Source organism: Lissotriton helveticus, assembly GCF_964261635.1.
Source record: "Lissotriton helveticus chromosome 1_1 unlocalized genomic scaffold, aLisHel1.1 SUPER_1_unloc_23, whole genome shotgun sequence".
NCBI classification, from domain to species: Eukaryota; Metazoa; Chordata; class Amphibia; order Caudata; family Salamandridae; genus Lissotriton; species Lissotriton helveticus.
The window spans coordinates 85,964-230,142 of NW_027611663.1; the positions used below are offsets into that span (position 1 = coordinate 85,964).

Sequence of the window (144,179 nt, forward strand, 5' to 3'; positions counted from 1 at the left end):
GAAAACCTCTGACAGACTCTCAGCCCCAAACAATTCCTTCAGCATCTTCTCTATGTAGCTTTCCATTTTACCCGTGTTGGTGGTCTCCAGCAGACCTGCTATGCGGACGTTATTCCGTCTAGATCTCGCTTCTTGGTCCTCCACCTTGGCACGCAGGACCTCCAGCGTCTTTTCAATGCCGCCGCATGCCTTCGATGTGATTCTGGACTCATCTTCCACAGTGGAGATCCGCCTTTCTGCCTCCACTATCCTTTCATCGTGCTTTTCAATTTTTGCCGCCATGTTGTCCACACGCTGCATTACGCTGTCCAGCTTGCCGTTCATGTCTTGCAGACTTTGCTGAATCGCCCTTAGGACTGACTCCATGCCGGTCCCGTCAGACGCTTCTTGGTCTCCTTCCGCGTCCGATGTTGCCGAAGTGCCTTTGGTCTGTCTCCTGGCTTCGAAAGGCAATTTGGTCTGCTGTTTATCTGTTTTCCCCATAGTGACAGCACACGTGAGAGGGCTATGTCGCGGCGTTCCCGGGCCCGGCGTTGACGTTGTATTTCGACGTTGGGGTGTCCTGGATGCCCTCCGTGTGCCAGTGGTATTCATCTGAAAGGTCCGCAGGGTTGCATGGTCCTCTCGTTGTTTTGTTGTGGCTGGGATAAGGCGCCGTCAGAAACGCGCTGTCTCCCCCTCTTCACCTCAGCACTCCCTGTTAGGACGTCTGCCACTGCCACCTGGCCAGCGATGGCTACCCGTTGACAAGCTAACACTCCTGCAGCTCCTGTTCGCTCTGCTAATTGGGATGTTCGCGCTGTTCCGTGCAGTGTGCACAAGGGGGACTACTTTTCCCTCCTTGTCTTCTGCGCACTGTTGTACACGTTAGTCACAGTAGCGACCCGTTTACACGGCTACTTCATGCTCCCAAAGTCGATAGATTACATTAGGCACCTTTGCCAGCTCGTACATAACGCTCATTCCGCACCTCCATTCAATCTGGGGAGCCACGCACTGTCACAAGCCCCGATCTCAGCACAAGGATCAGCGGAGGATCCGCTTTCGCTCTCTCGTCACACTACCTCGCAGCCGCAACCTCCGATGTCCCCGCTCTCCGGTCCGCTCGCACTTTGTCTCCGTACGTTCACAGTCTGTCCCCGCACCGATGCGCAGTCTGTGCGTTCCACCGCCGCCGCCATTTTGTCATCAGTGACACGCAAGCTCATCAAGAGCGCCCCGACAGTCCACATATGCCATCAAGTATTCTGCCTTGAGTAAAAACGGCCACTACAGTGCCTGGATGGTTTACTTGCCAGTTGTAAGCCACATCAGGGCGGGCGCCAGTCCGAAACAACCGCGGCTCCGAGCGACAGGTGCGGCCATCTTGGATCGCCACTCGCCTCCTAACCGTGTTCCGTCGTTTTAGCTCCTTATGCCGGACTTTGCAATATCTCTTCACCAGAGGAGTTCAAGTCGCATCTTCCGATTCACAATTATGCCTTTGTCTGCGCATTAGCAGGGGTTTCAGGGGTCGAAAGGCCGCGTTTTCGGCACCCGTCCGGCGGAGCTGACTTACCAGTCAACCATTCCGCAGTGCGCCCTCTAGCGCCCCCCGAAATGCACTAGCAAGTTGCTGAGTTGCATGGAAAAGGTAGACACATACTCTTTGTCACACATCTTTTCTGGCCATGTAGACACACTTAATTTCAAATAAATACTCATTGAAAAGTTGGATAATACACTGCAACTAACATTTAAATGCTTGACCGTGGATAGTGGACCAAACAGCAAATACAGCACCCACACCGCTAGTCACCTATGTTTTTTTGTAGTGGATAATATTATGTATCCCTGTGTGCACTTCACCGTATGCACCCCCTCCCCAAGGGTGCCTCCCTTACCAAGGGAATACAATACAACCAAACGCAATGGGAGCTGCACCACAAAAAGAGGGCAAACGTGAGTAACAGAGAGCGTCAACATTTCATAATCAGATACAACTTTTGTTTGTAATTGACAGTCTCTATACAATCCATATATTTTTCTCTTCCTTTATTTATTGTGAATTTCCAAAAACCATCAGCCAAAGCGTTTCGTCCATTAAAACATTGGACTTCTTCAGGGCTGTAAGTTAAAATGAGATACACATATATTGTAAACAGACCATTCAGTACTAACAATACACACATATAAACAAATATATGCAACTAGGTTCGATAACACCTAAATAGTGATTAACAGATAAAAAGATATACCCAAGACATCCCATTTCCACAGATGAAAGGCCATACTATATAAGGCCATCACAAACATATCAGAATAAAAGACCCACATTTAGAAAAAAACGAAACATTGTAGAATAAACATAATCAATAAATGTATGGAGGAAAAAACTATGTAAGTGTAACAGAAAAGTGAAAAACTTGATTAAAATCATGAGTTATGTAAAAGAGACCTTATAAAATGCCCCAGTGAGTCAATGGCAAAGAAAGTGACACAGGGCACGCACAAGTGTCAATAGATTCCCTCAACCAAATTCCAAGAAACGTGCATTCTCCAAATCAGTATCATATAACCATGACAATAAAAAGATCTAATGAGCAAGTCATCAAAGAATAATAGATGTACATGCTCCTACTATTGAAATTTCAAAAAATTCTGTCCAAAACCCAGACTAGCAAGAGTTCCCTATCTGGCCTAATATAAATAGAAAAGATGAAGAAGGCAAGAAGGACCTATGTGCATATAATAAATAAATCATATAGATGAGTAACGTACCAATAGAGATGTAAATCGTCTATTCAGATCTAATTTAGTGTACCCAATATCAAAGGGCACTTTTCAATAAGTGTGCCAATGTTCGGCGTCTATAAGTAAAAAGACACAAGGCTTGTGACAATGCAAATCATAGCGAAAGGTGCATGTTTTCCTACAAAATCTAGACCACGAGTTTGGGGCCTACCTGTATGAAACTAGAGTAACAATCTAAACAGTGAAGCCAATCAAAGCAATTGTCCAATATCGGCGATGGTTTGCACAATTAGAAATAGGTGTGCCAATCTCAATCTGAATGGCACCACTTAGTGGCGGTTATCCACCAAACTGTATGTACCTAAAAACAGAAAACACATGCCAAAGATCTCGGGGTGCGAAAGCGCTCTGTTCAAGGTTGCCATCTCATCTAACTTCACCCTGTCGGGACTGGTAGTTTATCGGCCCCCAGGGAGTGAAGTAACATTCAGAGCAGCGTTACCCGAGGCTGTTAGCAATCTGGCTACGGGGTGCTCCAATTTCACCATCATTGGAGACCTAAATCTGCACTTTAACAACCCCAGCAGTCCCTCAGTTGCCAGCTTCCTGGCTGACCTTGAAGCGTTACAGCTTACTCAGTTGGTGACGCAGCCCACACATTCAGGGGGTCACACCCTTGACCCGTTTTTTACCAATCTGACGGAAGTATGTGTCACCAGCTACACACCTCTGGCGTGGACTGATCATTATTTGATACAGTTCCACTGCCCTATCGTGGCTAGTCCATCTAAGCCAATGGTGTGTTCTGTCCCAAAAAGACGCTGGAACAAACTTAAGCTAGATGAGTTCTTCCATCTCTTATCAGCTGACCCGCTTGACGTCTCAGGTCCTCCGGATCAGATGTACGACAGGTTCACCGACTGGGTCTCCAGGGCCTTGGACACCCTCATCCCCTTGGTGACCCGCAGAACTGGTTTAGGTAAGGCCAGCCCTTGGTACGATGACTCTCTGCGAGCCCTGAAGGTGTCTTGCAGGCGCGCAGAGCGGGCTTGGCGCAAAGCCTACTCCAGCTCTAAGAAAGTCGTATATCAGGCTACAGTGAAGGTGTACCATCGGGCGGTGTGTAGAACCCGTGCCGCTTTTTATGCGACACAATTCAGGAACAGTTCGAACCCAGCAAAGGCTATCTTTAAGGTAATGAAAGACCTCACTGCCAAAAAGGTTGTAGCATCACATCAGAGCTCTCTGGAGCACTGTGAAAAGTTGGCAGAGTTTTTTCTAGAAAAGGTGAATGCTATTTACCGGGGCTTCCCTGTGGTCGTTCCCTCGGTGATGACATCATCTAAGCCTCCACCATCTGAGGGGCTGTGTTCTTTACCTTTGGTAAATCCTGATAGCCTAGGCACTTTGGCTTGCAAAGTGAAATCTGGGTCCCCTGAGGATCCACTTTGCCCCGAAGTGTTCAAGGACCTGGCGGTACATGACATCTCTCCGCTTTGTTCCTTGGTCAATGCGTCTTTGACTTCTGGCGTCGTTCCACTTAAGTGGAAGCGAGCCATGGTTCGACCGATCCTGAAGAAACCTAGCCTGGATGGAAGCAAGCCGGAGAGCTATCGGCCTATTTCACTCTTGCCGTGGCCGGCCAAGGTGATGGAGGCACACGTAAATGCCGCGCTCTCAGAACATCTCTGTCGAGCTGACATACTCGACGCTACGCAGAATGGGTTTAGGGCAGGTCACAGCACGGAGACGGCTCTGCTGTATATGGTGGAGCACCTCCGCTCCGTGCTTGACGCGGGACAAACGGCAGCGCTGGTGCTATTAGATCTAAGCGCTGCCTTTGACACCGTCTCGCACCCTATCCTTCTGCAGCGTTTAGAGGATGCTGGTGTTTCCGGCATAGCACTCGACTGGTTCCGGTCGTTCTTATCAAACCGGGCCTTTAGCGTGACCGTCCCACCCTTTCAGTCTAAATTCCACCCGTTGAACCTGGGCGTCCCCCAAGGCTCCTCGCTGAGTCCTACGCTGTTCAACCTGTACGTAAGGCCGCTAGCTGAGGTTGTCAAACTATGGGGTATGACCATGGTATCATATGCCGATGACACCCAGCTAGCGGTCACGATCAGCGGGGATGCGGAGGTCGACGCTCCTAGGTTTCAACAAGGACTGAGGGCGGTCGCTAGGTGGATGACGCTTAATTGTCTCCAGCTAAACGCTAGTAAGACCGAGGTGATGGTATTTGGTAGGCGACCGGAACTGTGGGGAGAGAGATGGTGGCCGGAGGAGTTGGGTTCCGCTCCCATCCCAGTCGCCGAGCTTAAAAACCTCGGGGTCTGGTTGGACCCTTCCCTTACGTTTGCATGCCACACTAAACGCACGGCTGCTTGCTGCTTCGGCATCTTGCGTGGGCTCCGTCCGGTGCTAAAGTTCTTTGATGCCCCCACCCGGCAACTCATGATCCAAGCTACCGTCATATCTAGATTGGATTATGCTAGCTCTTTGTTGGCCGGACTGAATGTAGCTGAGATAGGGCGCCTGCAGCGGATCCAGAATGCTGCTGCGAGAGCGGTGGTGGGTCTTCCTAGATTCTGTCCCACCTCCAGCACCATTCGAGCATTGCACTGGCTCCCTGTGGCGCAGCGGATTCAGTTTAAGGTCCTCTGCGTCGCCCATAAGATCTTGAAGGGGTCCCCTGCAATGATCCTCACGACACTCATGGCCAATTACATTCCGGCACGACCCTTAAGATCGTCAGATCTCGATTTGGCTGTGGTCCCGCGCTTTAAGCGAAGCAGGGCCGGTGGTCGCTCATTCCGAGTGCGGGCCGCTGCTCTGTGGAACTCCTTGCCCCCGGCAATTCGCGCCATGAGCGATGTGCTCTCTTTTCGTCGCGCCTTAAAAACATTTTTATTTCCTTAGTTTGTGTGTTCTGTGCTGTTTTATTTAGTTGTGTTGTGTAGCTGCCTTGTCTGGCGCCAAGACGCTCCTTAGCTGGAGCATTTGCGCGCCTAATAAAAACCACATAACATAACATAACATAAGACACCATACATAAATAAAACAAAATCAATAGCGTAATAGGTGTGTACATTTCTACGGACTCTCACACTCCAACTGTGGCATAAGGTGAGAATGAGAAGTACATTACAATCCTAGGCACTGTACAACTCTACAATCACAGCATGACCAGTCGAGAGCATTTACACACATGAGAACCATTGTGAATGTGTATCTGACATCATCCCTTACAATCAAACCCCTGTTTCTATCAGTGGCCTACTTTGTTAGCCACTAAATGGCATGTGTGGTCATTATTACAGAGCCTGAAACATGGACTCACACTTTAGAATGGAGTGGATGGAATCAGCCATCCAATCATGTGAAAGGCCAGTGTGACAGGTGACACGATTTACCAAAGCAGTAATGTTCTCTTGGGATACATTGGGCGCCAGTGCCGGGACCTGACTTTGGCGCACTGACCTATCAGTACGGGAAACACCAATTATATCGGTGTCAATACATCGCGGTGCCATCGCACCGCAATATTTACATCGCAGGATCATTGACATCGCAGGCGTCTACTACGCCTGCTACAACGGCGCGATGACATTCACATCGCATGCAATTACAACGCATGCCACAGGAAACGCAGCACTGCAAAATGCGATGGTAATTGCAGGTGACAGGTGCACATATCGGGTCCTATGTTTTTATTATTTTATATACAAGACATGATCGACAAGATCTGCACATAGTGCGATGGTAATTGAAGCCTGCAGATGCTGCCCCAAGGTGACAGGTGCACATATCGGGTGCTATGTTTACACAAGATTTAAACGCAGCACTGCAAAATGCTCAGCACAGCCATATACGATGGTAATTTCAGGTGACAGGTGCACATATCGGGTCCTATGTTTCTGTGCGAAGGTAATTGCAGGTGACAGGTGCACATAACTGGTCCTATGTTTTTATTATTTTATATACAAGATTTAAACGCAGCACAGCCATATGCGATGGTATCGACAAGTTCTGCACATACCATGCTGCCCCAAGGCTTTTATTGCTGCTCCACAGGCCTCGCGCACTTTACAGGCCCAAGTATTTTATTGCTGCTCCACAGGCCTCGTTCACTTTACAGGCCCAAGGATTTTATTGCTGCTCCACAAGCCTCGTGCCCTTTACAGGCCCAAGGCTTTTATTGCTGCTCCACAGGCCTCGTGCACTTTACAGGCCCAAGGCTTTTATTGCTGCTCCACAGGCCTCGTGCACTTTACAGGCCCAAGGCTTTTATTGCTGCTCCACAGGCCTCGTGCACTTTACAGGCCCAAGGATTTTATTGCTGCTCCACAGGCCTTGTGCACTTTACAGGGACAAGGATTTTATTGCTGCTCCACAGGCCTCGTGCACTTTACAGGCCCAAGGATTTTATTGCTGCTCCACAGGCCTCGTGCACTTTACAGGCCTCGCGCAAACTCCTCATCAGCAATGCGAGAGATTGTGCAATACAGACAGCACAGAGGGAAAACACTGATGTCATGTCAAACGTAAATTGTAAAGATAGACGGGCACTATTATAAAACATTGGGAAAGTAGATGGGACCCGCACTATGTTATAAAACATTGGCAATACAGACGAAAAACACTGAAGTGATGTCAGATAGACGGAACCGGCACTATGGTGTTAAAATAGACGGCACAGAAGGAAAAATGAATACAGTCACGCAATGTTAAAACAGACAGCACAGATGTAAAAAACAGACAGCGCAGAAGGAAAAATGAATACAGACAGGCAATGTTAAAACAGACAGCACAGATGGAAAAATTAATACAGTCACGCAATGTTAAAACAGACAGCACAGACGGAAAAAATGAACAGTCACGTGAATACAAAGGAAAGAATTAGCGTCGTGGGGAAAGCGGGGGGGGGTGGTTGTCTGGATGGATGGATGGATGGATGGATGGATGGATGGGTGCATGTATGGGTGGATGCATGTAACAATGCTTCTAGGTTTCCTCATCAGCAAACCTCTGCCTCCAAGTTTGTGTAAACCTACAATTACAATTGGCAGCATAGATGCTAATCGCATGCTGCTACAGAAACGGCCGACGGCTCTGCCGACTTTGGTGCTGTCAACAGAGCCGGTGGGTGAGATTTTAAAGTGGTGGGGCGCAAACTAATTAGCATACAGCATCGTAGCGAGCGAGCACAGTGAGCGAGCCCGAACCCCAAAAGGAGAGTTTGGGGGCCAAGAAAATTTTGAAAAAGAAGAAGAAAAATCGTGCATTTTCAAGCAAATTTGAGAAAGCAGGAAGGTTAATAAAGCAATTGTGAAAGTGCAGTTATTACATTAATAGATGGCATAACATAGGTAGCTGCTTATTCAGTATAACCACAGAGCTTCATACATTCCGTCCTATTATGCTCAGGTGCTGAATTCAGACTATAAGACTTTCATGGAAATCTCAGCTCTAAGAGTAGAAGAAGTTGCACAGCAGTGTAATGGTTGCCAGGTTCATTCCGCAGGAGCGTCAGGAACTTGAAGAAAAGTCCATGTGACATGTTTTATCCTTCAGGAGGGAGCTCCCTAACTAAAATCCCAGGACATGCTGCTAGATGTTTTGGCTCATAACAAATGCATTTGGAGGTAACACAAACCTTTCTTGAACATATGTAAACTGCACTCATACACCTCAACAAGATCACAGACAACCTAGGGGCTCGCATGCAAATGAATAATAAGCTCTGGCTCTCACAAGCAGTGAAGCCAACACGCCTCAAGCCTGACCTGCAGTCTTGGGAGCATTACCAGATGCTCCATGTCAACGGGGACAACCTAGTCCAGTTATGTACTATTATAGATACTGTTTTCCAGTGGGTCAGTCCAGTTGAAGTGGACCAGAGATACAGATTCTTGATTGTAGTAAATTGTTAAGTAAAAAGTCCGTGATTGCAATACAAGGTCCCATTTGTCACTAAACGTACTATTGCAATAATTCAACCTTAACAAAAAGGTGTTCCAATGCACCTCTGTCTTTACCTGCAGCAGCTATACTCTTGCAGAATCAGGGACATAAGCAAATCTGACAATGCTGCGTAAACCTGACCTGCAGCACCATCACCCAGCTTTTCAAAAACAAGGGCCTTTTGAGCAAATCTGCCAATGCATGTCAACCCTATCTTGCGGCACCGTTAGTCCTACTGTCTCAAAATTAAAGCCCTTACAAGCAGCTCTACCAAAGCACCTGAATCCTAATCTACCACAACAGGTATGTCAATGCACGCAAGACCTGAATTACAGCACCACTGCACTGCTGTCCTAGAAACAGGGAACAGATGTACCAAGCTATGTAGCCGTGACAAAGCCTAGGATTTGCTAAATAACGTTTTTTTAAATAATAATCCCATGTTCAATGAATATTGATGAGATAGAACAGGTTGTGATGCACCATGAGATGAAAATTTGAGAACCAAACTGTTAGTAGATAGATCGGTTCTCAAAATTCCCAACTTGTTGCTGGAATACTGGTCGCAAGATGAGACTAGTATTTTGCGACCAATGTTTTGCTACCAAAGTTTTGTACATCTGGCCCCCGGTTCTTTACAAGTACCTCTGTCAATGTTCCTGATTTCTGAGATGCAGCATCATCAACCTGCTATTCCTTGAACAGGGTACTTAAAAGCTGCTCTGCTGATACATAAAGAATCGCTGCTACGTCAAGAGCTCTGCCAATATGATTTAATCCAGCTCAGGTAAAGGTGAGGTTGGAGCTGCTCTTGCATGTGTTCGGTAACCTCAAGTCTGTAAATATGCAACCTTTCCTTACAAAGAATCGTCACACCATCTTACTCAAAGCACTAACTGTGCACTCGAACACCAGAATCACCTTCCCTGCACAATCCATCCTCAATTACTTTAATAACTCTTCTTCTCTTCATTCACTCCTTTTAACTGAATTTATAAACACAACAAAATGTTGATTCATGGTACATGCTGGTTTTGTAGTTCTGTGGTTCATTAAAGCAGCACTTGATGCCTAAACTGCAAAACCTAGCATGCCATCACAGGCCTAATATACGTGTCCAAACCCAAACAAAAAACCCCCTCCAACGTTTTAAAACAGCAAAAGATTACAAAACGAACATTAATAGGAAAGCAAGCACAAAACAGTCTTGTCCTTGAAGCAATTTAAAGAGGATTCCTACTCACACTCCTCTTCTCTTCTTTAGAAACTAATATTCTGAGCCACTGGCACAGAGAGAAAAAAGAAATGCACCGAAAGGAAATGGCTCTTCTTTCTGTGCATTCATAAATCTTTTTGTAAACGCATTTTATTTGTAATATTGTTTTGACAATTAAGAAAACTTGCAATGAAATACAATGCGGTAATCATACAACAAAGGTGCCATGCTTCCTAAGTTGCCCCTAAACCCCACCCCCCCATATAAACATTGATTGGTTGATAGCTTTATTTCGATATGCAGATATATCTTAAAAGAATTACATACATATTTACAACTGCAGATCATCAATTTAAAAATACATTCAAGAATTAAAACAAGTACAAAATACCGATGCTACATACAAATAAGTTAGTTTAAAAATGGATTAAATTGAAACAGACAGTCTTTTGGAGCGAATCAACCAAGCCCATCTTAAAAATTTTGAGACACCACAGACCATGGGGGGGGGGAAGTATCAGTTAATAGAATACGTAGCGCCACCAGATGCTGGCGTGTCCCTAATAGTCTAAAAAGAGGTTTGAGCCAACACCTCCTTGGTCGGGAATAATCAGGGCATTCAAAAAGGATATGTGCCACAGTCTCAAGCCTCGTAGAACAGAGGGCACAAAATGGTGATAGCTGCACAGGCATTTTCCATCTGGAAAGGAGAACTCCTATGGGAAGAGTGCCCACTCTGAACTTAAAGTAAAGAGCCCTATCAAGTGGCATGGTGATCAAGTCCAGGTAGGGTTCATAGGCCACCACGTCCTTGGTTCTTAGAAACACTGCGGTGGAGTTGCAGTGTGGGGGGTTTGCGATAAGTTGAGAGGAGACCCATTCCCAATAAAGGTTTTTCAGGGTAGCTTTGGGTGGGGCAGATTTTGTAACCCAAGAAGCCCCCAAACCCAGTTCCCCCAGGAGGTTTTTAATGTCCCTTAACCACTTAATCTTGTGCCAGCCCCCCATTCCCATCACCTCGGACAGCCCATCGGCATAAGATTTCAGTTCTGGGACTCTCCACAAGCGGGCCCATAAAAGCAGCGGCCGAAGGCGAGCCTGGTCTCTGATAGATTTACAGCCCACATCCAAGAGCACCGGAACTGTTGGGGTGCTCAAAGGGAGAGTCAACAGGTCTTTTAGAAATTTGCTCTCCGACTTAGATAGAGCTTCCAAGTTACAGAGACCCCATAGCTCCGCCCCGTATAACGCTGCAGTGACTCCTCTTGCTTTGTAGATATCAATTAGTGGTGCCACGGACTGTTTTGAGGAGGCGCGATACTCCCTTAGCAGCACACCCCCACCCTTTTGTGGCTTAAAACCATCTTGTTGATATGGGGGGACCAGCTCATAGCATCGCTCATACGTATTCCCAAGTAATCGAACTCAGAGACTTTCTCGAGAGGGAGAGAGTTCAAGACTGGAGCACGTCCTAGTTTCCGTGGTGGGTGCATGATCAAATATTTAGTCTTGTATAACATTGATTCCCATACACATTCAATGAAGATTCTGTGTGTTCTGCAAAATGTGTTTTAACTAAGCAAGGGTCCTCTTGGGCGGTCAGCGCAGTTCTCTTTGGACTACACAGTACCCTTAGCCACAAAAATATGCAGCGATTTGATGAAAAGACACGAATTGTGGTGGGCGTCTTATGCTCTTTTGTAATGCGTACGTCATTGTGGTGTAATATTATGGTCTAGCATGTTACCACTGTATTCAAACGTAGAAAGCCATTTAATATTACGACAGAGTGCATGTAGCGGGTTTCTGCAGGCGAGGAAGTAGGTTTTGCATGAGTATGAGAAGACACCAGTTGAGGAAACAGCAAACAACAAAGAAGTAGAAAAGTAGGAGCAAACGCAGTTCGATAGGAGGAAAAAGAGGACATAAAGTAATGAAAGCAATGCTTAAATTAAAATCAGCCACTTTAAATTGCTTTATGCTTTATGCTCACTTTTAGACCATTACTTTTTTGTAAACTGCCACCACAGACAGGGACTAGCCATATGCAGGCTGGGCCCTCCCCCCCAATCTGATAGTTCTGTCTGAACTGGTAGGCCGCCACTGCGAGCACTCCCACCATCACCTCTCTGGGGAACACAAACACCCCAGACATGTTTTGGCCCTGGAGCTTGGGTCCCACATGGAGAGGGAGGGAGAAGACAGCTGATTGACATAATGCTAGCCCAGAAATGAAGACTATGTGAGACGTTCAGAAAGCAATTTCGATTTCATTACTTGGAATATTTGACACTTACAGAAAAGTAATTTTGACTTTATTACCGAAGAAGGAATAGGGCATCAAAGAATGTAAAAGAGAGAAGGCTGAGCTCCTCGGAAATTGAAAGCAGGGAAGTTGAGAGGAAAAGAAAGTAGTTTAGGGAAGTATGAAGGAGATGTAGTCAAATTTAAAGTCAGAACCGGGCTTTATTGGGCAAAAGCCCACAAAGGCTGGCACCATAAATTCAATGGGTATGAGGTAAACACACCTTTAAATGTTCTAGAGTTGCAATTATTTTTTCTAAAATACGATCATTGACTGATTGGTCAACCTAAATATCACTCCTCTACATAACCCCGTTCTCCCTAATGAGAGCCCCTTTTTTTACCCATCCCTTTCCTTTATTTTCTTCTCTGACACACCTTTGCATCTTGGCCCCCTCTCTTCTTAACTTGTCTCAAACATGGATGCTCTTCTACCTTCTGGGCTTCTTTATATTCAGCTAGTTCTGCTGGCGTAACACTCAGCTAATCTGAGGGCGGGTCTGTTCTATACAGATTATTTTTAACCAAACACAAGAGCACAGATGTGACTCTAGCTTTAGTAATACTGAAGTTTATTGGAAGGTAAAGACTGAGCCATAAAGCAGGTTTATTTAAAAGAAAGCACATGTTCATTAAGTAGTGAAGATGCTTGGCCTGAGATTGGCGGGGCTGGAAGATTTTTTATGAAATAAACTTAACGTTGTAAAATAAGGAGCCTCTAATTATTTGGCTCTGGTGCTCGGTCTCCATTTGCACCTCAATTGGAGAGCTCACATAGTGCCCGGCATAATATCCTAGCACGTGATTTTTCCAACAAATCGCTGGGGTCGAGCTCACACCATGAGTAAAGGAAAGGACTGAGATAAAAGCAAAAACTGACCACCATGAGAAAAGGTGCCTGTAGTTTTGCTTTTTGCCGCGATTTAGTAGATTTGCAGCTAACAAGATTTGTCTTTTTTTGGTGAGACACAAATCCAGCTGCTGTGCAATGTTTGGCTTTGTTATTCTTTGTTTACAAAGAACAGTTGTCTGTTGTCTGTTTTCATGGGGAGTAACGTTCAGTAAGTATACATAGGAGACTCGTGATGCGCTAACAAGGGTCACACTCACACAGCATGCGGATCCTTGCACAATGCGCATTCAGTGCGGAAGCTCAGATCTGCCACTGAGCCTTCTCTTTGCGCAGAGAATTTAAGGCTCCATTCCTCAGTGGGCCCAGCTCTCAAACACGTCTTAGTGGGGGAACCGCGTGCAGCGCCAACTTACCGTAGCTGGTTTTGCCTTTTCGCACACAAAGGTGTCGTAGAACATGCAAGAGCGTTGCTTGGTTAGTAAGTTTAGGGGGTGGGGGGGGGGGGGGGAGGCTTCAGATTTTCCGACATTCACGTGACGCTGGCATAGCATGCATACTAGATTGTTAAAATACCTAAAATACCTTCCTGGTGAAATCCGACAAACATCTCATCATAATGATCATACCCGACTGAAAACACCTGTAGCCAACAATTTAGCAGCAATTATATTTACCAAGGGAGTATAACAGCCCAACCCCATCACCGCCCTCCCTCACTTTAAGCTAGGCCCCTGGCCCCGCATGACTTTCGTGCGGAGGAGACCGAACCTCTGAAGTGATTTCCTGGATAGGACAGACTCAAAGAGAGTTAAGTGCTGAAGAATAAATAGGAGTTAGCGGATAGTGGATACTAAGAAAGTACCCGAAGTAATGTCTGGACCGTTACGGCACCAGCTCGAGTGACATGACGAGTGACGGTCTGAGTCAGTGAGTGACGGACGGACAATAAGTTAACCACGAGACTTACTTACTAAGTCTAGAGACAGTAGAGTACTGTAGAGACTGAGTCATCCAAGTCCAGTGAAGAAGAGAGTCAGTGAGTGACGGTCTGCTGGCTGCTGCTGCCTGGCCCTGCGCGCACGAGGAGACAGAGAGGGAGCCCCCGTCAGCCGCGCAACTAGTAGGAAACGTCACGGCGCGCACCGGCGCACGTCCCCGAATTATGGCCAATCAGTCCACCCACCCACGTGCCGGCATCCAATAATGGATTGCCTGTATTTCGGCGCGGTGGACCAGCCAATCCTGGCGCTGCATAAGCGCCAGGATTGGCTAGGGGGTCACACAGTCTACTCGCCCTGGCGCCTTCTTAAAGGACGGGGCCCAGCCAAAGACACACCCCCCTCCCTCTCAGTCAACTTGACGAAGTTGACGGCTAATTTTAGGCTAAAGCGCATGCGCGGGCAAGTTTCCTCCTGATTTACTCATGCGCAGTCGAGTCAGACACTGTTGTTGTAACCCAGCCCCACCCCCTGCGCACTCCCTATTTGATCGGGTCTGTCCCGGTCGGAACACGGGCCGCTGTATTTTATTTAAGTGCTCTACTCTACTGTCTAGACTAGACTGACTCTCTCTGCTGCAGCCGCAAGTGCGTCCACCAGGCTTAGTGGGGCTACGCCCCTACTCCCCAATGGACGCACCGCGGCTGCTTTTAATTAATAATTTTTCTAAAACTATTAAATAAATAATTTCAATTAATTCTATCCATAACTTTTTGTAAGGCAGTTCTGTCTCTGAACAGAGTTGCGAAAGGAAATGTAATAATTATGAGAACATAAAAAAATAATGATTTTACAAACCTTTGAAAAAAGTGGTTTAAAATGAATTGCATTTCAAGTTAATAGTGTTGCATCATTTTTATTTGTTATAAAGTAAATTTACATTCATATTTAACATACAAATATTTTATTTTTTTCAAGTTTGATAAGCTTGTAAAATGTTCCCTACATTTTTTACACAGGGAGAGCTTCACCCAAGTTGAATATATATAACATTTTATTTTTTCTAAAGCCTAAATTAAAAGTAAGTAACATTTTTATTATGTATATATAATTATTCATTGTGAGGTAGACAATTAATTGTAACAAGTGTAATTATACCTCACAAAAAATGAATGTTATATCAGTGTTTAAATTAAATAACACATTTTTATTAAAAAAATTAAAAGTTTACTTTTGAGATATTTTTTGCCATTGAATTTTTAATTTTTTATTTTTAACTAGTTGCAGTTCCAGGGGATGGCCATGTGTGATATTAAACTAACTCCGGCTCTGAGCAGGAGTACATTTACGACTCTTTAGGTACATTATGGCTGTAGTGACTTTATGAGTGTGGTTCGTAAATAGAAATGGGCCTACTCCCTAGTGAGTGCCTGTCCTTCCCTAAACTCCTCCCTATACTCCTCTTTACTCCTGCCTTACCCCTCCCCTTTATTCATAAGTATTTCACATTTTACAGCCACTTCCCTCTATCACTCCCACATTTACTACTAAAACTATACTAACTTGTGCGGAAACTCTGCAGTCGAGGCAGACAACTCCACAAAGAAAAAGATAGGAGAGGCAGAACGACTGCACGTAGTTTGTGAATCGCATTTTATTGTATTGTAGTCGCCCTATAGTAGTTTATGAATAGGCCTGATTATCTGTGAGACTTTTTTGGATGTATCTGATGTGATTGTAAAGCTTGTGAAACTGTCCTCAGCAGATGAGAAGCAGGTTCCATTTGTAGCAAAAAGAACACGGAAAGAGGCAGCTAAAGTCGATCTTTGTAATACGAGGCTGTGTCCAGGGTGGGGCCAAGAATGGTTTGCATATGTTTGGCCTTGTCTTTAGTGGCACAGAGACTGGAGAATGATGTGGCGGGATGTTGCCGAGATTAACTACCAGTCCATCCATCACCGTTAGCTTTTCTCAATGATCAGCCCTCCGTGGCACAGAACAGATGTTGGTCCCATAGAGACCTACGATAAAGGGACTCCTGCTGCTGCCCCCTGGTGAGGCTCATTAATGCTGGAAACAGTTCGAGGTTACATGCATTCCTGATCCTAGCAGCGTGGCCTCAAAGTTCAGGATCAAATGGCCTTTGTGGGTCAGAGCTCTGCTTATAAACACTCAGAGAGCAAAACACACTGAATGTTTACAAAGGAATGAGTTTAATTCAAGCATTTCCATTCCTCGCTATGTGCTTTTTCAGTAGACGGTTTGTTGGACAATCAATACAGTGAAGTCTTTGTGGCTGCTTCATGTAAATGTTTTGCGATGCTGAAAGCTCCTCCTCAGGGTTCACAGTGAGCACCTTTTATTCTCCCACATTGTCTCTCTTATGTAGAAAAATTACATTTACAACTGAAGTTTTTGTCACATTCAATCAATCAATCAATCAATCAAAGCATTTATATAGCGCGCTACTCACCCGGAGGGTCTCAAGGCGCTGGGGGGGGGGGGGGGTCCGCTACTGCTCGAACAGCCAGGTCTTGAGCTGCTTCCTGAAGGCGAGGTGGTCTTGGGTCAGGCGGAGGCGGGTCGGAAGGGAGTTCCAAGTCTTGGCGGCCAGGTAGGAAAAGGACCTTCCTCCTGTGGTGGCTCTTCGGATGCGGGGGACGGCGGCGAGGGCGTGGCTGGTCAATCGAAGCTGGCGTTTGGGAGCGTAGAAGTTGAGGCGGCTGTTGAGGTATCCTGGGCCTTGGTTGTGTAGGGCTTTGTGTGCGTGGGTGAGGAGCCGGAAGGTGATTCTCTTGTTGACCGGGAGCCAGTGCAGGTCTCTCAGGTGTCCGGAGATGTGGCTGCGGCGGGGGATGTCCAGGATGAGTCGTGCTGAGGTATTCTGGATCCGCTGGAGTCTCTTCTGGAGTTTGGCGGTGGTTCCGGCGTAGAGGGAGTTGCCGTAGTCCAGACGGCTGGTGACGAGGGCCTGGGTGACCGTCTTCCTGGTCTCGGAGGGGATCCATCGGAAGATCTTGCGTAGCATGCGCAGGATGTTGAAGCACGACGAGGAGACGGCGTTGACTTGTCTGGTCATGGAGAGGGAGGAGTCCAGGATGAAGCCCAGGTTGCGTGCGTGGTCTGTTGGTTTGGGTGCGCTGCCCAGGGTGGGGGGCCACCAGGAGTCGTCCCAGGTGGAGGGTGAGGATCCTAGGATGAGGACTTCCGTCTTGTCTGAGTTCAGTTTCAGGCGGCTGTTCGTCATCCATTTTGCCACGTCTGTCATCCCTTCGTGCAGGTTGGCTCTGGCGGTGGTGGGGTCGTTGGTGAGGGAGAGGATCAGCTGGGTGTCGTCGGCGTAGGAGATGATGTTGAGGTTGTGCTGGCGTGCGATGGCTGCGAGGGGGCTCATGTAGACGTTGAAGAGTGTTGGGCTGAGCGAGGATCCTTGAGGAACGCCGCAGATGACTTCGGTGGCCTCCGATCTGAACGGGGGGAGGCGGACTCTCTGTGTCCTTCCGGCGAGGAAGGAGATGATCCACTCCAGTGCCTTCTCCTGGATTCCGACGATGCTGAAGCTCTGTACTAGGGTACGGTGGCAGACGGTGTCGAAGGCCGCGGAGAGGTCCAGGAGGATGAGGGCCGCCGTTTCTCCGTTGTCGAGCAGGGCTCGGATGTCATCGATAGCTGCGATCAGGGCGGTCTCGGTGCTGTGGTTGGCCCGGAAGCCAGACTGCGAGAGGTCGAGGGAGCCGTTCGTCTCGAGGAAGGCGGCCAGTTGCTTGTTGACAGTCTTCTCGATGTCTTTGGCCGGAAACAGGAGCAGCGAGATGGGTCGGTAGTTCTTGAGATCGGTGGGGTCGGCTGATGGTTTCTTGAGTAGAGCGCTGAGTTCGGTGTGTTTCCAGCTCTCCGGGAAGGTGGCGGTGTCAAAGGAGGTGTTGATGATGTCCCGCAGGTGGGGTGCGATGACAGTGTCGGCCTTGTTGAAGATGTGGTGAGGGCAGGGGTCTGTCGGAGATCCGGAGTGGATGGACTTCATCGTGCGGATGGTGTCTTTGGTGCTGATCGGAGTCCAGGCGCGGGGGGTGGTGGTGGGGGGCGGTGGTTCGGTCGTGGCGTGCGTCGGTTGAGTGCTGAAGCTGTTGTGGATGTCCGCGATCTTGTTGTGGAAGTAGGAGGCGAGGGAGTTGCAGAGGTCTTGCGAAGGGGTGATGTCGTTGTTTCCGGCGTTGGGGTTGGAGAGCTCTTTCCCGATGTTGAAGAGTTCCTTGCTGTTGTGTGCGTTGTTGTCCAGTCGTTCCTTGAATGCGGTTTTCTTGGTGGCGTGGATCAGTTGGTGGTGTTTTCGGGTGGCGAGCTTGAGGGCAGTCATGTTGTCCGGTGTTGGGTCTCTGCGCCAGGGTTTCTCGAGTGCTCTGCAGTTCTTCTTGGAGCTCTTGAGTTCGTCGTTAAACCATGGGGCTTTCTTGCTGCCTGGTCTGCTCGGTGGGGTCTTCAGAGGGGCGAGGTCGTCTGCGCAGTCGCTGATCCATTTCGTGAGGTTGGTGGCGGCTTGGCTGGGGTTCGTTGTGCTGGTGGGAGGCTTCTTGCTCAGGGAAGACGCAAGCTGGTAGGCTGTGATCTTGTTCCAGCTTCTGCGGGGGACCTGTTGTTGGTGATGGTGGAGCATGGTCCTTTTGAAGCTGAAGTGGACGCAGCTGTGGTCCGTCCAGTGGAGTCCCGTGGCGTGGCTGAAGGCGATGTCCTTGCTGGATGAGAAGACGGGGTCGAGTGTGTGTCCGGCGTAGTGGGTGGGGGTGGTTACCAGTTGCTTGAGTCCGAGGTTGGCGAGGTTGTCCAGCAGGGTGGTGGTGTTGCGGTCGTTGTTGTTCTCCAGGTGGAAGTTGAGGTCCCCGAGGAGGATGTAGTCAGCGGAGAGGAGTGCGTGCGGGCTGATGAAGTCGGCGATGTCTTCGCTGAATTGTGTGCGAGGTCCCGGGGGTCTGTAGATGAGAGTGCCTCTGAGGGTTGTCTTGGGGTTGATGTGGATCTGGAAGTGCAGGTGTTCGGCGGGTGCGAGGGTGTCGTCGGTGTTGGTCGTGATGCGGATGGTGTTCCTGTGGATGATGGCGATGCCTCCTCCTGTCTGGTTGACGCGGTCCCTCCGGATGATCTTGTAGCCGTCCGGAATGGCGATTGTGATGTCGGGCGCTGAGGAGGCGTTCATCCAGGTTTCTGTGAGGAAGGCGACATCTGGGGCTGTGGTGTCGAGCAGGTTCCAGAGCTCGACGGCGTGTCTGTGGACGGAGCGGGTGTTGAGCAGGATGCACTTCAGGTGGCTGCTGTTGGTGTTCGGCTTGGTGGGTGCTGGTGTGGCTTGGGTCCGGTTGCAGGTGAACTTGCAGGAGTGGCAGCTGAAGGGTCCGTGGGTGCGTCTCGGTGTGGCTCGGTAGCAACCCGGGGTCCTGCCAGTGTTGAGTGCGATGAGTTCGGTGGCGTCGTAGATTCGTCGGGTCGGCTTCCGTCGGAGGGGGCCAGGGGTCCTGGCACTGGGCGCGGTCCAGGCGCGGACGGGCGCAGACGGGCTTACCTTTGGCGCACCTTCGGCGCTCATTCGGCGCTCCCGCTGCGCACGTCCGCTGCGCACGTCCGCTGCGCGGTCGCTGAGGGGGCGTCATAAGAAGGAGCCGTGAGGGAGGGTCGGCCGGGAGGCGGGAGGCGGGAGGGCCAAAGCTGCGGGCAGAAGGCGAGCCCGAGGAAGAAGCGGAGGGCAGCGGCGTGGGGGAGGTGAGCAGAGGTCTCGGCGATCAAGGGAGCGGCCAGGCAGCAGCTGAGACCTCAGGCAGGCGAGCGAGCGGCAGAGCAGCAGGTAGGCAGGCAGGCGAGCAGCAGCAGCGAGGAGGGAGCGACCGCCTGCGAGGGCACAGGGGTCACATTGAGAGCACGGTCTTTTTTTTCTCATTGTGCGTTCTCTCTTGTTGAATGAAACTGAATCTCCAGCAGACGCTTCCCTGGCATTTAGAACAATGACAAGGTTTCTTCCAGGTAAGTTCTCCCAAATTGAGTGAGACCAGATTTCCGACTGAAACTTTTCCAGCATTCAGAGAGCTAATGAGGTTTTTCACCAGTGTGAGTTCTTTCATGTCTAGTGAGAGTCTTTTTCAGTCTGAAGCTTTTCTGGCATTCAGAGCACTGAAAGGGTTTGAGCCCAGTATGGGTCATTTCATGTGCAGTAAGGCTGGATTTCTGACTGAAGCTTTTGCAGCATTCAGAGCACTGATAAGGTTTTTGCCCAGTGTGAGTTATCTCATGCTGAGTGAGAGTCTGTTTCAGTCTGAAGCTTTTCTGGCATTCAGAGCACTGAAAGGGTTTGAGCCCAGTATGGATTCTCTCATGTAGAGTTAAACCAGATTTGTAATTGAAAACTTTTTGGCATTCAGAACACTGATACGGTTTCTGCCCAGTGTGGGTTCTTTCATGCACAGTAAGGTTGGATCTCTGACTGAAGCTTTTGCAGCATTCAGAGCACTGATAAGGTTTGTGCCCAGTGTGAGTTACCTCATGTTGTGAGAGAGTAAATTTCCGACTGAAGCTTTTGCAGCATTCAGAGCACTGATAAGGTTTTTGCCCAGTGTGAGTTACCTCATGTTGTGAGAGAGTAGATTTCCGACTGAAGCTTTTGCAGCATTCAGAGCACTGATAAGGTTTTTGCCCAGTGTGAGTGCTCTCATGGTGAGTGAAAGTTTTTTTCCGACTGAAGCTTTTCTGGCATTCAGAGCACTGATACGGTTTATACCCAGTGTGAGTTCTTTCATGTACAGTAAGGTTGGATTTCTGACTGAAGCTTCTCCAGCATTCAGAGCACTGATAAGGTTTTTGTCCAGTGTGAGTTCTCTCGTGTTCAATTAAACTGGATCTGTGACTGAATCCTTTCTGGCACTCAGAGCACTGGTAAGGTTTTTGCCCAGTGTGAGTTCTCTCATGTTCAATTAAACTGGATCTCTCACTGAATCCTTTCCAGCATTCAGAGCACTGATAAGGTTTTTGCCCAGTATGGGTTCTCTCATGTTCAATTAAACTGGATCTCTTACTGAATCCTTTCCGGCATTCAGAGCACTGAAACAGTTTATGCTCAGTGTGAGTGCTCTCATGGTGTGTGAGAGTTATTTTCCGATTGAAGCTTTTCTGGCATTCAGAGCACTGATACGGTTTGTGCCCTGTGTGAGTGCTCTCACGGTAAGTGAGAGTTATTTTCTGATTGAAGCTTTTATGGCATTCAGAGCACTGATACGGTGTATGCCCAATGTGGGTTCTCTGATGTACAGTTAAACTGGATTTGTGATAGAAACCTTTATGGCATTCAGGACACTGATACGGTTTATACCCAGTGTGGGTCCTTTCATGTACAGTAAGGCTGCGTTTCTGACTGAAGCTTTTATAGCGTTCAGGGAACTGATAAGGTTTTTGTCCAGTGTGGGTTCTTTCATGTACCGTAAGGTTGGATTTGTGATTGAAGTGTTTCTGGCATTCAGGACACTGATAAGGTCTTCTTCCAGTGCTAGTTTTCTCATGTTTAGTGAGGTGGGATTGATAACTAAAGCTGTTCCCACAGTCATTGCTCCTATTCGAGTTGTTTGTATCTCCAAGTTGGGTTTGTTCCTGGATACATGTCATCTTAAGACTGAATCTGATTCCAGAGTCTGTTCTTGTTTATGTTACACTCAGCATTAACTTCTAAACCACACTGCAGATGCTCTTCTTAACATATGTATTTAACTAATGATAGTTTTTACCTGGAGATCATTTTCCTACCTTTAAAGGCACCGATCTAACTTGTCTCATAAACTTTCACTGAGGAGCCCCTTGTATTGATTAAGATGCCCCTCAAGGATTAATTTTCTCCAAGTTATGCCGGGTGAATTCTCTCAAGTTTAATTAGTCTCATTTAGTGATTCTAGTTTATCACATTTGATTTAGGAGTTTTAAAAGCACTGATTAGGTCTTTGGGGTTTAGTGTTTGCCTGTTAGGTATGTGTGTTCATACAAGTAACGACAGATGATAATGACACAGAATTATATTTCAAAACATAAGAAAAAACAAGAAAACAAAAAAAAAACACAATTAAGACAGAGTTGAAGAAGAATATTATCATCCTTAAATTCTTACCCAACCTTCATTAATGTTCTTTTTCTTTCCATTTTATTAAAGGAGCCCAGATACATTGTCCCAATAATTTCGATTTCCTACCCTTTCTATCATAAATAGCACTCTCTATTGTATATATAGAAAGTAGGTGAGCCAGCCATTGCTGAAATGTGGGGGTAGGGGATCTAGCCAGGCAGAAGCAATGTTAATCCTTAAAACAGCCATAGCAACAAATAGGAACCGATATGTGTTCTCCACTTGGGTCACACTGCTAACTCCTAATAGAATTAATTCATGGGTTAATTTAATTTTCAACCCAAGTGACCGATCTAAATATTCCTCAATTTGTTTCAGTAGCTCTTGCAAATGGGGACAAGATGCAAACATATGGACCAGATCCGCATCCACCCCCCCACACCTTGGGCAGGTTGTCCCTGATGACCCGCCCCACTGAGCAATTCTGGCCGGTGTGTAATACAGCGAAAACACAGTTCTGTAATGCTGTGCCTAAAGTCCAGCAGAGCATAGAATCGCCTGACCTAGCTTTAGAGACCTCGGAAGTACACCTGGAGTGGTTCCCACTCGCTCAGCCTACTTAGCCTCCTGTTTAATTAAATCATCTTGCTTTAGCCTTATTAATTCTGCATATATCAAATGAATACTCCCCTTCTTCCTTCCTGGCATAATATCAATGATAACATTGCTTTCAAACCTACAATCCCCCCGTTTTTTACCAAAAAAACTACGAATCTATAGATACTTAAAAAATTACAATTCTCCAATGAAAACTCCAACTGTATGTCGCTAAATTGGCGAAAACCATCCATTCCAAATAAACCCCACTATTCACTTTCCAAAGCAAAATACATTTTATAATAGAAAGTAAAGACTTCGTACAGGCTGCGTCATTTTGCATGAGTTTTGTACGGGTGCAATTCTTAGATAAATTTACCCCTTAGTTTCAGAAATTTGAATTTGTACTTGGTCTTCAAATTAATACTCATACCTTCCTTTGTGTCACTTAGTAAACCTATATCATCTACAAAGGGCAGACCTGTGAGCTGTTCTATGAATCCACCAAAGGTAAAACCTTTGCCATTTTGGGGAGATTGTTTGAAGCCCATGCCATCGGAGTCCATGTCAATATTAAACAACATAATAGTATATTGTTTAAGGTGAGTCACCTTGTTTAAGTCGAGTCACCTTGTTTAAGTCCCATATCTCATTGTTGATGGTTGAGTGGGGTGTTAACACTCACAATCTCTATCAGGTTGAACCACGATAGTCAACAAGTTGACCTTTGCTTAATCCTCCGGTAACTTGGCTCAAAAGCAGTCAAGCTTAAAATAGATGCAATGTGTAAAGTATTTATGCAGCACAGAAACAGTAATAAAATAAAAACACAACACAAATCCCTCACCAATCTAAAGGAAATCTGAATTTTTACAGAATAAATATTTTGTAGTGCTTTAAAGCTAAAATCATCACTTTGGGACATATGGTTGCACTTGACAACAACAAAGTCTAAGTTTAAGGCCAAACGTGAAGGAGCGCAGGTTGGGCCCAGTCAAGTTTTTACCTTCTGACATTGTCACTTTTTTAAGCTCCTAATCAGGCTGACTTTGGGTTTGACAACAAAGGATTGGCTCAGCACGCTGCCTTGGTCAACTTCTGGAAGTCTCCTCAGCAACAAAAAGCTTGGGAGCTTAAAGGGGCTAACCTGAAACTCATGCCGGGTCGTAGTTCAACGTCACTGGCTCAAAATTCACATTTTCCTCCAAACTGCTCTAAATTTCTTGATCTTCTTCCAGGAGGGCTTTTTGGGGTTCTAAGATGTCCACAACACCGATACAAGGTTCAAGAAGCTCTATATTGCTCCGGGGGATGTTGGGACTAAGTCCCCAACAATGCACTTGGCCAAATCTTCTAAAGTTCAGCTGGTTTCTCCTTGCTGGAGATGATGCCTGTGGAGCACTATTAACCGGTTGATTTCAAGGAGTACACTCCTTCACTTTTCAAAGTAAGGCAATGTTCTTAGGGCTGTAGCTCACAAAGTGTGAAGTAGGTGCATTATTTTATATAGCTTTTTGCTTGATGCAGGCCAGAGTTCAGGCAAGGCAGTCATTCTACTTCCTGTACTTTCAGGCAGGGATCTAAGTGGCTGCATATCTGTCCCATATTATCTGGGCTTTTTGGGTGACAATCAGGGGGCACCCCTGGCCACTATTCTGTCTAAAATGTAAATGGAGAAACTCTCTCCTGGGGCACGCAGGTACCAGACACTTACTCAATGCTTAGCATGTACAAGAGAGGAGTGTCTATTATCTACACATGTGATTCGTTGGTGGTAGAATCACAAAAAGTTGAGTGTCTGGTTCTAACTAATGAACTACTATGGATAAATACTAGTCCGACTGTCCTATAGCCCTGCTGCCTTACTTTGTCTAATAAACTTCCCCAATGCAGTACACTACTGTTGGTGGCCTTCATAGTGGGGCCATACATCCTACTAAAGTGAGTCACAAATGTAGAAAAGATGTGAGAGTTTTAATCAAAAAGAATTTTGATAACTTCTCAAAACATGTATCAGAGTGTTGGAGGCACTGGCTAGTCTCAAGTCCTCCAAAGCCTTGAGCACACAACTTTTTCCAAAGACTTGACAATGCTTCATAAAGTCATCCATTTCTCAATGAGAAAGATTTTTGGTGAGGCGGACGTCAGAACATGCACTCGAACAAGCATGATGTAATAATTTTTGATTTTAAAACGTTATTAGACCAATCTTTCTAGATGTTAACAAATCAATGACAGAGTTAGAATTAGTTTGTAAAGTTTCTAAAACACTACAGTCAGCAGACACCTCCTGTTAAAATTGTAACATTTCATTAAAATTATAACTCACTGTTATGTTTGTCAATGTGCCCTTGTTAACCAATTACCGCTTTCTACATCTTCCATGTTTGGCTTTCCTCAACACAAATGAGTAGTTTGGATTCCGCAGAAACCACAGCATTGAGACCGCCCTCCTCGTCACCATTGATGACATCTGCATGCTACCCGAACAGGGGCACACTGTGGCCCTCATCCTTCTAGACCTCTCCGCAGCTTTCAACACCATTTCACATCGCAAACTCGCAGCCAGATTTTATGACGCAGGGATACAAGGGGCCACCCTCGACTGGATCCAATCCTTTCTCTACGGATGAACCCAGAGGATCAGACTTCCTCCCTTTCTCTCTGAACCCACTGATATCAACTGTGGAGTACCCCAAAAATCACCGCTCAGCCTCACACTGTTCAACATCTCGATTGTCAGGCTGCATGGGCTCAGCATTGTATCCTACGCTGCCGACACCCATCTCATCCTCTCACTCACAAAAAATCACAAAGACACCAGACTCTGCTTCCAGGAAGGAATGAAGAGCGTGGTGGCCTGGATGAAAGACAGCTGTTTGAAGCTCAACTCAGAGACGACGGAGGTACTTATCCTCAGACCCTGCACCTCCACCTGGGACAACACCTGGTGGCCATCTGCCCTCGGGAACCTACCCACCCCTACAGACAAAGCACAAAACCTTGGCATTATCATTAACTCCTCCCACTCCATGAACCACCATATCAACACTGTCACCTCCATCAGTTTCAACTGCCTGCCCATCCTCCGCAACACCTTCAAATGGATTCCCCCGACTGCAGAAGGACATCACCCACGTGCTCAGAACCAGCAGACTGGACTACGGAAACACCCTATACGCCAGAATCAACAGAACCCTCTTTCACAAACTCCAAGCAATCAAGAATGCCGCATCCAGACTCATCCTCGGGACACCGCATCATGAACACATGACCCAACACCTACGAGATCTCCATTGGATCCCCGTTGTGAAGAGGGTTTCCTTCAAACTCCTCACCCATGCCTACAAATCCCTCCACAACATCAGACCCAAATACCTCAATGAGAGATAATACGATGTTGAGATGGACTCGAGTGTAACGTCCATACCAAGGGCAACGTGGATGCCTAGAAGGTGGAGCTCAAGGATTTAGAGGCTCTATGATGATGGGGTACTCAGTTTGTACACTGGGCAAAGTTCAAGCCAAGGGGGGTGGAAACCATAATTAACGTTGCAAACGCTTGGAAACAGTTTAGTTATAGACAAAAATACATATCAAATACAATGTAATAGTCTATAACTAAACTGTTTCCAAGCGTTTGCAACGTTATTACCTTAGAGTCATTAAGCTGACTTCTTCACGCACGTATATTCTCCCCTTCTCGTTACACAGATGCATTGGAGTTGCCTAGCAACCCAGGGGCACGTGACTGCGAGCCTATGACGCCCTTGCAATCTGCTGCTGTCATGACGCACCTAGTCAATGCTACGGCGTTGCTAGGTTACCGACGTGCATAACGTCCTCGAGCTCGGCGCCTCCCGCGATTGAGTTCCTGCATGACAGACCAGACGGCGCTCGGCTACTGCAGTGAAGGCTCACTTCGCAAGTGATTCAGGGTAAGCTTGCTCCCATTCGTACTAGAGCGCACCGCGAGTGCTCTCTACCCCACTTTGCCACAAGTAGATGGCATTTTCGCTTAGGCACTGGTGAATCTTGCAATGTCTACGAGCGTTACGCGCAGAGTCACACAGCACTTGATCTATCTGTAATTTCACAGCTCTATCCACCCGCGATAAGCGTCGTTTGTGTGCATGCTGTACTCACTCCATGAAATGTGGGTCTCATCACTCTTTTGCCACCGCAGACTATACAACCACATTGGGTCTGATGGTGCTCCAGTCACTTGATTTGGGATTTAACTCTTAACGGTTGGTTTCACTTATTCTCTAGGCTCCACAATTGGAATGTGGGCCTTGCATGTTTCATTCCACTTAGAACCAATACAGTCACGTGCATGAATTGCCTATGACTGACACCACAATCGATACTGGTATTCATTATGCATACCTTCTCCATAGATTGACCCTCCGGCTTTCCTCCAGGGTGTGACTTCTCCGCCTGTGAGTCCAGTTCCACCTGTGAGTATGAGATACTCACATTAATTAATTTAAGAAAAACCTAGCTCCACACCTCTCTGAAACTTCTTCCCTTGCTTTCTAGGTTACCCCTAACCCACCCCCCCCCCCCCACCTTGTCTTGATAAAGACCCGCCGTGACCACCAATTGGGGCACATCAGGGTCGAAACGTCGACGTACTACTTTGGTCAAGTAACCTCCAGGAACGGGCACAGTAACCATCTGCTTCCTTGGAGCATCAACTCGGAACTCTGACCTCTAAATCAATAAACATCCCTTCTTTCCCCCCATTTTTGTGTACAATATTGTATAAAGTTGTATATAAGTGTCACTGAACATCACTGTACTACTCACTTTTGTTCACCAACAGTCACTTCTCACCTGTTTTTAGCATTTATTGAAACGCATACGGAATGAAGTAATTCCGCTATGTTGTAATTGTGACTTTTAATGCATAAAAGCTGTGAATTTCAGTTGTTTTCAGAGAGGTTTATTGAATTTGATTGAATCTAATTTGTCTATTGTGTCATGAGCTAATATTGCCTTTCTTTGAAGCAATGCATTCTGCTACCCAACAGAACCACTTGTCTTTTTAATCGGGTCTCGATATTGTTAACTCATTTTGTGAGCTCTGTAAGGCAATAAAAACTGAAATCTCCAAACCTGTCTCAGCCCTTAATAATATCAATCCTAGGTGGTTTGATACCTCATGTTCCAAAGCTAACCGGGATCTGAGGGCTGCCCTTTCCGCTGCTCCACGTGACCCGTCTTTGGTAAGGACTCTGAGATCCAGATATAAACATTGTTTAAAAATTAGATCTGAAGAGCTATTAAAAGATCATCGGGACTCGCTTGTCCGCACAGCCGCCTTACGAGATACTGCAAGGTTCTGGAGGGCCGTTAAGAATCTTAGATCATTGGGCTCTAATATCTCTCCTATCAACTGTAACATAACAGGGGATGTGTGGACGGCCCATTTTTCCAAGATTTACGATGCCTCAGCGGCCGGTAACCCAATTGAAACTACCCCAGCTATTAAGCCCTTAAACATCTTGTTGTCGGAGGTGGAGGATGCTATTACTGAAAGCGCTGGGAACAAAGCCCCCGGTCCAGATGGCCTATCTATTGACCAAATTAAATCCGAACCAGATTTTTGGGCTCCCCTGCTATGCAACGTTTTCAACAATTTATCCCTCACCACTTTCCCGGAAACATGGTCTTATAGTACCATTGTCCTAATATTCAAAAAAGGCGACAGACTGGACCCCGGATGCTACCGCCCCATATCTTTAATTGACAATACACTAAAAGTCCTAGGCAGGGTCCTTTTTAACAGAATTAGTACTTGGGCAGAAGAAAACACCATCTTACATCCCTGCCAGCTAGGCTTCAGAAGTAAAGTTGGCACGGTGGAGCAGTGCTTGAATCTAAACCTACTCATGGCCAAATATACGATTGCTAAAAAATCACCCCTATATTTTGTTTTTATGGATTTAAGTTCTGCTTTTGATTTTGTTAACCGTTCCCGCTTATGGTCTGTCCTGCTGAACTATGGTCTAGATGAATCTTTAGTTTATTTTTTGGCACATCTCTATAGTGACCTGAAAGCACGTGTCCATATTAACAATGATGGCGAAATTTCTAACGATATTTTAATCGGCAGGGGGGTCAGACAGGGTTGTGCCTTGGCCCCCCTGCTTTTTATCTTGTACATAAATGATTTGAGTGCTTCCTTGGCTAAAATAACTAATGATGTTCTGCAAGTTAATGGCAAACCTGTCCCTGCACTCCTCTACGCGGATGATGCGGTCCTTATGGGCCGCACACCCAATGCTCTGCGAATTTTAATTCTGGGTTTTGTTAAATATATGGCAGATTTGGGCCTATGTACCAATTTTAACAAATCTTTTATAATGTCTTCCGGCCCTAAAAACTATAAAATAAGCCATATTCAACCAGGGGACAATACCCTAAAAAGCACTTGCACTTTCCCCTATCTGGGGCTGTTATTTTCAAACACTGGCTCCTGGTAACCACATGTCGCTCAGGGAAGGAACAAAATGAGCAAGGCCATAAATTCTCTAACTTCCCTTCGCCAACCCAACCAGGCAGACGTGATCATGTCACTGTTACAAATCTATAGAACACAATGTCTTCCAGTAGGCACCTATGGTGCCGAGGTATGGGGTTATTCTAACTGCACCCAACTACTGACTGAAGAAAATAGATTTTGTCGGAAGATCTTGGGGGGGGGTCATTAGCGCTCCAACTCATATTTGTCATAGGGAATTAAACCTCCATTATATAGAGGACTTTATAAGATCTCGTCCTCCATTATTTTGGATAACAATCTGGTGTAATCCTGCTGCCTCCCTGTCACGTGATATTATTACTGACTGCTTAAACTGTGAGAGGGCTAAATTTATACCTTGGTTTAAGGCTGTGGAAAATAGCTTATCAAGTGCGGGCTAGGTCATCTTTTTACATCACCGCAACTGATTAACCACACGCACAAGAACCTAATAAAAAAGGCCCTTTACGATTGCTACCGTAAGGAGAGGCTAAGGCGTGACTCGGCCAAGCCGACCACAGTTAGATATACTTCCCTCATGGAGCCAAGCGATAAACCATTTGCTCTGCCCCAGGGCTACCTACGCTTAAAGCTTGGCAGGTGGAACAGGAGCTTGTTATTCCGGTTCAGGGATGGAAGTATTATAAATCTACTAAGCTTCCCTTTAGGATTTAATAAAAATTTGGAAAATCTAAGCTGCCCCTGCAACATAGGTGGTAAACAAAGTCTGCTACATTTCATTTTCTTCTGTGGTTTTTACAGAATGCACACTTTGCACTTTCTAATGCCGTACTGTAGGAAAAATGCTCTGATGGATTTTAAACTAGCTTTTAAAGATTTGTTACTGTTGAAAACGGACAAGGTCATTTTTAGAGTTAGCTGCTTTCTTAGAGCAGCTGTACGGTCCCGTGCTTCTATGTTAATTGACTGAAACACTGGTACTATGCATACTTTGTACTTTGCTTATTGCACATTGTAGATTTTGCACTAATGATTGCATTTTGCACATGGAAAAGGGGCCCACATGCATCATTGTGTCTTTTTGCATTTCTTAATTTGCGAAAAATAAGGAATCGCAAATTAAGAAATGCAAAATGATATGCATCAATATTTTCGGTATTCTTGTGGGATTCGGTAAAAATCGCATTTTTTACCGAATCCCAAAGAAATACCGATTTCTTAACTTAATTTTCGCAATTTTCATTGATTCCTATGGGCCAAAAGGCCCATAGGAGTCAATGGAAATTGCGAGTGGCACTTAGAAAATTTCATGGGTGCAGGGGGGGGTCCAAAGGACCCCCCCATGCACCCCTGAAATGTACTTTTCAGCATAAGTTACATACACACATGTCCTAAGGACATGTGTGTGTGTAACTTTACAGTTTAAAAAATGCATTTTTGTGCATATTTAATCAATTTCGCAATTTACCACGAAGTTGAACTTCGTGGTAATTTGCACTTCCAATTTTAAAAAAAGCATATTTTTCTATAATGATGCATAGCATTTAAGAAATCGCACAATTGCGATTTCTTAAATGCTAATGCAATTTTAGAAATCGTAAAAAAGATGCGACTTCTAAAATGGCATGATGCATCCCAACAAGCACTTTTGCATTCGCAAACGGCCGATTTTAAGGAATCGCACCGTCTGCGACTGCAAAAATGCTTGATGCATGTGGGCCAGGATGTATTGCTATGAATTTGTAATCAAATGGAATGGAACGTGTGTTTTTCATTTCTGCTGGATTTTATGTGTACTTTTATGGATGTTTTATAATCCGAATAAAGATCATTTGACTTGACTTGAAATGGCAGAAAGGCTCTCCAAGCTTGTCGGATGCCATTCGGTAATCCGATTCAAACTCATGTTAGACCGACTCTATCATAATGGGCCGGTGATGGAGCAAGGTTTCATACATAAAGAGACTTGCTGAGATTCAATCCTCTCGAAATAATATGTAATCTATTAATCAACTTTTTTTATTACTAATAATTGCACCACACAACATTTCTAGTATCTAGGGAAGCTGCCGAAAACGTGGGAGCTGAACTGCGCATGCGTCTGCCTCACTCATGTGGTGTGACGTGCCTATTCTTTGGTGGGAATTTCTTGCAGCTGCAAACTAGTATTAAAGATGGCCGCTTCATCTTTAACATACTAAAGCACCTGCTCTTGGGCTAGCTAAACCTTGTTCGTCCTGCTTCACTAATAATGCTATAGTTAAAATAAAGTAATTGGGATAGAGTAGAAATAAGTGGTATACAGTGCATTTATGTATTCTAGCATTCTAACGTGTCTTTCTTTGACTTTATTAATAGCTCACATTTGGGCCTGATGGGTGACTTGTAACACCATATTGAAAACTGCACCGTGCACGAGTCAAAGTATCAAGAGTCTTCAAGCCATGACAATGAACTGTAGCCAACTACAGTCTTGCCTGCGATGCGCCTGGGAACCCGACCTCATGAACTCTCCAGAGGAATAGACAATATAATTTGTTATATTTTGTATATCATCTTGCTACAGTAATACTGGGTGGAATTAACTCATGAGAAAGTAAATTATGGTCGGGAATATTCATCAATGTAATGTAAATGATCTCATACTGGTATGCTGTGATGACCTCTTCGCCTTTCTGACCAATCAAATCAAGGGAATATACAAATTCGCAACATTGGGGGGTGGTACATTGCCCTGGAAAATGGTATACCTAAGGAAGGCATAGCTAGTTAGATTATCCGACTTGTCACAGACCTGTCACTGACCCAACGTATGCCGGAGTAGATCGAGAGCAGAGGTGCCAGAAGAATCAGGAATTGCGGAGGGAGAAGAATCGATGACCCAGAAGGGGTCCGAGTGTTAGTCGCAGAGTGAAAAAGGGGTGTGACACTGTCGTTGCACTTAGCTGAGGTCCTGTCCTGATTTGGCACCTGTCCTGTCTCGTTGACACTGGATTTTTCGGGAGCCCTGTCTTTACCCCAGCCCGTGGCCGGGGTTGGTCTTCACACCATTCTAGGTAAATATAATCTGTGTGGTATGTCATTGTACTGTTTCCCTTTCTCACCCTTCCCAGATATCGATGTCTAAAAGAAACCTTTTAATATTCTTACAGATCATTGCTTTAATTATCATTTTCTTACTTGAAAAGTCTTTAACTGCAATTGTATGGACTCTGACTAATAAGACTTTGCATAGAAAAAGTGTTTAAAACGTTCCCGAGTCTGTGGTTATTTTATTAAGGTAAGTGTTATTATCTACCTATTATGCTAACTCCTTTTTATCCCTTTAGGACTTTAAGCACAGGTGACAAGGATTGGTAAGTCAAGGTGTACAGGTAAAGGTCATAAATAAGAAAATTGTGATAGGCAGGAAGGTAAAGCAGGATTACCTGTTCAAAGTGTGTATGTTTTTTTGGGCCCAGGTGAGTATGGTAATTGAGCAGGTAACACCTTGCGCCATAATCTGTAGGAAATTCATTCGAACTGAAGATTAAAATGCCATCAGAATGGCTCCGACTGAGGTTCCATAGTGGGAAATGAGATCTTTATAAACATAAATGTGGCCATACTCCACAAAATAGTTAAATGAGCAAATATATTAGGTACAGCATTTATGTAGCAACAGGCAGAAATGTGCACCAGAAGAATCACTTTATTTATGAACATGACAAAGTATGGAAAGGCTTAATGAAAGTAAGAGGGTATCTTAAAATTCTGACACTTCTGCAAATATCATAAGATGGGTATGGCAGAACAGACGTGCTCATAAACATATGAAAAGCATTTGACTCTGTCAGTCATCATTACATCATGGCCCTGATTATGGGTCATGCGGTGCAGATTTTTCATAGGAGATTCAGGTTTCACAGGTGTGGGAGCAGAGGACACTATTTTTCTGGACAATTAATCCAGGTAGAAAACAGTACTCAAATAAAATATTGAAAACAATATTGTGTGTCATAAAAAGCATGTGTTTCAAATATTGTGGTAGGTTATTATCAAGGTTAAGAATATCTAAATTAGGGAATGTATTAAAAATCGCAATTGAAATATCGAAGTCTAAAAATTTTATATAATGTGGATATTTTAGTAAAATATAGTTTAAAACCTTTTATATTTTCTTTATAATAGCAATTTAACAAAAAATATAATATTTTTGTATAAATTGTTTTGTTTAAATAGGTAACTTTTTTCTTTTTTTTAGTAGTGCAGTGTTCAGTTTTTAGGGGTTGAGGTTGGGGAGCAATTTAAAAACATTTGTATACATGTTTTTATATAGAATGATAGATATTTACACATTTTAGGAGCAGGATGCTGGGTTTACAGGGGATACGGATGGATTGAAAAAAATGATACAATTGGTGTAAATATTTAGATAAATTAACATATGTGTTAAAATTGTTATTAATTAGATGATATCCTTATATGGATTGTTGGTATTTCAGTGGATATGATTGTTAAACTAAATATAAATAACAACATAATATTTAAACTACTGAATATTTAAAAGGATGTTGGTATAAGGGTGGGTAGCCTTTTAAAATTGTAGAGAAACTCAGAATAAGTTATAATCAATAATCAATATTTTATTGAAAATTATTTATTATATAGATATTTTAGGGGTACAGATCATGGGTGGTAAGTTAAAAAAATTTTTTAATACATTTAAAAAATTCATTTGACATTTGCACTACCATATTAGTAATATCGTATAAGAAATATTTGTGTTTAGTTTAAAAAAAAAAATGAATGTTAAAACATATAATATGGGTATCCTTGTAGTAGCAAGCCCCAACCAGGCCTACTAGTGCAAGGGATTCGCCCTTCTCCGCTCAGAGACCTTAGACCAATAGTAAGAAGTGGCACAGAAACTGGAATAGAAGAGACAGAGTTTATTAAACCTCATGAGGTGGAACTACATTCACACAACACCCTTCGGTATAGTATGAGGTAGCACACTGACTGGAAGGAGCTGGGTCCTTAAATACCCACACAGGGGCTCAAAAGAAGGCAGTACAAGTACAAGCTGCTGTTCTTAGGCACATACAAGGTCATACAGAAAATGCACGGTCGACAAGTGGGAGGAGCTAACAGTTAGCTCAAGTTCAAGTTCAAAAGACCTTTATTCGAATTTCATAAAATTCATAAAAGTACCACATGAAAACAATTCATTACATAACACATCAAGATTACATGGTTAAAAATATAATACAGTTTTTGATGAAACTAATTTCAAGGGTTTTCCATCATTTTGCGTACTCGTGTTGTCAGTCTCAAAAAAGTGCCAGTGCGTAGAATGAATTCATCTGAATCCAGGGAAACCATCAATAGGTAAGACTCCCCCAACGAGAGGGGGTCTATGTTTCCTAAAATATGGGGTTAAAAGCCAGTTGATATATTTTAAATAAAATTTACAGAAGAATAGGAAGTGCAAATCATCTTGTGTGCTAACACCATCACAAGGACATGGGTTATAATCTGTGCTATGTTGGTAGCCCAGAGGGAAGGCCAACAGATATTTCACAGAACCCGCTCTTAGGCGAAACAAGAGTGATCTCTCCCAGTTGGTCATAGGTAGGGTAAGATAGTGCAGGAGTGGTTGCCTACATAGATCGTTCCCCATGTATTTTACAACAGTTGATTTTGATGATTCTCTTCCCATTCGTTCAGAATTATAAAGTGCGTACAGTGCATGTTTAACCTCGATTTTATCCTTTGGCTCGATCCTAGTAGGGTCGGAAAAGAGGCTGCCTCTGTCCACTGCGCTCAATGTTTCGACACTCCAGAAAGCCATGGAATCGCCATGCCATGGTCACATTTTAAACAATCCTTTATATTACTTTGTGTAAGAGTGGCTGAGTTATTCCTCCAAATCCTGACCCAGAATAGAGCTGGTCTAGATCTGATAAAATCACATACATATGGGAGGTTTAATTCATCATGGCAGATAAATTCAGAAGATGAGATTGGGGCGCCCAATATTTTCCTGCCAAATCGGCTTTCTTCTCGCAGGATACCTGGGCTTCTTCCCAACCCCAAGACCTATGCTCCATATGTGGCTACAGGTAGGCACTGTAATCTAAAAAAAATTAAAATAGCTCTAGTGGCACCTATTTTCTTTGGGCGCGGCAAGCTCAAGACTGAATTGGTGGCTTTCGAGAACTTGCCCATGGCGTGGGCTAAGTGCCCACTCCATGAGCCGTTCGCAGCGAAAACCAAACCTAAGTATGGGAATGTAGGCACAGATTCAAGTTTATCTGTCCCTATGTGTATTGTATTGAGCTTCCGTTTCCCAGGGCCACAAGACATGATAAAAGATTTTTTTTAAATTTACGCGCAAATGTAATCCCTCCATGTATTGAACAAAGCTATGGACAAGTAGGCGGAGGGCATTTGGCGTGCGGCCCATAAGCACCGCATCGTCAGCGTATAATAACACTGGTAATGGTTGCCCCAGAATTGTTGGTACATCACTAGTCACTTCTTTCAGGCTTCTTGCAAGGCCATTGATATAAATGATGAACAACAGGGGTGCTAAAACGCACCCCTGTCTCGCCCCCCTGCCGATGTTAAAAGCTCCAGAGACTTCTCCACCCATCCCAATCCTGACCTGTGCTTTAAGATCCGTGTGAAGATAGGCCAGGAAATTAACAAGCGCTTCGTCTAGTCCAGAATTCAAAAGGATAGCCCAGAGTTTGGATCTATTCACTAGATCAAAGGCGGATGAAAGATCCATAAATGCAAGGTAAATAGGAGACTATCGAGCAACGCTGTACTTATCGATTATCAATTTTAGATTCACACATTGCTCCACCGTCCCTACCCTGCTCCTAAATCCCATCTGACACGGGTCCAATAGGTCTATGTCTTCAGTCCATTCTAGCACCCTATTATAAATAATTCGCCCCAGAATTTTTAAAGTGTTATCCAGAAGGGAGATCGGATGATAATTAACTGGGTCCGACCTATCACCCTTTTTAAAAATTGGGACAATAGTGCTGGTTGCCCAGGTAATGGGCATAGGCACTGTTGGCAAGCTGTTGAAGACATTAAGAAGGATTGGTGCCCATAGATCCGGGTTATGCTTAAAAATATCGATGGGCAATCCATCGGGGCCTGGTGCCTTGTTTCCAAGGCTCTCTTTTATGGCTATTTTCACCTCGTGGAGATCAAATTGAAGACCGCACGTATGTCCTGGAGTAAAGGTCACCAAGTCCTCGGTTGGTGCGGCAGAAATTTTAGAGAAGTGAGTCTCCCAAACGCTGCTAGTTATGTTACAACTAATTGGTGTTAACTGTTTCCCCATTTCCCGCGTTTTCCTGACCGCAGACCAGAAGGGGCCGCTGCCCCCCAGATTGGCACTGGTGACCAGCGACTCCCGCTGCTCAGTCAGTAGTGCGGACTTTCTTCTAGCTATTTCAGATTTGTAGAATTTCCTGGCTGTCTGAACCGCCATTATACACCTGGGTTTGGTGGTTAGTGCCCTGCGTAATTCCCTATTTGCCAGTAAAACAGGCGGAATCAAACCATCTTGGTTCTCTCCCTTCCTTTGGTAATGGTACTGACAAAAGAGTTTTTATAATAAGACACAATTCACCAAAATCAGCAATTATTCTGTGGTAGTTCCCATCCATGGATAAACAGGAATTAATTAGATGTGGGTGTTTCATTTTTACACTTTTCAAAATTGCCCCACCATCCACCCCCCTCCATTTTAATCGCAAGCCATCAACTGAAGGTGTGATGTCCCTTGCACCTTTTAAATTGGTATAAACCGGGGTGGGGGCTAAGTGCAGAGTTACTACAAGTGGGTTGTGATCTCCAAACGATGTCTCCATCACTGTGGACTTTATAACACAATCTATTAGATGTGGGGACATAAAGATAAAATCAATGGTGGAACTGCAGTCCCTGCCTCTAAACGTAGGGGCATGGGGAGCACTAGGGATGAGACTAGTTTCCATGGCATCGCCAAGATTGAACTCGGTTAGTATATTAACGAGTTCAATACCCCTTCGTTCGGCTTGGTCTAAGCAGTTCCTAACCTTGATCCCTTGATTCTTTAATATTTTTGCGTTGAAGTCACCCCCAACTAAGATCCCTGTCCCATCGTCAGCCTGTAGACTGGTTTCCAGATTATGTAAAGTTTTGGAAAGTGCCTCAAAGTTCTTATTAGGTACACAGTAAGAATCATTATTATAAAAATTGATTAAATAAATCCGGGTCTTTCGCTTGAATTCGAGAATTTGTATATTCGGGTTCCCTCTGGATAGGTCTCTGATGGTACCACCAGCCAGTATCTTAACCCCGATGAATAGACCTCCGACAGGGCGGCCAGAATTTGGTTTCAGTGCGGTCACACTAAAACAATGGTAACCCTCTATATGAGAATTCCCAACAGCCCAGGTCTCTTGAAACATTAAACTGTCTATACCATCCAAAGTCTTTGCCCATTGGGGGTCTGAGAGCCTTGACTCTAACCCTGCCACATTCCAACTAAGGATTGACAAGTCACAGCGGGTGGAGTGACTGGTTAGCTTGTTCCTTGTACTCATCACTACATTCGTATTAGTTTTAGATGATGTGGGGATTATATGGTCATGTATGGCCATAAGTGTGACAGTACAATCAAGCATTACTGTTCCCTGTGTAGCATTGACTTGTAATGATGGTAGATATTCCTCAGTAATATTGATTGAAGCTGAGCGAACACTATTACCTTCCCTGTCATCAGCTAATGTTCCCTGAGTAATACTTGCTTCTACTGGTACTGGATATTCCGCGTTATCATTACTTATATCTTCACATCCATTGATGTTGTCTTCCCTGTTGCCCAGTCAATCCTGCTCGTCTAGACTTGAGAAGGCATATTCAAACCGATTATAGGTCGGAATGTTGTATATAGAGCTTACCTCATTCTGAGGCAAATACCGATTTGGGTTAATCATTGGGTGTGACCTCTCCATATGGTCGTACTGTTTCATTATGGGGGGGTCTGGGTAATGCAATGGATTTGCTAAGGATGATACCTGATGGTACTGTGCAGGTCCCTTCGGGTAAGTAAGCCCTTGATCCTGGTGAAAGAATGGAAACTTAATCCCTGTACCCAAATTTGGGTCCTGATAACACACAACAGAGTTATTCACCATATTAGCATTGGGGGAAATCAGATGTCTATAAAAATAGCCCAATGGGAGCAAAGTAGTATTGAATTCCTGAGGTGAGGGAGGTGGGGCACTAGCCAAAGTTTTTTGGGCCCATTGTGGGGACTTAAAATGTATTATTATGCAGTCCCCCTCAAACTTTTTCCTCAGTGGGCCTACCCATCCTACTCTTTGGGTGTGAATAATCTCCCTTGCTCCTGCCATTGGAAAGTTGCAATTTGCAATTAACCAGTGGAAGGTCCTGTTCTTAAGGGATGTAGAATGTTCCTCTTGATCCTTCCTTAGTTTTGTTACATTAACTAGGACCAGCACATACGCCCCGCATTCAGGCGGTAAGCTGATGCGGGGAGGTATCTGTCTCCCATTAATTGCCATATTTCGATCGGGCTGGGCCCCTAACGCGTTCTGAGCGTTATTATTATTAGTTGGTCTAATTTGGGTCTCCTTGCTTTTATCAACATTTTGCACCTTGCCTTCCTGTGTGGCGTCCTTAATCGTGTTATTAATTGCAGTGGTTTTTGTTAATGGTTGATTGGCAGCTATTCCTTTGCCAGGCACTTGTGGGGTTTTGGGCTTTGTAGTTAAGATTGTGACAGTGGGATTCTTAGCTTTAGTGCATGTAGATTTAGAATAGCTCGGTTTGAGTCCCACAGTTACAGCAGAACCCTAACTGGCGATATTTGTAATGGGAGAACTCAATTCAGCTAGTTTTTCAATTCGGGTAAGTCTAGATTCTATCGGGGACAAATAGATGCTAAGTAGTTCGCCCATTCTTTCCAGAAGTTGGTCATAAGCTGCAAGATTATCCCCTTTAGCCGTCGGGATCCAATGTGACTCCTCACTTTCTATGTCTAACGGTGCATTTGTCTCATCTACATTTGGGTTTGGATTGGTATCCTTCCTATGCTTTCGCTTAGGCATGCTATGCTTTATTACCTTAGGCTTGCTCAACTGTCTTGTGTGTGTTTTATGTTTCCGTATAGCACCCTCCCGCCTACCCCTTAATTGCCTTGTGCTAGCTTCGACTACCTCATCTGGTGTGTGCTTGATGAGCAGTTCTGGGGTCCTTTCTAGTTCCATGCTAGACTCTAGATCCGAATCTATCAAGGGATTAGATGCTGATAAGTTGACCTCATTCGGTATGCTGTGAATTTCGGCGTGGACATCAATTATAGGACCAGTATTGATGTTTCTAGCCTGAACTGGAGTTCTATCTGATGCAATAAGTCCAAGGGATGAGCGTTTTGCTAGGGCTAGGTCTTGTGAAACCCTGCGCTCCAAGAGTGTAATTTCCTGGTTTATAGCATCATTGGCCCTAGTTATGAAGTTATCTATTGGGCCTATCAGTGGAGCCCCACGTGCTGCCGTTTTACTTCTACTACCTCTGGTAGTCATAATATTAGATAAGAAGTATATATTTTGTCACAGCCTAGCTTGTGCACAAAATCTACGGGGTGAGGATGCAGGGAAGCAGCAAATAAGGTGCTAAGGGGTGGGATTGGATCGATCAACACCCGACACACTTCTACTATACAGTTCAATTCCCAGCAGAGGCGTTATAATAGTCTTAATCCCTCCCGCTGCTGAATAGAGGTAGTAACAGTTAAACAGATAAATGCCTCGTAATACAACTGCGGTTAACAAATGCAAAAAATAAAAGAACAACCCGGTGCAAAATCAGGCTCTACAAGTGCAATACAGTAAGTATAGCTCACGCATTAGTAGCATTCAGTTTTATATGAGGAGATGCAAAGAGCCATGCAGTAAAGTTCACTTGGGAGGGAGCGATGTTCATAGGTCCTCATAAGGCCCAAAAATTCCCTCAAATGATGAATTAGAGGGTATAACTGCCCAACAAAGAACCCAAATACACTGCTCAGTCAGTTTGTAGCTATGATGACGTTCCTTATGACAGTTAACAAAGTCAATGTTAGGGGGGTCTCCTTGACCGGACTCCTTGACCTCTGAGGGCCTCAGAGGGCCCGCCCTTTGCCCGGGCTTAGCCCCAGGCGCTCGCCCGCGCATCCCGCTCCGCGGTAGAAACAAGTGAGTTATAAGAGCATGTGATGGAGGCGGGGCTAGCAGGGGGCGCAGGCCGGGTCACTCAGGCCACGCAGGGACTCCTGGGTCAGTGAGTCCCTGCAGCGCTCAACCCCTGCAGCAGCTGTTCTTCTCCATGCCACAACCGGGGGTCCTTACGGGAATCCAAACGCCGCGAAGCGGCACACACAAAGCGGGTGTAGCAAGGCACTGAGGAAGAGGGAAACTCCAACACCCTCCAACAAAATCACGGCGTTCACAGGTAGGCAACCCTTTTCGGCCCTTGCAATGTGCTGTACATTATGGACGAAATACCATATTTAATATACATATCCCTATTAGGCGTCCCCTCCGGGAGGGCAGGTTGTGCTTCATCAATTCTCAAATTGGTACCACTACAAAAGCATCACATCTTACGAAGTGTGCTGGAAACAGGCATGCTGAAAATAGTGCAAAATATGCAGTATTATAAAAAAGTAGCACTTAAAGTACTCTTCGTACGTTGCGCCGTTCAAATATTCTTAGGAGCAGAGAAAAAACTCCTCATTACCTGCCTATATGTGTTGCAACACATATATAATTTTCATAATCATAGGACTAACTCAATATTTGGCCAATACATATCAAAAATGCCACAGTAAGTGTTTTCTAAAACTACCTTACCAATCCAAGGCATCAATCTTAGAACAAGTGCCGCAAAACTGCTCTTACCAATCAAATGGTGTCCAGGTTCATACTGCCAAGTTCACAAATCGACCAAACGGTCACTGCACGGCGAATCAACAGAAGAGATCTCAGTCGAGGACCGACGCCACCTGGATGGTTAGATCAGAAAGAAAGGGAAAACGCAGTGGATGCCAAGACTCAGGTCTCCTCCGGCAGTGATCACGTCCAAAGCGAGATTCCAACCCTTCGTATCGACCAGTCTTTCAGGCATCCGAGTCGCCGATGAGACCCACGTTGGACGCGCCAATTTGTAGTAGCAAGCCCCAGCCAGGCCTACTAGTGCAAGGGATTCGCCCTTTTCTGCTCAGAGTCCTTAGACCAATAGTAAGAAGTTGGCACAGAAACTGGAATAGAAAAGACAGAGTTTATTAAACCTCATGAGGTGGAACTACATTCACACAACACCCTTCAGTATAGTATGAGGTAGCAGACTGACTGGAAGGAGCTGGGTCCTTTTATACCCACACAGGGTCTCAAAAGCAGGCGGTACAAGTGCAAGCTGCTGTTCTTAGGCACATACAAGGTCATACAGAAAATGCACGGTTGCACAGCTAACAGTTAGCTAGTTGAAATAAAAACACATTCTGACAGTTACATGCTAGGGACAGCTGCATGCTCAACTGAGCATGCATGGAGTGGCAGAAGCTAAATATAATCTGTCTCCACTGGTGCAACGCCTCAAGTCTAGGTAGCCTGACCTTTGACCAATCCAAGAAAAAAAAAGGTGTTTTTTTCCCTGGGCCCCTCCCCCAAACGAAAACACATTGACCTGAAGCCTAAGTGTATTCTGAGTCATAAAAAGTTTATTAGATGAAAAAATATTGTACGGGCACTTTTTTGCACAAAAAGTCACTTTTTGGCACTTTTTTGAGAGAAATAAAATAGTTCGCAGATTTTTTTTAAATCGACCGAATTAAAAAAAAAATGCTCTTGTTGGATGGCTTTGGACATAAGGCCGCATAAACAAAAGGAATTTTTCAAATATCTGTTTTTCTCACTTTTTTATTGCTGTTTGAAATTTCTGACTTGACTTTTTGCATCATTGGTGATGCATGTGTTTAACATTGAGCTTGGGAAAATTGAAAAAAAATAGACTTTGGGGATTGTTTACTAGGGCAAGTGATACATCAAATTAAGACTCATATTAAACTGAACCTCAAGCTGAAAAAAAAACCAAAATAGCATTTACGATCACTTTTTATAAGCGACTTTAACAATTGTTTTTTTAGCTATATTAAAAAACAAGGTAACGCCGTAAATTTTAGAAAAGAGATTTTTTCAAAGTAAAACATAGGTGTGACCTGCCTTCACATTAGGCTTCATAAACAAAAGAAAAAACATCTCTATGTGTTATATTCACTTTTTAATGACACATTTTCGTTTTAGGCACAAGCAAAAAGCAGCATTGGTGATGCATGTGTTTTTCAATGGGGTTTTTTAAAGTCTACCAAAATACGGTTTACCAATACATTTTCATTATTTTCTCTTTGGTATCTCATTATGCACATGTTAATAAACAGGTTCATGCATTATTAGCTAAATAGCATAAAAACACACTGAATTATTAACAATAATCTTTGAGATTTGGGTGACCAGATGGCCGGAAATCGAAAATCGCCTCGTATGGATTCAACTTCCATTTCGTGCACTTTCTATGTGGGCCACATGCATAAGAATTGGTACAATAATGCATACGAATCTTAGCTAGAATCTGCAATTGAAATTAAGTCTTTAACTTATATGCTTCAAGAATTATAGGGCACATTCTGCTATGTATAATATCCTATCCATTTCAATGGGACGACCAGATGGCCGCAAATTGAAAATCGCGTCGTATGGATTCATATTGCGTTGTATGTACCTTACCTGTAAGCCACATGCATTTAAAATGACACAATGTAGTAGGGTATGCTATAGAATGTGTTGCAGTTGGAAATCAAGCTCTATCTAGTATGGATCATGACTGATGACACAATATACGTGACTCATTTTGCAAAAAATGGAGGCAAATTTTATAAAACATGCGTTTAATCACTGAATGATTCTCACCACTTCTAAGCATGGCACAGGCATGACAATGACCACAGGGCAGTGGCATGATGGTAACTGTATGCTGCACTCAGAATTATGGATCCAGATTGTATGGTTTTAGAATTATGGGCCACAACGTAAGGCATATTTTTTCACACATGTGACGTTATTGAAAAACATCATACATTCAACTTCACATTTTGTAGCCAAAAGCATAAAGTGTTCTTCAACACACATGAAAGTGAAAAATAAAAACTTTTCCTGAAGATTACACTTGATTTGTACCTTGTCCCTATAAGCCACAAATATGAGAGTTACCACTATAAAGTGTAGATGTCTTAGCTACATACTGTGATTGAAATTAGGTCAGTACCTCATATGGTTCAAGATTTATAGTGCACAACATACTATGTAATATATCCTATCCATTTCAATGGGTGACCAGATGGCCGCAAATTAAAAATCGCCTCGTATGGATTCAAATTGCTTTGTATGCACCTTGTGTGTGAGCCACATGCATATAAAATGGCACACTGTAGTAGGCTATGTTATAGAATGTGTTGCAGTTGGAAATCAAGCTCTATCTAATATGGATCTTGACTGATGACATAACATACGTGACACATTTTGCAAAAGCTGGAGGAATTCCAATTATGGATCCAGATTGTATGGTTTTAGAAGTATGGGACAAAATGTAAGGCATACTTTTTCGTACATGCGACGGTATTAAAAAACGTCATACATTCAACCTCAAATTTTGACAACTTTACAATACGCCACACACATAATAATTCACATGGGTAAGATGCACATCACTAGGAACAAAGTGCTGTTTAAATTATGTCTCTATAATGTACAGACTATGAATTATAGCCAAAATTATAAAGTGTTCTACAACACACATGAAAGTGAAAAATAAAAACTTACCTGAAGGTTACACTTGATTTGTACCTTGTCCCTATAAGCCACAACCATGAGAGTTATCACTATGAATTGTAAATGTCTTAGCTACATACTGCAATTGAAATTAAGTCAGTACATCATATGCTTCAAGAAATAGAGTGCACTACATCCTCTGTAGTATATCCTATCCATTTCAAAGGGTGACCAGATGGCCGCAAATTAAAAATTGCCTCGTATGGATTCAAATTGCTTTGTATGACTGTTTTCAGGTCCCTGTAGCCACCAGGACCCCATAATATATCTCAGATGATATAACAAGAGTGGCTAGGGCTCATTTCCAGCCTCCAGGTACATGTCTGACTCCTATTTGTGACATTTCGAGGTGTTTGGGATCAAACTCATTTTTCCCAATATAGGCCATAGAGCTCAGAGTCACATCACATTGAGCTCAGAGTCACATCAAATTTCTAGTTCTGGACCTAAGGACCCCTTAGTATACCTCAGATGACATACCAGGAGTGTCTAAGACCCATTTCTGGCCTCCAGGGATGACTTTTTGAAGTTTTGGGGTTTAAGGGGGCATAGTCACTTCTTCCATCCAGGCTACGTTGCTCAAAATCGGGTACGATGTCAGGTTCTTCCCTTGGCTGGAAGCTGAAAAAAAAACTTCAGATAATAGCAAAGGTAGATAGATCAAATGAAAGCATCAGATCTGAGCTTTCTAACAAGTATATTTAGGTCATGGGTACTCACAAAGTGACTGTGATATCCATTCTGAGCTATTTGGAAAATTAGCAAATCTTGTCAAAAAAACTTTTTTTGACGATTTTTGCTAATTTTCGGTATCAACCCTCATGACTGTTTTCGGGTCCCTGTAGCCACCAGGACCCCATAATATATCTCAGATGATATAACAAGAGTGGCTAGGGCTCATTTCCAGCCTCCAGGTACATGTCTGACTCCTATTTGTGACATTTCGAGGTGTTTGGGGTCAAACTCATTTTTTCCATTATAGGCCATATAGCTCAGAGTCACATCACATTGAGCTCAGTGTCACATCAAATTTCTAGTTCTGGACCTAAGGACCCCTTAGTATACCTCAGATGACATACCAGGAGTGTCTAAGACCCATTTCTGGCCTCCAGGGATGACTTTTTGAAGTTTTGGGGTTTAAGGGGGCAAAGTCACTTCTTCCATCAGCCGCAGGTGCTCAAAATCGGGTACAATGTCAGGTTTTTCCCATGGCTGGAAGCTGAAAAAAAAACTTCAGATAATAGCAAAGGTAGATAGATCAAATGAAAGCATCAGATCTGAGCTTTCTAACAAGTATATTTAGGTCCTGGGTACTCACAAAGTGACTGTGATATCCATTCTGAGCTATTTGGAAAATTAGCAAATCTTGTCAAAAAAACTTTTTTTGACGATTTTTGCTAATTTTCGGTATCAACCCTCATGACTGTTTTCAGGTCCCTGTAGCCACCAGGACCCCATAATATATCTCAGATTATATAACAAGAGTGGCTAGGGCTCATTTCCAGCCTCCAGGTACATGTCTGACTCCTATTTGTGACATTTTGAGGTGTTTGGTGTCAAATTCATTTTTTTCCATTATAGCTCCTAGATATCAGAGTCACATCAGATTTCTAGTTCTGGACCCAAGAACACCATAGTATACCTCAGATGACATACCAAGAGTGTCTAAGACCCATTTCTGGCCTCCAGGGGTGACTTTTTGAAGTTTTTGGGTTTAAGGGGGCAAAGTGACTTTTTCCACCCAGCCCAATGTTCTCAAAATCGGGTACGATATCAGGTGTTTCCCTTGGCTGGTAGCGGAAAAAAAACTTTATATAATATCAAAGTTTTATATATCACATGAAAGCATCAGAGCTGACATTTCTAACAAGTGTATTCATATCTTGCGCACTCAAACAGTGTCTCTGATATCCATTCTGAGCTATTTGGAAAATTAGCAAATCTTGTCAAAAAAAAATTTTGGACGATTTTTGCTAATTTTCAGTATCAACCCACCTGACTGTTTTTGGGTCCCTGTGGCCACCAGGACCCTATATTATTTCTCAAGTGATATAGCAAGAGTGTCTAGGGCTCATTTCCAGCCTCCAGGTACATGTCTGAGTACTATTTCAGACATTTTGAGGTGTTTGGTGTCAAATTCATTTTTTCCATTATAGGCCCTAGATATCAGAGTCACATCACATTTCTAGTTCTGGACCCAAGAACACCATAGTATACCTCAGATGACATACCAAGAGTGTCTAAGACCCATTTCTGGCCTCCAGGGTGACTTTTTGAAGTTTTTGGGTTTAAGGGGGCAAAGTCACTTTTTCCACCCGAGGTCGTGGAACTCGGAGCTGGGTAAAAGTTTAGCTTGAGTGCCCTCCCCATGGAGGTTAAAAATGTTATTGCATCAAAATCATTTAAAAACTATATAGGTGTAATTGTAGTGCCCTGAATGCTATATGGCTGCATTTGCACCGTTCTAGGTATTTACACAATGAATTTCTAACACTTTTGAAGTCTCCATGAAGTGAAAAATGACTAAGTCCAAAAACTTCACTGGTGCATCAAAGTGGTCAAAAAAGGTCAACATTGGGTTAAAATTAACAAAACATAGTGCTGCAGTGGTCCAATAGCAGGCTAAAGACATAATGAATGACACAGAATGAACAGTTTTACTAAACACTTTGAAAATTCGATTCTCAATTTCAGGGGGACAAGGTCATGGAAGTCATGGAACTCCGAGCTGGGTAAAAGTTCAGCTTAAGGGCCCTCCCCATGGAGGTCAAAAATTTTATTACATCAAAATCTTTTAAAAACTATATAGGTGTAATTGCAGTGTCCTGAATGCTATGTAACTGCATTTGCACTGTTCTGTGTGCCTCCAAAATGAATTTCTAACACTTTTGAAGTCTCCATGAAGTGAAAAATGATGAAGTACAAAGACATCATTGGTGCATGAAAGTGTTTAAAAACGGTCACAAATGCATAAAAATGAAAAAAAACTAAGTGCTACACTGGCCCAATAGCAAGCTAAACACACAATGAATGACCCAGAATGAATATATTTACAAATTACTTGGAAAATGCTATTTTAAATTTCAGGGGGACGAGGTCACAGAAGTCATGGAACTCCGAGTGGGGTAAAAGTTCAAACTTTCCACCCCTCATCGAGGTCAAAATTTTTAATTCATCAAAATCATTTAAAAACTATATAGGTGTGATTGGAGTGTCCTGGTTGCTATATAGGTGCATTTGCACTGTCCTGTGTGCCTCCAAAGTGACTTTCTAACACTTTTGAAGTCTCCATGAAGCAAAAAGTGACTAAGTCCAAAGACCATTTGGAGCATCAAAGTGTTCAAAAACGGTCAAAAATGCATACAAACGAAAAAAAACAAGTGCTACAGTGGCCCAATAGCATGCTAAACACACAATGAATGACACAGAATGAATAGTTGTACACATTACTTTGAAAATGCAATTTTAAATTTCAGGGGGACAAGGTCACGAAAGTCATGGAACTCCGAGCGGGGTAAAAGTTCAACCTTTCCCCCCTTATGGAGGTCAAAATTTTAATACATCAAAATCATTTTAAAACTATATAGGTGTGATGGCAGTGTCTTGGATACATCCCACATGAATTTTAAACACATTAGGAGCATCTCTGATCAAAATAACCATAAAAATCCCAAAGCTGCATCAGTGCTTCAAAGTGCTCCAAAACGGTCAAAAATGGACGAAAATGAAAAATATTCTCCATATCTGAGTTTTTATAACATTCCTTAGATAATGTATATCTTGAATTAGTTTTAAATCCTTTTATTAAAAAGTTTCTTTTCTATGCTGTACTGGTGCAACGCCTCAAGTCTGAGATGCTGCACCAGTGCAGCCGAAGCAGCACTGGTGCAGCCGAAGCAGCACTGGTGCAACAAGAGTCAAGCCTCCCTGACCTGACCTTTGACCAATCCGAGAAAAAAAAGGTGTTTTTTTCCCTGGGCCCCTCCCCCAAACGAAAACACATTGACCTGAAGCCTAAGTGTATTCTGAGTCATAAAAAGTTTATTAGATGAAAAAATATTGTACGGGCACATTTTTGCACAAAAAGTCACTTTTTGGCACTTTTTTGAGAGAAATAAAATAGTTCGCAGATTTTTTTTAAATCGACCGAATTAAAAAAAAAATGCTCTTGTTGGATGGCTTTGGACATAAGGCCGCATAAACAAAAGGAATTTTTCAAATATCTGTTTTTCTCACTTTTTTTATTGCTGTTTGAAATTTCTGACTTGACTTTTTGCATCATTGGTGATGCATGTGTTTAACATTGAGCTTGGGAAAATTGAAAAAAAATAGACTTTGGGGATTGTTTACTAGGGCAAGTGATACATCAAATTAAGACTCATATTAAACTGAACCTCAAGCTGAAAAAAATAACAAAATAGCATTTACGATCACTTTTTTATAAGCGACTTTAACAATTGTTTTTTTAGCTGTATTAAAAAACAAGGTAACGCCGTAAATTTTAGAAAAGAGATTTTTTCAAAGTAAAACATAGGTGTGACCTGCCTTCACATTAGGCTTCATAAACAAAAGAAAAAACATCTCTATGTGTTATATTCACTTTTTAATAACACATTTTCGTTTTAGGCACAAGCAAAAAGCAGCATTGGTGATGCATGTGTTTTTCAATGGGGTTTTTTAAAGTCTACCAAAATACGGTTTACCAATACATTTTCATTATTTTCTCTTTGGTATCTCATTATGCACATGTTAATAAACAGGTTCATGCATTATTAGCTAAATAGCATAAAAACACACTGAATTATTAACAATAATCTTTGAGATTTGGGTGACCAGATGGCCGGAAATCGAAAATCGCCTCGTATGGATTCAACTTCCATTTCGTGCACTTTTTATGTGGGCCACATGCATAAGAATTGGTACAATAATGCATACGAATCTTAGCTAGAATCTGCAATTGAAATTAAGTCTTTAACTTATATGCTTCAAGAATTATAGGGCACATTCTGCTATGTATAATATCCTATCCATTTCAATGGGACGACCAGATGGCCGCAAATTGAAAATCGCGTCGTATGGATTCATATTGCGTTGTATGTACCTTTACGTGTAAGCCACATGCATTTAAAATGACACAATGTAGTAGGGTATGCTATAGAATGTGTTGCAGTTGGAAATCAAGCTCTATCTAGTATGGATCATGACTGATGACACAATATACGTGACTCATTTTGCAAAAAATGGAGGCAAATTTTATAAAACATGCGTTTAATCACTGAATGATTCTCACCACTTCTAAGCATGGCACAGGCATGACAATGACCACAGGGCAGTGGCATGATGGTAACTGTATGCTGCACTCAGAATTATGGATCCAGATTGTATGGTTTTAGAATTATGGGCCACAACGTAAGGCATATTTTTTCACACATGTGACGTTATTGAAAAACATCATACATTCAACTTCACATTTTGTAGCCAAAAGCATAAAGTGTTCTTCAACACACATGAAAGTGAAAAATAAAAACTTTTCCTGAAGATTACACTTGATTTGTACCTTGTCCCTATAAGCCACAAATATGAGAGGTACCACTATAAAGTGTAGATGTCTTAGCTACATACTGTGATTGAAATCAGGTCAGTACCTCATATGGTTCAAGATTTATAGTGCACCACATACTATGTAATATATCCTATCCATTTCAATGGGTGACCAGATGGCCGCAAATTAAAAATCGCCTTGTATGGATTCAAATTGCTTTGTATGCACCTTGTGTGTGAGCCACATGCATATAAAATGGCACACTGTAGTAGGTTATGTTATAGAATGTGTTGCAGTTGGAAATCAAGCTCTATCTAATATGGATCTTGACTGATGACATAACATACGTGACATATTTTGCAAAAGCTGGAGGAATTTTTTTTAAAATATGTGTTTAATCGCTGAAAGATTCACACCACTTTGAAGCTTTCCACATGCATGAAAATGAACACAGGACAGTGGCATCATGTTAGCTTAATGCTGCACTTCCAATTATGGATCCAGATTGTATGGTTTTAGAAGTATGGGACAAAATGTAAGGCATACTTTTTCGTACATGTGACGGTATTGAAAAACGTCATACATTCAACCTCAAATTTTGACAACTTTACAATACGCCACACACATAATAATTCACATGGGTAAGATGCACATCACTAGCAACAAAGTGCTGTTTAAGTTATGTCTCTATAATGTACAGACTATGAATTATAGCCAAAAGTATAAAGTGTTCTACAACACACATGAAAGTGAAAAATAAAAACTTACCTGAAGGTTACACTTGATTTGTACCTTGTCCCTATAAGCCACAACCATGAGAGTTACCACTATGAATTGTAAATGTCTTAGCTACATACTGCAATTGAAATTAAGTCAGTACATCATATGCTTCAAGAAATAGAGTGCACTACATCCTCTGTAGTATATCCTATCCATTTCAAAGGGTGACCAGATGGCCGCAAATTAAAAATTGCCTCGTATGGATTCAAATTGCTTTGTATGACTGTTTTCAGGTCCCTGTAGCCACCAGGACCCCATAATATATCTCAGATGATATAACAAGAGTGGCTAGGGCTCATTTCCAGCCTCCAGGTACATGTCTGACTCCTATTTGTGACATTTCGAGGTGTTTGGGATCAAACTCATTTTTCCCAATATAGGCCATAGAGCTCAGAGTCACATCACATTGAGCTCAGAGTCACATCAAATTTCTAGTTCTGGACCTAAGGACCCCTTAGTATACCTCAGATGACATACCAGGAGTGTCTAAGACCCATTTCTGGCCTCCAGGGATGACTTTTTGAAGTTTTGGGGTTTAAGGGGGCATAGTCACTTCTTCCATCCAGGCTACGTTGCTCAAAATCGGGTACGATGTCAGGTTCTTCCCTTGGCTGGAAGCTGAAAAAAAAACTTCAGATAATAGCAAAGGTAGATAGATCAAATGAAAGCATCAGATCTGAGCTTTCTAACAAGTATATTTAGGTCATGGGTACTCACAAAGTGACTGTGATATCCATTCTGAGCTATTTGGAAAATTAGCAAATCTTGTCAAAAAAACTTTTTTTGAGGATTTTTGCTAATTTTCGGTATCAACCCTCATGACTGTTTTCGGGTCCCTGTAGCCACCAGGACCCCATAATATATCTCAGATGATATAACAAGAGTGGCCAGGGCTAATTTCCAGCCTCCAGGTACATGTCTGACTCCTATTTGTGACATTTCGAGGTGTTTGGGGTCAAACTCATTTTTTCCATTATAGGCCATATAGCTCAGAGTCACATCACATTGAGCTCAGAGTCACATCAAATTTCTAGTTCTGGACCTAAGGACCCCTTAGTATACCTCAGATGACATACCAGGAATGTCTAAGACCCATTTCTGGCCTCCAGGGATGACTTTTTGAAGTTTTGGGGTTTAAGGGGGCAAAGTCACTTCTTCCATCCAGCCTAAGGTGCTCAAAATCGGGTACAATGTCAGGTTTTTCCCATGGCTGGAAGCTGAAAAAAAAACTTCAGATAATAGCAAAGGTAGATAGATCAAATGAAAGCATCAGATCTGAGCTTTCTAACAAGTATATTTAGGTCCTGGGTACTCACAAAGTGACTGTGATATCCATTCTGAGCTATTTGGAAAATTAGCAAATCTTGTCCAAAAAACTTTTTTTGACGATTTTTGCTAATTTTCGGTATCAACCCTCATGACTGTTTTCAGGTCCCTGTAGCCACCAGGACCCCATAATATATCTCAGATTATATAACAAGAGTGGCTAGGGCTCATTTCCAGCCTCCAGGTACATGTCTGACTCCTATTTGTGACATTTTGAGGTGTTTGGTGTCAAATTCATTTTTTTCCATTATAGCTCCTAGATATAAGAGTCACATCAGATTTCTAGTTCTGGACCCAAGAAGACCATAGTATACCTCAGATGACATACCAAGAGTGTCTAAGACCCATTTCTGGCCTCCAGGGGTGACTTTTTGAAGTTTTTGGGTTTAAGGGGGCAAAGTGACTTTTTCCACCCAGCCCAATGTTCTCAAAATCGGGTACGATATCAGGTGTTTCCCTTGGTTGGTAGCGGAAAAAAAACTTTATATAATATCAAAGTTATATATATCACATGAAAGCATCAGAGCTGACCTTTCTAACAAGTGTATTCATATCTTGCGCACTCAAACAGTGTCTCTGATATCCATTCTGAGCTATTTGGAAAATTAGCAAATCTTGTCAAAAATAAAATTTTGGACGATTTTTGCTAATTTTCAGTATCAACCCACCTGACTGTTTTTGGGTCCCTGTGGCCACCAGGACCCTATATTATTTCTCAAGTGATATAGCAAGAGTGTCTAGGGCTCATTTCCAGCCTCCAGGTACATGTCTGAGTACTATTTCAGACATTTTGAGGTGTTTGGTGTCAAATTCATTTTTTCCATTATAGGCCCTAGATATCAGAGTCACATCACATTTCTAGTTCTGGACCCAAGAACACCATAGTATACCTCAGATGACATACCAAGAGTGTCTAAGACCCATTTCTGGCCTCCAGGGTGACTTTTTGAAGTTTTTGGGTTTAAGGGGGCAAAGTCACTTTTTCCACCCGAGGTCGTGGAACTCGGAGCTGGGTAAAAGTTTAGCTTGAGTGCCCTCCCCATGGAGGTTAAAAATGTTATTGCATCAAAATCATTTAAAAACTATATAGGTGTAATTGTAGTGCCCTGAATGCTATATGGCTGCATTTGCACCGTTCTAGGTATTTACAAAATGAATTTCTAACACTTTTGAAGTCTCCATGAAGTGAAAAATGACTAAGTCCAAAAACTTCACTGGTGCATCAAAGTGGTCAAAAAAGGTCAACATTGGGTTAAAATTAACAAAACATAGTGCTGCAGTGGTCCAATAGCAGGCTAAAGACATAATGAATGACACAGAATGAACAGTTTTACTAAACACTTTGAAAATTCGATTCTCAATTTCAGGGGGACAAGGTCATGGAAGTCATGGAACTCCGAGCTGGGTAAAAGTTCAGCTTAAGGGCCCTCCCCATGGAGGTCAAACATTTTATTACATCAAAATCTTTTAAAAACTATATAGGTGTAATTGCAGTGTCCTGAATGCTATGTAACTGCATTTGCACTGTTCTGTGTGCCTCCAAAATGAATTTCTAACACTTTTGAAGTCTCCATGAAGTGAAAAATGATGAAGTACAAAGACATCATTGGTGCATGAAAGTGTTTAAAAACGGTCACAAATGCATAAAAATGAAAAAAACTAAGTGCTACACTGGCCCAATAGCAAGCTAAACACACAATGAATGACCCAGAATGAATATATTTACAAATTACTTGGAAAATGCTATTTTAAATTTCAGGGGGACGAGGTCACAGAAGTCATGGAACTCCGAGTGGGGTAAAAGTTCAAACTTTCCACCCCTCATCGAGGTCAAAATTTTTAATTCATCAAAATCATTTAAAAACTATATAGGTGTGATTGGAGTGTCCTGGTTGCTATATAGGTGCATTTGCACTGTCCTGTGTGCCTCCAAAGTGACTTTCTAACACTTTTGAAGTCTCCATGAAGCAAAAAGTGACTAAGTCCAAAGACCATTTGGAGCATCAAAGTGTTCAAAAACGGTCAAAAATGCATACAAACGAAAAAAAACAAGTGCTACAGTGGCCCAATAGCATGCTAAACACACAATGAATGACACAGAATGAATAGTTGTACACATTACTTTGAAAATGCAATTTTAAATTTCAGGGGGACAAGGTCACGAAAGTCATGGAACTCCGAGCGGGGTAAAAGTTCAACCTTTCCCCCCTTATGGAGGTCAAAATTTTAATACATCAAAATCATTTTAAAACTATATAGGTGTGATGGCAGTGTCTTGGATACATCCCACATGAATTTTAAACACATTAGGAGCATCTCTGATCAAAATAACCATAAAAATCCCAAAGCTGCATCAGTGCTTCAAAGTGCTCCAAAACGGTCAAAAATGGACGAAAATGAAAAATATTCTCCATATCTGAGTTTTTATAACATTCCTTAGATAATGTATATCTTGAATTAGTTTTAAATCCTTTTATTAAAAAGTTTCTTTTCTATGCTGTACTGGTGCAACGCCTCAAGTCTGAGATGCTGCACCAGTGCAGCCGAAGCAGCACTGGTGCAGCCGAAGCAGCACTGGTGCAACAAGAGTCAAGCCTCCCTGACCTGACCATTGACCAATCCGAGAAAAAAAAGGTGTTTTTTTCCCTGGGCCCCTCCCCCAAACGAAAACACATTGACCTGAAGCCTAAGTGTATTCTGAGTCATAAAAAGTTTATTAGATGAAAAAATATTGTACGGGCACATTTTTGCACAAAAAGTCACTTTTTGGCACTTTTTTGAGAGAAATAAAATAGTTCGCAGATTTTTTTTAAATCGACCGAATTAAAAAAAAAATGCTCTTGTTGGATGGCTTTGGACATAAGGCCGCATAAACAAAAGGAATTTTTCAAATATCTGTTTTTCTCACTTTTTTTATTGCTGTTTGAAATTTCTGACTTGACTTTTTGCATCATTGGTGATGCATGTGTTTAACATTGAGCTTGGGAAAATTGAAAAAAAATAGACTTTGGGGATTGTTTACTAGGGCAAGTGATACATCAAATTAAGACTCATATTAAACTGAACCTCAAGCTGAAAAAAATAACAAAATAGCATTTACGATCACTTTTTTATAAGCAACTTTAACAATTGTTTTTTTAGCTGTATTAAAAAACAAGGTAACGCCGTAAATTTTAGAAAAGAGATTTTTTCAAAGTAAAACATAGGTGTGACCTGCCTTCACATTAGGCTTCATAAACAAAAGAAAAAACATCTCTATGTGTTATATTCACTTTTTAATAACACATTTTCGTTTTAGGCACAAGCAAAAAGCAGCATTGGTGATGCATGTGTTTTTCAATGGGGTTTTTTAAAGTCTACCAAAATACGGTTTACCAATACATTTTCATTATTTTCTCTTTGGTATCTCATTATGCACATGTTAATAAACAGGTTCATGCATTATTAGCTAAATAGCATAAAAACACACTGAATTATTAACAATAATCTTTGAGATTTGGGTGACCAGATGGCCGGAAATCGAAAATCGCCTCGTATGGATTCAACTTCCATTTCGTGCACTTTTTATGTGGGCCACATGCATAAGAATTGGTACAATAATGCATACGAATCTTAGCTAGAATCTGCAATTGAAATTAAGTCTTTAACTTATATGCTTCAAGAATTATAGGGCACATTCTGCTATGTATAATATCCTATCCATTTCAATGGGACGACCAGATGGCCGCAAATTGAAAATCGCGTCGTATGGATTCATATTGCGTTGTATGTACCTTTACGTGTAAGCCACATGCATTTAAAATGACACAATGTAGTAGGGTATGCTATAGAATGTGTTGCAGTTGGAAATCAAGCTCTATCTAGTATGGATCATGACTGATGACACAATATACGTGACTCATTTTGCAAAAAATGGAGGCAAATTTTATAAAACATGCGTTTAATCACTGAATGATTCTCACCACTTCTAAGCATGGCACAGGCATGACAATGACCACAGGGCAGTGGCATGATGGTAACTGTATGCTGCACTCAGAATTATGGATCCAGATTGTATGGTTTTAGAATTATGGGCCACAACGTAAGGCATATTTTTTCACACATGTGACGTTATTGAAAAACATCATACATTCAACTTCACATTTTGTAGCCAAAAGCATAAAGTGTTCTTCAACACACATGAAAGTGAAAAATAAAAACTTTTCCTGAAGATTACACTTGATTTGTACCTTGTCCCTATAAGCCACAAATATGAGAGGTACCACTATAAAGTGTAGATGTCTTAGCTACATACTGTGATTGAAATCAGGTCAGTACCTCATATGGTTCAAGATTTATAGTGCACCACATACTATGTAATATATCCTATCCATTTCAATGGGTGACCAGATGGCCGCAAATTAAAAATCGCCTTGTATGGATTCAAATTGCTTTGTATGCACCTTGTGTGTGAGCCACATGCATATAAAATGGCACACTGTAGTAGGTTATGTTATAGAATGTGTTGCAGTTGGAAATCAAGCTCTATCTAATATGGATCTTGACTGATGACATAACATACGTGACATATTTTGCAAAAGCTGGAGGAATTTTTTTTAAAATATGTGTTTAATCGCTGAAAGATTCACACCACTTTGAAGCTTTCCACATGCATGAAAATGAACACAGGACAGTGGCATCATGTTAGCTTAATGCTGCACTTCCAATTATGGATCCAGATTGTATGGTTTTAGAAGTATGGGACAAAATGTAAGGCATACTTTTTCGTACATGTGACGGTATTGAAAAACGTCATACATTCAACCTCAAATTTTGACAACTTTACAATACGCCACACACATAATAATTCACATGGGTAAGATGCACATCACTAGCAACAAAGTGCTGTTTAAGTTATGTCTCTATAATGTACAGACTATGAATTATAGCCAAAAGTATAAAGTGTTCTACAACACACATGAAAGTGAAAAATAAAAACTTACCTGAAGGTTACACTTGATTTGTACCTTGTCCCTATAAGCCACAACCATGAGAGTTACCACTATGAATTGTAAATGTCTTAGCTACATACTGCAATTGAAATTAAGTCAGTACATCATATGCTTCAAGAAATAGAGTGCACTACATCCTCTGTAGTATATCCTATCCATTTCAAAGGGTGACCAGATGGCCGCAAATTAAAAATTGCCTCGTATGGATTCAAATTGCTTTGTATGACTGTTTTCAGGTCCCTGTAGCCACCAGGACCCCATAATATATCTCAGATGATATAACAAGAGTGGCTAGGGCTCATTTCCAGCCTCCAGGTACATGTCTGACTCCTATTTGTGACATTTCGAGGTGTTTGGGATCAAACTCATTTTTCCCAATATAGGCCATAGAGCTCAGAGTCACATCACATTGAGCTCAGAGTCACATCAAATTTCTAGTTCTGGACCTAAGGACCCCTTAGTATACCTCAGATGACATACCAGGAGTGTCTAAGACCCATTTCTGGCCTCCAGGGATGACTTTTTGAAGTTTTGGGGTTTAAGGGGGCATAGTCACTTCTTCCATCCAGGCTACGTTGCTCAAAATCGGGTACGATGTCAGGTTCTTCCCTTGGCTGGAAGCTGAAAAAAAAACTTCAGATAATAGCAAAGGTAGATAGATCAAATGAAAGCATCAGATCTGAGCTTTCTAACAAGTATATTTAGGTCATGGGTACTCACAAAGTGACTGTGATATCCATTCTGAGCTATTTGGAAAATTAGCAAATCTTGTCAAAAAAACTTTTTTTGAGGATTTTTGCTAATTTTCGGTATCAACCCTCATGACTGTTTTCGGGTCCCTGTAGCCACCAGGACCCCATAATATATCTCAGATGATATAACAAGAGTGGCCAGGGCTAATTTCCAGCCTCCAGGTACATGTCTGACTCCTATTTGTGACATTTCGAGGTGTTTGGGGTCAAACTCATTTTTTCCATTATAGGCCATATAGCTCAGAGTCACATCACATTGAGCTCAGAGTCACATCAAATTTCTAGTTCTGGACCTAAGGACCCCTTAGTATACCTCAGATGACATACCAGGAATGTCTAAGACCCATTTCTGGCCTCCAGGGATGACTTTTTGAAGTTTTGGGGTTTAAGGGGGCAAAGTCACTTCTTCCATCCAGCCTAAGGTGCTCAAAATCGGGTACAATGTCAGGTTTTTCCCATGGCTGGAAGCTGAAAAAAAAACTTCAGATAATAGCAAAGGTAGATAGATCAAATGAAAGCATCAGATCTGAGCTTTCTAACAAGTATATTTAGGTCCTGGGTACTCACAAAGTGTGAGAAGTTGGCCTGGTAGGGGATGTTTCCAATTCTGGAACCACCTACTACCTGACCAAACAATCCCCTTATGGTGTCTGGTTGTAAGTCAACCTTATTAGACAAGCTATCCTAGGGGTAGCATGGACTAAGCAGCCTAAAGGCTTAACTTAAGAGGTCGTGTTAAGCGAGCTGTTTTACCACATACAATCCTGTAATACCAAATGAAAGGACACCACACAAGTATATATTATAAAAATATATGTGTTTATTACTAAAAACAGTCCCCAGTATTCCTTATGAATAAAGGGGCACAAGCGTTAAATCAAAAGCACTGTTTAAACATACAAAGTTGCACAATTATGGATGAGGGCAGGGGGCCACTCAAACCATATACTAAACAAGTGGTATAAGAGAGGCCACTCGAACAGTGGTTAGGCCTAGGGCCTAGGGAATCGCTGGGAGCAGTCAGGACAAGCAATGCTGAAGTCGGGAATGGCCCTCGGGATTCGGGAGATGTGCGGAAAGCGCACGCATGCACCAATGTTAACCAATGGTGCGTAAAAGTCAAATAGTTAAAGTTTAAGGACACTTCCGCTGAACCTAGAGGAACAAAACTTAACACACAGACCCTAGAGGTGTGCACCAGTGTGGGAACACCGGCGGAGCAAAGTTACCTCACCCACAGGAAGTGGGTGCACAGGGTCGAAGTGGCGTCGGGTTTTGACACGCAGGCTCTTGGTGCTTGAAGCTGAAAGGGCTGCAGGCAGGGTGAAGACGAAGTGTCCGGTGGAGTCCAAGGGTGGACTCAAGTTGTAGAGTACCTGAAAGCAGAGGGGACAGAGTCTGGGTCACTCAGCAGTGACCAGGGTGGAACCAGGACGGAACCAGGCAATGTCGGGCGCAATCAGGTGGTCGTCGAGGAGCTTCTCTCCGCTGTCACGTGGGCTCTGGGGCATCTGCGACGTCCAGGAGCAGGTCACGATCTGTCCCACGCAGGCTCTCACCGTCGGTGCAGTCGGCTTCAGGTTTGGAGCAAACAAGCCTTGGTAAGAGCAATCCACGCAGGATCGGAGGATTGCTTCTCACTCGGACCAGGAAGGTCAGAGTCGGGGCTCCTTTTCAGGGGAGCTGGTGTGGATCTGGAGCAACCAGATTCACGAGTCTTCTTCGGTAGTTCGTCGGCACAGGGACCACAAGCCAGCTGGCAAGTGACCGGGCCAACGCGTTGAGCCAAATCGTGCCAAAGGGCCCCACGCAGCACTCGTCGAGTGTGGAGGGCTGAACTTCGGCTCAGGAGTAGCTCAGGGTGGGGGCTTCTCAAACCCCGGTGTACAGCTTCGAGGGTCACTCGTGGGCTGCACGGTCAGCGTCTCGTGGTCACTTCAAGATGGCGTGCCCCACGCTTCCGGTCGCCTCCACGGGTCTCAGCTTTGCATGGACTGTGGATCGGGCTGTTAGAAGCTGGGCAGGCTTGATCTCGTCGATCTCAGTCGCTCGAGTTCCGGCGGGAACTGCAACTAAGTAGACGTCGAGGGCTGGATGGTGCCTGCTGCTGCAGGGTGGTCACTCCTTGACCACAAGGGAGATTCTTCGGGCTTCCACGTTGAGATGGAGGGCGAAGGGTCCAGAATATCGTTTCAAATGTTTCTTCCAGGAAATCTGATGTGCATTGGCACTGCTCCCACTCTTATTCGAATCTGGTGGGCGTGATTACCTGCTAGGTCCCCTCCTATGGGTGGGACCCAGGAAGTGGGTGGATACACCCCCTTCCTTTGATCCAGGCCGCCCTGGCACGAGGGCTGGAGTGCCCCAGAACCGGTTTGGCCGGATTATGCAAGGGGCAGCCTTGTGCGCCCCAGGCAGTGTCTGGTTTCTTTCAAACCTCCCTGCTACAATACACTATCTCCTGTCTGGAGGGCGGTGACACCCTCCTGTGACAGGAAACCCTTTGTCCAGGACCCCCTTGACTGGGTTTCGGTCAGCTCCAGGGGTCCAGACATTTGTCTGTGGCAGAGGCATCCATTTTGTGGATCTTAAGGCCTTTGGAGAAATCAACCGCATTAAAGTGAAGTAACATGTCTTACCCCTCTAGAGGGGTGGAATGCCATCCCCGTCGCCAGAACTGGCGAGGGGATGGTATTCCAAAGCGTATGACACCTTACACGACATGTTTTGATAAAGCCAAACCAGAGTTGCTAAATAACCGCGAGGATTATAAGGCACTTAATAGTATATGGTATGGCATTATCCTGAAACAGCTTAGGGATTTGTTCCCGACGGCTGCAGACAGGCTCAGCTCATGCTAGAGCTCCATCTCACATAAAAACCATGCACCCAGCCTCCAGGATTGGTGAGGCCTGTCTATAGGAGTGGCTCACAGGTTTACATGTGTCCAGATATAGGTTTAGACATAGGTATACTATATCTAAGCAAGGGGTGTGTACACCACCTTACCCCAGCTGAGTGATCAGCCAGTTGTGTCAATTTAAGAACCAGCCAGGGGTGGCAAAAGATATGCTGCAGCCCCTGGTAGGCCTTAGTGGCTCCTGTGCCCTGTGCACCTATAGTGCATTCTACAGGGGCTGACAAGGAGTCCATTTCCAATTGGTATGTGCCTATAGCACATGTGTCATTTTACAGAGAGAGCAGATGGCCTGGGGCCCTGATTAGCAGGGAACCAGGTCAACTAAGTCAAAAAACCAGCTAAACACAGGCAAAAAATCTGGGGTAACCATAGTCAGGTAGCCACCTTCCTACATAACCCCCCCCAAACGAAAGGAGATAAGGCTATCCTTGGCCAGGTAAGCCTATATTGCCTGAGTGGCCATATAAGGAAGTACCTGCACTAGCATGGGTACCCCCTGTCTCATGGTCCACTAAGCAGTCCCTCACCCTTTGGGTATTAGAGGGTCTCCACCATAGGGAATCACTACCTTGGGTGTGTTTATGCAAAGTTAAAGGCTGGTTTGGATATGGAGTATTGAAGTGAGGCTCTACTAATTTAGGGCTTAGCTTCCTCCAATTATCTTCCACCATGTGTGCCTTTCTTTCTTTAACTGAGTTGCACTGTGCTCTCAGGGTCAACCTCTGGCTACCTAAAGCTGGAGGCTGGGTCCCTCTGTTTGGCTTGCTGGAGGGACAGTTCAGGTTTGGGCCCTTTGGGTCCCAGGTTTGGCTGTGCCCAACAGAATCCATCTGGGGGAGGTCCCTAACTGTTTTTAAGGGGGCTCCCTCAGGAGTTTTTAAAGTTTTCACCTTACTAGGGCTACTAGTTTTGGTGCACCTAATCTTTTGATGGGGGTGCTTTATTTGACAGGGGGCCCTCTGGGTCTCACTGTCCTTCTTGTCCTCTGCAGCCCTGGGCTGGCTAAGGCAAGGGAGAGAGGGGCAGGTTACCTGCTCCAGACTGGGTCCCACCTGAGAAGGGTCCACTGACATCAGAGGTTCTGTCAGGCTACGCCCAACCACCTCTGGGGCAGTTTCTTCATCAGGGGTAAGATCAGTTCCCTGAGGAGGCTGATCCTGTCCTAAAGTCTGGTGAGGGGGAGATTTCTCTTCCTCCTCCATGCTCTCAGTTTGTGTGGAGTTATCCATCATTTCAGGTTTCACAACACACGTGTCAGTTTGAGTTTGGGCTGTGGCCATCACAGCCCCACCAACCTTTTCAGGAGGAGACTCAGTTTGGGTTTCTGCTGTTATCATAACAGCTTTGCTATTCTGTTCAGGAAGAGCTTTTGCTAAAGATGGGGCAGGGAGTATCTCCGCCCTACCAACCTTTTCAGGAAGGACATCTTGAATTGGGGCTGTAGCCATTACAGCCCCACTAACCTTTCCATTGGAATTTACCATTCTAGAATGGATTTCCTGTTCAACCCCAGCCCAGGCTGAGATTTCTAAATCATTACCCAGTAGACAGTCTACAGGCAAGTTTGGGGACACTGCCACTCTCTTTGGGCCAGTGACACCTCCCCAGCTGAGACTTACTACTGCCATGGGATGATTTGTTTGGATGCCATCAATGTTTATTACCTGGTATGTGGCACCAGGTAAAAGTTGCTTAGAGGGGACTATGCCATCAGCCACCATGGTGATGCTAGCCCCTGTGTCTCTAAAAGCTTCAACTCTTAAACCATTGATGATGGGTTCTTGTCTATACTTGCTCAAAGTATTTGGGCAAGCAGAGAAGTTGGCAAACCCCATGCCAGCCTCATAAACAAGATCATTGGGTGATGGGGACCTGGATAGGCCAGGGTCCACCTGATTTCCAAAAGTAAACCCACCCAGATTCCTGGGTGTGCTTCCACTTCCTGGGGGATTACTGCTGACAGTAACAGGAGGTGTTGAAGCTGGCTTTGGAGGTATATTTTCTTTATTGTTATTCTTGGGACAACAGCTGTCTGTTTTGTAATGCCCCACCTGTTTACAGGGATAACAATAGGGTTTTTTCTCAGTTGAAGAAGTGTCTTGGGACCCACCCCCATCCTTGGAGTTTTGGGGCCCTGGGGAAGTCTTTTCTTTACTTTTATCCCCACCCTTATCTTGAGGCTTGGTAGACTCCTTCTTCTGGTTACTGTCCTGATTCTTAGGCCTAATCCTGGTTCTGACCCATTTGTCTGCCTTCTTTCCCAATTCTTGGGGAGAGGTCAGATCAGAGTCTACCAGGTGCTGGTGTAAGAGCTGGTTCTGACAATTACTTAGGATCTGCTCCCTCATAATCAAATTATACAATCCTGTAAAGTCATGTACTTTGCTGCCATGTAGCCAACCCTCCAGAGCCTTAGTAGCACAATCTACAAAATCAGTCCAGTCCTGAGTCTGTGTCTTCTGGGTGTCTCTGAACTTGAACCTGTACTGTTCAGTGGTTAAGCCAAACCCATCTATCAGAACACTCTTCAGGACTTTGTAATTGTTTGCATCCTCATGTCTGACAGTGAGGAGCTTGTCCCTCCCTTTCTCTGAAAAGGAGTACCATAAGATTGCTGCCCACTGTTCCTCAGGAACCTGCTGTACCATGCAGGCTCTCTCAAGAGCAGTCATCCATTTGTGGATGTCATCCCCTTCTTTGAAGGGGGGCACAATCTTTGTCAGGTTTCTACTATCATAGGACCTGGGTTTCTCTTTAGGAATATTGCTGCCACCAGTGGCATCTAAGCCACACAATTTTTTCTCTCTTGCCAAGGCAAGTTTAGCTTGGGCCATGCTAAGTTTAGCTTGAGCCAAGGCTACCTCCTCCCTCTCTATTTGGAGTTGGACAGCCCTCATTCTGGCCCTATGCTCAGCTTTCTGAGAAGCACTCATGCCTCTCTCTGATTCTCTGGAGGCACTAGAAATATGAGAGTCCCCTGAGGGAGATCTCACTCTTCTGTTGCCTGGGAGAATCACATGTTGGGTTCTGGGGAGGTGCTGGCCCTCTCCATTCCCCAGTAGGTCCAAGTTGGCCTGGCTAAGCCTACCAACTGGAACCTGGCTACCCTGATCCTGTACTCCTAAGTCCTCAACATCTGAGTCCTCATCCAAGTCATCATCATCCTCCTCTTCAAGGGGATCAACTGCAGGGGGGTTCCCTCCAGTTCCTGTATCTAGGGAAGCTGCTTTTGCCTTCTCTAAGTCATCCTGTTCTAGGATTTCTACCAGGATTAGGCAGGTGGGGCTTCTGCCCCTTTTTAACCCTCTTGCTTTGCACAAGGCAATCAAGTCTCTGCGGGTTAGTTTGTCATATCCAAAAGTTGCCTGGGTAGGGTCAACTGTCACAGGAGCAGACCCTGAGGCTTTTCCTGTGTCAGACATGGTTACTAGTGAGGTGTAAGTGGTGCACTTACCTACACTAAGTGTTTTCCTACTGTACCTTGCTAGTTAGTTGTAGTCAGGGTGTGCTAATCCCTTCAACCTACAACTACTAAGTTCAGTAGAACTTAATATGCTAAGCTTTTGATTTTATATGTACCTAGAGGTACTTGATGTGATCTTTCAATTTGATATAAAGATTGCAATGGTAAAACAACAGCAAGCTCAAATCCGCACCGCTGCTCACCAATGTGAGAAGTTGGCCTGGTAGGGGATGTTTCCAATTCTGGAACCACCTACTACCTGACCAAACAATCCCCTTATGGTGTCTGGTTGTAAGTCAACCTTATTAGACAAGCTATCCTAGGGGTAGCATGGACTAAGCAGCCTAAAGGCTTAACTTAAGAGGTCGTGTTAAGCGAGCTGTTTTACCACATACAATCCTGTAATACCAAATGAAAGGACACCACACAAGTATATATTATAAAAATATATGTGTTTATTACTAAAAACAGTCCCCAGTATTCCTTATGAATAAAGGGGCACAAGCGTTAAATCAAAAGCACTGTTTAAACATACAAAGTTGCACAATTATGGATGAGGGCAGGGGGCCACTCAAACCATATACTAAACAAGTGGTATAAGAGAGGCCACTCGAACAGTGGTTAGGCCTAGGGCCTAGGGAATCGCTGGGAGCAGTCAGGACAAGCAATGCTGAAGTCGGGAATGGCCCTCGGGATTCGGGAGATGTGCGGAAAGCGCACGCATGCACCAATGTTAACCAATGGTGCGTAAAAGTCAAATAGTTAAAGTTTAAGGACACTTCCGCTGAACCTAGAGGAACAAAACTTAACACACAGACCCTAGAGGTGTGCACCAGTGTGGGAACACCGGCGGAGCAAAGTTACCTCACCCACAGGAAGTGGGTGCACAGGGTCGAAGTGGCGTCGGGTTTTGACACGCAGGCTCTTGGTGCTTGAAGCTGAAAGGGCTGCAGGCAGGGTGAAGACGAAGTGTCCGGTGGAGTCCAAGGGTGGACTCAAGTTGTAGAGTACCTGAAAGCAGAGGGGACAGAGTCTGGGTCACTCAGCAGTGACCAGGGTGGAACCAGGACGGAACCAGGCAATGTCGGGCGCAATCAGGTGGTCGTCGAGGAGCTTCTCTCCGCTGTCACGTGGGCTCTGGGGCATCTGCGACGTCCAGGAGCAGGTCACGATCTGTCCCACGCAGGCTCTCACCGTCGGTGCAGTCGGCTTCAGGTTTGGAGCAAACAAGCCTTGGTAAGAGCAATCCACGCAGGATCGGAAGATTGCTTCTCACTCGGACCAGGAAGGTCAGAGTCGGGGCTCCTTTTCAGGGGAGCTGGTGTGGATCTGGAGCAACCAGATTCACGAGTCTTCTTCGGTAGTTCGTCGGCACAGGGACCACAAGCCAGCTGGCAAGTGACCAGGCCAACGCGTTGAGCCAAATCGTGCCAAAGGGCCCCACGCAGCACTCGTCGAGTGTGGAGGGCTGAACTTCGGCTCAGGAGTAGCTCAGGGTGGGGGCTTCTCAAACCCCGGTGCACAGCTTCGAGGGTCACTCGTGGGCTGCACGGTCAGCGTCTCATGGTCAATTCAAGATGGCGTGCCCCACGCTTCCGGTCGCCTCCACGGGTCTCAGCTTTGCATGGACTGTGGATCGGGCTGTTAGAAGCTGGGCAGGCTTGATCTCGTCGATCTCAGTCGCTCGAGTTCCGGCGGGAACTGCAACTAAGTAGACGTCGAGGGCTGGATGGTGCCTGCTGCTGCAGGGTGGTCACTCCTTGACCACAAGGGAGATTCTTCGGGCTTCCACGTTGAGATGGAGGGCGAAGGGTCCAGAATATCGTTTCAAATGTTTCTTCCAGGAAATCTGATGTGCATTGGCACTGCTCCCACTCTTATTCGAATCTGGTGGGCGTGATTACCTGCTAGGTCCCCTCCTATGGGTGGGACCCAGGAAGTGGGTGGATACACCCCCTTCCTTTGATCCAGGCCGCCCTGGCACGAGGGCTGGAGTGCCCCAGAACCGGTTTGGCCGGATTATGCAAGGGGCAGCCTTGTGCGCCCCAGGCAGTGTCTGGTTTCTTTCAAACCTCCCTGCTACAATACACTATCTCCTGTCTGGAGGGCGGTGACACCCTCCTGTGACAGGAAACCCTTTGTCCAGGACCCCCTTGACTGGGTTTCGGTCAGCTCCAGGGGTCCAGACATTTGTCTGTGGCAGAGGCATCCATTTTGTGGATCTTAAGGCCTTTGGAGAAATCAACCGCATTAAAGTGAAGTAACATGTCTTACCCCTCTAGAGGGGTGGAATGCCATCCCCGTCGCCAGAACTGGCGAGGGGATGGTATTCCAAAGCGTATGACACCTTACACGACATGTTTTGATAAAGCCAAACCAGAGTTGCTAAATAACCGCGAGGATTATAAGGCACTTAATAGTATATGGTATGGCATTATCCTGAAACAGCTTAGGGATTTGTTCCCGACGGCTGCAGACAGGCTCAGCTCATGCTAGAGCTCCATCTCACATAAAAACCATGCACCCAGCCTCCAGGATTGGTGAGGCCTGTCTATAGGAGTGGCTCACAGGTTTACATGTGTCCAGATATAGGTTTAGACATAGGTATACTATATCTAAGCAAGGGGTGTGTACACCACCTTACCCCAGCTGAGTGATCAGCCAGTTGTGTCAATTTAAGAACCAGCCAGGGGTGGCAAAAGATATGCTGCAGCCCCTGGTAGGCCTTAGTGGCTCCTGTGCCCTGTGCACCTATAGTGCATTCTACAGGGGCTGACAAGGAGTCCATTTCCAATTGGTATGTGCCTATAGCACATGTGTCATTTTACAGAGAGAGCAGATGGCCTGGGGCCCTGATTAGCAGGGAACCAGGTCAACTAAGTCAAAAAACCAGCTAAACACAGGCAAAAAATCTGGGGTAACCATAGTCAGGTAGCCACCTTCCTACACAAAGTGACTGTGATATCCATTCTGAGCTATTTGGAAAATTAGCAAATCTTGTCCCAAAAACTTTTTTTGACGATTTTTGCTAATTTTCGGTATCAACCCTCATGACTGTTTTCAGGTCCCTGTAGCCACCAGGACCCCATAATATATCTCAGATTATATAACAAGAGTGGCTAGGGCTCATTTCCAGCCTCCAGGTACATGTCTGACTCCTATTTGTGACATTTTGAGGTGTTTGGTGTCAAATTCATTTTTTTCCATTATAGCTCCTAGATATAAGAGTCACATCAGATTTCTAGTTCTGGACCCAAGAAGACCATAGTATACCTCAGATGACATACCAAGAGTGTCTAAGACCCATTTCTGGCCTCCAGGGGTGACTTTTTGAAGTTTTTGGGTTTAAGGGGGCAAAGTGACTTTTTCCACCCAGCCCAATGTTCTCAAAATCGGGTACGATATCAGGTGTTTCCCTTGGTTGGTAGCGGAAAAAAAACTTTATATAATATCAAAGTTATATATATCACATGAAAGCATCAGAGCTGACCTTTCTAACAAGTGTATTCATATCTTGCGCACTCAAACAGTGTCTCTGATATCCATTCTGAGCTATTTGGAAAATTAGCAAATCTTGTCAAAAACATTTTTGGGACGATTTTTGCTAATTTTCAGTATCAACCCACCTGACTGTTTTTGGGTCCCTGTGGCCACCAGGACCCTATATTATATCTCAGGTGATATAGCAAGAGTGTCTAGGGCTCATTTCCAGCCTCCAGGTACATGTCTGAGTCCTATTTCAGACATTTTGAGGTGTTTGGTGTCAAATTCATTTTTTCCATTATAGGCCCTAGATATCAGAGTCACATCACATTTCTAGTTCTGGACCCAAGAACACCATAGTATACCTCAGATGACATACCAAGAGTGTCTAAGACCCATTTCTGGCCTCCAGGGGTGACTTTTTGAAGTTTTTGGGTTTAAGGGGGCAAAGTCACTTTTTCCACCCGAGGTCGTGGAACTCGGAGCTGGGTAAAAGTTTAGCTTGAGTGCCCTCCCCATGGAGGTCAAAAATGTTATTGCATCAAAATCATTTAAAAACTATATAGGTGTAATTGTAGTGCCCTGAATGCTATATGGCTGCATTTGCACCGTTCTAGGTATTTACAAAATGAATTTCTAACACTTTTGAAGTCTCCATGAAGTGAAAAATGACTAAGTCCAAAAACTTCACTGGTGCATCAAAGTGGTCAAAAAAGGTCAACATTGGGTTAAAATTAACAAAACATAGTGCTGCAGTGGTCCAATAGCAGGCTAAAGACATAATGAATGACACAGAATGAACAGTTTTACTAAACACTTTGAAAATTCGATTTTCAATTTCAGGGGGACAAGGTCATGGAACTCCGAGCTGGGTAAAAGTTCAGCTTAAGGGCCCTCCCCATGGAGGTCAAAAATGTTATTACATCAAAATCTTTTAAAAACTATATAGGTGTAATTGCAGTGTCCTGAATGCTATGTAACTGCATTTGCACTGTCCTGTGTGCCTCCAAAGTGACTTTCTAACACTTTTGAAATCTCCATGAAGCAAAAAGTGACTAAGTCCAAAGACCATTTGGAGCATCAAAGTGTTCAAAAACGGTCAAAAATGCATAAAAATGAAAAAAAACAAGTGCTACAGTGGCCCAATAGCATGCTAAACACACAATGAATGACACAGAATGAATAGTTGTACACATTACTTTGAAAATGCAATTTTAAATTTCAGGGGGACAAGGTCACGAAAGTCATGGAACTCCGAGCGGGGTAAAAGTTCAACCTTTCCCCCCTTATGAAGGTCAAAATTTTAATACATCAAAATCATTTAAAAACTATATAGGTGTGATGGCAGTGTCTTGGATACATCCCACATGAATTTTAAACACATTAGGAGCATCTCTGATCAAAATAACCATAAAAATCCCAAAGCTGCATCAGTGCTTCAAAGTGCTCCAAAACGGTCAAAAATGGACGAAAATGAAAAATATTCTCCATATCTGAGTTTTTATAACATTCCTTAGATAATGTATATCTTGAATTAGTTTTAAATCCTTTTATTAAAAAGTTTCTTTTCTATGCTGCACTGGTGCAACGCCTCAAGTCTGAGAAGCTGCACCAGTGCAGCCGAAGCAGCACTGGTGCAGCCGAAGCAGCACTGGTGCAACAAGAGCTGACCTTTGACCAATCCGAGAAAAAAAAAGGTGTTTTTTTCGCTGGGCCCCTCCCCCAAACGAAAACACATTGACCTGAAGCCTAAGTGTATTCTGAGTGTTACAGAAAAGGGGGTTAAACCCATAAAGTCACGGGGACCTGGGCGCTATGCGGTACATATGAGGGAGGGTCCCCGTAAGGAAGGTGTATTGTCAGAAGCATACACAAATTACTAAGAACAATTAAACAAAATTTTTCACAAACTTATTGGAGTGGTAATAATGATTTAATACCAAACAAAGCGTTGTTTTCAAAATTAATAACAGTTGTATCAATTAATATTTTGCGAAAAAGCCCCGAAGGGGGGAAGGGAAGGAGAGAGTGCTCAAAAGGAGTGATAAGAATTAGAAGATTAACACAATATACAAGAATAACACAGCATTCCAGTTTTCTTGACAATGTAAGGATAATTCAAAATATCATGGCCAAACAATCAGACCAAAATTACACCATTACAATAAATCATATTCGCAAGGCACTTCTGATTGCTAGATTTGATCGGGGATGTGCCGGAATACAAACAGAGAAAAGTCGACGTTTCGACCCCTATCAACAGGCTCATTAAAGTCCTTTCACGGGGTCTTCATCAGGACGTCACACTGGGAAAGTGAGGGAGGGGGGCCAGTTCTGTGAAGAAGAATGTTTCACTTTAGTATATAGTAAGGACGGCAAATCATCCTAAAAACTATAACAACGAGTGGAATGATAATTAAAATAAATTACCATGGGGTACGGCCAAGACTGGCTCGGTACATGGATGAGACGCCACGCTAGGGAGTCGTGGTCTGTCGTCAGTGGCAAAGAACTACGCTACAGAGGAGATAAAAACAAAGGTGTCAGCGGACTGATATGTCCCAAGGGTTTATACAACAGAATATAAAACCATCTCTTGGAAAATAAGGCAGAGCCCTGAGAGGGTCCTAGGGCCTTACTGCCAAAATAACCTCATGAGAGGGTAGTTACGGTAAAATAGAGTAGTACCTCTGAGGTCAGAAGGAACGTCACGAGTAGGTGGGTAATTAAAGAAAATGCAGAGAATACTGCTGGAGTTCCCCTGGCGAGGAGCTGAAATAAATAAATAAATTGCATGTTTGGGAGTTTTCGCAAGCAAATTGGCTTCAGGGATTTTGATTGGGCGGTAAAAGATTACTCACAAGAGATTGTAGACAGAAACGTTTTATATGGAATCTTGTTCTTAAAAACGGGAGAAAGCGAGAGGGGAACTCTGCCACATCAATCGCATACGGCGATGAATCCAGTGACTTCTCACTTGGAACCCACGAATTCACACATTCGTTAGTCGCAAAACCTGGGGGTAACAAGGGAAGACAACTCAATGTGCTGATTTATAATGCCTGAAGTAGCAGATAACCCACAGTACGCGAATAGTTGCAAACCAGATAGCAATTACTCACGGAAAAATTGGAAGCTGTTCACGCTATCTATGCGGAAGCTCCGGCAGGCTCCATCGCGTCAGTGGCGTGGAGCGCGAAATTCAAAAGAGGTCAGAAGCGAGGTCGATTTTGCAAAGACTCGTCAATCCATATGATCTAGGGTAAATACATCCAAGAGTTACAAGGGGACCTGGACCCCACTAGCACAGCCCACCCTGTCTAAGTCGTACTTACAAAAGGCGGGGAAAGGTGCTGTCTTAGTCAGGCTGTTCGTCACACTCCGCAGCGGCTGCAATGCGGAGGAGGGGGGGAGGAGCCAAAGCATATGTCGATTCCCAAGGAAATAGAAGACATACTCTCTAGAGGGCGCGAAGCGCGACCAAATAAGATATGGGAGCCACAATTGGGAGAATTACATTAGGTACAAGGCAAATTGGAGCAAAGTTAAGAAAACCAAAGTTAAATTACCATATTTGGGAAAAATTGGCCGCAGTATTAAACTTTGGGTATATACAAAAAAACTTTTGCTTATTTGCAAACCAAGTCACAGATCGAAAAACAGTCGTTGGTGCATCTCCCACACAGGGGGATGTAACCAAACCGTAAGATTATTAAATACAAGACAATTGGCAAGTGATGTAAGTTGTGCTACACAGAATAACAAATCACAGAAGGATGGTGCATCTCTCTCGCAGGAGGATGTAAACCAATTGCATTTGCCCAAATTCAAAGTTAGTTATGGAACATTGACATACATTAAAGAACAATCCTCAAAAGACATTGTTTCCCACAAGGTTGTTGTGTCCAAACTCAGCAATGAACAAGGCCTCTTATCTCAGACTACAGAATAATATAAGGGGGCTACACTTCTAACCCAATGCTGCCAGTTGTGCAAGACTACTGTCCTGCTCATTCAACCCATTTTTTATGGAGTCCAGAAGTGACATCCATTTGGACTCACGTGTGTTAAGGATTGTTAAGAGGTTACCTCCTCGTCTCCCCAGAGTGATCTTTTCAATAACGAAACAACGCAAATCCGTGACCAAATGACCCGCGGTTTGCCAATGATCTACCAGCGGTGCACCTGCCACTTTGCATCTTAACCTACTGCAGTGGGAAGATATTCTTGACTTGATTTTCTGTTGCGTTTGCCCTACATATAGTTGTCTGCATGGGCACTGGATGATGTAGATAACTCCGGTGGAGTTACAGTTGGAATGGTGTTTCAGATGAAATGTACGTCCATTGTGGGCAAATGTTTTTATCTGCATAGTCGTCTCACATGCAGTGCACGTACCACACCTGTAATGACCAATTATAGGGGGCAAATTCCAGAGTGATGTAAGGGTTGGTTGACACAATGGTTCCAAGTATGAATGGACCACCATGTCCCTTATATTTTTTGCCCTTTTGAAAGAGTGGAGAGGCAGCTCTGTTTGGTTTATGACATCAGCAACAAGAGGCCAATTATGGTTGATAATCCTCTTTATATCATTACTGCGTGTGGAGAAAGTAGTGACGCAGATGACACGGTCGGTGCTGGCCCGTGCTGAGTTTTCTGGATTCAATAGGGATTCTCGGGGGTTGTACCACGCCCGTTTTCTGGCTCGTTTCACCAACCTGGTCGGGTACCCCCGTGATATGAGGCGTTCACTCAAAATTTCAGACTCTTTGAAATAATCAGCCCGTGTGGAACAATTCCTCCTGATGCGGAAGAATTGACCAACTGGGAGGTTGTCCTTGAGCCCCCGTGGGTGATGGCTCTGGTATTGTAATAAGGAGTTTCGCTCAGTTGGCTTCCTAAACAGAGTTGTCTGTAGATGGTCTATTTCAACATAGATCGAAATGTCTAAAAAGGGTATTGTGTCGTTACTAGATTCCATCGTGAACTGGATGTGAGGGTTTCTAGAATTGAGCCAGGAGTGGAACACTTTAAGTTGTTCAACATCACCTTCCCAGATGCAGAGGACGTCGTCGATGTATCGGACCCATAGGGGCAGATTGGCCTTGAATGGATTAGTGGATGGAAAAATATGCTGGTGTTCAAAATGATCCATATAAATTATAGCCAAATTGGGAGCGAAGGTGGCCCCCATCGCTACGCCCTGGGTCTGCAAATAAAAACATTCTTGAAAAATAAAGAAATTGTGCATCATTGCTATTTCCAGAAGTTCGATAATGAATTCAGTGGGGACCTGAACCGGGCCAGGTCGAGTATCCAAAGCCACTCTCATGACGTCCAAAGCATCTTGCTGGGGGATACTAGTATAGAGCGATATGATGTCGCATGTAACTAGAAGTGTGCGTTCTGGGTTAAAAGGGGTTCCATCAATCAGATTAATCACTTGGGTAGTGTCTCTTAGGTAGGCCTTGGTGTTAAGGGCTATGGGTTTTAGGAAAAAATCCACGTATTGGCACAGGGGCTCTAAAAGTGATCCACACCCGGACACGATCGGTCGTCCGGGAGGCTTACTAAGGTTCTTGTGTACCTTAGGTAAGGTATAAATTGTGGCGAGTCTTGGGAACTTTTGGTTCAGGAAATCGAATTCCTGTTTGCTCAAAAAACCAGTATCCAAACCATTCTGGGTAATTCTGAGGATAGTGCTGGCCAAATCGTGTGAAGGGTCACTAGGTAAAAGGCGGTAGCTAACACCATCAGACAGTTGTCTGTGGATTTCTGCCTTGTAATCTGGAAGATCTTGTACAACAATGGCTCCGCCTTTGTCCGCAGGCTTTATGATGATCTCCTTGTTGTTACATAGATCCACCAAAGCCTTCTTCTCAGTTTTTGGTAAATTGAGCCTTGAGAATTTTGGTTGTTTAAGAGATTGGTCTATAGCAGAGGTGACAATTTCCTCAAAAGCAAGGATCCGGCTGCTCATAGCATATGTAGGTGGAAAGAAGCTTGAGGGTACCCTAAGGCCAGTGACCGAACTCTGTGGTATAGTGGTTTGATTTCGAAAGAAATAGCGCAACCTTATCCTCCTGAAAAAACTGTACAGTTCTGTTTTCAACAGGAATTTATTGACATGAGCAGTGGGAACATAGGAGAGACCTCGGCCGAGGACTTTAAGTTCTTCCTCCTGAAGTTGGTGTTTGGAAATATTGATCACCGGACTATTGGAGGTTGGTAGAATAGGATCTTGTATTGCAGATGTATCTACCATCTGTATGTGTTCCTGCGGGTGGAGATCTCCCCGTGCACCTCTGGTCGAAAGGTTACCCGTTTCTGTTGTTTGCCCCGACCCCCTTTCCAGCCTGCCTGATTCTGTTGCTGTTGCTGTCCTCTTGATTGGCCTCTGGGCCAGTTGTTGCCCCGACCACGTGGAGGGCGCCATTGCCCCCGACCTTGATCTAAAAAATGGGGTGGAAATTGAGGAGGATATTGTTGGTAGGTTGTATCTTGAGGGGGATACGGTGGGTATGAATATGAAGTGCTGGGTCCTGCCTCCACCTCACTTCCAGAACTATACGAGGAGTCCGAAAAAGTGGTGTAATTCTGTCGTCCTCTGTACCCCCCGCGGCCGCGGTTGGTGAAACGGCCTTGATTGTCCTGTTTAAAGTAATCTGGTTGTAAGTATGGATAGACCAGTTTTTTATCAAAGAGTCTGAGATCTCGAGCTAATTTTTCCAATTTTTTTGTTTGAGCTGTGGTGTCAAAATCTTTAATGGTTACTTCCAAGCTATCTAGGGCTTCCTTGGCTTTGGTGAGTGTGTTATCTCCCAGGATTTCAGCTTTTAAGTCCGCAATTTCCTTACTTAAGGAGACTACCTGTTCCGCAGCTGTCTCCACTCCCAGCACCATCCAGTGCCGGGAGCAGTTGTTAAAAAAAATCTGTTTTTCTCACTTTTTTATTGCTGTTTGAAATTTCTGACTTGACTTTTTGCATCATTGGTGATGCATGTGTTTAACATTGAGCTTGGGAAAATTGAAAAAAATAGACTTTGGGGATTGTTTACTAGGGCAAGTGATACATCAAATTAAGACTCATATTAAACTGAACCTCAAGCTGAAAAAAAAGAACAAAATAGCATTTACGATCACTTTTTTATAAGCGACTTTAACAATTGCTTTTTTAGCTATATTAAAAAACAAGGTAACGCCGTAAATTTTAGAAAAGAGATTTTTTCAAAGTAAAACATAGGTGTGACCTGCCTACATTAGGCTTCATAAACAAAAGAAAAAACATCTCTATGTGTTATATTCACTTTTTAATAACACATTTTCGTTTTAGGCACAAGCAAAAAGCAGCATTGGTGATGCATGTGTTTTTCAATGGGGTTTTTTAAAGTCTACCAAAATACGGTTTACCAATACATTTTCATTATTTTCTCTTTGGTATCTCATTATGCACATGTTAATAAACAGGTTCATGCATTATTAGCTAAATAGCATAAAAACACACTGAATTATTAACAATAATCTTTGAGATTTGGGTGACCAGATGGCCGGAAATCGAAAATCGCCTCGTATGGATTCAACTTCCATATCGTGCACTTTCTATGTGGGCCACATGCATAAGAATTGGTACAATAATGCATACGAATCTTAGCTAGAATCTGCAATTGAAATTAAGTCTTTAACTTATATGCTTCAAGAATTATAGGGCACATTCTGCTATGTATAATATCCTATCCATTTCAATGGGACGACCAGATGGCCGCAAATTGAAAATCGCGTCGTATGGATTCATATTGCGTTGTATGTACCTTACGTGTAAGCCACATGCATTTAAAATGACACAATGTAGTAGGGTATGCTATAGAATGTGTTGCAGTTGGAAATCAAGCTCTATCTAGTATGGATCATGACTGATGACACAATATACGTGACTCATTTTGCAAAAAATGGAGGCAAATTTTATAAAACATGTGTTTAATCACTGAATGATTCTCACCACTTCTAAGCATGGCACAGGCATGACAATGACCACAGGGCAGTGGCATGATGGTAACTGTATGCTGCACTCAGAATTATGGATCCAGATTGTATGGTTTTAGAATTATGGGCCACAACGTAAGGCATATTTTTTCACACATGTGACGTTATTGAAAAACATCATACATTCAACTTCACATTTTGTAGCCAAAAGCATAAAGTGTTCTTCAACACACATCAAAGTGAAAAATAAAAACTTTTCCTGAAGATTACACTTGATTTGTACCTTGTCCCTATAAGCCACAAATATGAGAGTTACCACTATAAAGTGTAGATGTCTTAGCTACATACTGTGATTGAAATTAGGTCGGTACCTCATATGGTTCAAGATTTATAGTGCACCACATACTATGTAATATATCCTATCCATTTCAATGGGTGACCAGATGGCCGCAAATTAAAAATCGCCTCGTATGGATTCAAATTGCTTTTTATGCACCTTGTGTGTGAGCCACATGCATATAAAATGGCACACTGTAGTAGGCTATGTTATAGAATGTGTTGCAGTTGGAAATCAAGCTCTATCTAATATGGATCTTGACTGATGACATAACATACGTGACACAGTTTGCAAAAGCTGAAGGAATTTTTTTAAAAATATGTGTTTAATCGCTGAAAGATTCACACCACTTTGAAGCTTTCCACATGCATGAAAATGAACACAGGACAGTGGCATCATGTTAGCTTAATGCTGCACTTCCAATTATGGATCCAGATTGTATGGTTTTAGAAGTATGGGACAAAATGTAAGGCATACTTTTTCGTACATGCGACGGTATTGAAAAACGTCATACATTCAACCTCAAATTTTGACAACTTTACAATACGCCACACACATAATAATTCACATGGGTAAGATGCACATCACTAGGAACAAAGTGCTGTTTAAATTATGTCTCTATAATGTACAGACTATGAATTATAGCCAAAAGTATAAAGTGTTCTACAACACACATGAAAGTGAAAAATAAAAACTTACCTGAAGGTTACACTTGATTTGTACCTTGTCCCTATAAGCCACAACCATGAGAGTTACCACTATGAATTGTAAATGTCGTAGCTACATACTGCAATTGAAATTAAGTCAGTACATCATATGCTTCAAGAAATAGAGTGCACTACATCCTCTGTAGTATATCCTATCCATTTCAAAGGGTGACCAGATGGCCGCAAATTAAAAATTGCCTCGTATGGATTCAAATTGCTTTATATGACTGTTTTCAGGTCCCTGTAGCCACCAGGACCCCATAATATATCTCAGATGATATAACAAGAGTGGCTAGGGCTCATTTCCAGCCTCCAGGTACATGTCTGACTCTTATTTGTGACATTTCGAGGTGTTTGGGATCAAACTCATTTTTCCCAATATAGGCCATAGAGCTCAGAGTCACATCACATTGAGCTCAGAGTCACATCAAATTTCTAGTTCTGGACCTAAGGACCCCTTAGTATACCTCAGATGACATACCAGGAGTGTCTAAGACCCATTTCTGGCCTCCAGGGATGACTTTTTGAAGTTTTGGGGTTTAAGGGGGCATAGTCACTTCTTCCATCCAGGCTACGTTGCTCAAAATCGGGTACGATGTCAGGTTCTTCCCTTGGCTGGAAGCTGAAAAAAAAACTTCAGATAATAGCAAAGGTAGATAGATCAAATGAAAGCATCAGATCTGAGCTTTCTAACCAGTATATTTAGGTAATGGGTACTCACAAAGTGACTGTGATATCCATTCTGAGCTATTTGGAAAATTAGCAAATCTTGTCAAAAAAACTTTTTTTGACGATTTTTGCTAATTTTCGGTATCAACCCTCATGACTGTTTTCGGGTCCCTGTAGCCACCAGGACCCCATAATATATCTCAGATGATATAACAAGAGTGGCTAGGGCTCATTTCCAGCCTCCAGGTACATGTCTGACTCCTATTTGTGACATTTCGAGGTGTTTGGGGTCAAACTCATTTTTTCCATTATAGGCCATATAGCTCAGAGTCACATCACATTGAGCTCAGAGTCACATCAAATTTCTAGTTCTGGACCTAAGGACCCCTTAGTATACCTCAGATGACATACCAGGAGTGTCTAAGACCCATTTCTGGCCTCCAGGGATGACTTTTTGAAGTTTTGGGGTTTAAGGGGGCAAAGTCACTTCTTCCATCCAGCCTAAGGTGCTCAAAATCGGGTACAATGTCAGGTTTTTCCCATGGCTGGAAGCTGAAAAAAAAACTTCAGATAATAGCAAAGGTAGATAGATCAAATGAAAGCATCAGATCTGAGCTTTCTAACAAGTATATTTAGGTCCTGGGTACTCACAAAGTGACTGTGATATCCATTCTGAGCTATTTGGAAAATTAGCAAATCTTGTCAAAAAAACTTTTTTTAACGATTTTTGCTAATTTTCGGTATCAACCCTCATGACTGTTTTCGGGTCCCTGTAGCCACCAGGACCCCATAATATATCTCAGATGATATAACAAGAGTGGCTAGGGCTCATTTCCAGCCTCCAGGTACATGTCTGACTCCTATTTGTGACATTTCGAGGTGTTTGGGGTCAAACTCATTTTTTCCATTATAGGCCATATAGCTCAGAGTCACATCACATTGAGCTCAGAGTCACATCAAATTTCTAGTTCTGGACCTAAGGACCCCTTAGTATACCTCAGATGACATACCAGGAGTGTCTAAGACCCATTTCTGGCCTCCAGGGATGACTTTTTGAAGTTTTGGGGTTTAAGGGGGCAAAGTCACTTCTTCCATCCAGCCTAAGGTGCTCAAAATCGGGTACAATGTCAGGTTTTTCCCATGGCTGGAAGCTGAAGAAAAAAACTTCAGATAATAGCAAAGGTAGATAGATCAAGTGAAAGCATCAGATCTGAGCTTTCTAACAAGTATATTTAGGTCCTGGGTACTCACAAAGTGACTGTGATATCCATTCTGAGCTATTTGGAAAATTAGCAAATCTTGTCAAAAAAACTTTTTTTGACGATTTTTGCTAATTTTCGGTATCAACCCTCATGACTGTTTTCAGGTCCCTGTAGCCACCAGGACCCCATAATATATCTCAGATTATATAACAAGAGTGGCTAGGGCTCATTTCCAGCCTCCAGGTACATGTCTGACTCCTATTTGTGACATTTTGAGGTGTTTGGTGTCAAATTCATTTTTTTCCATTATAGCTCCTAGATATCAGAGTCACATCAGATTTCTAGTTCTGGACCCAAGAAGACCATAGTATACCTCAGATGACATACCAAGAGTGTCTAAGACCCATTTCTGGCCTCCAGGGGTGACTTTTTGAAGTTTTTGGCTTTAAGGGGGCAAAGTGACTTTTTCCACCCAGCCCGATGTTCTCAAAATCGGGTACGATATCAGGTGTTTCCCTTGGTTGGTAGCGGAAAAAAAACTTTATATAATATCAAAGTTATATATATCACATGAAAGCATCAGAGCTGACCTTTCTAACAAGTGTATTCATATCTTGCGCACTCAAACAGTGTCTCTGATATCCATTCTGAGCTATTTGGAAAATTAGCAAATCTTGTAAAAAAAAATTTGGGGACGATTTTTGCTAATTTTCAGTATCAACCCACCTGACTGTTTTTGGGTCCCTGTGGCCACCAGGACCCTATATTATATCTCAGGTGATATAGCAAGAGTGTCTAGGGCTCATTTCCAGCCTCCAGGTACATGTCTGAGTCCTATTTCAGACATTTTGAGGTGTTTGGTGTCAAATTCATTTTTTCCATTATAGGCCCTAGATATCAGAGTCACATCACATTTCTAGTTCTGGACCCAAGAACACCATAGTATACCTCAGATGACATACCAAGAGTGTCTAAGACCCATTTCTGGCCTCCAGGGGTGACTTTTTGAAGTTTTTGGGTTTAAGGGGGCAAAGTCACTTTTTCCACCCGAGGTCGTGGAACTCGGAGCTGGGTAAAAGTTTAGCTTGAGTGCCCTCCCCATGGAGGTCAAAAATGTTATTGCATCAAAATCATTTAAAAACTATATAGGTGTAATTGTAGTGGCCTGAATGCTATATGGCTGCATTTGCACCATTCTAGGTATTTACAAAATGAATTTCTAACACTTTTGAAGTCTCCATGAAGTGAAAAATGACTAAGTCCAAAAACTTCACTGGTGCATCAAAGTGGTCAAAAAAGGTCAACATTGGGTTAAAATTAACAAAACATAGTGCTGCAGTGGTCCAATAGCAGGCTAAAGACATAATGAATGACACAGAATGAACAGTTTTACTAAACACTTTGAAAATTCGATTTTCAATTTCAGGGGGACAAGGTCATGGAACTCCGAGCTGGGTAAAAGTTCAGCTTAAGGGCCCTCCCCATGGAGGTCAAAAATGTTATTACATCAAAATCTTTTAAAAACTATATAGGTGTAATTGCAGTGTCCTGAATGCTATGTAACTGCATTTGCACTGTTCTGTGTGCCTCCAAAATGAATTTCTAACACTTTTGAAGTCCCCATGAAGTGAAAAATGACGAAGTACAAAGACATCATTGGTGCATGAAAGTGTTTAAAAACGGTCACAAATGCATAAAAATGAAAAAAACAAAGTGCTACACTGGCCCAATAGCAAGCTAAACACACAATGAATGACCCAGAATGAATATATTTACAAATTACTTGGAAAATGCTATTTTAAATTTCAGGGGGACGAGGTCACAGAAGTCATGGAACTCCGAGCGTGGTAAAAGTTCAAACTTTCCACCCCTCATGGAGGTCAAAATTTTTAATTCATCAAAATCATTTAAAAACTATATAGGTGTGATTGGAGTGTCCTGATTGCTATATAGGTGCATTTGCACTGTCCTGTGTGCCTCCAAAGTGACTTTCTAACACTTTTGAAATCTCCATGAAGCAAAAAGTGACTAAGTCCAAAGACCATTTGGAGCATCAAAGTGTTCAAAAACGGTCAAAAATGCATAAAAACGAAAAAAAACAAGTGCTACAGTGGCCCAATAGCATGCTAAACACACAATGAATGACACAGAATGAATAGTTGTACACATTACTTTGAAAATGCAATTTTAAATTTCAGGGGGACAAGGTCACGAAAGTCATGGAACTCCGAGCGGGGTAAAAGTTCAACCTTTCCCCCCTTATGGAGGTCAAAATTTTAATACATCAAAATCATTTAAAAACTATATAGGTGTGATGGCAGTGTCTTGGATACATCCCACATGAATTTTAAACACATTAGGAGCATCTCTGATCAAAATAACCATAAAAATCCCAAAGCTGCATCAGTGCTTCAAAGTGCTCCAAAACGGTCAAAAATGGACGAAAATGAAAAATATTCTCCATATCTGAGTTTTTATAACATTCCTTAGATAATGTATATCTTGAATTAGTTTTAAATCCTTTTATTAAAAAGTTTCTTTTCTATGCTGCACTGGTGCAACGCCTCAAGTCTGAGAAGCTGCACCAGTGCAGCCGAAGCAGCACTGGTGCAGCCGAAGCAAGTTAGCCACTCTTGTTATATCATCTGAGATATATTATGGGGTCCTGGTGGCTACAGGGACCCGAAAACAGTCATGAGGGTTGATACCGAAAATTAGCAAAAATCGTCAAAAAAAGTTTTTTTGACAAGATTTGCTAATTTTCCAAATAGCTCAAAATGGATATCACAGTAACTTTGTGAGTACCCATGACCTAAATATACTGGTTAGAAAGCTCAGATCTGATGCTTTCATTTGATCTATCTACCTTTGCTATTATCTGAAGTTTTTTTTTCAGCTTCCAGCCAAGGGAAGAACCTGACATCGTACCCGATTTTGAGCAACGTAGCCTGGATGGAAGAAGTGACTATGCCCCCTTAAACCCCAAAACTTCAAAAAGTCATCCCTGGAGGCCAGAAATGGGTCTTAGACACTCCTGGTATGTCATCTGAGGTATACTAAGGGGTCCTTAGGTCCAGAACTAGAAATTTGATGTGACTCTGAGCTCAATGTGATGTGACTCTGAGCTCTATGGCCTATATTGGGAAAAATGAGTTTGATCCCAAACACCTCGAAATGTCACAAATAAGAGTCAGACATGTACCTGGAGGCTGGAAATGAGCCCTAGCCACTCTTGTTATATCATCTGAGATATATTATGGGGTCCTGGTGGCTACAGGGACCTGAAAACAGTCATACAAAGCAATTTGAATCCATACGAGGCAATTTTTAATTTGCGGCCATCTGGTCACCCTTTGAAATGGATAGGATATACTACAGAGGATGTAGTGCACTCTATTTCTTGAAGCATATGATGTACTGACTTAATTTCAATTGCAGTATGTAGCTAAGACATTTACAATTCATAGTGGTAACTCTCATGGTTGTGGCTTATAGGGACAAGGTACAAATCAAGTGTAACCTTCAGGTAAGTTTTTATTTTTCACTTTCATGTGTGTTGTAGAACACTTTATACTTTTGGCTATAATTCATAGTCTGTACATTATAGAGACATAATTTAAACAGCACTTTGTTCCTAGTGATGTGCATCTTACCCATGTGAATTATTATGTGTGTGGCGTATTGTAAAGTTGTCAAAATTTGAGGTTGAATGTATGACGTTTTTCAATACCGTCGCATGTATGAAAAAGTATGCCTTACATTTTGTCCCATACTTCTAAAACCATACAATCTGGATCCATAATTGGAAGTGCAGCATTAAGCTAACATGATGCCACTGTCCTGTGTTCATTGTCGTGCATGTGGAAAGCTTCAAAGTGGTGTGAATCTTTCAGCGATTAAACACATATTTTAAAAAAAATTCCTTCAGCTTTTGCAAAATGTGTCACGTATGTTATGTCATCAGTCAAGATCCATATTAGATAGAGCTTGATTTCCAACTGCAACACATTCTATAACATAGCCTACTACAGTGTGCCATTTTATATGCATGTGGCTCACACACAAGGTGCATACAAAGCAATTTGAATCCATACGAGGCGATTTTTAATTTGCGGCCATCTGGTCACCCATTGAAATGGATAGGATATATTACATAGTGTGTGGTGCACTATAAATCTTGAACCATATGAGGTACCGACCTAATTTCAATCACAGTATGTAGCTAAGACATCTACACTTTATAGTGGTAACTCTCATATTTGTGGCTTATAGGGACAAGGTACAAATCAAGTGTAATCTTCAGGAAAAGTTTTTATTTTTCACTTTCATGTGTGTTGAAGAACACTTTATGCTTTTGGCTACAAAATGTGAAGTTGAATGTATGATGTTTTTCAATAACGTCACATGTGTGAAAAAATATGCCTTACGTTGTGGCCCATAATTCTAAAACCATACAATCTGGATCCATAATTCTGAGTGCAGCATACAGTTACCATCATGCCACTGCCCTGTGGTCATTGTCATGCCTGTGCCATGCTTAGAAGTGGTGAGAATCATTCAGTGATTAAACGCATGTTTTATAAAATGTGCCTCCATTTTTTGCAAAATGAGTCACGTATATTATGTCATCAGTCATGATCCATACTAGATAGAGCTTGATTTCCAACTGCAACACATTCTATAGCATACCCTACTACATTGTGTCATTTTAAATGCATGTGGCTTACACGTAAGGTACATACAACGCAATATGAATCCATACGACGCGATTTTCAATTTGCGGCCATCTGGTCGTCCCATTGAAATGGATAGGATATTATACATAGCAGAATGTGCCCTATAATTCTTGAAGCATATAAGTTAAAGACTTAATTTCAATTGCAGATTCTAGCTAAGATTCGTATGCATTATTGTACCAATTCTTATGCATGTGGCCCACATAGAAAGTGCACGAAATGGAAGTTGAATCCATACGAGGCGATTTTCGATTTCCGGCCATCTGGTCACCCAAATCTCAAAGATTATTGTTAATAATTCAGTGTGTTTTTATGCTATTTAGCTAATAATGCATGAACCTGTTTATTAACATGTGCATAATGAGATACCAAAGAGAAAATAATGAAAATGTATTGGTAAACCGTATTTTGGTAGACTTTAAAAAACCCCATTGAAAAACACATGCATCACCAATGCTGCTTTTTGCTTGTGCCTAAAACGAAAATGTGTTATTAAAAAGTGAATATAACACATAGAGATGTTTTTTCTTTTGTTTATGAAGCCTAATGTGAAGGCAGGTCACACCTATGTTTTACTTTGAAAAAATCTCTTTTCTAAAATTTACGGCGTTACCTTGTTTTTAATATAGCTAAAAAAACAATTGTTAAAGTCGCTTATAAAAAAGTGATCGTAAATGCTATTTTGTTTTTTTTTTCAGCTTGAGGTTCAGTTTAATATGAGTCTTAATTTGATGTATCACTTGCCCTAGTAAACAATCCCCAAAGTCTATTTTTTTTCAATTTTCCCAAGCTCAATGTTAAACACATGCATCAGCAATGATGCAAAAAGTCAAGTCAGAAATTTCAAACAGCAATAAAAAAGTGAGAAAAACAGATATTTGAAAAATTCCTTTTGTTTATGCGGCCTTATGTCCAAAGCCATCCAACAAGAGCATTTTTTTTTAATTCGGTCGATTTAAAAAAAATCTGCGAACTATTTTATTTCTCTCAAAAAAGTGCCAAAAAGTGACTTTTTGTGCAAAAAAGTGCCCGTACAATATTTTTTCATCTAATAAACTTTTTATGACTCAGAATACACTTAGGCTTCAGGTCAATGTGTTTTCGTTTGGGGGAGGGGCCCAGGGGAAAAACACCTTTTTTTTTCTCGGATTGGTCAAAGGTCAGGCTACCAGCTTGACTCTTGTTGCACCAGTGCTGCTTCGGCTGCACCAGTGCTGCTTCGGCTGCACTGGTGCAGCTTCTCAGACTTGAGGCGTTGCACCAGTGCAGCATAGAAAAGAAACTTTTTAATAAAAGGATTTAAAACTAATTCAAGATATACATTATCTAAGGAATGTTATAAAAACTCAGATATGGAGAATATTTTTCATTTTCGTCCATTTTTGACCGTTTTGGAGCACTTTGAAGCACTGATGCAGCTTTGGGATTTTTATGGTTATTTTGATCAGAGATGCTCCTAATGTGTTTAAAATTCATGTGGGATGTATCCAAGACACTGCCATCACACCTATATAGTTTTTAAATGAGTTTGATGTATTAAAATTTTGACCTCCATAAGGGGGGAAAGGTTGAACTTTTACCCCGCTCGGAGTTCCATGACTTTCGTGACCTTGTCCCCCTGAAATTTAAAATTGCATTTTCAAAGTAATGTGTACAACTATTCATTCTGTGTCATTCATTGTGTGTTTAGCATGCTATTGGGCCACTGTAGCACTTGTTTTTTTTCGTTTTTATGCATTTTTGACCGTTTTTGAACACTTTGATGCTCCAAATGGGTTTTGGACTTAGTCACTTTTTGCTTCATGGAGATTTCAAAAGTGTTAGAAAGTCACTTTGGAGGCACACAGGACAGTGCAACTGCACCTATATAGCAATCAGGACACTCCAATCACACCTATATAGTTTTTAAATGATTTTGATGAATTAAAAATTTTGACCTCCATGAGGGGTGGAAAGTTTGAACTTTTACCCCGCTCGGAGTTCCATGACTTCTGTGACCTCGTCCCCCTGAAATTTAAAATAGCATTTTCCAAGTAATTTGTAAATATATTCATTCTGGGTCATTCATTGTGTGTTTAGCTTGCTATTGGGCCAGTGTAGCACTTTGTTTTTTTCATTTTTATGCATTTGTGACCGTTTTTAAACACTTTCATGCACCAATGATGTCTTTGTACTTCGTCATTTTTCACTTCATGGGGACTTCAAAAGTGTTAGAAATTCATTTTGGGGGCACACAGAACAGTGCAAATGCAGTTACATAGCATTCAGGACACTGCAATTACACCTATATAGTTTTTAAAAGATTTTGATGTAATAACATTTTTGACCTCCATGGGGAGGGCCCTTAAGCTGAACTTTTACCCAGCTCGGAGTTCCATGACCTTGTCCCCCTGAAATTGAAAATCGAATTTTCAAAGTGTTTAGTAAAACTGTTCATTCTGTGTCATTCATTATGTCTTTAGCCTGCTATTGGACCACTGCAGCACTATGTTTTGTTAATTTTAACCCAATGTTGACCTTTTTTGACCACTTTGATGCACCAGTGAAGTTTTTGGACTTAGTCATTTTTCACTTCATGGAAACTTCAAAAGTGTTAGAAATTCATTTTTTAAATACCTAGAACGGTGCAAATGCAGCCATATAGCATTCAGGGCACTACAATTACACCTATATAGTTTTTAAATGATTTTGATGCAATAACATTTTTGACCTCCATGGGGAGGGCACTCAAGCTAAACTTTTACCCAGCTCCGAGTTCCACGACCTCGGGTGGAAAAAGTGACTTTGCCCCCTTAAACCCAAAAACTTCAAAAAGTCACCCCTGGAGGCCAGAAATGGGTCTTAGACACTCTTGGTATGTCATCTGAGGTATACTATGGTGTTCTTGGGTCCAGAACTAGAAATATGATGTGACTCTGATATCTAGGGCCTATAATTGAAAAAATGAATTTGACACCAAACACCTCAAAATGTCTGAAATAGGACTCAGACATGTACCTGGAGGCTGGAAATGAGCCCTAGACACTCTTGCTATATCACCTGAGATCTAATATAGGGTCCTGGTGGCCACAGGGACCCAAAAACAGTCAGGTGGGTTGATACTGAAAATTAGCAAAAATCGTCCCAAATTTATTTTTTTACAAGATTTGCTAATTTTCCAAATAGCTCAGAATGGATATCAGAGACACTGTTTGAGTGCGCAAGATATGAATACACTTGTTAGAAAGGTCAGCTCTGATGCTTTCATGTGATATATATAACTTTGATATTATATAAAGTTTTTTTTCCGTTACCAACCAAGGGAATCACCTGATATCGTACCCGATTTTGAGAACATTGGGCTGGGTGGAAAAAGTCACTTTGCCCCCTTAAACCCAAAAACTTCAAAAAGTCACCCCTGGAGGCCAGAAATGGGTCTTAGACACTCTTGGTATGTCATCTGAGGTATACTATGGTCTTCTTGGGTCCAGAACTAGAAATCTGATGTGACTCTGATATCTAGGAGCTATAATGGAAAAAAATGAATTTGACACCAAACACCTCAAAATGTCACAAATAGGAGTCAGACATGTACCTGGAGGCTGGAAATGAGCCCTAGCCACTCTTGTTATATAATCTGAGATATATTATGGGGTCCTGGTGGCTACAGGGACCTGAAAACAGTCATGAGGGTTGATACCGAAAATTAGCAAAAATCGTCAAAAAAAGTTTTTTTGACAAGATTTGCTAATTTTCCAAATAGCTCAGAATGGATATCACAGTCACTTTGTGAGTACCCAGAACCTAAATATACTTGTTAGAAAGCTCAGATCTGATGCTTTCATTTGATCTATCTACCTTTGCTATTATCTGAAGGTTTTTTTTCAGCTTCCAGCCATGGGAAAAACCTGACATTGTACCCGATTTTGAGCACCTTAGGCTGGATGGAAGAAGTGACTTTGCCCCCTTAAACCCCAAAACTTCAAAAAGTCATCCCTGGAGGCCAGAAATGGGTCTTAGACACTCCTGGTATGTCATCTGAGGTATACTAAGGGGTCCTTAGGTCCAGAACTAGAAATTTGATGTGACTCTGAGCTCAATGTGATGTGACTCTGAGCTATATGGCCTATAATGGAAAAAATGAGTTTGACCCCAAACACCTCGAAATGTCACAAATAGGAGTCAGACATGTACCTGGAGGCTGGAAATGAGCCCTAGCCACTCTTGTTATATCATCTGAGATATATTATGGGGTCCTGGTGGCTACAGGGACCCGAAAACAGTCATGAGGGTTGATACCGAAAATTAGCAAAAATCGTCAAAAAAAGTTTTTTTGACAAGATTTGCTAATTTTCCAAATAGCTCAGAATGGATATCACAGTCACTTTGTGAGTACCCATGACCTAAATATACTGGTTAGAAAGCTCAGATCTGATGCTTTCATTTGATCTATCTACCTTTGCTATTATCTGAAGTTTTTATTTCAGCTTCCAGCCAAGGGAAGAACCTGACATCGTACCCTATTTTGAGCAACGTAGCCTGGATGGAAGAAGTGACTATGCCCCCTTAAACCCCAAAACTTCAAAAAGTCATCCCTGGAGGCCAGAAATGGGTCTTAGACACTCCTGGTATGTCATCTGAGGTATACTAAGGGGTCCTTAGGTCCAGAACTAGAAATTTGATGTGACTCTGAGCTCAATGTGATGTGACTCTGAGCTCTATGGCCTATATTGGGAAAAATGAGTTTGATTCCAAACACCTCGAAATGTCACAAATAAGAGTCAGACATGTACCTGGAGGCTGGAAATGAGCCCTAGCCACTCTTGTTATATCATCTGAGATATATTATGGGGTCCTGGTGGCTACAGGGACCTGAAAACAGTCATACAAAGCAATTTGAATCCATACGAGGCAATTTTTAATTTGCGGCCATCTGGTCACCCTTTGAAATGGATAGGATATACTACAGAGGATGTAGTGCACTCTATTTCTTGAAGCATATGATGTACTGACTTAATTTCAATTGCAGTATGTAGCTAAGACATTTACAATTCATAGTGGTAACTCTCATGGTTGTGGCTTATAGGGACAAGGTACAAATCAAGTGTAACCTTCAGGTAAGTTTTTATTTTTCACTTTCATGTGTGTTGTAGAACACTTTATACTTTTGGCTATAATTCATAGTCTGTACATTATAGAGACATAATTTAAACAGCACTTTGTTCCTAGTGATGTGCATCTTACCCATGTGAATTATTATGTGTGTGGCGTATTGTAAAGTTGTCAAAATTTGAGGTTGAATGTATGACGTTTTTCAATACCGTCGCATGTACGAAAAAGTATGCCTTACATTTTGTCCCATACTTCTAAAACCATACAATCTGGATCCATAATTGGAAGTGCAGCATTAAGCTAACATGATGCCACTGTCCTGTGTTCATTTTCATGCATGTGGAAAGCTTCAAAGTGGTGTGAATCTTTCAGCGATTAAACACATATTTTTAAAAAAATTCCTTCAGCTTTTGCAAAATGTGTCACGTATGTTATGTCATCAGTCAAGATCCATATTAGATAGAGCTTGATTTCCAACTGCAACACATTCTATAACATAGCCTACTACAGTGTGCCATTTTATATGCATCTGGCTCACACACAAGGTGCATACAAAGCAATTTGAATCCATACGAGGCGATTTTTAATTTGCGGCCATCTGGTCACCCATTGAAATGGATAGGATATATTACATAGTATGTGGTGCACTATAAATCTTGAACCATATGAGGTACCGACCTAATTTCAATCACAGTATGTAGCTAAGACATCTACACTTTTGTAGGAGAGTAGGGTCTGCTATCCTATGGTCACCCCACATTTTTGCTTTTTGCTTCACTGGTTTTCGACTACTGAGGCTGTGGGCCTGCTGATCAGACCCCCAGCCTGCTGTTCTCTCACTAAATTAATGACACATGTGCTATAGGCACATACCAATTGGAAATGGACTCCTTGTCAGCCCCTGTAGAATGCACTATAGGTGCCCAGGGCATAGGGGCCACCAAGGCCTACCAGGGGCTGCAGCATATCTTTTGCCACCCCTGGCTGGTTCTTAAATTGACACAACTGGCTGATCACTCAGCTGGGGTAAGGTGGTGTAAACACCCCTTGCTTAGATATAGTATACCTGTATCTAAACCTATATCTGGACACATGTAAACCTGTGAGCCACTCCTATAGAAGGCCTCATCAATCCTGGAGGCTGAGTGCGTGGTTTTATGTGAGATGGAGCTCTAGCATGAGCTGAGCCTGTCTGCAGCTGTCGGGAACAAATCCCTAAGCTGTTTCAGGATAATGCCATACCATATACTTTTAAGTGCCTTATAATCCTCGCGGTTATATAGCAACTTTGGTTTGGCTTTATCAAAACATGTTGTGTAAGGTGTCATACGATTTGGAATACCATCCCCTCGCCAGTTCTGGCGACGGGGATGGCATTCCACCCCTCTAGAGGGGTAAGACATGTTACTTTACTTTAATGCGGTTAATTTCTCCAAAGACCTTAAGATCCACAAAATGGATGCCTCTGCCACAGACAAATGTCTGGACCCCTGCAGTTGACCGAAACTCAGCAGATGGGGCCTGGACAAAGGGTTTCCTGTCACAGGAGGGTGTCACCACCCTCCAGACAGGAGATAGTGTATTGTAGCAGGGAGGTTTGAAAGAAACCAGACACTGCCTGGGGCGCACAAGGCTGCCCCTTGCATAATCCGGCCAAACCGGTTCTGGGGCACTCCAGCCCTCGTGCCAGGGCGGCCTGGATCAAAGGAAGGGGGTGTATCCACCCACTTCCTGGGTCCCACCCATAGGAGGGGACCTAGCAGGTAATCACGCCCCCCAGATTGGAATAAGAGTGGGAGCAGTGCCAATGCACATCAGATTTCCTGGAAGAAACATTAGAAACGAAACTCTGGACCCTTCGCCCTCCATCTCATCGTGGAAGCCCGAAGAATCTCCCTTGTGGTCAAGGAGTGACCACCCTGCAGCAGCAGGCACCATCCAGCCCTCGACATCTACTTAGTTGCAGTTCCCGCCGGAGCTCGAGCGACTGAGATCAACGAGATCAAGCCTGCCTGCCTTCCAACAGCCCGATCCACAGTCCCTGCAAAGCTGAGACCCGTGGAGGCGACCGGAAGCGTGGGGCACGCCATCTTGAATTGACCACGAGACGCTGACCGTGCAGCCCACGAGTGACCCTCGAGGCTGTGCACCGGGGTTTGAGAAGCCCCCACCCTGAGCTGCTCCTGAGCCGAAGTTCAGCCCTCCACACTCGACGAGTGCTGCGTGGGGCCCTTTGGCTCTATTTGGCTCAACGCGTTGGCCCGGTCACTTGCCAGCTGGCTAGTGGTCCCTGTGCCGACGAAACTACAAAGAAGACTCGTGAATCTGGTTGCTCCAGTTCCACACCAGCTCCCCTGAAAAGGAGCCCCGACTCTGACCTTCCTGGTCCGAGTGAGAAGCAATCTTCCGATCCTGCGTGGATTGCTCTTGCCAAGGCTTGTTTGCTCCAAACTTGAAGCCGACTGCACCGACGGTGAGAACCTGCGTGGGACAGATCGTGACCTGCTCCTGGACGTCGCAGATGCCCCAGAGCCCACGTGACAGCGGAGAGAAGCTCCTCGACGACCACCTGATTGCGCCCGACATTGCCTGGTTCCGTCCTGGTTCCACCCTGGTCACTGCTGAGTGACCCAGACTCTGTCCCCTCTGCTTTCAGGTACTCTACAACTTGAGTCCACCCTTGGACTCCCCCGGACACTTCATCTTTAACCCGCCTGCAGCCCTTTCAGCTTCAAGCACCAAGAGCCTGCGTGTCAAAACCCGACGCCACTTTGACCCTGTGCACCCACTTCCTGTGGGTGAGGTAACTTTGCTCCGCCGGTGTTCCCACACTGGTGCACACCTCTAGGGTCTGTGTGTTAAGTTTTGTTCCTCTAGGTTCAGCGGAAGTGTCCTTAAACTTTAACTCTATGACTTTTACGCACCATTGGTTAACATTGGTGCATGCGTGCGCTTTCCGCACATCTCCCGAATCCCGAGGGCCATTCCCGACTTCAGCATTGTTTGTCCTGACTGCTCCCAGCGATTCCCTATGCCCTAGGCCTAACCACTGTTCGAGTGGCCTCTCTTATACCACTTGTTTAGTATATGGTTTGAGTGGCCACCCGCCCTCATCCATAATTGTGCAACTTGTATGTTTAAACAGTGCTTTTGATTTAACGCTTGTGCCCCTTTATTCATAAAGAATACTGGGGATTGTTTTTAGTAATAAACACATATATTTTTATAATATATACTTGTGTGGTGTCCTTTCATTTGGTATTACAGGATTGTATGTGGTAAAACAGCTCGCTTAACACGACCTCTTAAGTTAAGCCTTTAGGCTGCTTAGTCCATGCTACCCCTAGGATAGCTTGTCTAATAAGGTTGACTTACAACCAGACACCATAAGGGATTGTTTGGTCAGGTAGTAGGTGGTTCCAGAATTGGAAACATCCCCTACCAGGCCAACTTCTCACATTGGTGAGCAGCGGTGCGGATTTGAGCTTGCTGTTGTTTTACCATTGCAATCTTTATATCAAATTGAAAGATCACATCAAGTACCTCTAGGTATATATAAATCAAAAGCTTAGCATATTAAGTTCTACTGAACTTAGTAGTTGTAGGTTGAAGGGATTAGCACACCCTGACTACAACTAACTAGCAAGGTACAGTAGGAAAACACTTAGTGTAGGTAAGTGCACCACTTACACCTCACTAGTAACCATGTCTGACACAGGAAAAGCCTCAGGGTCTAATCCTGTGACAGTTGACCCTACCCAGGCAACTTTTGGATATGACAAACTAACCCGAAGAGACTTGATTGCCTTGTGCAAAGCAAGAGGGTTAAAAAGGGGCAGAAGCCCCACCTGCCTAATCCTGGTAGAAATCCTAGAACAGGATGACTTAGAGAAGGCAAAGGCAGCTTCCCTAGACACAGGAAGTGGAGGGAACCCCCCTGTCACTGATCCCCCTGAAGAGGAGGATGATGATGACTTAGATGAGGACTCAGATGTTGAGGACTTAGAAGTTCAGGAACAGGGTAGCCAGGTTCCAGTTGCCAGGCTTAGCCAGGCCAACTTGGACCTACTGGGGAATGGAGAGGGCCAGCACCTCCCCATAACCCAACATGTTATTCTCCCAGGCAACAGAAGAGTGAGATCTCCCTCAGGGGACTCTCATGTTTCTAGTGCCTCCAGAGAATCACAGAGAGGCATGAGTGCTTCTCAAAAGCTAGAGCATAGGGCCAGAATGAGGGCTGTCAAACTCCAGATAGAGAGGGAGGAGGTAGCCTTGGCTCAAGCTAGACTTGCCTTGGCAAGAGAGCAGAAATTAAGTGGCTTAGATGTCACTGGTGGCAGCAATTTTCCAAGAGAAAAAGACAGGGCCTATGATAATAGAAACCTGACCAAAATTGTGCCCCCCTTTAAAGAAGGGGATGACATCCACAAATGGATGACTGCTCTTGAGAGAGCCTGCATGGTACAGCAGGTTCCTGAGAATCAGTGGGCTGCAATTTTGTGGTACTCCTTTTCTGAGAAAGGGAGAGACAGGCTCCTCACAGTTAGACCTGAGGATGCCAAAAACTACTCTGTTTTGAAGAGTGCTCTTATTGAAGGGTTTGGCCTAACCACTGAGCAATACAGGTTGTTGTTCAGAGACACCCAAAAAGCACAGACTCAAGACTGGACTGATTTCGTTGAGTGTGCCACTAAGGCTTTGGAGGGTTGGTTGCAGGGAAGTAAAGTTTCAGACTATACAGGATTGTACAATCTTATAATGAGAGAACAGATCCTTAATAACTGTACAAACCAGCTGTTGCATCAATACCTTATTGACTCTGATCTGACCTCTTCCCAAGAATTGGGAAAGAAGGCAGACAAATGGGTCAGAACAAGGATTAAGCAGAAACCCCAGAACCAAGGTGGTGACCAGAAGAAAACAGACCAGAAGGGTGGTAACCAGAATCAGAAAGATAAAGAAAAAGACCAGAAGTCTTCAGGCCCCCAAACTAATAGTAAGGAGGGTGGTTCCCAAAATGGTAACAAGAAGAAGAAGAACAAAGGTCCAAAGACACCTTGGTGTAATACCTGCAAATCAGTTTCACACTGGGGCAGTGAGTGCACCAAGGCAAATCCAGTTCCCACCACTACAGCTCCTAAAGCAACTGCAACCCCAAGTACAGTAAGCAGTGGTGGAACACAGTCCAAGGGTGTAGCTGGGTTGACCCTGGGTATTGAAGTAGGATCTGGCCTAGTCAGAATCCCTACACAGGCAGTTCTCCTGTATGATGTGGACATTGAGTTGCCCACTGCAGTAAGCCCCACTAACCTGGGCAAATACAGGCAGACTCCCTTAATTAATGAGAAACTGGCGCAAGCATACAGGGACACATGTGCCAGTGTCACAATGGTGACACCTGACTTTGTGGACCCTGGACAGATTGTACTAGGTGAGAGCTACCTAGTGACCAACGCCAGCAACTCCACTACCTCCCATAGTGTGGCAGTTGTGAACTTCTCCTGGGGAGGGGTTGATGGCCTAAAGAAAGTTGTGGTGAGTGCAGACCTACCAGTAGACTGTCTGTTAGGCAATGACCTTGAAAGCTCAGCATGGTCAGAAGTGGAGTACAGGACTCATGCAGAAATGCTAGGGATTTCAGAGCATGTCCTTGCCATGACAAGGGCTCAGGCTAAGAAGTGCCTTCCTGAACCAGTGGTGGATCTTGAAACAATAGACCAACCACAACCCAAGAGAAGGAGCAAGAGAGGAAAGGCTCAGCCTTCCACCTTGCCCCAGGTTGAGGATCAAGTTTCAGAGGAAACTGATTCTGCAGTCCAAGAGGAGACTGTCTCTGAGGAGCTTGAACCTGACCAGGTTGAGTTTCTGGGGACAGGGGGACCCTCAAGGGCAGACCTGAGGCAGGCTCAATTAGATTGCCCTTCCCTTGAACCCCTCAGACAGCAGGCTGCTGCTGAGGCTGCTGGGGATGCCAAAGGTACCCATACTGTGTATTGGGATGATGGACTCCTTTACTCAGAGGCTAGAGACCCCAAGCCTGGCATGACCAGGAGGTTGGGCATACCTCTGCAGTTTAGGGGGTTCCTTCTTACCTTGGCCCATGATATTCCCCTTGCAGGACACTTAGGCCAGAACAAGACGTGGGACAGGCTTGTTTCACACTTTCACTGGCCTCACATGTCAGAGGATGTCAAGGAGTTTTGTCGCTCCTGTGTCACTTGCCAAGCCAGTGGTAAGTCAGGTGGCACAACAAAGGCCCCCCTAATACCACTACCTGTGGTGGGGGTCCCCTTTGAAAGAGTTGGAATTGATATTGTGGGTCCAATGGACCCCCAAACAGCATCTGGGAACAGATTCATACTGGTGGTAGTGGATCATGCCACCAGGTATCCAGAGGCTATTCCCCTAAGGACCACCACAGCACCTGTGGTGGCAAAGGCCCTCATTGCAGTTTTCTCAAGAGTGGGCTTTCCTAAGGAGGTACTATCAGATAGGGGCACCAATTTTATGTCCAGCTATCTGAAAGCAATGTGGAAGGAATGTGGAGTAAACTATAAGTTTACCACCCCATATCATCCACAATGCAATGGGCTTGTGGAGAGATTTAACAAGACCCTTAAAGGCATGATAAAAGGATTACCAGAGAAGCTCAGGCGGAAATGGGACATTCTTTTACCCTGCCTGCTCTTTGCTTACAGAGAGGTCCCACAGAAGGGGGTTGGCTACAGCCCTTTTGAACTTTTGTTTGGCCACCCTGTGAGAGGTCCATTGTGTTTGGTGAAGGAAGGATGGGAGTTACCTCTCAAAAAGCCCAAACTAGACATAGTGGACTATGTACTTGGTCTCCGCTCCAGGATGGCTGAATACATGGAAAGAGCATCCAAAAACCTGGAGGCCAGCCAAGAATTGCAGAAAGCTTGGCATGACCAAAAGGCTGTACTGGTAGAGTTCCAACCAGGACAGAAGGTGTGGGTACTGGAGCCAGTGGCTCCAGCAGCACTCCAGGACAAATGGAGTGGACCCTATCCTATCATTGAAAAGAAGGGAGAAGTCACCTACTTGGTGGACTTTGGAACACCCAGGAGCCCTCACAGGGTAATCCATGTGAACCGTTTGAAAGCATTTGTGGACAGGGAGGACATGAGCTTGCTCATGGCCACAGATGGGGATCAGGAGGAAGAGAGTGACCCTCTCCCAGACCTGCTTTCCCAGAACCCTGATGATGGTTCAGTTGATGGAGTAGCCTTGGCAGGCAGCCTCACTGACCAGCAACAGATGGACTGCAGACAAGTTTTGCAGGCCCACAGGCAATTGTTTTCACTCACACCCAGCCAGACTGACTGGTGTACCCATGTAGTGGACACTGGTGACAGTCTGCCTGTCAAGAATAAGATCTACAGGCAACCTGACCATGTCAGGGATTGCATCAAGGCTGAGGTGCAAAAGATGTTAGAGCTTGGAGTGATTGAGCCATCAGAGAGCCCATGGGCCAGCCCAGTAGTCCTGGTGCCAAAACCTCATACCCAAGATGGAAAGAGAGAAATGAGGTTTTGCGTGGATTACAGGGGTCTCAATGCTGTCACTAGGACAGATGCTCACCCCATTCCAAGGGCAGATGAGCTCATTGACAGATTGGCTTCTGCCAAGTTTCTGAGCACATTTGATCTGACAGCTGGCTACTGGCAAATCAGACTAGCTGAGGAGTCAAAAGCCAAAACAGCATTCTCTACCCCTAGTGGACATTATCAGTTTGTGGTAATGCCCTTTGGTTTGAAGAATGCACCTGCCACTTTCCAAAGGTTGGTGAACCAAGTCCTTACTGGGTTGGATGACTTTTGTGCAGCTTATCTAGATGATATTGCTGTCTTTAGCTCCACCTGGGAGGATCACCTGATCCACCTGAAGAGAGTTTTGGAGGCCCTGCAAAAGGCAGGCCTAACTATCAAGGCCACAAAGTGCCAGATAGGGCAGAGTAAGGTTGTATACCTGGGCCACCTAGTAGGTGGAGGCCAGGTTCAACCACTGGAAAGCAAAATCCAGGCCATACAGGACTGGGCTCCTCCAGTTACCCAGACACAAGTCAGAGCCTTCTTGGGCCTGACTGGGTATTACAGAAAGTTTGTGAAAAGCTATGGGTCTATAGTGACACCATTAAATGACTTGACATCCAAGAAGATGCCAAAAAAGGTTCAGTGGACAGTTAGCTGTCAGAAGGCATTTGATGACCTGAAGAAGGCCATGTGCTCTGCACCTATCCTAAAGAGTCCTGACTACTCCAAACAGTTCATTGTTCAGACAGATGCTTCTGAGTTGGGGGTGGGAGCTGTGCTCTCACAACTTAATCAAGATGGTCAAGACCAGCCTATTGCTTTCATTAGCAGGAGGCTGACTCCCAGAGAGAAACGTTGGTCAGCCATTGAGAGGGAGGCCTTTGCTGTGGTTTGGGCATTAAAGAAGTTGAGGTCCTACTTGTTTGGAACTCACTTCCTGGTGCAGACAGACCATAAGCCCCTCTTATGGCTCAATCAGATGAAGGGTGAAAATCCCAAACTGCTCAGGTGGTCCATTTCCCTACAGGGGATGGACTTTACAGTGGAGCACCGCCCAGGGACTGACCATGGTAATGCAGATGGTCTCTCCAGGTACTTCCACTTAGAACATGAAGACTTATCTGGTCAAGGTTAGTTTAATGTCCCTGCGTTTGGGGGGGGTTGTGTAGGAGAGTAGGGTCTGCTATCCTATGGTCACCCCAAAATTTTGCTTTTTGCTTCACTGGTTTTCGACTACTGAGGCTGTGGGCCTGCTGATCAGACCCCCAGCCTGCTGTTCTCTCACTAAATTAATGACACATGTGCTATAGGCACATACCAATTGGAAATGGACTCCTTGTCAGCCCCTGTAGAATGCACTATAGGTGCCCAGGGCATAGGGGCCACCAAGGCCTACCAGGGGCTGCAGCATATCTTTTGCCACCCCTGGCTGGTTCTTAAATTGACACAACTGGCTGATCACTCAGCTGGGGTAAGGTGGTGTAAACACCCCTTGCTTAGATATAGTATACCTGTATCTAAACCTATATCTGGACACATGTAAACCTGTGAGCCACTCCTATAGAAGGCCTCATCAATCCTGGAGGCTGAGTGCGTGGTTTTATGTGAGATGGAGCTCTAGCATGAGCTGAGCCTGTCTGCAGCTGTCGGGAACAAATCCCTAAGCTGTTTCAGGATAATGCCATACCATATACTTTTAAGTGCCTTATAATCCTCGCGGTTATATAGCAACTTTGGTTTGGCTTTATCAAAACATGTCGTGTAAGGTGTCATACGATTTGGAATACCATCCCCTCGCCAGTTCTGGCGACGGGGATGGCATTCCACCCCTCTAGAGGGGTAAGACATGTTACTTTACTGTAATGCGGTTAATTTCTCCAAAGACCTTAAGATCCACAAAATGGATGCCTCTGCCACAGACAAATGTCTGGACCCCTGCAGTTGACCGAAACTCAGCAGATAGGGCCTGGACAAAGGGTTTCCTGTCACAGGAGGGTGTCACCACCCTCCAGACAGGAGATAGTGTATTGTAGCAGGGAGGTTTGAAAGAAACCAGACACTGCCTGGGGCGCACAAGGCTGCCCCTTGCATAATCCGGCCAAACCGGTTCTGGGGCACTCCAGCCCTCGTGCCAGGGCGGCCTGGATCAAAGGAAGGGGGTGTATCCACCCACTTCCTGGGTCCCACCCATAGGAGGGGACCTAGCAGGTAATCACGCCCCCCAGATTGGAATAAGAGTGGGAGCAGTGCCAATGCACATCAGATTTCCTGGAAGAAACATTAGAAACGAAACTCTGGACCCTTCGCCCTCCATCTCATCGTGGAAGCCCGAAGAATCTCCCTTGTGGTCAAGGAGTGACCACCCTGCAGCAGCAGGCACCATCCAGCCCTCGACGTCTACTTAGTTGCAGTTCCCGCCGGAACTCGAGCGACTGAGATCGACGAGATCAAGCCTGCCCAGCTTCTAACAGCCCGATCCACAGTCCCTGCAAAGCTGAGACCCGTGGAGGCGACCGGAAGCGTGGGGCACGCCATCTTGAAGTGACCACGAGACGCTGACCGTGCAGCCCACGAGTGACCCTCGAAGCTGTGCACCGGGGTTTGAGAAGCCCCCACCCTGAGCTACTCCTGAGCCGAAGTTCAGCCCTCCACACTCGACGAGTGCTGCGTGGGGCCCTTTGGCACGATTTGGCTCAACGCGTTGGCCCGGTCACTTGCCAGCTGGCTTGTGGTCCCTGTGCCGACGAACTACCTAAGAAGACTTGTGATTCTGGTTGCTCCAGATCCACAACAGCTCCCCTGAAAAGGAGCCCCGACTCTGACCTTCCTGGTCCGAGTGAGAAGCAATCTTCCGATCCCGCGTGGATTGCTCTTACCAAGGCTTGTTTGCTCCAAACTTGAAGCCAACTGCACCGACGGTGAGAGCCTGCGTGGGACAGATCGTGACCTGCTCCTGGACGTCGCAGATGCCCCAGAGCCCACGTGACAGCGGAGAGAAGCTCCTCGACGACCACCTGATTGCGCCCGACATTGCCTGGTTCCGTCCTGGTTCCACCCTGGTCACTGCTGAGTGACCCAGACTCTGTCCCCTCTGCTTTCAGGTACTCTACAACTTGAGTCCACCCTTGGACTCCACCGGACACTTCATCTTTAACCCGCCTGCAGCCCTTTCAGCTCCAAGCACCAAGAGCCTGCGTGTCAAAACCCGACGCCACTTCGACCCTGTGCACCCACTTCCTGTGGGTGAGGTAACTTGCTCCGCCGGTGTTCCCACACTGGTGCTCACCTCTAGGGTCTGTGTGTTAAGTTTTGTTCCTCTAGGTTCAGCGGAAGTGTCCTTAAACTTTAACTCTTTGACTTTTACGCACCATTGGTTAACATTGGTGCATGCGTGCGCTTTCCGCACATCTCCCGAATCCCGAGGGCCATTCCCGACTTCAGCATTGCTTGTCCTGACTGCTCCCAGCGATTCCCTAGGCCCTAGGCCTAACCACTGCTCGAGTGGCCTCTCTTATACCACTTGTTTAGTAAATGGTTTGAGTGGCCACCCACCCTCATCCATAATTGTGCAACTTGTATGTTTAAACAGTGCTTTTTGATTTAACGCTTGTGCCCCTTTATTCATAAAGAATACTGGGGATTGTTTTTAGTAATAAACACATATATTTTTATAATATATACTTGTGTGGTGTCCTTTCATTTGGTATTACAGGATTGTATGTGGTAAAACAGCTCGCTTAACACGACCTCTTAAGTTAAGCCTTTAGGCTGCTTGGTCCATGCTACCCCTAGGATAGCTTGTCTAATAAGGTTGACTTACAACCAGACACCATAAGGGATTGTTTGGTCAGGTAGTAGGTGGTTCCAGAATTGGAAACATCCCCTACCAGGCCAACTTCTCACAAGAGTCTACCAGGTGCTGGTGTAAGAGCTGGTTCTGACAATTACTTAGGATCTGCTCCCTCATAATCAAATTATACAATCCTGTAAAGTCATGTACTTTGCTGCCATGTAGCCAACCCTCCAGAGCCTTAGTAGCACAATCTACAAAATCAGTCCAGTCCTGTGTCTGTGTCTTCTGGGTGTCTCTGAACTTCAACCTGTACTGTTCAGTGGTTAAGCCAAACCCATCTATTAGGACACTCTTCAGGACTTTGTAATTGTTTGCATCCTCATGTCTGACAGTGAGGAGCTTATCTCTCCCTTTCTCTGAAAAGGAGTACCATAAGATTGCTGCCCACTGTTCCTCAGGAACCTGCTGTACCATGCAGGCTCTCTCAAGAGCAGTTATCCACTTGTGGATGTCATCCCCTTCCTTGTAGGGGGGCACAATCTTTGTCAGGTTTCTACTATCATAGGACCTGGGTTTCTCTTTAGGATTGCTGCCACCAGTGGCATCTAAGCCACACAATTTTTGCTCTCATGCCAAGGCAAGTTTAGCTTGAGCTAAGGTAAGTCTAGCTTGACTCAGGGCTACCTCCTCTCTCTCTATTTGGAGTTTGACAGCCCTCATTCTAGCCCTATGCTCAGCTTTCTGAGAAGCAGTCATGCCTCTCTCTGATTCTCTGGAGGCACTAGAAATATGAGAGTCCCCTGAGGGAGATCTCACTCTTCTGTTGCCTGGGAGAATCCCATGGTGGGTTCTGGGGAGGTGCTGGCCCTCTCCATTCCCCAGTAGGTCCAAGTTGGCCTGGCTAAGCCTGGCAACTGGAACCTGGCTACCCCTCTGATCCTGATCTTCTAAGTCCTCAACTTCTGAGTCCTCCTCCTCCTCTTCTTCTTCCTCATCTTCCTCCTGAGGGGGGTCAGTTACAGGGGGGTTCCCTCCATTTCCTGTTTCTAGGGAAGCTTGCTTTGCCCTTTCTAAGTCATCCTGCTCTAGGATTTCTACCAGGATTTGGCAGGTGGGGCTTCTGCCCCTCTTTACCCTCTTGCTTTGCACAAGGCAACCAAGTCTCTTCGGGTTAGTTTGTCGTAGCTGAAAGTTGCCTGGGTAAGGTCAACTGTCACAGGAGTAGACCCTGAGGCTTTTCCTGTGTCAGACATGGTTACTAGTGAGGTGTAAGTGGTGCACTTACCTACACTAAGTGTTTTCCTACTGTACCTTGCTAGTGAGTTGTAGTCAGGGTGTGCTAATCCCTTTATGTGAGAAGTTGGCCTGATAGGTGATGTTTCCAATTCTGGAACCACCTATTATCAGACCAAACAATCCCTTATGGTGTCAGGTTGTAAGTCAACCTTGTTAGACAAGCTATCCTAGGGGTAGCATGGACTAAGCAGCCTAAAGGCTTAACTTAAGAGGTCGTGTTAAGCGAGCTGTTTTACCACATACAATCCTGTAATATCAAATGAAAGGACACCACACAAGTATATATTATAAAAATATATGTGTTTATTACTAAAAACAATCCCCAGTATTCTTTATGAATAAAGGGGCACAAGCGTTAAATCAAAAGCACAGTTTAAACATACAAAGTTGCACAATTATGGATGAGGGCGGGTGGCCACTCAAACCATATACAAAACAAGTGGTATAAGAGATACCAATCGAACAGTGGTTAGGCCTAGGGCCTAGGGAATCGCTGGGAGCAGTCAGGACAAGCAGTGCTGAAGTCGGGAGAGACCCACGGGATTCGGGAGCAGTGCGGAAAGCGCACGCATGCACCAATGTTAACCAATGGTGCGTAAAAGTTACAAAGTTAAAGTTTAAGGACACTTCCGCTGAACCTAGAGGAACAAAACTTAAGACACAGACCCTAGAGATGTGTACCAGTGTGGGAACACCGGCGGAGCAAAGTTACCTCACCCACAGGAAGCGGGTGCACAGGGTCGAAGTGGCGTCGGGTTTTGACACGCAGGTTCTTGGCGCTTGAAGCTGAAGATGCTGCAGGCGATGTGAAGGAGAAGTGTCCGGTGGATCCAAGGGTGGATCTGAAGTGGTGAAGACCTGAAAGCAGAGGGGACAGTGTTCAAAGTCACTGACCAGTGACCACCGTGGAACCAGATTGGAACCAGGCAAAGTCGGGTGCAAACAGGTGATGAGGTGTTGCTTCTCTCTGCAGCCACGTGGACACGAAGAGGTCAAGGACGTCCAGGAGTCGATCTCGAGCTGTCCCTCAAAGGTTCTAGCTGATGGCGGTGTCGTCAACTCGATTGAAGCAAACAAGCCTTGGCTAATGCAAGCCACGGGGAAAGTGAAAAAGGCTTATTACTCGTACCAGCAAGGTCAGAGCGGGTACTCCTTTCTACAGGAGCGAGGGCAGGTCTGGAGCAACCAGACCCACAGTGTAAATTGTAGGTTTCGTCGCCAAGATGGCCGCTGACCACGTGACAAGCGGCCGGGATGGCGAGTCGAGTGGCACAAAGCAAAAGGGCCCCACGCAGATCGTGGAGATGTTGGAGGGCTGATCTTTGGTGCAAATGCTGCTAGATTGTGGGGCTTCTCAAACCCCAAAGCACAGAGTCGAGGGTGCCTCGGGTGCTGCGCAGTCAGCGTCTCGGGGGTCTTTCAAGATGTCCGCTCCCACGTCTCTCGGTGCCTCCATGGGTCCCTTCTTTGCAGGGACTGTGGATCGAGCTGGGAGAAAACTGGGAAGCTGGGTCTTGTCAGGCTCTGCACTCGGGCTCCAGCGGGAGGCGGCGGCAAAGCAGACGTCGAGGTGCTGGGTGGTGCCTGTGTTCACAGGGTGGCCCCTCCTAGGCCACAAGGGAGATGCTCTTCAGTCTTCTGTTCATCAGAATGTCGAAGTCCAGTCGTCTTCTTAGTTTAAAGGTGATTTCAGGATGATCTAAAGTGCATTGGCACTGCTCCCAGTCTTATACTAATTTTGGGGGCTGGATTACCTGCTAGGTCCCCTCCTATGGGTGGGACCCAGGAAGTGGGTGGATACACCCCCTTCCTTTGATCCAGGCCGCCCTGGCACGAGGGCTGGAGTGCCCCAGAACCGGTTTGGCCGGATTATGCAAGGGGCAGCCTTGTGCTCCCCATGCAGTGTCTGGTTTCTTTCAAACCTCCCTGCTACAATCCACTATCTCCTGTCTGAGGGGGTGTAACACCTCCCTGCAACAGGAAACCCTTTGTCCAGGCCCCATTTGGCTGAGTTTCGGTCAGCTGCAGGGGTCCAGACTCTTGTCTGTGGCAGAGGCATCCATTTTGTGGATCTAAGGTCTTTTTAGAAATTAACCGCATTTAAGTAAAGTAACATGTCTTACCCCTCTAGAGGGGTGGAATGCTATCCCCGTTGCCAGAACTGGCGAGGGGATAGTATTCCAAATCGTATGACACCTTACACGACATGTTTTGATAAAGCCAAACCAAAGTTGCTATATAACCGCGAGGATTATAAGGCACTTAAGAGTATATGGTATGGCATTATCCTGAAACAGCTTAGGGAGTTGTTCCCGACAGCTGCAGACAGGCTCAGCTCATGCTAGAGCTCCATCTCACATGAAACCACGCACTCTGCCTCCAGGATTGATGAGGCCTTCCATAGGAGTGGCTCACAGGTTAATATGTGTCCAGATATAGGTTTAGATATAGGTATACTATATCTAAGCAAGGGGTGATTACACCACCTTACCCCAGCTGAGTGATCAGCCAGTTGTGTCAATTTAAGAACCAGCCAGGGGTGGCAAAAGATATGCTGCAGCCCCTGGTAGGCCTTAGTGGCCCCTATGCCCTGGGCACCTATAGTGCGTTATACAGGGGCTGACAAGGAGTCCATTTCCAATTGTGGTATGTACCTAGGGTACAGGGAATCCATTTTACAGAGAGAGCAGATGGCCTGGGGCCCTGATTAGCAGGGAACCAGGTCAACTAAGTCAAAAAACCAGCTAAACACAGGCAAAAAATCTGGGGTAACCATAGTCAGGTAGCCACCTTCCTACATAACCCCCCCCAAACGAAAGGAGATAAGGCTATCCTTGGCCAGGTAAGCCTATATTGCCTGAGTGGCCATATAAGGAAGTACCTGCACTAGCATGGGTACCCCCTGTCTCATGGTCCACTAAGCAGTCCCTCACCCTTTGGGTATTAGAGAGTCTCCACCATAGGGAATCACTACCTTGGGTGTGTTTATGCAAAGTTAAAGGCTGGTTTGGATATGGAGTATTGAAGTGAGGCTCTACTAAGTTAGGGCTTGGCTTCCTCCAATTATCTTCCACCATGTGTGCCTTTCTTTCTTTAACTGAGTTGCACTGTGCTCTCAGGGTCAACCTCTGGCTACCTAAAGCTGGAGGCTGGGTCCCTCTGTTTGGCTTGCTGGAGGGACAGTTCAGGTTTGGGCCCTTTGGGTCCCAGGTTTGGCTGTGCCCAACAGAATCCATCTGTGGGAGGTCCCTAACTGTTTTTAAGGGGGCTCCCTCAGGAGTTTTTAAAATTTTCACCCCACTAGGGCTACTAGTTTTGGTGCCCCTAATCTGTTGATGGGGGTGCTTTAGTTGACAGGGGGACCTCTGGGTCTCACTGTCCTTCTTGTCCTCTGCAGCCCTGGGCTGGCTAAGGCAAGGGAGAGAGGGGCAGGTTACCTGCTCCAGACTGGGTCCCACCTGAGAAGGGTCCACCGCCATCAGAGGCTCTGTCAGGCCAGGCCTAACAACCTCTGGGGCAGTTCCTTCATCAGGGGTAAGATCAGTTCCCTGAGGAGGCTGATCCTGTCCTAAAGTCTGGTGAGGGGGAGATTTCTCTTCCTCCTCCATGCTCTCAGTTTGTGTGGAGTTATCCATCATTTCAGGCTTCACAACACACATATCAGTTTGAGTTTGGGCTGTGGCCATCACAGCCCCACCAACCTTTTCAGGAGGAGACTCAGTTTGGGTTTCTGCTGTTATCATAACAGCTTTGCTATTCTGTTCAGGAAGAGCTTTTGCTAAAGATGGGGCAGAGAGTTTCTCAGCCCTACCAACCTTTTCAGGAAGGACATCTTGAATTGGGGCTGTAGCCATTACAGCCCCACTAACCTTTCCATTGGAATTTACCATTCTAGAATGGATTTCCTGTTCAACCTCAGCCCAGGCTGAGATTTCCAAATCATTACCAAGTAGACAGTCCACAGGCAAGTTTGATGACACTGCCACTCTCTTTGGGCCAATGACACCTCCCCAGCTGAGACTTACTACTGCCATGGGATGATTTGTTTTGATGCCATCAATGTTTGTTACCTGGTATGTGGCACCAGGTAAAAGTTGCTTAGAGGGGACTATACAGTCAGCCACCATGGTGATGCTAGCCCCTGTGTCTCTAAAAGCTTCAACTTTCAAACCATTGATGATGGGTTCTTGTCTATATTTGCTCAAAGTATTTGGGCAATCAGAGAAGTTGGCAAACCCCCTGCCAGTCTCATAAACAAGATCATTTGGGGAGGGGGACCTGGATAGGCCAGGGTCCTCCTGTGCTCCAAAAGTAAACCCACCCAGATTCCTGGGTGTGCTCCCACTTCCTGGGGGATTACTGCTGACAGTAACAGGAGGTGTTGGAGCTGGCTTTGGAGGTATATTCTCTTTATTGTTATTCTTGGGACAACAGTTGTCTGTTTTGTAATGCCCAACCTGTTTACAGGCATAACAATAAGGCTTTTTCTCAGTTGAAGAAGTGTCTTGGGACCCACCCCCATTCTTGGAGTTTTGGGGCCCTGGGAAAGTCTTTTCTTTATTTTTATCCCCACCCTTATCTTGAGGCTTGGTAGACTCCTTCTTCTGGTTACTGTCCTGATTCTTAGGCCTAATCCTGGTTCTGACCCACTTGTCTGCCTTCTTTCCCAATTCTTGGGGAGAGGTCAGATCAGAGTCCACCAGGTGCTGGTGTAAGAGCTGGTTCTGACAATTACTTAGGATCTGCTCCCTCATAATCAAATTATACAATCCTGTAAAGTCATGTACTTTGCTGCCATGTAGCCAACCCTCCAGAGCCTTAGTAGCACAATCTACAAAATCAGTCCAGTCCTGTGTCTGTGTCTTCTGGGTGTCTCTGAACTTCAACCTGTACTGTTCAGTGGTTAAGCCAAACCCATCTATTAGGACACTCTTCAGGACTTTGTAATTGTTTGCATCCTCATGTCTAACAGTGAGGAGCTTATCTCTCCCTTTCTCTGAAAAGGAGTACCATAAGATTGCTGCCCACTGTTCCTCAGGAACCTGCTGTACCATGCAGGCTCTCTCAAGAGCAGTTATCCACTTGTGGATGTCATCCCCTTCCTTGTAGGGGGGCACAATCTTTGTCAGGTTTCTACTATCATAGGACCTGGGTTTCTCTTTAGGAATATTGCTGCCACCAGTGGCATCTAAGCCACTCAATTTCTGCTCTCTTGCCAAGGCAAGTCTAGCTTGAGCCAAGGCTACCTCCTCCCTCTCTATCTGGAGTTTGACAGCCCTCATTCTGGCCCTATGCTCTAGCTTTTGAGAAGCAGTCATGCCTCTCTGTGATTCTCTGGAGGCACTAGAAATATGAGAGTCCCCTGAGGGAGATCTCACTCTTCTGTTGCCTGGGAGAATGCTATAGGGTCTGGGGAGGTGCTGGCCCTCTCCATTCCCCAGTAGGTTTAAGTTGGCCTGGCTAAGCCTGGCAACTCCAACCTGGCTACCCTCCTGATCCTGGTCTTCTGTGTCCTCAACCTCTGAGTCCTCATCCACCTCTTCTCCATCTTCCTCCAGAGGGGTACCAGTTACAGGTGGGTTCTCTCCATCTCCTGACCTTAGGGGAATTCCCTTCGCCCTTTCTAAGTCATCCTGTTCTAGAATGGCTATCAGGATTGGACAAGTGGGGCTTCTGCCCCTTTTTAACCCTCTTGATTTGCACAAGGCAATCAAGTCCTTTCGGGTTAGTTTGTCATAGCTGGAAGTTGCCTGGGTAAGGTCAACTGTCACAGGAGTAGACCCTGAGGCTTTTCCTGTGTCAGACATGACTCTAGTGTGGTGTAAGTGATGCACCTACCTACACTAAGTGTTTTCCTACTGTACCTTACTAGTGAGTTGTAGTCAGGGTGTGCTAATCCCTTTAATCTACAACTACTAAGTTCAGTAGAACTTAATATGCTAAGCTTTTGATTTATATGTACCTAGAGGTACTTGATGTGATCTTTCAATTTGATAAAAGATTGCAATGGTAAAACAACAGCAAGCTCAAATCCCACCGCTGCCACCAATGTGAGAAGTTGGCCTGATAGGTGACGTTTCCAATTCTGGAACCACCTATTATCAGACCAAACAATCCCTTATGGTGTCAGGTTGTAAGTCAACCTTGTTAGACAAGCTATCCTAGGGGTAGCATGGACTAAGCAGCCTAAAGGCTTAACTTAAGAGGTCGTGTTAAGCGAGCTGTTTTACCACATACAATCCTGTAATATCAAATGAAAGGACACCACACAAGTATATATTATAAAAATATATGTGTTTATTACTAAAAACAATCCCCAGTATTCTTTATGAATAAAGGGGCACAAGCGTTAAATCAAAAGCACAGTTTAAACATACAAAGTTGCACAATTATGGATGAGGGCGGGTGGCCACTCAAACCATATACTAAACAAGTGGTATAAGAGATACCAATCGAACAGTGGTTAGGCCTAGGGCCTAGGGAATCGCTGGGAGCAGTCAGGACAAGCAGTGCTGAAGTCGGGAGAGACCCACGGGATTCGGGAGCAGTGCGGAAAGCGCACGCATGCACCAATGTTAACCAATGGTGCGTAAAAGTTACAAAGTTAAAGTTTAAGGACACTTCCGCTGAACCTAGAGGAACAAAACTTAAGACACAGACCCTAGAGATGTGTACCAGTGTGGGAACACCGGCGGAGCAAAGTTACCTCACCCACAGGAAGCGGGTGCACAGGGTCGAAGTGGCGTCGGGTTTTGACACGCAGGTTCTTGGCGCTTGAAGCTGAAGATGCTGCAGGCGATGTGAAGGAGAAGTGTCCGGTGGATCCAAGGGTGGATCTGAAGTGGTGAAGACCTGAAAGCAGAGGGGACAGTGTTCAAAGTCACTGACCAGTGACCACCGTGGAACCAGATTGGAACCAGGCAAAGTCGGGTGCAAACAGGTGATGAGGTGTTGCTTCTCTCTGCAGCCACGTGGACACGAAGAGGTCAAGGACGTCCAGGAGTCGATCTCGAGCTGTCCCTCAAAGGTTCTAGCTGATGGCGGTGTCGTCAACTCGATTGAAGCAAACAAGCCTTGGGTAATGCAAGCCACGGGGAAAGTGAAAAAGGCTTATTACTCGGACCAGCAAGGTCAGAGCGGGTACTCCTTTCTACAGGAGCGAGGGCAGGTCTGGAGCAACCAGACCCACAGTGTAAATCGTAGGTTTCGTTGCCAAGATGGCCGCTGACCACGTGACAAGCGGCCGGGATGGCGAGTCGAGTGGCACAAAGCAAAAGGGCCCCACGCAGATCGTGGAGTTGTTGGAGGGCTGATCTTTGGTGCAAATGCTGCTCGATTATGGGGCTTCTCAAACCCCAAAGCACAGAGTCGAGGGTGCCTCGGGTGCTGCGCAGTCAGCGTCTCGGGGGTCTTTCAAGATGTCCGCTCCCACGTCTCTCGGTGCCTCCATGGGTCCCTTCATTGCAGGGACTGTGGATCGGGCTGGGAGAAGTCTGGGAAGCTGGGTCTTGTCAGGCTCTGCACTCGGGCTCCGGCGGGAGGCGGCGGCAAAGCAGACGTCGAGGTGCTGGGTGGTGCCTGTGTTCACAGGGTGGCCCCTCCTAGGCCACAAGGGAGATGCTCTTCAGTCTTCTGTTCATCAGAATGTCGAAGTCCAGTCGTCTTCTTAGTTTAAAGGTGATTTCAGGATGATCTAAAGTGCATTGGCACTGCTCCCAGTCTTATACTAATTTTGGGGGCTGGATTACCTACTAGGTCCCCTCCTATGGGTGGGACCCAGGAAGTGGGTGGATACACCCCCTTCCTTTGATCCAGGCCGCCCTGGCACGAGGGCTGGAGTGCCCCAGAACCGGTTTGGCCGGATTATGCAAGGGGCAGCCTTGTGCTCCCCATGCAGTGTCTGGTTTCTTTCAAACCTCCCTGCTACAATCCACTATCTCCTGTCTGAGGGGGTGTAACACCTCCCTGCAACAGGAAACCCTTTGTCCAGGCCCCATTTGGCTGAGTTTCGGTCAGCTGCAGGGGTCCAGACTCTTGTCTGTGGCAGAGGCATCCATTTTGTGGATCTAAGGTCTTTTTAGAAATTAACCGCATTTAAGTAAAGTAACATGTCTTACCCCTCTAGAGGGGTGGAATGCTATCCCCGTTGCCAGAACTGGCGAGGGGATAGTATTCCAAATCGTATGACACCTTACACGACATGTTTTGATAAAGCCAAACCAAAGTTGCTATATAACCGCGAGGATTATAAGGCACTTAAGAGTATATGGTATGGCATTATCCTGAAACAGCTTAGGGAGTTGTTCCCGACAGCTGCAGACAGGCTCAGCTCATGCTAGAGCTCCATCTCACATGAAACCACGCACTCTGCCTCCAGGATTGATGAGGCCTTCCATAGGAGTGGCTCACAGGTTAATATGTGTCCAGATATAGGTTTAGATATAGGTATACTATATCTAAGCAAGGGGTGATTACACCACCTTACCCCAGCTGAGTGATCAGCCAGTTGTGTCAATTTAAGAACCAGCCAGGGGTGGCAAAAGATATGCTGCAGCCCCTGGTAGGCCTTAGTGGCCCCTATGCCCTGGGCACCTATAGTGCGTTATACAGGGGCTGACAAGGAGTCCATTTCCAATTGTGGTATGTACCTAGGGTACAGGGAATCCATTTTACAGAGAGAGCAGATGGCCTGGGGCCCTGATTAGCAGGGAACCAGGTCAACTAAGTCAAAAAAACAGCTAAACACAGGCAAAAAATCTGGGGTAACCATAGTCAGGTAGCCACCTTCCTACACTTTAATCTACAACTACTAAGTTCAGTAGAACTTAATATGCTAAGCTTTTGATTTATATGTACCTAGAGGTACTTGATGTGATCTTTCAATTTGATACAAAGATTGCAATGGTAAAACAACAGCAAGCTCAAATCCGCACCACTGCTCACCAATGTGAGAAGTTGGCCTGATAGGTGATGTTTCCAATTCTGGAACCACCTGTTATCAGACCAAACAATCCCTTATGGTGTCTGGTTGTAAGTCAACCTTATTAGACAAGCTATCCTAGGGGTAGCATGGACTAAGCAGCCTAAAGGCTTAACTTAAGAGGTCGTGTTAAGCGAGCTATTTTACCACATACAATCCTGTAATACCAAATGAAAGGACACCACACAAGTATATATTATAAAAATATATGTATTTATTACTAAAAACAATCCCCAGTATTCTTTATGAATAAAGGGGCACAAGCGTTAAATCAAAAGCACTGTTTAAACATACAAAGTTGCACAATTATGGAAGAGGGCAGGGGGCCACTCAAACCATATACTAAACAAGTGGTATAAGAGATGCCACTCGAGCAGTGGTTAGGCCTAGGGCCTAGGGAATCGCTGGGAGCAGTCAGGACAAGCAATGCTGAAGTCGGGAATGGCCCTCGGGATTCGGGAGATGTGCGGAAAGCGCACGCATGCACCAATGTTAACCAATGGTGCGTAAAAGTTGTAAAGTTAAAGTTTAAGGACACTTCCGCTGAACCTAGAGGAACAAAACTTAACACACAGACCCTAGAGGTGTGCACCAGTGTGGGAACACCGGCGGAGCAAAGTTACCTCACCCACAGGAAGTGGGTGCACAGGGTCGAAGATGCGTCGGGTTTTGACACGCAGGCTCTTGGTGCTTGAAGCTGAAAGGGCTGCAGGCGGGTTAAAGATGAAGTGTCCGGTGGAGTCCAAGGGTGGACTCAAGTCGAAGGGTACCTGAAAGCAGAGGGGACAGAGTCTGGGTCACTCAGCAGTGACCAGGGTGGAACCAGGACGTGACCAGGCAATGTCGGGCACAATCAGGTGGTCGTCGAGGAGCTTCTCTCCGCTGTCACGTGGGCTCTGGGGCATCTGCGACGTCCAGGAGCAGGTCACGATCTGTCCCATGCAGGCTCTCACCGTCGGTGCAGTCGGCTTCAAGTTTGGAGCAAACAAGCCTTGGCAAGAGCAATCCACGCGGGATCGGAAGATTGATTCTCACTCGGACCAGGAAGGTCAGAGTCTGGGCTCCTTTTCAGGGGAGCTGGTGTGGATCTGGAGCAACCAGATTCACGAGTCTTCTTAGTAGTTTCGTCGGCACAGGGACCACTAGCCAGCTGGCAAGTGACCGGGCCAACGCGTTGAGCCAAATAGAGCAGAAGGGCCCCACGCAGCACTCGTCGAGTGTGGAGGGCTGAACTTCGGCTCAGGAGTAGCTCAGGGTGGGGGCTTCTCAAACCCCGGTGCACAGCTTCGAGGGTCACTCGTGGGCTGCACGGTCAGCGTCTCGTGGTCAATTCAAGATGGCGTGCCCCACGCTTCCGGTCGCCTCCACGGGTCTCAGCTTTGCAGGGACTGTGGATCGGGCTGTTGGAAGGCAGGCAGGCTTAATCTCGTCGATCTCAGTCGCTCGAGTTCCGGCGGGAACTGCAACTAAGTAGACGTCGAGGGCTGGATGGTGCCTGCTGCTGCAGGGTGGTCACTCCTTGACCACAAGGGAGATTCTTCAGGCTTCCACGTTGAAATGGAGGGCGAAGGGTCCAGAATTTCGTTTCAAATGTTTCTTCCAGGAAATCTGATGTGCATTGGCACTGCTCCCACTCTTATTCGAATCTGGGGGGCGTGATTACCTGCTAGGTCCCCCCCTATGGGTGGGACCCAGGAAGTGGGTGGATACACCCCCTTCCTTTGATCCAGGCCGCCCTGGCATGAGGGCTGGAGTGCCCCAGAACCGGTTTGGCCGGATTATGCAAGGGGCAGCCTTGTGCGCCCCAAGCAGTGTCTGGTTTCTTTCAAACCTCCCTGCTACAATCCACTATCTCCTGTCTGGAGGGCGGTGACACCCTCCTGTGACAGGAAACCCTTTGTCCAGGACCCATTTGGTTGAGTTTCGGTCAACTGCAGGGGTCCAGACATTTGTCTATGGCAGAGGCATCCATTTTGTGGATCTAAGGTCTTTGGAGAAATCAACCGCATTTAAGTAAAGCAACATGTCTTACCTCTCTAGAGGGGTGGAATGCCATCCCCGTCGCCAGAACTGGCGAGGGGATGGTATTCCAAATCGTATGACACCTTACACGACATGTTTTGATAAAGCCAAACCAAAGTTGCTATTTAACCGCGAGGATTATAAGGCACTTAAGAGTATATGGTATGGCATTATCCTGAAACAGCTTAGGGAGTTGTTCCCGACAGCTGCAGACAGGCTCAGCTCATGCTAGAGCTCCATCTCACATAAAACCACGCACTCTGCCTCCAGGATTGATGAGGCCTTCCATAGGAGTGGCTCACAGGTTTACATGTGTCCAGATATAGGTTTAGATATAGGTATACTATATCTAAGCAAGGGGTGTTTACACCACCTTACCCCAGCTGAGTGATCAGCCAGTTGTGTCAATTTAAGAACCAGCCAGGGGTGGCAAAAGATATGCTGCAGCCCCTGGTAGGCCTTGGTGGCCCCTATGCCCTGGGCACCTATAGTGCATTATACAGGGGCTGACAAGGAGTCCATTTCCAATTGTGGTATGTACCTAGGGTACATGGAATCCATTTTACAGAGAGAGCAGATGGCCTGGGGCCCTGATTAGCAGGGAACCAGGTCAACTAATTCAAAAAACCAGCTAAACACAGGCAAAAAATCCGGGGTAACCATAGTCAGGTAGCCACCTTCCTACAGCCTGAAGGACCAAGAGCAACCAGGGGGACCAAGCACAGCCTGGGGGACCAAGCAGAGCCTGGGGGACCAAGCACAGCCTGGGGGACCAAGCACAGCCTGGGGGACCAAGAGCAACCAGGGGGACCAAGCACAGCCTGGGGGACCAAGCACAGCCTGGGGGACCAAGCACAGCCTGGGGGACCAAGAGCAACCAGGGGGACCAAGCACAGCCAGGGGGACCAAGAGCAACCAGGGGTGCCAAGCACAGCCTGGGGGACCAAGCACAGCCTGGGGGACCAAGAGCAAACAGGGGGACTGTGAGAAGTTGGCCTGGTAGGGGATGTTTCCAATTCTGGAACCACCTACTACCTGACCAAACAATCCCCTTATGGTGTCTGGTTGTAAGTCAACCTTATTAGACAAGCTATCCTAGGGGTAGCATGGATTAAGCAGCCTAAAGGCTTAACTTAAGAGGTCGTGTTAAGCGAGCTGTTTTACCACATACAATCCTGTAATACCAAATGAAAGGACACCACACAAGTATATATTATAAAAATATATGTGTTTATTACTAAAAACAATCCCCAGTATTCTTTATGAATAAAGGGGCACAAGCGTTAAATCAAAAAGCACTGTTTAAACATACAAGTTGCACAATTATGGATGAGGGCGGGTGGCCACTCAAACCATATACAAAACAAGTGGTATAAGAAAGGCCACTCGAGCAGTGGTTAGGCCTAGGGCCTAGGGAATCGCTGGGAGCAGTCAGGACAAGCAATGCTGAAGTCGGGAATGGCCCTCGGGATTCGGGAGATGTGCGGAAAGCGCACGCATGCACCAATGTTAACCAATGGTGCGTAAAAGTCAAAGAGTTAAAGTTTAAGGACACTTCCGCTGAACCTAGAGGAACAAAACTTAACACACAGACCCTAGAGGTGTGCACCAGTGTGGGAACACCGGCGGAGCAAAGTTACCTCACCCACAGGAAGCGGGTGCACAGGGTCGAAGTGGCGTCGGGTTTTGACACGCAGGCTCTTGGTGCTTGAAGCTGAAAGGGCTGCAGGCAGGGTGAAGACGAAGTGTCCGGTGGAGTCCAAGGGTGGACTCAAGTTGTAGAGTACCTGAAAGCAGAGGGGACAGAGTCTGGGTCACTCAGCAGTGACCAGGGTGGAACCAGGACGGAACCAGGCAATGTCGGGCGCAATCAGGTGGTCGTCGAGGAGCTTCTCTCCGCTGTCACGTGGGCTCTGGGGCATCTGCGACGTCCAGGAGCAGGTCACGATCTGTCCCACGCAGGCTCTCACCGTCGGTGCAGTCGGCTTCAAGTTTGGAGCAAACAAGCCTTGGTAAGAGCAATCCACGCAGGATCGGAAGATTGCTTCTCACTCGGACCAGGAAGGTCAGAGTCGGGGCTCCTTTTCAGGGGAGCTGGTGTGGATCTGGAGCAACCAGAATCACAAGTCTTTTTAGGTAGTTCGTCGGCACAGGGACCACAAGCCAGCTGGCAAGTGACTGGGCCAACGCGTTGAGCCAAATCGTGCCAAAGGGCCCCACGCAGCACTCGTCGAGTGTGGAGGGCTGAACTTCGGCTCAGGAGTAGCTCAGGGTGGGGGCTTCTCAAACCCCGGTGTACAGCTTCGAGGGTCACTCGTGGGCTGCACGGTCAGCGTCTCGTGGTCACTTCAAGATGGCGTGCCCCACGCTTCCGGTCGCCTCCACGGGTCTCAGCTTTGCAGGGACTGTGGATCGGGCTGTTAGAAGCTGGGCAGGCTTGATCTCGTCGATCTCAGTCGCTCGAGTTCCGGCGGGAACTGCAACTAAGTAGACGTTGAGGGCTGGATGGTGCCTGCTGCTGCAGGGTGGTCACTCCTTGACCACAAGGGAGATTCTTCGGGCTTCCACGTTGAGATGGAGGGCGAAGGGTCCAGAATATCGTTTCAAATGTTTCTTCCAGGAAATCTGATGTGCATTGGCACTGCTCCCACTCTTATTCGAATCTGGTGGGCGTGATTACCTGCTAGGTCCCCTCCTATGGGTGGGACCCAGGAAGTGGGTGGATACACCCCCTTCCTTTGATCCAGGCCGCCCTGGCACGAGGGCTGGAGTGCCCCAGAACCGGTTTGGCCGGATTATGCAAGGGGCAGCCTTGTGCGCCCCAGGCAGTGTCTGGTTTCTTTCAAACCTCCCTGCTACAATACACTATCTCCTGTCTGGAGGGCGGTGACACCCTCCTGTGACAGGAAACCCTTTGTCCAGGACCCCCTTGACTGAGTTTCGGTCAGCTCCAGGGGTCCAGACATTTGTCTGTGGCAGAGGCATCCATTTTGTGGATCTTAAGGTCTTTGGAGAAATCAACCGCATTAAAGTGAAGTAACATGTCTTACCCCTCTAGAGGGGTGGAATGCCATCCCCGTCGCCAGAACTGGCGAGGGGATGGTATTCCAAAGCGTATGACACCTTACACGACATGTTTTGATAAAGCCAAACCAAAGTTGCTAAATAACCGCGAGGATTATAAGGCACTTAATAGTATATGGTATGGCATTATCCTGAAACAGCTTAGGGATTTGTTCCCGACGGCTGCAGACAGGCTCAGCTCATGCTAGAGCTCCATCTCACATAAAAACCATGCACCCAGCCTCCAGGATTGGGGAGGCCTGCCTATAGGAGTGGCTCACAGGTTAACATGTGTCCAGATATAGGTTTAGACATAGGTATACTATATCTAAGCAAGGGGTGTGTACACCACCTTACCCCAGCTGAGTGATCAGCCAGTTGTGTCAATTTAAGAATCAGCCAGGGGTGGCAAAAGATATGCTGCAGCCCCTGGTAGGCCTTAGTGGCTCCTGTGCCCTGTGCACCTATAGTGCATTCTACAGGGGCTGACAAGGAGTCCATTTCCAATTGGTATGTGCCTATAGCACATATGTCATTAATTTAGTGAGAGAACAGCAGGCTGGGGGTCTGATCAGCAGGCCCACAGCCTCAGTAGTCGAAAACCAGTGAAGCAAAAAGCAAATATTTGGGGTGACCATAGGATAGCAGACCCTACTCTCCTACACAACCCCCCCCCAAACGCAGGGACATTAAACTAACCTTGACCAGATAAGTCTTCATGTTCTAAGTGGAAGTACCTGGAGAGACCATCTGCATTACCATGGTCAGTCCCTGGGCGGTGCTCCACTGTAAAGTCCATCCCCTGTAGGGAAATGGACCACCTGAGCAGTTTGGGATTTTCACCCTTCATCTGATTAAGCCATAAGAGGGGCTTATGGTCTGTTTGCACATGGAAGTGAGTTCCAAACAAGTAGGACCTCAACTTCTTTAGTGCCCAAACCACAGCAAAGGCCTCCCTCTCAATGGCTGACCAACGTTTTTCTCTTGGGGTTAGCCTCCTGCTAATGAAAGCAATTGGCTGGTCTTGACCATCTTGATTAAGTTGTGAGAGTACAGCTCCCACCCCCAACTCAGAAGCATCTGTCTGAACAATTGTAGGAAGGTGGCTACCTGACTATGGTTACCCCAGATTTTTTGCCTGTGTTTAGCTGGTTTTTTGACTTAGTTGACCTGGTTCCCTGCTAATCAGGGCCCCAGGCCATCTGCTCTCTCTGTAAAATGGATTCCATGTACCCTAGGTACATACCAATTGGAAATGGACTCCTTGTCAGCCCCTGTAGAATGCACTATAGGTGCACAGGGCATAGGGGCCACTAAGGCCTACCAGGGGCTGCAGCAAATCTTTTGCCACCCCTGGCTGGTTCTTAAATTGACACAACTGGCTGATCCCTCAGCTAGGGTAAGGTGGTGTACACACCCCTTGCTTAGATATAGTATACCTATGTCTAAACCTATATCTGGACACATGTAAACCTGTGAGCCACTCCTATAGTCAGGCCTCACCAATCCTGGAGGCTGGGTGCATGGTTTTATGTGAGATGGAGCTCTAGCATGAGCTGAGCCTGTCTGCAGCCGTCGGGAACAAATCCCTAAGCTGTTTCAGGATAATGCCATACCATATACTATTAAGTGCCTTATAATCCTCGCGGTTATTTAGCAACTTTGGTTTGGCTTTATCAAAACATGTCGTGTAAGGTGTCATACGCTTTGGAATACCATCCCCTCGCCAGTTCTGGCGACGGGGATGGCATTCCACCCCTCTAGAGGGGTAAGACATGTTACTTCACTTTAATGCGGTTGATTTCTCCAAAGGCCTTAAGATCCACAAAATGGATGCCTCTGCCACAGACAAATGTCTGGACCCCTGGAGCTGACCGAAACTCAGTCAAGGGGGTCCTGGACAAAGGGTTTCCTGTCACAGGAGGGTGTCACCGCCCTCCAGACAGGAGATAGTGTATTGTAGCAGGGAGGTTTGAAAGAAACCAGACACTGCCTGGGGTGCACAAGGCTGCCCCTTGCATAATCCGGCCAAACCGGTTCTGGGGCACTCCAGCCCTCGTGCCAGGGCGGCCTGGATCAAAGGAAGGGGGTGTATCCACCCACTTCCTGGGTCCCACCCATAGGAGGGGACCTAGCAGGTAATCACGCCCACCAGATTCGAATAAGAGTGGGAGCAGTGCCAATGCACATTAGATTTCCTGGAAGAAACATTTGAAACGATATTCTGGACCCTTCGCCCTCCATCTCAACGTGGAAGCCCGAAGAATCTCCCTTGTGGTCAAGGAGTGACCACCCTGCAGCAGCAGGCACCATCCAGCCCTCGACGTCTACTTGGTTGCAGTTCCCGCCGGAACTCGAGCGACTGAGATCGACGAGATCAAGCCTGCCCAGCTTCTAACAGCCCGATCCACAGTCCCTGCAAAGCTGAGACCCGTGGAGGCGACCGGAAGCGTGGGGCACGCCATCTTGAAGTGACCACGAGACGCTGACCGTGCAGCCCACGAGTGACCCTCGAAGCTGTACACCGGGGTTTGAGAAGCCCCCACCCTGAGCTACTCCTGAGCCGAAGTTCAGCCCTCCACACTCGACGAGTGCTGCGTGGGGCCCTTTGGCACGATTTGGCTCAACGCGTTGGCCCGGTCACTTGCCAGCTGGCTTGTGGTCCCTGTGCCGACGAACTACAAAAGAAGACTCGTGATTCTGGTTGCTCCAGATCCACACCAGCTCCCCTGAAAGGGAGCCCCGACTCTGACCTTCCTGGTCCGAGTGAGACGCCATCTTCCAATCCCGCGTGGATTGCTCTTACCAAGGCTTGTTTGCTCCAAACCGGAAGCCGACTGCACCGACGGTGAGAGCCTGCGTGGGACAGATCGTGACCTGCTCCTGGACGTCGCAGATGCCCCAGAGCCCACGTGACAGCGAAGAGAAGCGCCTCGACGACCACCTGATTGCGCCCGACATTGCCTGGTTCCGTCCTGGTTCCACCCTGGTCACTGCTGAGTGACCCAGACTCTGTCCCCTCTGCTTTCAGGTACTCTACAACTTGAGTCCACCCTTGGACTCCACCGGACACTTCGTCTTCACCCTGCCTGCAGCCCTTTCAGCTCCAAGCACCAAGAGCCTGCGTGTCAAAACCCGACGCCACTTCGACCCTGTGCACCCACTTCCTGTGGGTGAGGTAACTTTGCTCCGCCGGTGTTCCCACACTGGTGCACACCTCTAGGGTCTGTGTGTTAAGTTTTGTTCCTCTAGGTTCAGCGGAAGTGTCCTTAAACTTTAACTATTTGACTTTTACGCACCATTGGTTAACATTGGTGCATGCGTGCGCTTTCCGCACATCTCCCGAATCCCGAGGGCCATTCCCGACTTCAGCATTGCTTGTCCTGACTGCTCCCAGCGATTCCCTAGGCCCTAGGCCTAACCACTGTTCGAGTGGCCTCTCTTATACCACTTGTTTAGTATATGGTTTGAGTGGCCCCCCGCCCTCATCCATAATTGTGCAACTTGTATGTTTAAACAGTGCTTTTGATTTAACGCTTGTGCCCCTTTATTCATAAAGAATACTGGGGATTGTTTTTAGTAATAAACACATATATTTTTATAATATATACTTGTGTGGTGTCCTTTCATTTGGTATTACAGGATTGTATGTGGTAAAACAGCTCGCTTAACACGACCTCTTAAGTTAAGCCTTTAGGCTGCTTAGTCCATGCTACCCCTAGGATAGCTTGTCTAATAAGGTTGACTTACAACCAGACACCATAAGGGGATTGTTTGGTCAGGTAGTAGGTGGTTCCAGAATTGGAAACATCCCCTACCAGGCCAACTTCTCACATTGGTGAGCAGCGGTGCGGATTTGAGCTTGCTGTTGTTTTACCATTGCAATCTTTATATCAAATTGAAAGATCACATCAAGTACCTCTAGGTACATATAAAATCAAAAGCTTAGCATATTAAGTTCTACTGAACTTAGTAGTTGTAGGTTGAAGGGAGTAGCACACCCCTGACTACAACTCACTAGCAAGGTCCAGTAGGAAAACACTTAGTGTAGGTAAGTGCACCACTTACACCTCACTAGTAACCATGTCTGACACAGGAAAGGCCTCAGGGTCTAGTCCTGTGACAGTTGACCCTACCCAGGCAACTTTTGGATATGACAAACTAACCCGCAGAGACTTGATTGCCTTGTGCAAAGCAAGAGGGTTAAAAAGGGGCAGAAGCCCCACCTGCCTAATCCTGGTAGAAATCCTAGAACAGGATGACTTAGAGAAGGCAAAAGCAGCTTCCCTAGACACAGGAACTGGAGGGAACCCCCCTGCAGTTGATCCCCCTGAAGAGGAGGATGATGATGACTTGGATGAGGACTCAGAGGTTGAGGACTTAGAAGTACAGGATCAGGGTAGCCAGGTTCCAGTTGGTAGGCTTAGCCAGGCCAACTTGGACCTACTGGGGAATGGAGAGGGCCAGCACCTCCCCAGAACCCAACATATGATTCCCCCAGGCAACAGAAGAGTGAGATCTCCCTCAGGGGACTCTCATATTTCTAGTGCCTCCAGAGAATCACAGAGAGGCATGAGTGCTTCTCAAAAGCTAGAGCATAGGGCCAGAATGAGGGCTGTCAAACTCCAGATAGAGAGGGAGGAGGTAGCCTTGGCTCAAGCTAAACTTGCCTTGGCAAGAGAGCAAAAATTGTGTGGCTTAGATGCCACTGGTGGCAGCAATATTCCTAAAGAGAAACCCAGGTCCTATGATAGTAGAAACCTGACAAAGATTGTGCCCCCCTACAAGGAAGGGGATGACATCCACAAGTGGATAACTGCTCTTGAGAGAGCCTGCATGGTACAGCAGGTTCCTGAGGAACAGTGGGCAGCAATCTTATGGTACTCCTTTTCAGAGAAAGGGAGAGATAAGCTCCTCACTGTTAGACATGAGGATGCAAACAATTACAAAGTCCTGAAGAGTGTTCTGATAGATGGGTTTGGCTTAACCACTGAACAGTACAGGTTGAAGTTCAGAGACACCCAGAAGACACAGACTCAGGACTGGACTGATTTTGTTGATTGTGCAACTAAGGCTCTGGAGGGTTGGCTACATGGCAGTAAAGTACATGACTTCACAGGATTGTATAATTTGATTATGAGGGAGCAGATCCTAAGTAATTGTCAGAACCAGCTCTTACACCAGCACCTGGTAGACTCTGATCTGACCTCTCCCCAAGAATTGGGAAAGAAGGCAGACAAATGGGTCAGAACCAGGATTAGGCCTAAGAATCAGGACAGTAACCAGAAGAAGGAGTCTACCAAGCCTCAAGATAAGGGTGGGGATAAAAATAAAGAAAAGACTTCCCCAGGGCCCCAAAACTCCAAGGATGGGGGTGGGTCCCAAGACACTTCTTCAACTGAGAAAAAGCCTTATTGTTATGCCTGTAAACAGGTGGGGCATTACAAAACAGACAACTGTTGTCCCAAGAATAACAATAAAGAAAATATACCTCCAAAGCCAGCTTCCACACCTCCTGTTACTGTCAGCAGTAATCCCCCAGGAAGTGGAAGCACACCCAGGAATCTGGGTGGGTTTACTGTTGGAGCTCAGGTGGACCCTGGCCTATCCAGGTCCCCATCACCCAATGATCTTGTTTATGAGACTGGCATGGGGTTTGCCAACTTCTCTGCTTGCCCAAATACTTTGAGCAAGTATAGACAAGAACCCATCATCAATGGTTTGAAAGTTGAAGCTTTTAGAGACACAGGGGCTAGCATCACCATGGTGGCTGATGGCATAGTCCCCTCTAAGCAACTTTTACCTGGTGCCACATACCAGGTTACAAACATTGATGGAATCCAAACGAATCATCCCATGGCAGTAGTAAGTCTCAGCTGGGGAGGTGTCATTGGCCCAAAGAGAGTGGCAGTGTCACCAAACTTGCCTGTAGACTGCCTACTTGGTAATGATTTGGAAATCTCAGCCTGGGCTGAGGTTGAACAGGAAATCCATTCTAGAATGGTAAATTCCAATGGAAAGGTTAGTGGGGCTGTAATGGCTACAGCCCCAATGCAAGATGTCCTTCCTGAAAAGGTTGGTAGGGCTGAGAAACTCTCTGCCCCATCTTTAGCAAAAGCTCTTCCTGAACAGAATAGCAAAGCTGTTATGATAACAGCAGAAACCCAAACTGAGTCTCCTCCTGAAAAGGTTGGTGGGGCTGTGATGGCCACAGCCCAAACTCAAACTGATATGTGTGTTGTGAAGCCTGAAATGATGGATAACTCCACACAAACTGAGAGCATGGAGGAGGAAGAGAAATCTCCCCCTCACCAGACTTTAGGACAGGATCAGCCTCCTCAGGGAACTGATCTTACCCCTGATGAAGGAACTGCCCCAGAGGTTGTTAGGCCTGGCCTGACAGAGCCTCTGATGGCGGTGGACCCTTCTCAGGTGGGACCCAGTCTGGAGCAGGTAACCTGCCCCTCTCTACCTTGCCTTAGCCAGCCCAGGGCTGCAGAGGACAAGAAGGACAGTGAGACCCAGAGGGCCCCCTGTCAAATGAAGCACCCCCATCAAAAGATTAGGTGCACCAAAACTAGTAGCCCTAGTAAGGTGAAAACTTTAAAAACTCCTGAGGGAGCCCCCTTAAAAACAGTTAGGGACCTCCCACAGATGGATTCTGTTGGGCACAGCCAAACCTGGGACCCAAAGGGCCCAAACCTGAACTGTCCCTCCAGCAAGCCAAACAGAGGGAACCAGCCTCCAGCTTTAGGTAGCCAGAGGTTGACCCTGAGAGCACAGTGCAACTCAGTTAAAGAGAGAAAGGCACACATGGTGGAAGATAATTGGAGGAAGCTAAGCCCTAAATTAGTAGAGCCTCGCTTCAGTACTCCATATCCAAACCAGCCTTTAACTTTGCATAAACACACCCAAGTTAGTGATTCCCTATGGTGGAGACCCTCTGATACCCCAAGGGTGAGGGACTGCTTAGTGGACCATGAGACAGGGGGTACCCATGCTAGTGCAGGTACTTCCTTATATGGCCACTCAGGCAATATAGGCTTACCTGGCCAAGGATAGCCTTATCTCCTTTCGTTTGGGGGGGGGTTATGTAGGAAGGTGGCTACCTGACTATGGTTACCCCAGATTTTTTGCCTGTGTTTAGCTGGTTTTTTGACTTAGTTGACCTGGTTCCCTGCTAATCAGGGCCCCAGGCCATCTGCTCTCTCTGTAAAATGGATTCCATGTACCCTAGGTACATACCAATTGGAAATGGACTCCTTGTCAGCCCCTGTAGAATGCACTATAGGTGCACAGGGCATAGGGGCCACTAAGGCCTACCAGGGGCTGCAGCAAATCTTTTGCCACCCCTGGCTGGTTCTTAAATTGACACAACTGGCTGATCCCTCAGCTAGGGTAAGGTGGTGTACACACCCCTTGCTTAGATATAGTATACCTATGTCTAAACCTATATCTGGACACATGTAAACCTGTGAGCCACTCCTATAGTCAGGCCTCACCAATCCTGGAGGCTGGGTGCATGGTTTTATGTGAGATGGAGCTCTAGCATGAGCTGAGCCTGTCTGCAGCCGTCGGGAACAAATCCCTAAGCTGTTTCAGGATAATGCCATACCATATACTATTAAGTGCCTTATAATCCTCGCGGTTATTTAGCAACTTTGGTTTGGCTTTATCAAAACATGTCGTGTAAGGTGTCATACGCTTTGGAATACCATCCCCTCGCCAGTTCTGGCGACGGGGATGGCATTCCACCCCTCTAGAGGGGTAAGACATGTTACTTCACTTTAATGCGGTTGATTTCTCCAAAGGCCTTAAGATCCACAAAATGGATGCCTCTGCCACAGACAAATGTCTGGACCCCTGGAGCTGACCGAAACTCAGTCAAGGGGGTCCTGGACAAAGGGTTTCCTGTCACAGGAGGGTGTCACCGCCCTCCAGACAGGAGATAGTGTATTGTAGCAGGGAGGTTTGAAAGAAACCAGACACTGCCTGGGGTGCACAAGGCTGCCCCTTGCATAATCCGGCCAAACCGGTTCTGGGGCACTCCAGCCCTCGTGCCAGGGCGGCCTGGATCAAAGGAAGGGGGTGTATCCACCCACTTCCTGGGTCCCACCCATAGGAGGGGACCTAGCAGGTAATCACGCCCACCAGATTCGAATAAGAGTGGGAGCAGTGCCAATGCACATTAGATTTCCTGGAAGAAACATTTGAAACGATATTCTGGACCCTTCGCCCTCCATCTCAACGTGGAAGCCCGAAGAATCTCCCTTGTGGTCAAGGAGTGACCACCCTGCAGCAGCAGGCACCATCCAGCCCTCGACGTCTACTTGGTTGCAGTTCCCGCCGGAACTCGAGCGACTGAGATCGACGAGATCAAGCCTGCCCAGCTTCTAACAGCCCGATCCACAGTCCCTGCAAAGCTGAGACCCGTGGAGGCGACCGGAAGCGTGGGGCACGCCATCTTGAAGTGACCACGAGACGCTGACCGTGCAGCCCACGAGTGACCCTCGAAGCTGTACACCGGGGTTTGAGAAGCCCCCACCCTGAGCTACTCCTGAGCCGAAGTTCAGCCCTCCACACTCGACGAGTGCTGCGTGGGGCCCTTTGGCACGATTTGGCTCAACGCGTTGGCCCGGTCACTTGCCAGCTGGCTTGTGGTCCCTGTGCCGACGAACTACAAAAGAAGACTCGTGATTCTGGTTGCTCCAGATCCACACCAGCTCCCCTGAAAGGGAGCCCCGACTCTGACCTTCCTGGTCCGAGTGAGACGCCATCTTCCAATCCCGCGTGGATTGCTCTTACCAAGGCTTGTTTGCTCCAAACCGGAAGCCGACTGCACCGACGGTGAGAGCCTGCGTGGGACAGATCGTGACCTGCTCCTGGACGTCGCAGATGCCCCAGAGCCCACGTGACAGCGAAGAGAAGCGCCTCGACGACCACCTGATTGCGCCCGACATTGCCTGGTTCCGTCCTGGTTCCACCCTGGTCACTGCTGAGTGACCCAGACTCTGTCCCCTCTGCTTTCAGGTACTCTACAACTTGAGTCCACCCTTGGACTCCACCGGACACTTCGTCTTCACCCTGCCTGCAGCCCTTTCAGCTCCAAGCACCAAGAGCCTGCGTGTCAAAACCCGACGCCACTTCGACCCTGTGCACCCACTTCCTGTGGGTGAGGTAACTTTGCTCCGCCGGTGTTCCCACACTGGTGCACACCTCTAGGGTCTGTGTGTTAAGTTTTGTTCCTCTAGGTTCAGCGGAAGTGTCCTTAAACTTTAACTATTTGACTTTTACGCACCATTGGTTAACATTGGTGCATGCGTGCGCTTTCCGCACATCTCCCGAATCCCGAGGGCCATTCCCGACTTCAGCATTGCTTGTCCTGACTGCTCCCAGCGATTCCCTAGGCCCTAGGCCTAACCACTGTTCGAGTGGCCTCTCTTATACCACTTGTTTAGTATATGGTTTGAGTGGCCCCCCGCCCTCATCCATAATTGTGCAACTTGTATGTTTAAACAGTGCTTTTGATTTAACGCTTGTGCCCCTTTATTCATAAAGAATACTGGGGATTGTTTTTAGTAATAAACACATATATTTTTATAATATATACTTGTGTGGTGTCCTTTCATTTGGTATTACAGGATTGTATGTGGTAAAACAGCTCGCTTAACACGACCTCTTAAGTTAAGCCTTTAGGCTGCTTAGTCCATGCTACCCCTAGGATAGCTTGTCTAATAAGGTTGACTTACAACCAGACACCATAAGGGGATTGTTTGGTCAGGTAGTAGGTGGTTCCAGAATTGGAAACATCCCCTACCAGGCCAACTTCTCACAACAATGAACTGTTTGGAGTAGTCAGGACTCTTTAGGATAGGTGCAGAGCACATGGCCTTCTTCAGGTCTTCAAATGCCTTCTGACAGCTAACTGTCCACTGAACCTTTTTTGGCATCTTCTTGGATGTCAAGTCATTTAATGGTGTCACTATAGACCCATAGTTTTTCACAAACTTTCTGTAATACCCAGTCAGGCCCAAGAAGGCTCTGACTTGTGTCTGGGTAACTGGAGGAGCCCAGTCCTGTATGGCCTGGATTTTGCTTTCCAGTGGCTGAACCTGGCCTCCACCTACTAGGTGGCCCAGGTATACAACCTTACTCTGCCCTATCTGGCACTTGGTGGCCTTGATAGTTAGGCCTGCCTTTTGCAGGGCCTCCAAAACTTTCTTCAGGTGGATCAGGTGATCCTCCCAGGTGGAGCTAAAGACAGCAATATCATCTAGATAAGCTGCACAAAAGTCATCCAACCCAGTAAGGACTTGGTTCACCAACCTTTGGAAAGTGGCAGGTGCATTCTTCAAACCAAAGGGCATTACCACAAACTGATAATGTCCACCAGGGGTAGAGAATGCTGTTTTGGCTTTTGACTCCTCAGCTAGTCTGATTTGCCAGTAGCCAGCTGTCAGATCAAATGTGCTCAGAAACTTGGCAGAAGCCAATCTGTCAATGAGCTCATCTGCTCTTGGAATGGGGTGAGCATCTGTCCTAGTGACAGCATTGAGACCCCTGTAATCCACGCAAAACCTCATTTCTCTCTTACCATCTTGGGTATGAGGTTTTGGCACCAGGACTACTGGGCTGGCCCATGGGCTCTCTGATGGCTCAATCACTCCAAGCTCCAACATCTTTTGCACCTCAGCCTTGATGCAATCCCTGACATGATCAGGTTGCCTGTAGATCTTATTCTTGACAGGCAGACTGTCACCAGTGTCCACAACATGGGTACACCAGTCAGTTTGGCTGGGTGTGAGTGAAAACATTTGCCTGTGAGCCTGCAAAACTTGTCTGCAGTCCCTCTGTTGCTGGTCAGTGAGGCTGCCTGCCAAGGCTACTCCATCAACTGAACCATCATCAGGGTTCTGAGAAAGCAGGTCTGGGAGAGGGTCACTCTCTTCCTCCTGTTCCCCATCTGTGGCCATGAGCAAGCTCATGTCCTCCCTGTCCACAAATGCTTTCAAGCGATTCACATGGATTACCCTGTGAGGGCTCCTGGGTGTTCCAAAGTCTACCAAGTAGGTGACTTCCCCTTTCTTCTCAATAATAGGATAGGGTCCACTCCATTTGTCTTGGAGTGCTGCTGGAGCCACTGGCTCCAGTACCCATACCTTCTGTCCTGGTTGGAACTCTACCAGTACAGCCTTTTGGTCATGCCAAGCTTTCTGCAATTCTTGGCTGGCCTCCAGGTTTTTGGATGCTCTTTCCATGTACTCAGCCATCCTGGAGCGGAGACCAAGTACATAGTCCACTATGTCTAGTTTGGGCTTTTTGAGAGGTAACTCCCATCCTTCCTTCACCAAACACAATGGACCTCTCACAGGGTGGCCAAACAAAAGTTCAAAAGGGCTGTAGCCAACCCCCTTCTGTGGGACCTCTCTGTAAGCAAAGAGCAGGCAGGGTAAAAGAATGTCCCATTTCCGCCTGAGCTTCTCTGGTAATCCTTTTATCATGCCTTTAAGGGTCTTGTTAAATCTCTCCACAAGCCCATTGCATTGTGGATGATATGGGGTGGTAAACTTATAGTTTACTCCACATTCCTTCCACATTGCTTTTAGATAGCTGGACATAAAATTTGTCCCTCTATCTGATAGTACCTCCTTAGGAAAGCCCACTCTTGAGAAAACTGCAATGAGGGCTTTTGCCACCACAGGTGCTGTGGTGGTCCTTAGGGGAATAGCCTCTGGGTACCTGGTGGCATGATCCACTACCACCAGTATGAATCTGTTCCCAGATGCTGTTTGGGGGTCCATTGGACCCACAATATCAATTCCAACTCTCTCAAAGGGGACCCCCACCACAGGTAGTGGTATTAGGGGGGCCTTTGTTGTGCCACCTGACTTACCACTGGCTTGGCAAGTGACACAGGAGCGACAAAACTCCTTGACATCCTCTGACATGTGAGGCCAGTGAAAGTGTGGAACAAGCCTGTCCCACGTCTTGTTCTGGCCTAAGTGTCCTGCAAGGGGAATATCATGGGCCAAGGTAAGAAGGACCCCCCTAAACTGCAGAGGTATGACCAACCTCCTGGTCATGCCAGGCTTGGGGTCTCTAGCCTCTGAGTAAAGGAGTCCCTCATCCCAATACACAGTATGGGTACCTTTAGCATCCCCAGCAGCCTCAGCAGCAGCCTGCTGTCTGAGGGGTTCAAGGGAAGGGCAATCTAATTGAGCCTGCCTCAGGTCTGCCCTTGAGGGTCCCCCTGTCCCCAGGAACTCAACCTGGTCAGGTTCAAGCTCCTCAGAGACAGTCTCCTCTTGGACTGCAGAATCAGTTTCCTCTGAAAGCTGATCCTCAACCTGGGGCAAGGTGGAAGGCGAGGCCTGTCCTCTCTTGCTCCTTCTCTTGGGTTGTGGCTGGTCTATTGTCTCAAGATCCACCACTGGTTCAGGAAGGCACTTCTTAGCCTGAGCCCTTGTCATGGCAAGGACATGCTCTGAAATCCCTAGCATTTCTGCATGAGTCCTGTACTCCACTTCTGACCATGCTGAGCTTTCAAGGTCATTGCCTAACAGACAGTCTACTGGTAGGTCTGCACTCACCACAACTTTCTTTAGGCCATCAACCCCTCCCCAGGAGAAGTTCACAACTGCCACACTATGGGAGGTAGTGGAGTTGCTTGCATTGGTTACTAGGTAGCTCTCTCCTAGTACAATCTGTCCAGGGTCCACAAAGCCAGGGGTCACCATGGTGACACTAGCACATGTGTCCCTGTAAGCTTGAGCCAGTTTCTCATTTATTAAGGGAGTCTGCCTGTATTTGCCCAGGTTAGTGGGGCTTACTGCAGTGGGCAACTCAATGTCCACATCATACAGGAGAACTGCCTGTGTAGGGACTCTGACTAGGCCAGATCCTACTTCAATACCCAGGGTCAACCCAGCTACACCCTTGGACTGTGTTCCACCACTGCTTACTGTACTTGGGGTTGCAGTTGCTTTAGGAGCTGTAGTGGTGGGAACTGGATTTGCCTTGGTGCACTCACTGCCCCAGTGTGAAACTGATTTGCAGGTATTGCACCAAGGTGTCTTTGAACCTTTGTTCTTCTTCTTCTTGTTACCAGTTTGGGAACCACCCTCCTTACTATTAGTTTGGGGGCCTGAAGACTTCTGGTCTTTTTCTTTATCTTTCTGATTCTGATTACCACCCTTCTGGTCTGTTTTCTTCTGGTCACCACCTTGGTTCTGGGGTTTCTGCTTAATCCTTGTTCTGACCCATTTGTCTGCCTTCTTTCCCAATTCTTGGGGAGAGGTCAGATCAGAGTCAATAAGGTATTGATGCAACAGCTGGTTTGTACAGTTATTAAGGATCTGTTCTCTCATCATAAGATTGTACAATCCTGTATAGTCTGAAACTTTACTTCCCTGTAACCAACCCTCCAAAGCCTTAGTGGCACACTCCACAAAATCAGTCCAGTCTTGAGTCTGTGCTTTCTGGGTGTCTCTGAACAACAACCTGTATTGCTCAGTGGTTAGGCCATACCCTTCAATGAGAGCACTCTTCAAAACAGAGTAGTTTTTGGCATCCTCAGGTCTAACTGTGAGGAGCCTGTCCCTCCCTTTCTCAGAAAAGGAGTACCACAAAATTGCAGCCCACTGATTCTCAGGAACCTGCTGTACCATGCAGGCTCTCTCAAGAGCAGTCATCCATTTGTGGATGTCATCCCCTTCTTTAAAGGGGGGCACAATCTTGGTCAGGTTTCTATTATCATAGGCCCTGTCTTTTTCTCTTGGAAAATTGCTGCCACCAGTGACATCTAAGCCACTTAATTTCTGCTCTCTTGCCAAGGCAAGTTTAGCTTGAGCTAAGGTAAGCTTAGCTTGACTCAGGGCTACCTCCTCTCTCTCTATCTGGAGTCTGACAGCCCTCATTCTAGCCCTATGCTCAGCTTTCTGAGAAGCACTCATGCCTCTCTCTGATTCTCTGGAGGCACTAGAAAGATGAGAGTCCCCTGAGGGAGATCTCACTCTTCTGTTGCCTGGGAGAATCACATGTTGGGTTCTGGGGAGGTGCTGGCCCTCTCCATTCCCCAGTAGGTCCAAGTTGGCCTGGCTAAGCCTACCAACTGGAACCTGGCTACCCTGATCCTGTACTCCTAAGTCCTCAACCTCTGAGTCCTCATCCAAGTCATCATCATCCTCCTCTTCAAGGGGATCAACTACAGGGGGGTTCTCTCCATTTCCTGTTTCTAGGGAAGCTTCCTTTGCCTTCTCTAAGTCATCCTGTTCTAGGATTTCTACCAGGATTTGGCAGGTGGGGCTTCTGCCCCTTTTTAACCCTCTTGCTTTGCACAAGGCAATCAAGTCTCTGCGGGTTAGTTTGTCATATCCAAAAGTTGCCTGGGTAGGGTCAACTGTCACAGGAGCAGACCCTGAGGCTTTTCCTGTGTCAGACATGGTTACTAGTGAGGTGTAAGTGGTGCACTTACCTACACTAAGTGTTTTCCTACTGGACCTTGCTAGTGAGTTGTAGTCAGGGGTGTGCTACTCCCTTCAACCTACAACTACTAAGTTCAGTAGAACTTAATATGCTAAGCTTTTGATTTTATATGTACCTAGAGGTACTTGATGTGATCTTTCAATTTGATATAAAGATTGCAATGGTAAAACAACAGCAAGCTCAAATCCGCACCGCTGCTCACCAATGTGAGAAGTTGGCCTGGTAGGGGATGTTTCCAATTCTGGAACCACCTACTACCTGACCAAACAATCCCCTTATGGTGTCTGGTTGTAAGTCAACCTTATTAGACAAGCTATCCTAGGGGTAGCATGGACTAAGCAGCCTAAAGGCTTAACTTAAGAGGTCGTGTTAAGCGAGCTGTTTTACCACATACAATCCTGTAATACCAAATGAAAGGACACCACACAAGTATATATTATAAAAATATATGTGTTTATTACTAAAAACAATCCCCAGTATTCTTTATGAATAAAGGGGCACAAGCGTTAAATCAAAAAGCACTGTTTAAACATACAAGTTGCACAATTATGGATGAGGGCGGGTGGCCACTCAAACCATATACTAAACAAGTGGTATAAGAAAGGCCACTCGAGCAGTGGTTAGGCCTAGGGCCTAGGGAATCGCTGGGAGCAGTCAGGACAAGCAATGCTGAAGTCGGGAATGGCCCTCGGGATTCGGGAGATGTGCGGAAAGCGCACGCATGCACCAATGTTAACCAATGGTGCGTAAAAGTCAAAGAGTTAAAGTTTAAGGACACTTCCGCTGAACCTAGAGGAACAAAACTTAACACACAGACCCTAGAGGTGTGCACCAGTGTGGGAACACCGGCGGAGCAAAGTTACCTCACCCACAGGAAGCGGGTGCACAGGGTCGTAGTGGCGTCGGGTTTTGACACGCAGGCTCTTGGTGCTTGAAGCTGAAAGGGCTGCAGGCAGGGTGAAGACGAAGTGTCCGGTGGAGTCCAAGGGTGGACTCAAGTTGTAGAGTACCTGAAAGCAGAGGGGACAGAGTCTGGGTCACTCAGCAGTGACCAGGGTGGAACCAGGACGGAACCAGGCAATGTCGGGCGCAATCAGGTGGTCGTCGAGGAGCTTCTCTCCGCTGTCACGTGGGCTCTGGGGCATCTGCGACGTCCAGGAGCAGGTCACGATCTGTCCCACGCAGGCTCTCACCGTCGGTGCAGTCGGCTTCAAGTTTGGAGCAAACAAGCCTTGGTAAGAGCAATCCACGCAGGATCGGAAGATTGCTTCTCACTCGGACCAGGAAGGTCAGAGTCGGGGCTCCTTTTCAGGGGAGCTGGTGTGGATCTGGAGCAACCAGAATCACAAGTCTTTTTAGGTAGTTCGTCGGCACAGGGACCACAAGCCAGCTGGCAAGTGACCGGGCCAACGCGTTGAGCCAAATCGTGCCAAAGGGCCCCACGCAGCACTCGTCGAGTGTGGAGGGCTGAACTTCGGCTCAGGAGTAGCTCAGGGTGGGGGCTTCTCAAACCCCGGTGTACAGCTTCGAGGGTCACTTGTGGGCTGCACGGTCAGCGTCTTGTGGTCACTTCAAGATGGCGTGCCCCACGCTTCCGGTCGCCTCCACGGGTCTCAGCTTTGCAGGGACTGTGGATCGGGCTGTTAGAAGCTGGGCAGGCTTGATCTCGTCGATCTCAGTCGCTCGAGTTCCGGCGGGAACTGCAACTAAGTAGACGTCGAGGGCTGGATGGTGCCTGCTGCTGCAGGGTGGTCACTCCTTGACCACAAGGGAGATTCTTCGGGCTTCCACGTTGAGATGGAGGGCGAAGGGTCCAGAATATCGTTTCAAATGTTTCTTCCAGGAAATCTGATGTGCATTGGCACTGCTCCCACTCTTATTCGAATCTGGTGGGCGTGATTACCTGCTAGGTCCCCTCCTATGGGTGGGACCCAGGAAGTGGGTGGATACACCCCCTTCCTTTGATCCAGGCCGCCCTGGCACGAGGGCTGGAGTGCCCCAGAACCGGTTTGGCCGGATTATGCAAGGGGCAGCCTTGTGCGCCCCAGGCAGTGTCTGGTTTCTTTCAAACCTCCCTGCTACAATACACTATCTCCTGTCTGGAGGGCGGTGACACCCTCCTGTGACAGGAAACCCTTTGTCCAGGACCCCCTTGACTGAGTTTCGGTCAGCTCCAGGGGTCCAGACATTTGTCTGTGGCAGAGGCATCCATTTTGTGGATCTTAAGGCCTTTGGAGAAATCAACCGCATTAAAGTGAAGTAACATGTCTTACCCCTCTAGAGGGGTGGAATGCCATCCCCGTCGCCAGAACTGGCGAGGGGATGGTATTCCAAAGCGTATGACACCTTACACGACATGTTTTGATAAAGCCAAACCAAAGTTGCTAAATAACCGCGAGGATTATAAGGCACTTAATAGTATATGGTATGGCATTATCCTGAAACAGCTTAGGGATTTGTTCCCGACGGCTGCAGACAGGCTCAGCTCATGCTAGAGCTCCATCTCACATAAAAACCATGCACCCAGCCTCCAGGATTGGGGAGGCCTGCCTATAGGAGTGGCTCACAGGTTTACATGTGTCCAGATATAGGTTTAGACATAGGTATACTATATCTAAGCAAGGGGTGTGTACACCACCTTACCCCAGCTGAGTGATCAGCCAGTTGTGTCAATTTAAGAACCAGCCAGGGGTGGCAAAAGATATGCTGCAGCCCCTGGTAGGCCTTAGTGGCTCCTGTGCCCTGTGCACCTATAGTGCATTCTACAGGGGCTGACAAGGAGTCCATTTCCAATTGGTATGTGCCTATAGCACATATGTCATTAATTTAGTGAGAGAACAGCAGGCTGGGGGTCTGATCAGCAGGCCCACAGCCTCAGTAGTCGAAAACCAGTGAAGCAAAAAGCAAAAATTTGGGGTGACCATAGGATAGCAGACCCTACTCTCCTACAGGGACCAAGCACAGCCGGGGTACCAAGCACAGCCTGGGGGACCAAGAGCAACCAGTGGGACCAAGCACAGCCTGGGGGACCAAGCACAGCCTGGGGGACCAAGAGCAACCAGGGGAACCAAGCACAGCCTGGGGGACCAAGCACAGCCTGGGGGACCAAGAGCAACCAGGGGGACCAAGCACAGCCAGGGGTACCAAGCACAGCCTGGGGGACCAAGAGCAACCAGGGGGACCAAGCACAGCCTGGGGGACCAAGCACAACCTGAGGGACCAAGAGCAACCAGGGGGACCAAGCACAGCCTGGGGGACCAAGCACAGTCTGGGGGACCAAGCACAGCCTGGGGGACCAAGAGCAACCAGGGGGACCAAGCAGAGCCTGGGGGGCCAAGCACAGCCTGGGGTACCAAGCACAGCCTGGGGGACTAAGAGCAACCAGGGGGACCAAGCACAGCCTGGGGGACCAAGCACAGCCTGGGGGACCAAGAGCAACCAGGGGGACCAAGCACAGCCAGGGGTACCAAGCACAGCCAGGGGGACCAAGAGCAACCAGGGGGACCAAGCACAGCCTGGGGACCAAGCACAGCCTGGGGGACCAAGCACAGCCTGGGGGACCAAGAACAACCAGGGGGACCAAGCACAGCCTGGGGGACCAAGCACAGCCTAGGGGACCAAGAGCAACCAGGGGGACCAAGCACAGCCTGGGGGGCCAAGCACAGCCTGGGGGACCAAGCACAGCCTGGGGGACCAAGAGCAACCAGGGGGACCAAGCACAGCCTGGGGGACCAAGCACAGCCTGGGGGACCAAGCACAGCCTGGGGGACCAAGAGCAACCAGGGGGACCAAGCACAGCCTGGGGGACCAAGCACAGCCTGGGGGACCAAGAGCAACCAGGGGGACCACGCACAGCCTGGGGGACCAAGCACAGCCTGGGGGACCAAGAGCAACCAGGGGGACCAAGCACAGCCAGGGGGGCCAAGCACAGCCTGGGGGGACCAGGAGCAACCAGGGGGACCAAGCACAGCCTGGGGGACCAAGCACAGCCTGGGGGACCAAGCACAGCCTGGGGGGACCAAGAGCAACCAGGGGGTCCAAGCACAGCCTGGGGGACCAAGCACAGCCTGGGGGACCAAGAGCAACCAGGGGGACCAAGCACAGCCTGGGGGACCAAGCACAGCCTGGGGGACCAAGAGCAACCAGGGGGGCCACACACAGCCTGGGGGACCAAGCACAGCCTGGGGGACAAAGAGCAACCAGGGGGACCAAGCACAGCCTGGGGGACCAAGCACAGCCTGGGGGACTAAAAGCAACCAGGGGGACCAAGCACAGCCTGGGGGACCAAGAGCAACCAGGGGGACCAAGCACAGCCAGGGGTACCAAGCACAGCCAGGGGGACCAAGAGCAACCAGGGGGACCAAGCACAGCCTGGGGGACCAAGCACAGCCTGGGGGACCAAGAGCAACCAGGGGGACCAAGCACAGCCTGGGGGACCAAGAGCAACCAGGGGGACCAAGCACAGCCAGGGGGACCAAGAGCAACCAGGGGGACCAAACACAGCCAAGGGGACCAAGAGCACCAGGGGGACCAAGCACAGCCTGGGGGACCAAGAGCAACCAGGGGGACCAAGCACAGCCTGGGGGACCAAGCACAGCCTGGGGACCAAGCACAGCCAGGTGTACCAAGCACAGCCAGGGGGACCAAGAGCAACCAGGGGGACCAAGCACAGCCTGGGGGACCAAGCACAGCCAGGGGGACCAAGAGGAACCAGGGAGACCAAGCATAGCCAGGGGGACCAAGAGCATCCAGGGGGACCAAGCACAGCCTGGGGGACCAAGCACAGCCTGGGGGACCAAGAGCAACCAGGGGGACCAAGCACAGCCAGGGGTACCAAGCACAGCCTGGGGGAGCAAGAGCAACCAGGGGGACCAAGCACAGCCTGGGGGACCAAGCACAGCCTGGGGGACCAAGAGCAACCAGGGGGACCAAGCACAGCCTGGGGGACCAAGCACAGCCTGGGGGACCAAACACAGCCTGGGGGACCAAGAGCAACCAGGGGGACCAAGCACAGCCTGGGGGACCAAGCACAGCTTGGGGACCAAGAGCAACCAGGGGGACCAAGCACAGCCTGGGGGACCAAGCAGCCTGGGGGACCAAGCACAGCCAGGGGGACCAAGAGCACCAGGGGGACCAAGCACAGCCTGGGGGACCAAGAGCAACCAGGGGGACCAAGCACAGCCTGGGTGTAGGAGAGTAGGGTCTGCTATCCTATGGTCACCCCAAATTTTTGCTTTTTGCTTCACTGGTTTTCGACTACTGAGGCTGTGGGCCTGCTGATCAGACCCCCAGCCTGCTGTTCTCTCACTAAATTAATGACACATGTGCTATAGGCACATACCAATTGGAAATGGACTCCTTGTCAGCCCCTGTAGAATGCACTATAGGTGCACAGGGCACAGGAGCCACTAAGGCCTACCAGGGGCTGCAGCATATCTTTTGCCACCCCTGGCTGGTTCTTAAGTTGACACAACTGGCTGATCACTCAGCTGGGGTAAGGTGGTGTACACACCCCTTGCTTAGATATAGTATACCTATGTCTAAACCTATATCTGGACACATGTAAACCTGTGAGCCACTCCTATAGACAGGCCTCACCAATCCTGGAGGCTGGGTGCTTGGTTTTTATGTGAGATGGAGCTCTAGCATGAGCTGAGCCTGTCTGCAGCCGTCGGGAACAAATCCCTAAGCTGTTTCAGGATAATGCCATACCATATACTATTAAGTGCCTTATAATCCTCGCGGTTATTTAGCAACTCTGGTTTGGCTTTATCAAAACATGTCGTGTAAGGTGTCATACGCTTTGGAATACCATCCCCTCGCCAGTTCTGGCGACGGGGATGGCATTCCACCCCTCTAGAGGGGTAAGACATGTTACTTTACTTTAATGCGGTTGATTTCTCCAAAGACCTTAAGATCCCCAAAATGGATGCCTCTGCCACAGACAAATGTCTGGACCCCTGGAGCTGACCGAAACCCAGTCAAGGGGGTCCTGGACAAAGGGTTTCCTGTCACAGGAGGGTGTCACCGCCCTCCAGACAGGAGATAGTGTATTGTAGCAGGGAGGTTTGAAAGAAACCAGACACTGCCTGGGGCGCACAAGGCTGCCCCTTGCATAATCCGGCCAAACCGGTTCTGGGGCACTCCAGCCCTCGTGCCAGGGCGGCCTGGATCAAAGGAAGGGGGTGTATCCACCCACTTCCTGGGTCCCACCCATAGGAGGGGACCTAGCAGGTAATCACGCCCACCAGATTCGAATAAGAGTGGGAGCAGTGCCAATGCACATCAGATTTCCTGGAAGAAACATTTGAAACGATATTCTGGACCCTTCGCCCTCCATCTCAACGTGGAAGCCCGAAGAATCTCCCTTGTGGTCAAGGAGTGACCACCCTGCAGCAGCAGGCACCATCCAGCCCTCGACGTCTACTTAGTTGCAGTTCCCGCCGGAACTCGAGCGACTGAGATCGACGAGATCAAGCCTGCCCAGCTTCTAACAGCCCGATCCACAGTCCCTGCAAAGCTGAGACCCGTGGAGGCGACCGGAAGCGTGGGGCACGCCATCTTGAAGTGACCACGAGACGCTGACCGTGCAGCCCACGAGTGACCCTCGAAGCTGTACACCGGGGTTTGAGAAGCCCCCACCCTGAGCTACTCCTGAGCCGAAGTTCAGCCCTCCACACTCGACGAGTGCTGCGTGGGGCCCTTTGGCACGATTTGGCTCAACGCGTTGGCCCGGTCACTTGCCAGCTGGCTTGTGGTCCCTGTGCCGACGAACTACAAAAGAAGACTCGTGATTCTGGTTGCTCCAGATCCACACCAGCTCCCCTGAAAGGGAGCCCCGACTCTGACCTTCCTGGTCCGAGTGAGACGCCATCTTCCAATCCCGCGTGGATTGCTCTTACCAAGGCTTGTTTGCTCCAAACCGGAAGCCGACTGCACCGACGGTGAGAGCCTGCGTGGGACAGATCGTGACCTGCTCCTGGACGTCGCAGATGCCCCAGAGCCCACGTGACAGCGAAGAGAAGCGCCTCGACGACCACCTGATTGCGCCCGACATTGCCTGGTTCCGTCCTGGTTCCACCCTGGTCACTGCTGAGTGACCCAGACTCTGTCCCCTCTGCTTTCAGGTACTCTACAACTTGAGTCCACCCTTGGACTCCACCGGACACTTCGTCTTCACCCTGCCTGCAGCCCTTTCAGCTTCAAGCACCAAGAGCCTGCGTGTCAAAACCCGACGCCACTTCGACCCTGTGCACCCACTTCCTGTGGGTGAGGTAACTTTGCTCCGCCGGTGTTCCCACACTGGTGCACACCTCTAGGGTCTGTGTGTTAAGTTTTGTTCCTCTAGGTTCAGCGGAAGTGTCCTTAAACTTTAACTATTTGACTTTTACGCACCATTGGTTAACATTGGTGCATGCGTGCGCTTTCCGCACATCTCCCGAATCCCGAGGGCCATTCCCGACTTCAGCATTGCTTGTCCTGACTGCTCCCAGCGATTCCCTAGGCCCTAGGCCTAACCACTGTTCGAGTGGCCTCTCTTATACCACTTGTTTAGTATATGGTTTGAGTGGCCCCCTGCCCTCATCCATAATTGTGCAACTTTGTATGTTTAAACAGTGCTTTTGATTTAACGCTTGTGCCCCTTTATTCATAAAGAATACTGGGGATTGTTTTTAGTAATAAACACATATATTTTTATAATATATACTTGTGTGGTGTCCTTTCATTTGGTATTACAGGATTGTATGTGGTAAAACAGCTCGCTTAACACGACCTCTTAAGTTAAGCCTTTAGGCTGCTTAGTCCATGCTACCACTAGGATAGCTTGTCTAATAAGGTTGACTTACAACCAGACACCATAAGGGGATTGTTTGGTCAGGTAGTAGGTGGTTCCAGAATTGGAAACATCCCCTACCAGGCCAACTTCTCACATTGGTGAGCAGCGGTGCGGATTTGAGCTTGCTGTTGTTTTACCATTGCAATCTTTATATCAAATTGAAAGATCACATCAAGTACCTCTAGGTACATATAAAATCAAAAGCTTAGCATATTAAGTTCTACTGAACTTAGTAGTTGTAGGTTGAAGGGAGTAGCACACCCCTGACTACAACTCACTAGCAAGGTCCAGTAGGAAAACACTTAGTGTAGGTAAGTGCACCACTTACACCTCACTAGTAACCATGTCCGACACAGGAAAGGCCTCAGGGTCTAGTCCTGTGACAGTTGACCCTACCCAGGCAACTTCTGGATATGACAAACTAACCCGCAGAGACTTGATTGTCTTGTGCAAAGCAAGAGGGTTAAAAAGGGGCAGAAGCCCCACCTGCCTAATCCTGATAGGACTCCTAGAACAGGATGACTTAGAGAGGGCAAAAGCAGCTTCCCTAGATACAGGAACTGGAGGGAACCCCCCTGCAGTTGATCCCCCTGAAGAGGAGGATGATGATGACTTGGATGAGGACTCAGATGCTGGGGACTTAGAAGTACAGGATCAGGGTAGCCAGGTTCCAGTTGGTAGGCTTAGCCAGGCCAACTTGGACCTACTGGGGAATGGAGAGGGCCAGCACCTCCCCAGAACCCAACATGTGATTCTCCCAGGCAACAGAAGAGTGAGATCTCCCTCAGGGGACTCTCATCTTTCTAGTGCCTCCAGAGAATCAGAGAGAGGCATGAGTGCTTCTCAGAAAGCTGAGCATAGGGCTAGAATGAGGGCTGTCAGACTCCAGATAGAGAGAGAGGAGGTAGCCCTGAGTCAAGCTAAGCTTACCTTAGCTCAAGCTAAACTTGCCTTGGCAAGGGAGCAGAAATTAAGTGGCTTAGATGTCACTGGTGGCAGCAATTTTCCAAGAGAAAAAGACAGGGCCTATGATAATAGAAACCTGACCAAAATTGTGCCCCCCTTTAAAGAAGGGGATGACATCCACAAATGGATGACTGCTCTTGAGAGAGCCTGCATGGTACAGCAGGTTCCTGAGGATCAGTGGGCTGCAATTTTGTGGTACTCCTTTTCTGAGAAAGGGAGGGACAGGCTCCTCACAGTTAGACCTGAGGATGCCAAAAACTACTCTGTTTTGAAGAGTGCTCTCATTGAAGGGTATGGCCTAACCACTGAGCAATACAGGTTGTTGTTCAGAGACACCCAGAAAGCACAGACTCAAGACTGGACTGATTTTGTGGAGTGTGCCACTAAGGCTTTGGAGGGTTGGTTACAGGGAAGTAAAGTTTCAGACTATACAGGATTGTACAATCTTATGATGAGAGAACAGATCCTTAATAACTGTACAAACCAGCTGTTGCATCAATACCTTATTGACTCTGATCTGACCTCTCCCCAAGAATTGGGAAAGAAGGCAGACAAATGGGTCAGAACAAGGATTAAGCAGAAACCCCAGAACCAAGGTGGTGACCAGAAGAAAACAGACCAGAAGGGTGGTAATCAGAATCAGAAAGATAAAGAAAAAGACCAGAAGTCTTCAGGCCCCCAAACTAATAGTAAGGAGGGTGGTTCCCAAAATGGTAACAAGAAGAAGAAGAACAAAGGTCCAAAGACACCTTGGTGTAATACCTGCAAATCAGTTTCACACTGGGGCAGTGAGTGCACCAAGGCAAATCCAGTTCCCACCACTACAGCTCCTAAAGCAACTGCAACCCCAAGTACAGTAAGCAGTGGTGGAACACAGTCCAAGGGTGTAGCTGGGTTGACCCTGGGTATTGAAGTAGGATCTGGCCTAGTCAGAGTCCCTACACAGGCAGTTCTCCTGTATGATGTGGACATTGAGTTGCCCACTGCAGTAAGCCCCACTAACCTGGGCAAATACAGGCAGACTCCCTTAATAAATGAGAAACTGGCTCAAGCTTACAGGGACACATGTGCTAGTGTCACCATGGTGACCCCTGGCTTTGTGGACCCTGGACAGATTGTACTAGGAGAGAGCTACCTAGTAACCAATGCAAGCAACTCCACTACCTCCCATAGTGTGGCAGTTGTGAACTTCTCCTGGGGAGGGGTTGATGGCCTAAAGAAAGTTGTGGTGAGTGCAGACCTACCAGTAGACTGTCTGTTAGGCAATGACCTTGAAAGCTCAGCATGGTCAGAAGTGGAGTACAGGACTCATGCAGAAATGCTAGGGATTTCAGAGCATGTCCTTGCCATGACAAGGGCTCAGGCTAAGAAGTGCCTTCCTGAACCAGTGGTGGATCTTGAGACAATAGACCAGCCACAACCCAAGAGAAGGAGCAAGAGAGGAAAGGCCTCGCCTTCCACCTTGCCCCAGGTTGAGGATCAGGTTTCAGAGGAAACTGATTCTGCAGTCCAAGAGGAGACTGTCTCTGAGGAGCTTGAACCTGACCAGGTTGAGTTTCTGGGGACAGGGGGACCCTCAAGGGCAGACCTGAAGCAGGCTCAATTAGATTGCCCTTCCCTTGAACCCCTCAGACAGCAGGCTGCTGCTGAGGCTGCTGGGGATGCCCAAGGTACCCATACTGTATATTGGGATGAGGGACTCCTTTACTCAGAGGCTAGAGCCCCCAAGCCTGGCATGACCAGGAGGTTGGTGATACCTCTGCAGTTTAGGGGATTCCTCCTTACCTTGGCCCATGATATTCCCCTTGCAGGACACTTAGGCCAGAACAAGACGTGGGACAGGCTTGTTCCACACTTTCACTGGCCTCACATGTCAGAGGATGTCAAGGAGTTTTGTCGCTCCTGTGTCACTTGCCAAGCCAGTGGTAAGTCAGGTGGCACAACAAAGGCCCCCCTAATACCACTACCTGTGGTGGGGGTCCCCTTTGAGAGAGTTGGAATTGATATTGTGGGTCCAATGGACCCCCAAACAGCATCTGGGAACAGATTCATACTGGTGGTAGTGGATCATGCCACCAGGTACCCAGAGGCTATTCCCCTAAGGACCACCACAGCACCTGTGGTGGCAAAAGCCCTCATTGCAGTTTTCTCAAGAGTGGGCTTTCCTAAGGAGGTACTATCAGATAGAGGGACAAATTTTATGTCCAGCTATCTAAAAGCAATGTGGAAGGAATGTGGAGTAAACTATAAGTTTACCACCCCATATCATCCACAATGCAATGGGCTTGTGGAGAGATTTAACAAGACCCTTAAAGGCATGATAAAAGGATTACCAGAGAAGCTCAGGCGGAAATGGGACATTCTTTTACCCTGCCTGCTCTTTGCTTACAGAGAGGTCCCACAGAAGGGGGTTGGCTACAGCCCTTTTGAACTTTTGTTTGGCCACCCTGTGAGAGGTCCATTGTGTTTGGTGAAGGAAGGATGGGAGTTACCTCTCAAAAAGCCCAAACTAGACATAGTGGACTATGTACTTGGTCTCCGCTCCAGGATGGCTGAGTACATGGAAAGAGCATCCAAAAACCTGGAGGCCAGCCAAGAATTGCAGAAAGCTTGGCATGACCAAAAGGCTGTGCTGGTAGAGTTCCAACCAGGACAGAAGGTATGGGTACTGGAGCCAGTGGCTCCAGCAGCACTCCAAGACAAATGGAGTGGACCCTATCCTATTATTGAAAAGAAAGGGGAAGTCACCTACTTGGTAGACTTTGGAACACCCAGGAGCCCTCACAGGGTAATCCATGTGAATCGCTTGAAAGCATTTGTAGACAGGGAGGACATGAGCTTGCTCATGGCCACAGATGGGGAACAGGAGGAAGAGAGTGACCCTCTCCCAGACCTGCTTTCCCAGAACCCTGATGATGGTTCAGTTGATGGAGTAGCCTTGGCAGGCAGCCTCACTGACCAGCAACAGAGGGACTGCAGACAAGTTTTGCAGGCTCACAGGCAAATGTTTTCACTCACACCCAGCCAAACTGACTGGTGTACCCATGTTGTGGACACTGGTGACAGTCTGCCTGTCAAGAATAAGATCTACAGGCAACCTGATCATGTCAGGGATTGCATCAAGGCTGAGGTGCAAAAGATGTTGGAGCTTGGAGTGATTGAGCCATCAGAGAGCCCATGGGCCAGCCCAGTAGTCCTGGTGCCAAAACCTCATACCCAAGATGGTAAGAGAGAAATGAGGTTTTGCGTGGATTACAGGGGCCTCAATGCTGTCACTAGGACAGATGCTCACCCCATTCCAAGAGCAGATGAGCTCATTGACAGATTGGCTTCTGCCAAGTTTCTGAGCACATTTGATCTGACAGCTGGCTACTGGCAAATCAGACTAGCTGAGGAGTCAAAAGCCAAAACAGCATTCTCTACCCCTAGTGGACATTATCAGTTTGTGGTAATGCCCTTTGGTTTGAAGAATGCACCTGCCACTTTTCAAAGGTTGGTGAACCAAGTCCTTACTGGGTTGGATGACTTTTGTGCAGCTTATCTGGATGATATTGCTGTCTTTAGCTCCACCTGGGAGGATCACCTGATCCACCTGAAGAAAGTTTTGGAGGCCCTGCAAAAGGCAGGCCTAACTATCAAGGCCACAAAGTGCCAGATAGGGCAGAGTAAGGTTGTATACCTGGGCCACCTAGTAGGTGGAGGCCAGGTTCAGCCACTGGAAAGCAAAATCCAGGCCATACAGGACTGGGCTCCTCCAGTTACCCAGACACAAGTCAGAGCCTTCTTGGGCCTGACTGGGTATTACAGAAAGTTTGTGAAAAACTATGGGTCTATAGTGACACCATTAAATGACTTGACATCCAAGAAGATGCCAAAAAAGGTTCAGTGGACAGTTAGCTGTCAGAAGGCATTTGAAGACCTGAAGAAGGCCATGTGCTCTGCACCTATCCTAAAGAGTCCTGACTACTCCAAACAGTTCATTGTTCAGACAGATGCTTCTGAGTTGGGGGTGGGAGCTGTACTCTCACAACTTAATCAAGATGGTCAAGACCAGCCAATTGCTTTCATTAGCAGGAGGCTAACCCCAAGAGAAAAACGTTGGTCAGCCATTGAGAGGGAGGCCTTTGCTGTGGTTTGGGCATTAAAGAAGTTGAGGTCCTACTTGTTTGGAACTCACTTCCTAGTGCAAACAGACCATAAGCCCCTCTTATGGCTTAATCAGATGAAGGGTGAAAATCCCAAACTGCTCAGGTGGTCCATTTCCCTACAGGGGATGGACTTTACAGTGGAGCACCGCCCAGGGACTGACCATGGTAATGCAGATGGTCTCTCCAGGTACTTCCACTTAGAACATGAAGACTTATCTGGTCAAGGTTAGTTTAATGTCCCTGCGTTTGGGGGGGGGTTGTGTAGGAGAGTAGGGTCTGCTATCCTATGGTCACCCCAAATTTTTGCTTTTTGCTTCACTGGTTTTCGACTACTGAGGCTGTGGGCCTGCTGATCAGACCCCCAGCCTGCTGTTCTCTCACTAAATTAATGACACATGTGCTATAGGCACATACCAATTGGAAATGGACTCCTTGTCAGCCCCTGTAGAATGCACTATAGGTGCACAGGGCACAGGAGCCACTAAGGCCTACCAGGGGCTGCAGCATATCTTTTGCCACCCCTGGCTGGTTCTTAAGTTGACACAACTGGCTGATCACTCAGCTGGGGTAAGGTGGTGTACACACCCCTTGCTTAGATATAGTATACCTATGTCTAAACCTATATCTGGACACATGTAAACCTGTGAGCCACTCCTATAGACAGGCCTCACCAATCCTGGAGGCTGGGTGCTTGGTTTTTATGTGAGATGGAGCTCTAGCATGAGCTGAGCCTGTCTGCAGCCGTCGGGAACAAATCCCTAAGCTGTTTCAGGATAATGCCATACCATATACTATTAAGTGCCTTATAATCCTCGCGGTTATTTAGCAACTCTGGTTTGGCTTTATCAAAACATGTCGTGTAAGGTGTCATACGCTTTGGAATACCATCCCCTCGCCAGTTCTGGCGACGGGGATGGCATTCCACCCCTCTAGAGGGGTAAGACATGTTACTTTACTTTAATGCGGTTGATTTCTCCAAAGACCTTAAGATCCCCAAAATGGATGCCTCTGCCACAGACAAATGTCTGGACCCCTGGAGCTGACCGAAACCCAGTCAAGGGGGTCCTGGACAAAGGGTTTCCTGTCACAGGAGGGTGTCACCGCCCTCCAGACAGGAGATAGTGTATTGTAGCAGGGAGGTTTGAAAGAAACCAGACACTGCCTGGGGCGCACAAGGCTGCCCCTTGCATAATCCGGCCAAACCGGTTCTGGGGCACTCCAGCCCTCGTGCCAGGGCGGCCTGGATCAAAGGAAGGGGGTGTATCCACCCACTTCCTGGGTCCCACCCATAGGAGGGGACCTAGCAGGTAATCACGCCCACCAGATTCGAATAAGAGTGGGAGCAGTGCCAATGCACATCAGATTTCCTGGAAGAAACATTTGAAACGATATTCTGGACCCTTCGCCCTCCATCTCAACGTGGAAGCCCGAAGAATCTCCCTTGTGGTCAAGGAGTGACCACCCTGCAGCAGCAGGCACCATCCAGCCCTCGACGTCTACTTAGTTGCAGTTCCCGCCGGAACTCGAGCGACTGAGATCGACGAGATCAAGCCTGCCCAGCTTCTAACAGCCCGATCCACAGTCCCTGCAAAGCTGAGACCCGTGGAGGCGACCGGAAGCGTGGGGCACGCCATCTTGAAGTGACCACGAGACGCTGACCGTGCAGCCCACGAGTGACCCTCGAAGCTGTACACCGGGGTTTGAGAAGCCCCCACCCTGAGCTACTCCTGAGCCGAAGTTCAGCCCTCCACACTCGACGAGTGCTGCGTGGGGCCCTTTGGCACGATTTGGCTCAACGCGTTGGCCCGGTCACTTGCCAGCTGGCTTGTGGTCCCTGTGCCGACGAACTACAAAAGGAGACTCGTGATTCTGGTTGCTCCAGATCCACACCAGCTCCCCTGAAAGGGAGCCCCGACTCTGACCTTCCTGGTCCGAGTGAGA

General features: G+C 46.1%; 1 protein-coding gene across 1 annotated transcript; it reads right to left on the reverse strand.

Moving 5' to 3' along the window:
• Positions 1–19,948: 19,948 nt before the first annotated feature.
• LOC144805761 (uncharacterized) lies at positions 19,949–73,813 on the reverse strand. Its single transcript, XM_078672250.1, has 4 exons — positions 72,965–73,813; positions 27,081–27,149; positions 21,322–21,631; positions 19,949–21,069 (listed from the first exon to the last, which is right to left on the reverse strand). The coding sequence occupies exons 1-4, from the start codon at positions 73,811–73,813 to the stop codon at positions 20,081–20,083; spliced, it is 2,217 nt and encodes a 738-aa protein (XP_078528376.1). The 3' UTR covers positions 19,949–20,080.
• Positions 73,814–144,179: the final 70,366 nt, after the last annotated feature.

Excerpts from the sequence above, each read along its gene's own strand:
- LOC144805761 (XM_078672250.1), bottom strand. The coding sequence starts at position 73,813 with ATGGCGCCCTCCACGTGGTCGGGGCAACAACTGGCCCAGAGGCCAATC. Across the intron at positions 27,150-72,964 it reads CAATTTATACCTTACCTAAG|GTGGAACTGGACTCACAGGC; the intron begins GTACACAAGAAC and ends TCATACTCACAG. Across the intron at positions 21,070-21,321 it reads GTGTCCTGAATGCCATAAAG|GATTCAGTAAGAGATCCAGT; the intron begins GTTTCTATCACA and ends AATGCCGGAAAG.